Below are 144,179 nucleotides of genomic sequence, written 5' to 3'. Positions count from 1 at the left end.
TGTAACGCATGAGCTTCAATAGCGTTATAACACAAATATATATATAAATATATATTGCACAAAACTATTTTTAGTCGCCCTACGGGCATTGAATTTGTCGGATTCGTCCGTCCATCATGATAACTGCTACTCAATGGCCATCCAACAATAGCATTGGACACGCTGGTGTACCCCTGACTAACAGCCTCATGCATTGCCATCATTCCCGTCCAAAGATCACAGTGAGATCGGCAGTTCGCACAGTATTCTCTGTAGCGGCTGTTAGAGCAGCCCAGAAAACGATCAAGCGGGGTATGATCATTTATCCATTGAAATGCAGAACAAGGGACATTAGCTGCGATGCTATTATCACTATTTCGTGTTCGGGTTGCTGTATCTTTATTATTGTTGAGAACTGTACGCAGCATAGAATCGTATGTAGCCATGCTTTTTCGCAGTTCACCTGGGCACTTGTTTTATGCTTTACAAGCGCCTTCTCTATGTGTGTACACACATATTTTTAAACACATAATATCACATCTAACCTCTGTATCTCATCACAATGAGTGAAGCAGTTCCCGTCACCTGGCAAGTGCTCTGCTGGCTTTGGGGATCGTTTTGACTCAAACATTGGAGGATCGGCACCGTGACAAATCAGCAGCAGAAAATTGACCTCTCGGATCTCAGTTCCGAGAGCGCAGCGTTGGCAGTTGCAACTGGCAGGGCCTAAGGAAGAAAGTGACCGCAGTGAGGAGGCTTATAGACCTATTTTCAAGAGTCTGTGGCAGTCTCAGTTTGTCAGATTATATAAACAAAGGTGGTCCAGGCTCTGTATATACAGTTCGATATCATATTGTACATACACACTTCCCACAAGCACCTATGTAGCAATCGCTTGTTTCTATTGCTCCATTCTTTCGGCAAGCGCACTAACAAACAAGCGGGGTCGCTAACTCATTTACCTGTTTGTCTGTCATCAACGGTAGCGCGGCACTTCGTCGACTGGACACGAACTGATGTCTACCATGAGATTCCCATAAATTGCATTTCTCTCTAGAAACAAAAACGGTCCCAAGCGACCGACAACAGGTGTCGACTACAGGCAGGCAGAGGGTGGCCACAACCTTCAACCCACTTATTATGATTATTATAACAGAGACATATCCACATAGCACAGAAACATTAGAAATACGGAAAAGACAGTGATTGACTCTCAGTGGCTGTCTGCCGACTGAAGGGCCGAGGGCTGAAATATACAAATATACGTAACAATGATTGGAGATCGTCGACATGATTTACCGGTCGGATGCAACTTATTTACTCAACGTCATTTCTATTCTCAGCAACAGTACTTACGCAGCGTTCTTCACTAGCTAGATGTCACTTATGTCTACAGTACACCGTTGTTTTCAGCAGCCACTATTCAGCTATGACCATCTAATAGAAGAACCCCATCCGGCCAAAACGTAGGCACAGACAGCAGTCACAACCACAGTCAGTAGCAGCACCACAATCAACCATCACAGCCACCGACATAATCATCACTGCTGCTTCTATAGCGACCCTCGTTTCGTTTCTGCTGTAGCTCCTGCTGCTACCGATTAGCACACCGCAGCTCCTGATGGTGGCTCCACTCCTCTTAGCACGGCTAGTCCCACATCACTAACGCACGACCACCATCACACTCACTCACTCACTGATTGACTGACTGACTGACTGACTGACTGACTGACTCACTCACTCACTCACTCACTCACTCACTCGCTCGCTCACTGCTCCGGGTATAGCAACCGTTCATCCATCCATCCATTCAACTTCCTTTTTATGTATTTACTTATCTAGCAATACTAGTTGAGGCAGGAGCAGTGGCAAAAATCGTCGTCGTTCACATCGTCATCAGCACCAGCTAGCAGCCGACTGCTAAAGGAAAACAGAGAGAGAGGAGAGACAGAGAGAGAGAGAGAGCGAAAGCAGACCAACTGCCCTATCTAGCCAGCTTAACATCAGACAGCAACCCTACAACAGCAGAAAAGGAATTAATAATAATACACACAAGGTATGAGGCCGACAGATCCTCGACACAGATGCAGAACGATGACTGACGTTGATTATCTAACATAACCACCTGAGATGGACTGAAACAATCCGTAATACAGATAGAAAACAAGAAAGCGCCTGCTATTTCTGCAGAAGCAGCGATGTTGGCGTTAGCAGCACGTTTCTTTCAACTATGGTGGGAACGACACAGCAGCGGCGGCAGTGGTGTCAACGACAATTTGCAATAGAACTAGCGACTCATAGGCCAATACACAACGTGGTTACAAATCGACACTGGACATTGATGCCCAAAAACAGTGATTTATACCTTATACCTGTGGCTAAATATTTCAAATCTTACAGCCGGCACTGCCATTCTGTCAAACGACTGTCTCCCAGTACGAGACAAATTGTATATATGCCATGATTCGAGCCCAGGCTACTACCTGATCCCTAGTTTACCGGGCAGACACGCTACGTTACGAAACTATGACAGAGCCCCCTTAAACCCCATTTCATGCACTTCTTACCATCGTCCCCATCGCCCTTGTCGTGCTTTAACGTGTCACCCTTTTTCCACGTCTACTTATCTTAATCACTTCCGCGAGGGCGGGCGAAGTGGATTGCTCCTCCGCTGAGTTCAGCAGCGAGATTGAATACATACGGGAGGATATGGAATGAACCAAGCACAGGAACCAAATACAGCCACCACCGTGTGTTCTAGATATCGACTGCTAGCTCTATTGTATGAGCAGGAATCGTTCCTGTGCCATATTAGGCTGAGACGGCGTGTTTACAGATCGAATTTTCGGACATTTTCCAAGCATGTTCTATTGTAAATTTGTGTGGCTAAAGTTTTTTAAGAGTGAGCAATCGAACTATAAGAAAAGTTTAGCGGAATCTCGTTGAAACAAAAATAAAACCTAGTCGTGAAACATCGTTTGCCGCCAAAAACCTCGAAACAAATTAATATTTGCTGCGGAAACAGTCGTTGCGTCTGTTGACTACAAACTAAGGGTTGCCGCCGGCTTTGGCGCGTTCGGTTGATTGTGGGGCAGGCGAGAAAATTTTTCTTGTAGAGAGCCACTTACCGGCAAGAATTGTATTCCGTCTGTCACAGTATTCCGCCGAGTCGAGACGAGAATCAAGATGGGAGACAAAGACGCCGGTAAGTACGAAAAGTGTACACGTTGGTGCTTGATTAAGCCCAGGTGGTAACATTGAGAGGTAGACCTAACTGCGTCTGGTGTGAAACACTGATAGGATAACGAGCCGCCTGTTTTGTGTTCACTTGACAGTGGTGGAACATGATTGGGGTGAGGTTACCAGCCATCGTTCGCTGACTATCAATGGCCTCACGGCATTAGAGGACATTTAACACGATCGAACTAGGTGACATCGTCTAGGAGAATACGTTTGTCTCATTGAAAGCTTGTAATTGTGACTTCAAATTCAAAGCGGCTAGGCTTAAAAAGCGCAAAGGTAACTGATGAATTGCGAAAACATTTTGAAGACCGAGAAGCCTGTTGAGAGGTGGTCGCCAATGCTTTATATTTATACCTTGTATAATAGCCGGAGGTGTACACTTTTCGGATAACTCCTCTAGAAATCATGGACACTATTGGTTGGTTCACCATATAGATGATTTCAGTATATTACATCCGCAATGTGTATTATGCGCATGTGCTGTGTGGAGAAGTTCTTCTCGAATGTGGAAGTGACTATTGCTGTTTGTTATGCTAGACGCAAATGGTTGTTGAGATGCGATTTGGCAGAGTTAGAATGAATACATGCGCCTTTTTGTTTGAAAGATTAATCTTATGTCATTAACAGTAACTGGCGCTTAACATCGACCTGGCGCCAAGCAATTCAAAATATGCCGGAGTCAAGCACCAAACATTGCGTTCTTATTGTATTGGATCTTGGCTTCGTAGTAGACTAGGTATCGACTATTCACTCGTAATGTTCATTTGACGTTAGTTGTCCAGGAAAGTTAATGTTTGCATATGTTTCCTGAAGTGAAATGATTAAATGTAGACTTTTTGAGGGACCACAATTTGACGAAAGCCTCCATCAACTGTCTTAACAATTGTTAAAATCATGGGCACTCACTTGTTAAAAAATATAATAAATAAGCTAGGGAATTGTTGTGTCGATCCTTATTACATACAGAGTAAAAGATATATTAATATAGGAAGAATCGAGCTTAACGTGTATGTCATTAACAACTATAACTTGATACTACCGTGATAGCGATGCGTTTGGTTGCTAAACCTGGGGACACGTGGTGGTCTAGGTTCGAAACTGGGTGTCGGTGCACTTCGATATATGCTGCCGTCTGAAACGACCTTGATGGCAGTACTGGGCGTAAACATTCATTTAGTTATGAGTTAATACTGCAGAAAATATAATGGGTTAAAAAACTTTTCTGTTTATAGTTGAGGAGCGTGTGATTAACGAAGAATACAAAATATGGAAGAAAAACACTCCATTTTTGTACGATCTCGTGATGACCCACGCACTGGAGTGGCCTTCTCTTACGGCGCAGTGGCTGCCAGATGTGACTCGGCCGGAAGGGAAGGATTATTCTGTACATCGTCTCATTCTTGGAACGCATACGTCTGATGAACAGAACCATTTGTTAATCGCATCAGTATGTATGGGAGTGTCGGTAATTTTTACTCAGTTACAAAATACCTATCTATAAACTTCAAACCGTTTTTGGGAGCCCTTACCAGTTTATCGGGTATAGTGGATTGTATTATAAATATTATATGTGTAAACCATAGGTTCAGCTGCCAGGCGAAGATGCCCAATTCGACGCTACGCACTATGATTCAGAGAAAGGTGAATTCGGCGGGTTTGGATCAGTATCCGGCAAAATCGATATCGAGATTAAGATCAATCACGAGGGTGAGGTGAACCGTGCTAGGTACATGCCTCAAAATCCGTGTATCATTGCTACGAAGACTCCCTCAAGCGATGTTCTGATTTTCGACTATACCAAACACCCTTCGAAGCCCGACCCCTCGGGCGAGTGCCAGCCCGATCTCAGGTATATTTCTGAAAGATTCAGGCGAACTTTCCAATACATTTATTAGGTAAGCTAGCAGTGTACTTTGTATACCGGTATGAATACTTACGCGATTTATGATGACCAAAGGCCGAATGAGAAAGGCTGTCGAGGTCTTGAAGGGCTTTCGGGGCTCTCGATCTCCACTTTATGCTCAGAACCTGCTGAAGCGATTAATAGCGGATCTGATCTAAGAAAAGGGGCTTGGTTTTTTTCAGCATCAGTATTTAACATGAGTACCTTAACGTTACACGTTTACCGAGCTCTTTTCAAAGCTCCAAAAGAAATGCGGTTAATCAACTGTTTCTTTATAGATTGCGGGGGCACCAGCGCGAGGGCTATGGGCTGTCGTGGAATCCGAATTTAAACGGACATCTACTTTCGGCATCGGACGATCACACAATCTGCCTGTGGGATATCAATGCCCCGCCACGAGACGGCCACATTGTGGACGCCAAGAGCATCTTTACAGGTCACGTTGCTGTGGTAGAGGATGTCGCTTGGCATTTACTGCATGAAAGCCTCTTTGGATCCGTTGCTGACGACCAGAAGCTTATGATTTGGGACACCCGCAATCCTAACACAAACAAGTAAGGTGACCGATATATAGTCTATACAACATTGCATGTTTCCTGAAGTCTCTTACAAGCACTATTAATACTCAAATAATTTGTTAACATTACATATGTGCTTACATTCATTAAGCATTATACATTAAAATGTTGTAGTTTTAAATAGTACGCCTATTTAATTCTGTAACACTGTAACTAGGATGGGAGGTATAGCCAAATGATGAACGAAAAGGCCGTCTGAAATGACCTCGCCTTGATGGCACTCCACTGTTCGTATTTACAGCAATTCGAGGACGCCTCGGCTAGAGGTCCCTTGACTTCAACTCAAAATGAAGCGTTATCTGAATTTCTATACGTATGTCCCTAGACAATCGTTTCACCTTTATCCACTTTATAGTGTCGACGAAGCGGTGGTATATTCTAATGTAAATATCTTTGCAGGCCTAGCCACACCGTGGATGCCCATACTGCGGAGGTAAACTGCCTCTCGTTCAATCCCTACTCAGAGTTCATCTTAGCGACTGGATCAGCTGATAAGACGGTTGCTTTATGGGATCTTCGTAACCTTAAGCTTAAGTTGCATTCATTCGAAAGTCATAAGGATGAGATCTTTCAGGTTCAATGGTCTCCGCATAACGAAACTATCCTGGCTTCGTCTGGCACTGATCGCCGATTACACGTCTGGGATCTCTCGAAGATCGGTGAAGAGCAGAGTGCGGAAGACGCCGAGGACGGTCCACCTGAGCTTCTTTTTATCCACGGAGGTCACACGGCAAAAATCAGCGACTTCTCGTGGAACCCCAATGAGCCATGGGTGATTTGCTCCGTATCTGAAGATAATATCATGCAAGTGTGGCAAATGGCAGAGAACATTTACAATGACGACGAACCCGATACGCCGGCAGCTGAACTGGAAGCCAACGCTTAGAACTAAGCCGCTGTATTCTCATGACACAATCCCGTAAACTAAATTTGTGGCGAACACTTTGAGAACAAAAGCACGCTGTTTGTTTAGCATAGCGGGAGGCTGATTTAAATCGGTGTGAATGTGGGTCAAAGTGCTAGTGATGCCTGTGTTAAGTGAAGGCAATACAGGGAAGGTTCAAACGAATAATCGAATGTACTCTTTGCGGAGCGTTGTGAATATTTGAAAGGCGAATGTGATGCTAGAAACATCATCATTTATTTATGTGACAGTATTCCACAAAGCTTCCATTTGGATATGACAAAGCCTAGAACAATGCTGTTGTGGTGAATTACTTTGAGATTAACAGTGGACCTGGTCCGTCACAATAGTGTCTTTTTTCTGAGATTTTGCCAGCTTATTTACTAAGGATAGCTTATCCGCTAGGCAAATCAGCAATGCCATTTGATTAGATGAGCATCAGTTATGTGAGATGCGTCTTACACTATTATGGTTTGTATAATAATTGCAATGTTGTCAGATCCCCCAAAATTTGCGCAAGACAAAAAAGTGCATTCTAAGCTTGTATTTACGCTGATCGGTGAACACGTTCATATATGCGACCCAACAATCGCTATTTAGTTTCATAAAAATCCATGTTTATCTACACAGATCAATGCTATCGTTTTTCTTTTTAGTATGACGTAGATTTAGATTTGCGCGTCTGATGAATAGGCTCTGTACCGAATACGCTCTGTGCCGCCGTGTAGGTAATTTCTTCGAGTTTATGCTATCTTGAAATAACGCTAAAACTAATGGATTGCGTCTGAAGTACTAATTGGGCTGATTTAGCATATTGTCTATTTTACTATAAAGAGAAAATCTGGATGCGATGAGATAGTAACAAATGCTCTGTGTAGATTGTATTAATATTAGCTAGACACCTATACAGGGCTGGATTAAAGGTGCTTTGAAAATTTATATGAACTCCTTCTGGAGTTGGGTCTGGCAAATGTGTATTAGAGTTGTAATGCCGAAGCCCCTTAAAATACATTGCAAACTGCAAAATGTGTCACGGAGAAACAGGTGGCATCAAAAAGCTTTAAATATATATAGATTGTACCTAGTTATGTACGAACTACCTAACTGAAAACTTGCAAAACATCAGTAAATTTAGCATGTGTTCTAATCCTTGCTTAAGCTAAACCTTACCCTTCATGCATGGAAAAACTTTGTACAAATGTAATATCTGACGTTGCAAGAAGAAAAGCTTTGTATTTTCCTCTGTGCGATGTTCCTCGTTTGTCCAATTTTCTTGACAATAGAAGTTTAAGCATTTACTTGAAGAGAGCTCCCAAATTCGTTTAATTTTACTGATTGAAAGAATGTTTGCAGATCAGTTATATATTTATATGCAAGTACGGTGTTAGAACCAAAATTATACTAAAAAATACACTATTTAAGCGTATATATATATATATATATATATATATATATATATATATATATATATATATATATATGCAGTGACCCTAACTGAAAGGAAAACAAGTAAATACGCTATAGACATGCTACAAATTCAATGTTGTATATATTAGTACAATATTCATAGCTTTTACTTAATATTGCACTATAATATCAGCGGGGATCGCTGTGCACACAGTGACACGTACTCTAATGTATTGTTGTTAACTATTTATTGTCATAAATGAAAGTAAGTACCAATTTTGGTGAATTTACACACTATCAGGTTCCAATCTTTCAACGATGTAGCTAGGCCCCACACTATTGGCATGTATCGGAATTAGCTGAAGGCTGACGACCCGACAGATGAAAGGGCTTGCCGGTTGCTGGGTCAGTGCAGCATGGCCACTGACTACCGCCAATCGATTAACACCGATCGTTTCACGCAAATTTTGTAGATTATCGCAGGCTTCAGGGCATAACAATAAGGAACAATAACTTCGACGTACGTTCTGTGAGTTTTTATACTATATTGTTGTTAAGCAATATAGAAGTGGCTTTAGGAGCTTATAACATACTTATTGGATATTCGTTTACTCAGAATTAATAAGAAGCAAGGTGTTTTTTAACTAAGGAAAATCACCGGTATAAGTGGCTATGTTTTTAGTAGCGTTGGAATCACATTAACATTCTGTGAGACCGGTAATTAAAAAAAGTTTATATAATATTTTGGGTAATCAATTTAAGCGCTCTTTTTTAACTTCGAACAACGATATCGTTGAGTTAAGACAAATAAACAGCGAGGCAAATGTAAACCTTTCTGTAACGGATCTAAAACAACTGCAGATTATGGAGACAGTGCCTGTGGTAATCTATGTTTTAAAAAGTAGTTGAGTTTTAGACGTCTATTCAGCATCTGTCTGCGTTCTGCACAGTTATGGCGATCATTATACAGGATTTCAGTCGTTATAAACAAGTTGTCACATTTGAAGCGTTCTTCACGTAGATTTGATGATCAGTGATAGGATGGACATGGTCGATTATCTTTTGAGCACTCCCAGCAATCTGTAGTGAAAGACAGAAAAGATCTTCCACTTTTTCTTATTCTTATTCTTTATTCTTAATCTTCTACATATGTAAATATCGAACCCTAACAATGGATTAGAATTGTCCTTCTATATTTGTGTACAGAGCTTGGTTGAGACGGTTAAACAACTACTTACGCGGATTATTCGTGCTGTCTAGACCGGGAAATACGATTTTGTATGTATGAAGTCTGAAGCCAAACGTAAATTTCTTATATCGTAAATATTGTACCTGATCTATATTAAAGTCCAAATAAACAGTACGAGCAAACCGAAGTTGACTCGGTCATGATTTGCATTATCGGCATGACAAAACTTCTAGGAGGTCGTGCGGTGTGCTTGTGACCAAAACTTCCATCTGTGCCCTTGAGCGGCTGACCATATTGCACAGATTCAACGTCTCACCAACATGCGCTGTTATAAATGTAATGCATTTCTCAATGTACGGTATAGAATTTGTTGTTTGACCCTTGACAGGAAAATAGTGTTAAAGCATACGAATTCCTGAAAAAAATACATTCAAATATATTCTATAACACGATTTGGCTATCTGCTCAACCGTGACGAGATAGGCAGTCTAATGTGCCTTTTTCCCATTCCTGACAATCCTGTTTTATGCTTTGCAGATAGATTTCTACAAATATTCTACAATCATTATGATTGCTAAGAAAATCAATCTGGCTGCCGACTATTTTTCTTTTGTACCATTCATTAAGGCACGACATGCAACCAAATCAAATTCATCAATCAAGCAAAAAAAGCAAGCAATTTTGGGTTCCCCTCTGTAAGGAAGCAAACTAGACATAGGCAATCGAGTCGGGCAAGGATTAGCCGGCTGAGCGCGTTCCTTGAATTCAGCACGTATCGTACTGCAGCGTGAAACAGTGCTTTCTAGTGCGTTAGTTCTAGGTGATTAATTTTGGCCTGAAATCGTACAGCTGTCAAGTGAAAGCAGTCTGCTTTTTAGTAATCTAAAATCGTCGTGCTTCAGTATCAGTCCCGTTAGCCGATTTGGAAGTAGGAGTAGTTACTCTACGAAACCATGTATCACTATTTTCGAAACAAAGGCATAATACACACTCTAGCTATTATCTTTTTGGTCCAGAGTCAGCGCACGTTGCAGACGCCTAAACAGAATATCTATTAGGGTTTTTGTGCAAGGATATACTGAATTAACTGTGATACGATAGTTGAGGTGCTTATGTCAGCTTCGTCAGCGAGTAGGTACATTGAAGTACAGTTAATCCGACTATTTGCATACGACGCTGCACTTAGCCTTATGTAAAAAAGGTAATGTATTCTTTTTCGTATATGATGATAAAAGAGGCAGTCTTCATTTTTATTCTTTGTTTCCACAAAATTTTATTGCACTCTTCTTGTTGTAGTTCTCATTTATTGACGTCAAAACCTTAGACCTTTCAAAGTTACGTTGTGGTACTGAAAAGCCACATCTGAGGGAAACGTAAATATATGTATTCAAATATATCATTATCAAGCAACTCCGTTGCCTAGTATTGATTGATCGGCCTCGGTTGGATGCTTTTCCACTAACGGGTCGGTGCTTTGTTGACAAAATCGTTTTGAAGGCATGGCATAGGTTAGTTAATGCCATTCGCCCCCCAGCTGCAGTTGCCAATATGTAGACCTCGTACCAAAACTCTTCTTAATATAGTCGCTATTACAACTCTGTAGTATAATTGCAGTCTAATATATAACATGTATGATTCGATAACACTATTCTGTGTATTTTCACGTCCTTGAAGAAACGATAAACAAAGACGGATTATATTTGGATCGACGGATCAAGTAAATAAAGCTGGTTCGAGTGCTTGAGCTGATGTGAACATATTAGTTTATTACACTAGTCTTTAACTGCCTTTATTCATTTGGGGTTGGCCTCGGGCAAATATTTCAGTGAGAATACCTTTTTTTTGTTATCTAGCCCGTATTTTCTCACGTTTCTTTCAGTTTTTGAGGGGTTTCTAGGCTAATCGCGATATACATACGTTGACTTTGTGAGTGATTTCACGAAAATCAAAGGAAACAGATCGTCAAGATAAACAAAATCCAAAAGCAAAACGTCAAAAAACTTTCCATTAAGTAAAGAACAAAGTCCGTGGCGATGGGAGCGGATCTGTACTATTGGCGGTGGAACCGCAGGCCCGGTAACCAGCAAAGTGCCCTTAGAGGAAGGCCAAGGAGCGCAAGTCATATGTCTCGGGAGAGCTGCCGATCTAGGAGGTGTCTGGTGGCACAGATCTGCCGAAACTGAACAAACGACAGTAGTATCTTTCGAGTGCAGTTTCAAGAGTAGCTTCGTCCTCCATGTAGCGTGAAGGACACGAGTAGCTGCCGCCTTCAAAGAGTAGTATTAGACTTGGATAAACGTGCTTTTTTTTAAATATATATTGTATCTGTAATGAACCAGTATCTTTAATAGGGCGTTACATAGATATTAAAGATTGCTGCAACATTTCTGCAATAACAACATCCATTGTTCTTGCGTTCGGCATGTATCCTACATTAGCTAGTGACCTATATAGCCACAGCGACCTATTCATGATGCACAATAGGTTCTGTATTATTTAACAGAACTTCTGAGGTTCAGCTTCCTTCATTTGTTTGTGCGACATAGCGACTAAGTGCAGTTGAACCAGGAATTCCATTATTAATAACATTTTCTGCGTTTTTTCACAATCCAAACACCTTAAGTCGTTTCAACCCGTAGCACAGCACTTTTGTGGCTGGTACCCATGTGTTCCGTTCTATTGATCCTAAAAGAGAGCTCAGGGGTGTAGCAAAAGACATGGTAATGAACCGGAATGATTGGAACTATGTGATCTTAGACTACGAAATATGCTGTGATCTTCGACTACTTCGAACTTATCCACTATTTCCTTTTGATTTTCCTTTTTCTCTTTTCTTTATCTTCCTGCCTACAACATCTCGATCTATCTACTTTCATATTTATAAGGACGACCCAGTATCCTAAAGTCGTTTCCTTAACTGTCTTATTGAGCTGTTGGCAAAAAAGTGCCGATCAGAAATACAGGTATCCATCGACAGGCGATAAAAGAAATGCTATGAGGGACGAAGGAAACTTCGAAACGTACGAACTTCATCAACACGTCGGATTGTAGAGCCGTTGAGATGGACGACCGAGTCAAAGAACTACCGGGAGAGGACAGTGAAAATAATATTGGCGACAGAAATAGCAGATTGAGATTAGGAAACAGATAAAGGAGGCGGATAAAGAGCCTTGAGAAGTATAAAATGAAGGACTTCGTGACGAAATGAGTCAAGTAGAACGAAATAAAACTGAAGGAATATAGCTTCCGTTATGTACAGCCGATATCCGAGATTCATATGTACTTTCTAGTAGTAGTAAGTTCGAGCACGCCGATTACCACCAAAGTCAAGTGCTGAGGTACTTATATTTTACGTTGCACTGTTCGCTTTTTAAGTGATAATGGCTTGTTATTGAACTGTATACACTTTTAGATATAACAAATCATGCTGTGGGCTCACATCTGGGAACACGAACATATAATGTTAGAAAGTTTGTGTCACCTGTAACGAATGCATTTTATTACAATTATGTTTGAGCTGCACTCAGTTATTCTTATGAAGTAATGCAAGACAAATGTTATGTATGCATAGATAGAGATAACCGCTGTAATGCGAATCTTGTAATTACTGTGATCCTTTTGTGTTCCTAAGCACTCATAAATACGTTAGGTTACGCCATTATTAACAATCGACGTCGCTATGCGCTCCTACTACATCTTTGGAATGCGCTTGAGTTAGAAAAACAGTAACACTGTTTTGGTGTGACTTGATCACAGCAGGTTAGTATTTTGCAGACTTCTTATGGTTGCCGGCTTACGTACACTTCATTGCTTGGCTTAAAGACATCCTGAAGGCATCCCTTACATATTGCACACGACGCTCTAGCCACATAACCAGTCATTGGTTCGAGACAAGCGAGACGTCCACCAACGCTGGAGGTAACAGATAGCTCAGACGAAAGACAGTTTCGGTTTGCAAAAGTCGCGCGCACATTGTCCCAACAGGAACTGCTAATTGTCTTTGGAAGCTTAGGGGGAAATATTCACCACGGTCGAGTAAAATCGTGTAGTTCAAATTATTTTTCTTGGTTGTTGTTAGTAAGACAGGCATAACATCTATTTGTTAAAGGTGGTCTAGTATGTAAAAAGCAGTTGATCAAGGCCAGCAGTACCGCATAGTTCTAAAAAAAACATAGCATCCGCTTAAGTTCAGGTTGTCTACGGAATCTAATGACACGTTAAGCTAAGCAACAAACTAAGCTGCTAGGGCTCTTGTTTGTTACATAATACATACGTTGAAACGGTCACAGTTTAACATTAAGATTTTGTTAATTGCTCCTCTATGGGTTCTGTTTTATAACAATGGAGAGTTAGTTATTCTTAAAGTGAGATGCGCAAAGAAAATGAAGTTTTAAAAACGTTTGTCTTCCCTTTCCTACCTAAAGCAGTACAAGATTCAGGCTTTGTCAACGGGACTCACTCAGATCTAGTTTTAGCATACGATCCTGAGATTAATTCTTCTCCTATATATAGTAGACCTTTTCATGATATCCGACCATATCACCGCGATTGCATTATTAATTACATCAAGTCTATTACTGTCCGTTTCCGTTTCCAAACTGTCTATCAACGCACTTAACAAACATTTGAGAGATTATGCAGCTAAATCTACGTAGCAGACGATCTAATAAAAGAAATCATAACCCGCATTTACGTGATAAACTGAGAAAAACTGTCACCAAGTGGTGAGCTATAGATGAGTTACATTTAGCTTTTAAAGACACAACATCATGCTGCTGATACGCCTGAAGTAGCTAGATTAAAAAGATCCAATAAAAGAGTCCAATGAGTAGGTTGTAACCCCCGAGGTAATCGCATACGTCTAATGAGTTTATTGATGTGTCTATTGTCCCATTTGCAAAAAATTGATTATTCGAATTTTTGAAAGATCATATACAACACATTAACCAACTTCTTGCAAGATAAAACATTACTTTCGATTGCATTCTGCCAGTAATTCATAAAAAAGTTATGTCATATATATTTGGCCTTTTTTACTATAATGCTGGCACTTCGAAAATTTTCAGTAATGACAGGCGTGCTTCAAAAGGACTCATGAGGTTAACAACGGTCATTTCGTAGAACAATCGTCAATGTAACGAGTACAATTTCTTCTGATAATATAGTATATTTTAAACTTTTCAGCTGGTTGATCTTCCGCTTGGAGTGCCTCACAGAATTCGAGTTTCGCACCCATTTGGGCGTCCGCCAAGCCTTGTAGCTATGCTAAGGGGAAAATCAAAATAGAATCAAAGTGATTCTAATTTGATATTACTTCATATGTCTCAAGTCGTCTGCGATCGGTATCGATCTTAGTGTAATCTTTAGAGCAACTACCTAAATGTAAAACAAAGATACAAATATACCGCATATTTTTGCATATTACATAAACACCCTTCACAGTGAGCCATCATCTAAATCGTTGAAGAGATTGACAATAATACTTTGAAGACAAGACGATAATACCTTGTAGGTGCTTAGTTATGTGAAACCAGTTATTCCATATATATATATATACACCTTGAATTTAATCAATGAAATCCACCAGGCCACAACCTATAAACCTGCATTATTGCTAATTCAAACCCCGCCAACGACGTGTGTTACAGGACAAATGTGATTAAATAACGCAACAGTAAATATTATAGTTATTTATGCTTGAACATTTTCAGATATTAATATACATTGATTTTTCTTTAAGGTTGTGGAGTTTACCGTTACAAACAGGTTAGAAGTGATGGGCGCGTTCAGCGGTTATCAGCGTCATTATTAGCTTATTTGTCTCATCGAGACATGCTTATTTACCTTCGGGACCATCCTCAGCAGTTTGATCTGATGAACATTATTCGATTTAATGGTGTTGTCGAGAAGGTTAATCGGCCCTTCACGTACTAAACTATCTGTTAAATATGGTGTTCGTTTGATGAAATGCTTATAATACATAGCATATAGCAGTCATCTATCCCTCGGCTCTAGCGGTTTCAGCGATATGCTATTTGTATAGAGGGTTAAGCAACAGACTCGCTTGCTTTGCTTAACACCGGTAAAGGATATATAACTGGTATATCAAGGATATATACTGGTAAAAGGATTCACTACCATTATAGGTAGATTCGAACGTAACGTGATGGTAGCATTTTCAATAGCATTATGGGCATTTGTAACCGCAAGATGGCAGCCGAAAATGAAACAATGAATGCAGCCCGCCATGTCGAGTCCTTCAAAAAAACTCATGAACTATTGGCATGTTTTATTTTATTTATGAAAATTACGAGTTACTTTTCAAGCATATGTTGATCGCTACGCGACATTTAGATATGCTAAATTTAAGTTCTGAAAATTAAAAAGCATATCGAAACATTAAAACTTCATTTTATATTTACAACCTCGTTTCAGCACTTGTTTGCTTTATTTGGAAATAAACATTTATTTACGGGGCTAGCTGTATATGGATTTATAGGATCTAGATATTGGCATATAAAGCAAGTGAGTATCACGAGTGTTGGATATACAGGCACAAAACGTGATTGAGTCACATAGATAGAATTTCGTTCAAACTGATGCCTAGCTTCGTTAAATCAAGCTACAAACGATAAAGTCTATTATCCTGTATGCATATATATATATATATATATATATATATATATATTTGCGAAACCGGGGAACAACATTGTTTTTGTCAAGAGAAAAGCATTTATATTTATTTCCGGTGATCAATGTAAGCGTTGTATCCGACCACCTCTGCTTTAGGTAAACAAGATAGACGATGGCGGGTATCAGTGAAGCATCGATTAAATGGAACGTAAAGCACGGAGTTAGTTGATGCGGTGATTGTCTGCGTCAGGCACCATTCCATCTCGAGAATGAAGCAGTACCGAGATCAGCATCTTTTCAAAGATCAGTTGAAGTAATCGGACAAACGTTTTAGGGCAAGCGGTAAATCAAAAGAGGCATAGGAATTGAGATAAGCGAACCTGACCTTGATCGTGCCCATTTGTTAAAGCAGCTGCCTGAAAAAGGACTTAGTTGCATAATTCATGAGTTTAATTTATTTAATAATGTAACTGAATCTAAAGTTAATAATTAGATTGTTTCCGAATATGTAGATTGAAATTGATTGTTTTGATTGATACGTCACTGGTAGATTGATTAAGAGTTATATTGGATTTTGTATATCTATTGAAGCCCACGAAATGTTTGTAGATTAACCAGTTAAATAAACGACTACCTCTGACAAACGTATGATACTTTGCCAAGTGGCAAACATTTCAGTTGAAGCCATTGAACTTTACGAGTACTGATCTTCATGATGAGAGTAGACATAGATTTGCTCATCATTGCTCGTCAAAACTAATCCGAATAACAACAGTGAGAAGTTTCTCGTATCTCAGATTTTAGAGTATACCTATTGTGTGGAGTGCCAGTATCATGATCAAAAGTATTTTAAATTTATTCTTTTGAATGTAATAATTATCATAAGTATATAAGGTGACCTATTATACATGACTTACTTAATAATTTCACCTGCAGTAACGTTGTGCGGAGAGTATCGACCACAAGTGTATATATATTGAAAATGCCTGCATTAGTAAAAAATGAGTATAAATGGCATAGTGCTGTTTCTGTATGTGTATCCATGACCATCGTCGAGTAACGATAAGCTGTATAAGAACAGTACTGGTTGTCGTGGTGAACGCATGCTTGTTATAGGATTCGGAAAGACCGCTGGATTTGGCCATACCTCTAGCTGGACTTGCTGATAAGATAATTTTTGCGTTTTTTTTCTATCGTTCGATTCGGTTTCGCCTGTTAAATCAAATAATGGCCATGAGCGCCCTTGTTTCAACTGCATAGATGTTTCAAACTACAAAGCTCATTTGTGTAACCCCAGCGATACTCTAATCGGCTCAACAATAGTTACATATTTAGACAGACATTAGAATATATATATATAAATGGATTTACTGGACTCATTACATTATTAAGCCTAGGCTGATCAGGCTGACATTATACGTTAGCCACCTGGGCTATCATGTGCTTCTCCGCATCGTTAGCGATAATATAGCGTTAAGTCAGAGTATAGCGTGATGCACATTACGGCCGAGGTCGAACACGCCGAATTCACTAAGTACAAAGCACACAGATCTGTAGATTTACAGTATAACAATGCATGGCGCTCCGTAGCAAGTGGACTATTGAAATAGAGCTGTATTGTCACCTTTTGAAGCCGAGTAGCCTCAGATAAGTTAGATTTATCGAAATCTGACAGGAAGCTGTAGAGCATCATGTAGGTATAAACATTAGTAAAGTTCACATATTGAATCAAGGAAACCGCTGCGGGGAATAGTTTTGTTTGCTGGAGAACAACGAGGCGTGCGCTTGGATGGAACAGCAGTGTTGATTTTGGGTTTACAGCTAGAATGAAGGTGGAGATCGATATACTAACAGTCATCTAAGCTCACAACCGATACATAGTTATTACATAGTAGTTATTATTATTAAATGCGTTTTTTATTTTATGATGATGGCATTGGCTACTTAGTAAACGCGTGAAATGGCCACTTCTACTAATCTATCAGTAATGCATACATTCGGGCATATATCGGTGTATTGTTATTATTGATTTCTTAGCCCAGAGGTCATTTATGCCGGTAATGGGTATCAGCTGCCATGCAAGAGCAGACATTTCTTTGAAGCAAGATCTCACAACTGAGGAGTTTTACTGCGCCAAGTAGCTTCGGAGTATCTACCTATAAGCCAAATCCTCGTTAAGACGCGTATAACACGTGTAGTTATGCGTAGTACGCTGGTGTCCTCCACATTCTCTTTCCACGATGTCCACGGCCGACTTTTATATGTGCCTACCCTGTTAGAAGACCGTATCAGAAAACAGTGTTCAGGGGAGGGCAGTACAAAAGAAAAAAATTTACGATGTAGGTTCTCTTTAATTCATTCTAGATAATGACTAGGATGAATTCAGGCTGGTACCTGAATTCATCTTAGTCATTTCTGACGTAGCTCTAATTACGCGCCTCAGCAAGAGTATGTCATCAGTTCTTGCAAAACTTTTGTTTTTTTATTAGTTTAAATATTTATGGGAGCACGTACAGGTTACAAATCATATACGGCAAGGACATGTTCAAATTTGGTATTCGAGCTCTGTTATACCGAAAGATGCGTTGAATTTCTTCAAATACCAGACAAATAATTACGAACAACTTCACAAAAGAATACACTAACACCATCAGATTTTTGAAGGACCTTCAGACATAATCAATGCTATCAACCCTGACTTTTTTTGATGTTCAGCTGAGGAAAATATTATAAATATGAATGCTTGCATTTAAGCATCCGATACGGTAGTGTAAGATTCGCACAAACAATAGAGAAATGTGCAATGAGATGTAGGCACGGTAACACGCGGCTCCACTTATTAATAATCGCAGGGTAGTTTTGTGATGCACAGTGTTATTCAGTAACTTCAACAAAGCTTCAATCATGACATTGCAGGTTTTACGCCTGAGCATTCGCCAATCACGCAAATGGGAACGATTAACGATGTTTTGCCAAGGGACTTCTCGCTAACGAAATTCGGCCTAGACGGCCCTCGAGCGCTTTGTCGAGGACGGAGTTCTTTTTCAGGTATGTTTGTTTATTGAGTAAGCCGACCTGTTCGCGAGGTTGAGCATGGATTATACGGTATACCTTTGCCAATAGGATGACTGAAGTGAAAATGAGACAATAATCGTGAGAAAGGTTTATTTTTACTTAATCTCCATCGCCAATCCTTCAACACATGAGGGAGTTTTAAAGAATACAGTTGTGATTATACACCAATAATCAGTAGGGCCAAACCGAATCGAAGGTAGTGCGAAAACAGTTTGCCAATTATACCTAAAAGGACGTAAAATTATTAGGATCAAGCAAGAAATTGTGCTGAAGTGGAGTTTCATGTCTAATCAGAGCACCTGCGTTGAGCGTCGAAGTCGATTAGTACCTGTTGGAATATAAACATACCTAAAATATCAACTTATAATGCAGGATTTAGATGAAAGCGTACCCGTAGACGAGGTTATTGTTGCAACTAGCTGTCTGCTAGACACTCCGTTTATCGAACCGAAGTATTATGGCAAGTGTATGGCCAACGGAGATATCGAAAGGCTTCAGCTCTTCAAAGGTCTATACTCCTGGCATAATGATTCGATCGTTTTCTTGGGAACGATCGATGCGCAGGGGAAACCTTGGCCAACTGTTAGAGATACAAGCCAGACATTTTATGGTTGTCTATAGTGATAGAGTTCGCCTACCTGAAAATGTGTTTCGTTTTTATAGTACTGAACGAAAATATTTTCATGTAGCTTTTCTAACCATATTATGTTGAGGTAATAGTTGTATCAGGTAACCACTGTGCGTTAAATTCGTTTTGCCTATCTAAGATAACCTTGCCAGCTCAACAATATCCTTCGTGTAAGTATGATTCACGCTTCAAATAAAAACTTTTCAAGTACTTACATTTTTCAGTACATTACACGAGACGTTTTTTAGTTTGGCTTAATACTTTCCACAGGACTAAGACTGTTGTGTGCACTGGTAAAATCAGTAAGACCGCAACATGTCTCCATGTAGGTTAAACAGTGCATATTCTGGCTATTCTGTGGTCTGAACGTATTTGAGTGTGTGAACTACTCGAAATAATCCGGTACTTAAGGACGCATTTTTCACAGAGCCAGCACCTCAATGAGATTGCCCAAGATATTTCAAATATAAAGGCAAATTTCCGATCGTCACACTGGGATGGTAGATAAAATGGTCTATATGGACAGCTTATCGGAAGAAATAGGCGTCAAGCCGAACTGGTGGTCGCTCAGGATTTGCGATCCAGTATTGGCCTTTCAGTGCTTCCATACCAGTTTTAATTAGTGGGTACGTACAAATGTCACCGTACGTGCAGTAAATTTAATAATCTTGTTGAGGAGATGTAACTCAAGTGGAAAGGTCTCATTCATCAGATATACAGAAACGAGGATAATCGGATTCAGCAAACTCTGATTTTATCGGTGTTGACTGATGTACCGTATTCTAGCGAAACATTCATATAGATTATCATATATATTGGTTAAACTTGCGTTTATTTTTAACACGTTTGTTTATATTGAATTGGCGTAGGTCCGTATGCGTGGTTCGGAGCCCGAGATGCTATCATGTCAGCTAGCTCACGACAACTGGCAACCCAAGATACCTTTTCCTCGAACCGCTCTATCTACCAGCCTTAATATAAGGACTACTCCATATATCGTAAGGGCATGTGTAATTCTTTTAGCTATAGACGTCTTCAGTGTAATTACAGGGTTGAAAACATCTTGCGATAGTTCTGCTATAGAAAGTTGTTCGGAAGGAACACTTCTGGAAAGAGTGAATACGTTGACTGCAACACAAACAACTTCCGTTAAAAAAATATTAATCCTATGATGACCCGCTATTAAATATTCGGAAGTGAGTACTTTTCTCCGTAATGATGAGGTGCTAACTTTTTTGCGACGTTGAGAAAGCCTGGTACGTTGGCCCCAATTGGATGCATATATATATATATATATATATATATATATATATACAGCCTCTCCCAAGAAAGCAGGAATTAGCTCGGAAACAGAAATGAACTCTAACCATCACCACCAAATGGTGTTTCTACGTCTTGCTCCCCCCTATTCATAGAATGTCTAAATGCTCGTATGACCAGGTTCGGTAGTCAAACCCTATTTATTTCGATTTACTTTTCACTTAGGAATTGCACTTAGTTCATTGTATTTATTAATATTTTTGTAATTTTAAAAGCGTTCTGTTCGTGCATGTACAACAAAAAATAGCAAACGAGCGAAGCTGTGTAGTGCCGACGGTAGGTTATGTGTTTGAGATAGCAAACCCTTGAACAGCTATCTCTGCTTATCGTATCACTGCTTGATAAAATATAAAGGAATTATCTTCTTTATATTTTACCAAGGAAATTCCTACGATAAACCTGCATATATTTCTCTAAGGAACAGCTCTATGTTGTTTATATTTTCGTATAGCACGTATCACTGAGATCTACCTGATCAGAACTGTGACGAAATCTTCAAATGGTGATCAGGCTAGGGAAACGTCGCCCACGCTCTTCAAAGGTTTATACCATTATTTATAGGGCAATGACTTTGAGGCTTATTATCATTGATAAATTGAAAGCCCGTGTTTCTTCACACCGTAGGGTATATCAGGTTTTTCTGCATAGACGACCGGATGCTATAAAATGAATGGATATTGTAAGAACAAAGAGCAGATGGGTGGGGCTAGACGTTTATGAATGGCTATCTATACTTATGGGGACTAACGAATCTTGCTATATATCTCGTACATATTCCTTGGCCTGAATTTTCTAAGTGACAGCGAACACATCGAAGGCACCCTTAGGAGCAAATATCGAAGAAAAAGTACGCGAAGCGCTTTTGTACGCCACGTCGATACAAGAAGCACAAGATTCCTTATTGGAAACAGCGTTGAGCCTTTCAAGATAAAGGCAACACCGCTGAAATTGCACGGCATGCGGTTGTACTGGAAAACACCACTTGCAGCATATCTCCTATCTCTGGACAAAGTTCATGCCACCTCCTTAAACCGGTCCTGGACTCAGGAAAAATCATCACTTTATCAGATTTTACGGACAGAAAAGGTTGACCGATGTTAACTCAGAGTTCTTCCATACATCAATGAATAATCATGAGTGGAAAGACGTTTCTAGAAGAAACCGTTGCGTAGCGACTTGATACGCAGCTTGTCGCTTCTATTATTTGCTTTATATTTGTATACATTTTGTGAATTTGTGGGTTATCTGTACCCTCCGTACAGAAAAAACGAACGTCATATATTTTTAACAAGTTTAACGTCAACTCTCTTAGGACGCGTTACAGGCGATCGTATCATACGAATTCTCTATTTGACTTCTACATTGTACCGGCAATATATGGTAGGTAAAAGCTGCAGGAGTCGACGTCAATTTCTATTTTATTTTCGTCGGCTATTCTCCTGACTCTTCTTGCTGCCTTAAACAATCTGACAGGATGTCTCGAAGGATATGCACCATGATGAAAAAATAGCTAAGACAATAAATAAAGGGAAGTTGAAAAATTTCCGTGCAAATAAGTCTAACTAATTTGAAACGATAGTTCTACCTAGGGTACCACAAAGGTTACATTCGCCGAACTCAGCTAAACCCAGAAGCAATTTTAGTAATCGGAATACGAAGGCAAATGATTATTCTCCTTCAACTATTTCTTTATGGTGGAGTCAGGTCCTTTAGCATGGGAAACCTTTATATGATAGCTTTACATTTAATCCTTAATGGAAATGGTTTACAAACGTCGTCGAATTCACTGATATTTTAGGCCTAAAACAGGCGAAGTTTCGATGTCTTCCAGCGATAACAGAACAACTTTATGAAGGATAAGCAGCAGGAGAAACAGCTATTAAATCACGCAAGAGTTATTCGTCTTTGGACAAAATCCTGTCCTTTTTAGCATTATGCAACCAATTCAATGGCGGAATAATATGGTGATCCTAAGAATGTGTCTACCGCCGAAATACACTTGTCCGATTTACTGCACCAACGTCAAAGCATCAATTATCTACCTATTTAGACAATGTCGTCTCCAGTTAAAATAATAAATAGAGACACTCGGAGGCATTGGTCAAGCAGGACAGAGAATTAGGAGACCATCAAATCGAGGAACTAGGTAATCTCACATGTATACGGCGCAAAATTATCGAGCAATATTATTACAGTTGTTAATAACTATACTTATTAAGTGTCCATAAATGCTGTGAGTTACGCTCGCTTGAGGCTAGCTTTGAAGTTATCAGTAAAGTGGGGCAAATATTGAAAGCCTTATGAAATGTTAGTGCATAATTTTCAGAGTACTAATTGATTTTTAACATGTGCCACATTTTCAATGTATCTAAATCGTGCTCGTTAGTGGCATTCATCATTCTTCGTAGATTATTTCCCATACAAAATTATTCACTTATTTAAATTGATTAATTTACCTTCATTTCATTGCGGTTCATATAAAAGTTCATATAAAAATGCGGTTTACTCTTATTATGTATCATGACACATAACAATACGTAGAAAATCAACCGAGGTGATCGTGATGCGTGCCTTTTCTATGATATGTTTGTTGGTGACAGGCAAATTGCGTGAAACTAGTTTCTGTTCGAGCAATTGTCTGACAAGGTTGGAATGTTGATGACCCTGATCATTCGCGATAGTGTGAAAAATCTTGAAGTAGGAAACCTATTATCTTGAACAATCAAAGATGAACTTTAGAAACGAGGGCTACTTATGAGAACGATTGAAGTATCGACGCGTAATATTGATTAACAGATATTCTGGTTGAAGGGCATGAGTTGTGGAGAAATGGAGTTGTGGACTGTGGAGAAAACGTGCTATCAAATGTATTTCAAGAATAGACTATTTTTGTCTCATTGAAGATGTTATTATCTCAGCTTGTCCTAGTAGAGCACACTAGTGAAGACAGTTCCTTATGTAAAAATGGTGATGCCTTTTTAGGTGTATGTCAGTCCTGCCAAAAGTAGTTTTGCACGTCCTTTAATATTAAAATTCGATGTAAATATAAAAAAAGGAGATACGGAACGATTTAGTCTTAATGCTTGCTATACAATATAAATAACAGCAACAGTCACACTGTTTAAAATTAGTATCGCAGACATGTGTATCCGTTCAGTTGAGGCAAAAACATTTGATTTCGTCAATCAAACTTCACTAGCACTAAGAGTATAGCAGCGGCCATGCTATTGAATCATTTGTTATCACAAGGCTATGCCACAGGAAGAGAGCTGTTCAAGCTTGTTCTAAAAATATCTTATCCTAAGCGTGCCCTCATACAATATGCTGAGGAGAAACCCTGCCAGCTGTTTGTCTAGAGGAGGAAATAACGACCCATATGTTTTTCGATGCATTTTTCTTAATTGAATAAAGTGTTTGAGTTTTTAAAGAAGAGGGAAAGTTATAGTCGTCTTAAATCGGTAGTCAAAAAACCATATAGCGTTCATGTACCGACGAAGTCATTATCCAAAGCTGGTCATTAGCAAACTTCTATTGTATATTAGCTCGTGTGTATATATAGAACAAAAATAACCTATAAAACAAAAGGAAATAAGAATACAGTTGACCATTATGTGTGTCTTTCAAGGTAGAGCTTTTAGCAGACGAACATGACAGTAAATAGCTCTCTCGGTGACAACTGAGTTTCGCATAGAACAAGAATAATTAAGTAATAAAATAGGTAGTAGCTGCTGCTTGTTTTACGTTTTATGAAATAATAAAACGGAATAGAATCGAGGCGGTACTATATTTACCATAACAACAACTAGTAAGTAATATTAATACATGCATAGGTTTGTGATAATAGGTTTACCATATTTGGTTTCTCCCTTCAAAAAATCAACTTGACATGTGTGGTAGCTCGGCAAAAAAAATCTTCAGAAGAGGACTAATTCGATCCGCTATAGAGTTCAACCAGTTCAGGAAACATAACACTCACTATCAATAAGGGATATGAAGGCCCCAACTTCGAGTCATCATTGCCTTAGAAGCTATACTTGATTACTTCATTTCAGCGCGTTGAGTTATAGATTATTAAGGCGCGTCTGACTCTCTTTTTTGCCCATAACACACATTAAAAGGGGCCGTTTTAGTCGTCTGCCTGTGCGGCTTAGTCACACAGTCAGACGAAACGGGACGCCATACTATTATTAGAGCGGATGACTCTGTTCTATATTACTGCTACCATCATATAACACTCGACAATCAATGCCAGTTGTCACTCGACTAACTCGACCAGCACCAGTTTATGGTGAATGGTGCCTTCGGTGCTTTTTCTTGTAGCGTCTTCGAATGCCATGCTCTGCTCATAGGTGTTTCATCCGCCTTAGGTCTGTTATTCTTTTTTTAAGAAGGCTTTATGAAACGCTGAACAGCGCGCACGCTGCATTGCAGCGAATGATGGTGGTGACACAGTAGCCTAATACTCGCTGCGCGTAACGGTAGCTGCCTGGTTACGTCTGCTTCAGGCCGGCCGGCCGGCTGGCCGGTCCTCATTTGCACAGACACCCTTTAGAGGCAGACAAGTGAGCGTGATAATGCTGTTGCTACAGCTGCTGTCGTGTTTCTGTAGTTGTGGTCCATGTTTTCAAGTTAGGCTAGCTCGCACTCTGCCCGTGTGTGCATAGCAGTCACGCTTATCGGCTGCAGCACTACCGGTAGTAGGCAAGAGGACTCAAGATCGGCTTAGCGGTGCGAGTCTGAGGAAGAAGCGTGGCGACACCGACCTCGAGACAGCCGCGGCAACGCCCGGTTTGCTGGACGTGGACTGCAAATCGGAAATTGCTATTAGGTTGCTTCCGGCCTGCTGCTGTAGCTGAGCGCCTATTGCTTAGGCCTACAATAATTGTCTTACTGCACTTTTACCTTCGTAAGATTAGCTTTGTGCGCGTGTTTGGTGAACGGTGGGGGGGCTGTCGTTTAACCACGAGTCGACGTCAGACGCACAAGAATATTGTGGTTGTTTCTGAGAGCAAATCGAGTCTCGTGATTATGACCCGAATGTGAGAAAAACGTCACTAACTTTTGTTGTATTGCAGCTTGTGTCGTAATAAGTATATTGGTTGCGCTCGGTTATGCCGTGAGGAAGGGTTTCCATAGCGTCGAGATATCCAGTGCAGTGGCTATTTGTTAGATATGCCCCAAAGGGGTCTTAAAGCTAATTTTTTTCAATAGAATATCATCTTAATTCTATTTGCTCCGGCCTAAGAGACTAGCTGTGCTAAATTAAAAAATTCGACGCACATTCAAGCTATGCAGCGGTCAGGTACATCGACTCGCAGACCAACGGTTGCGCCTCCCGTGCCTCCCGCTGGTGTGAGCCCTGGGGGTGCGGCCCCTGAATACCAATGTGAATTGTGCAAGTCAACACGAGCAGCTATTCGTTGCGACCGCTGTGAAAACCAAGTGTTCTGTCTTCAATGCGACGATATTTTCCACCGGTAAGAACCATCCAGTGCATCCAATGAAGGGGTGAAGGATTAATCAACGTAGTCAAGGCAGTAGAGTAAAAATTTGATTATGTGCGATTAGGCCGCCTCTGAGACAGATCGTCCGAAATTTGTTATAGACTTGCATGAGCTCCTATTGGGTTGTATTCAAACCGTGCCTTAAGAGACTTGCCAAACCTATGTTGCATGAGTTCTTTTTTTTGGAAAAGGTTCAATATAGAGATGCCAAAATACAACTATTCCCTAAGCAAAAAATCTGCATATTAACATAAATGACATACATAGCAATAAACTGCGCTGACTAAACTCCTTGAAATGAACCGTGAAAGATACTGCGCTAGCAATATAACACAATAGGTAAACAATGGCTGACTCGTTGTTTCTATCCGTTTGCTGTACATTTGCGTAATGGTATCTATCAATATAATGGGATCTTCAGTAAATATTTGGAAAGATTCAGTTAGGTAGATATAAGGGAAATGCAAAATACTTTGTTAACTAGGACGATCGGATTTAGTGGTACGAGAGACGTTTTAACGAGTCGTTAAAACATTTTACGTCTAGCACTGCCGTGGAGCACCACGTCAAACTGCTGGCTTCTAGCTAAAACGAACAATATATAGGGGCCCGATTTGGAAACAACAGCACGCCAGGCGTCTTTAAATTTATTAAGCAAACGTTCCGGATGCTTCCATATAAAACCTTGCTTAAACGTGCGCATGACTTAACGTGCCATCTAATATGTTTTCAGGCGATATTAATTGTCAATAATGTAATAGAAAGTCGAAAATATAAGAACTAGAAATGTCGGAAACAATTTTGGTAGAGATGTGGGAATTTTTCATTATGGCCATATAAGTTCTAAGCGATGCTGTATATACAGCTTTTCTGAGACAATATTTTCCGAGAAAAGCGTATTCAGGCAGCTCAGATCTGTTGTGACAGAGAACAGTGTTTATATGGAGAGCCATTTTAAAGTTTTCAAGCACAAAGTACCCAAAACGATCAACCCGATAAAAAGTTCTCTGGGGCGGAAAAACAGCTGTTCTTTTTTATGCACCATGCGTGCGTCTGCAAAGTAGCACCGCATCTATGATAAAATATGTATTCTATTAAAGGATCTGTTAAAAGTTCAGTATAGTATAGCTAATATCATCCTGGTTCCCAGGTTATCAACCTAGACAGAAGCTGGGAACCCTCAACCGAAAAACCCAAATTATGAACATGCATTGCCTTTTGTAGATTATACAGATAACAAACACTTATTCAGTAACCATATATATATATATAAGGCGAGATATTTTTTGGGTTAATATAACCTCTATAAAAAGTGTAGAGTTATTAACCACACTGTAGCAAACACCACTAACTTTGGCTGGAAAAAGGTTACAGTGCACTACCCAGAAACGACGCTCACTCAGATCCCTTACCACTAGGATGTTAATCTACCAATTACAGCAAGAAGCAGGGTAAGATAATCTTCATTAAGCCGAGAAATTATTTCGGTCTCCGTGTACAGAATATGCCATATGGAAAAAAACAGACCTTTTTGATAAATGTCTATGCATTTTTCTATCTATGCATTTTTTTTGAGAATACAGTGCGGATGATCGGTCACTATAGATGCGGAAATTTGTATCTTAAAAAGCTTTAGACATTCGGAATAGACTTCAATTGCCTTATAGATACCTTTAGCCAACAATAAATTTCATCTAATATCCATATAACCGTATTCTGGAGTGTGCGTACGCGCTGTAAGATGTTCAAAGAAGCCGAAATGCAATCCTTCTCTTTTTTCTCTTTTTTTTCGACTCTTTTTTCTTTATTCTTAATGAGTGGCAACGATCACAGGAATATAGATAGATACGCCATATTTGAAAAACGATACGTGTACGATATCATGTTTGATATTTTTCAATAAAAAAGGTAAGTGCTGTTATGAAGAGGTGATTAAAAACACATTATGAAGGTTGCCGTTCCAATTCATCTTCTTTTAGCGTTACACACTTTAAGCACTAACACCTAAAACTGATATTAGCCACCTAATTTTTATTTGTTTACCCGTGTTTATTTACTCGAATAAAGCTTGAATGATATTTGATTATGATAAGTATTTAGTGGCTTTTCTAAAAATTTCCATGTCTTATAAAGGCTTATCAGAATTTACCGAAACCTTTTTTTCTTTTATCTAGAGGACATAATGTATGTAAGGGTCTAAGGCAGCTGCATGAACTGATCCGTCGTAGAGACAATTCTACCCTGCCTCCAGTTAGTTAAGGAACTGCGAACATACAGATCTTCCAGCGCATTTCTGCCCCTTAGCGCTGTCGATCTTCTCCCAGTGGACAGCTTGATTAATATAGAATAACAGATCAAGAATTCTTCATCTCAATTCAGTTGCGCTAATAGGATACTCGTGATAGGTTTCGTTAATAGGATCATAGTGACGAAATACGAACCAGGGCTAACGAGTGGTATTTATTATTTTTTTCCCAAAAAATCTTTCTTATTACAAACGATGTGCGCTCTTTCATTTTTTTCCAAATTTACTCAAAATATTGTATAGTACATATCGGCCTAGGTCGCTGCAATCAACGAAATGCATAAGTTTGAATGAAGCCCCATTAACAGTTAAATGACTTCATGAAGGCAATCTTGAGGTATGTGTTCGGGAGCAAGTACCTGCACAAGGATCTACTTACGGAATTGAGTGGGTGCATATCGAAAACCTTTGAAATTATCTATTGATTATCCATTGAGCCGTCTAATTTGGAAAATCGTAATCCATCATGAGTTAATTTATGCCTCGTCTGTGTGTACATGCATTCTCGGCTATCATACGTATAAACTTTCCAATAAGCAGTGGTAGAGTGCAACGTGTATGAGATGAAACCAAGCTACAAATATGTACATAGCTGATCTATTTGTTCATTTTTCTAAACCCAGTTATACTCGAACGGTTTCCAAGGCATTTCTGCGACGGCGATTTAGTTTGAGCGCAAGGATCGAAGCTCGTAATCAAAACTGTGTGCAGCTTTCAACATACAAACAAGACAAGTCCAAGTTGTATTGAAGCACCAAGTTCTCTATAAGCAGTAATAGAAAATAATGTCAACTAATATTAATCCTATACTTCTAAATCACTTGCAGACACCCAAAACGGAAATCACATTTACGCAAGTCCGTGGAACAACATGACGCCTCCGTTCGGCCACCTCAATCGTCGTCCGCTACAGTTTCACAGATGTCTGGTCATACTGTTGTAGCCAGTACCCCGTTTTGGAAACAGCAGCCTCTGTCGCAGCCAAATGTTCCGCCAAGAAAAAAGAAACCATTTTCATTGCTGACCAACCTAATGCGGGGAAAGTCGGAAGGTAGACAGCGCACGCGTTCGTTTTATGTGTAGACTCGAATGGAACTATTGTGTTTCCGTGAACAAATCGAATTGTCTTCAATGAGAAATAAAATAACAGAAGAGAACGCGTACGGCGCGAACAATTTCTAATATACGAAGAATTAGTAATACTGTATCCTGAAGACCTATCGAATCGGTGTGTCATGCTAGACGAGCAACAATTCGCATGTCAAGTCCAGTGTAGATTCCAATTTGTAATAGGCATTCCATCGCTAAGACGAAAGCACTATTGAGTTGAACGTTTTTATTTTTTCATCATAACTAAAAGTTGTGCAATCTGCTAACTTATTCTAGTTGCGATACCCGAGGAGATCGAAAAACGCGGGACGATCTCTTCGAAACTGGGCAGCCTCAAGCGTTTCATCCAGAACCGACCGCTTCCATCTCCGCCCGGCGAGGCAACGCCCTCCAGCCCATCTTCCTTCCGTAAGTGACGCCTTTTGCCTAGGCACCAGACACTACTGTTACATGTATATCGGTTACCTAGCTGTTGTCATAGTCACATTTTGTCGGAGGTAATGAATACGGCGCAATGGAACTCAGTTGGCAACATCAATACATAAGAGATTTGTGATGCCCTCCAAATAAATGCCCGGGCTGCTTCAGACAGAGCAGCCAAGCAGTGTCGACCTGGGCTACGAACTTCAGCCCACGTTCGTCTTATGGTTCACGCCGATTCGGTCTCCCTGCGATGGGTATTCTATTTGTTTTAGTAATTCTGTATGGCAAGTTCCCATGGTATTGACGATAGAAAAGGGGAGAAGTGAATATTGTTATTACGACTTTTACCCTGCTATAGCGCGAGTGCAGGCGAAACGCGGCAGGGTTTTGAAAACTGCAGTTGAGTGAAGGAGTATAATCATGCAGCAGTGAGGTGTCGAAATCCTGTGTTTTCCAGCAATAGTTACATTCGACGCGCGTCACAGATTCGTAGGGGGGATAATAGTTCAAAAGACTACCAACACCATCAATTTTATTTGTTTTTGTCGTGCAATTACGCCATTCTATTTAGCTTGTAGAGAGAAGCTTCACGTAAATGAACTTCGACATTATTATCTTTCAGGGGTTGATTGCTTTAGTCAGTCAATCAAACGCACCACTGTTAGAGGTCAAGATATACAAATATACAACGTATAGTTATTACAACTGTGGTTTTTTCTATCAGTTTAAAACGAAAAGGACAGAGGATTTCCAAAAACTATTCTAGCTTTTATACGTAATTAAAAAAAAAATGGCTGAATTAATCGTGACAGATCAAGGCTCATACGCTTTATGACGTCCCTGTCGACGGATCCATGAAAGTACACTTTTCTAATTGTTAATAGGATTTGAAATATATGAGGATCAGATAATGCCTCCAGTAGAAAGGCACTGTGATCGTTTTTATCAGTCGTTTGCAGGGAAGTTGTGAAGAACTCTGACGCTATGTCTACAGTGTTACGACGTTTTGCAAAGCAACGCATTTCGTATCGTTTCATACCTTTTACACTGTCAATAAATTAGTGAGACAAATGACCTCTCGCGCTTCTTGTAGCCTCCTAAGTTTTATTGTATTTTAATTAGCCAATGCATAATGCGTGTAGGATTTGAAGGCTGAAGGCACACCGGGCATCCATTGCCTCTTGAAATAATAACGACAAAAAACCTTCGGGAAGCGGATTATAGTTCTTGCAAATAACTGTAGGGATCTATGGTTCTACCCTTTGTTCATTTGCTAGATCTTCGTAGGCCTTCGGTTTACATTAAGCAATCAAAACATTTATTATCGATAGACGCATTGTACTCGTAGTAACAATATGAAGATCGTGAAAAAACATGATGACTATTGCATCAATGCTACAGAATAGTGTAATTTATTAATTTTTATCTAGATGATGAACTTCATCGTGTAGAGTACTTCAATGGGCATACTCTTTGGCATATAATACGAAGGCACGATGTGTCGTCCACAGCATTATTGTGAGCGTTGAATTATCGAGTACAACTGTTCATTGAAAAGTCGATAAACAATTTCATAGTTTATTAGGTTAATAAGATTGGTATTCGGGTTCTTCTTCAGGCAGCGGCGAAGAGCCAAAGAAAAATGCATTTGAATGTCTTCATAATCGGCAGGCCGGAAGTACTTCATCGCTCGCAAGAATCAATGCTAACAGGGTTAGTATAATGAACAAATAGTACTTGTTTAGGTCTGCTACACATTAAACAAAATAGTTCGTAGCCCGATAGAAAATAAATTGCCCGAAAAAACAGTGAGCTGTGATTATTTTCGAGGAAGGTTCATGAAAATGTACTTTTATTGTATGTACAAGAAGAAGAAAATGCATAAGAACGATGAGGGAAACTAAAAACCGTTTGTGTTAAAATGTTATATTGAGGAAAGGAGTTCTTACAAGTAAAGTGTGTAGAAAAAACGAAGGGTTTTGAGCAACCGCGCAGATCATTAAGCGAAATAATAATTTGGCTTCTATTTTTATTCAGTCCAGTCCTGGTCAAGCTTTGCTTAGAAGCTACTCCTTTGTGCGCTGTGGAAGATTAAGCCGAAGGTCATCATTGTTGTATGACTTCCCGTGTTCCACGTAAGGCTCGAAGTTCAAATATACAAGATGTTTGAGAAGTGACGCCATCCAATAAAGCAGTACTTGGAGCAGACATTTTTGGTGCACTGAACCACCTTCTGCCGGAAAAGCACCACATCTCAACAACTTGCGAACTTCCAGAAATCTTTTATTTGTCTCAAAACATTAATTATTACCTAATGAGAAAATTTCCGTTCTGCTCATAATTATGATTCTGTAAAAAGCGGTGGAACTAAGGGCTATGGATTTCAACCAAAGGGTCAACACGAACCGACCGCCAAGTCTTCTACTTTACAATAGACAGATGAAGTTATTGGACTTAGGTTGAGTGTATGTATATATGTGTACCTTAATGGTTGCTTTATTGACACACAGGATTTGTCTGATTGGGAAGATAATGGTTTGTTGGCAAGCAATCTTCAAGTCAACAGGATGTATAATAACCCACAAACGTGAGTAAATTAATTAAATCTTGAAATCCTAACAATTGCAATCTTGTTCGATCTAATCACCCAAATAGACATCCTACACCTAAGGCAATATGTTAACCAAATTGATTTCAGATTATTACAAACCGCCCTTAGTTCCTACATAAAAAGTCAGGTCATTAACTGAGCCTTCACGATTTGATCATGTCGGTGTTACTACCGTAACGATTTTGAAGGAACTCTACGTCGACTGATCATGTTGCCTTATTATTTTGTTGGCCTACAGAGCATCAATGAACCGTCATCAGTCAATGATGGACTTGTCTCGTATGGCACCGCAGGCTTGCCAGGGCATTCCTTACGTAGGACCTTTCGGTCCGTTCGGAGTGTTCCCATACGGAGCTCCATATTCCTACATGCCGGGTGTGCCTTACGGAAGCATGTCATATCTCAGTGACCCCCGAATGATGCCACATCCTTGGGGGTACGCCGGTAGGTTTGACTGTATTACATTGTAACCCACATACGTTAGGCTAATCTCTGCGTTGAGAATCGGCTCACATATCTGGAGAAATTTAAAGAAACAAATGTTTCATTGGCTTTATCTTTAATTTGTGTAAGAATCGACGGTAGGTACAAGTATAAAGGTTCTCAACCAGGACGAATGGAGCAATAGGGGCTGTTGATACAAAGATCTGAGAGAGAAGCCTTGTGCCGAAATTACCTAAACAGATTTGTTGCATGTGCCAAAGTAATTCAGAGCTATGGGCCTTCCCAGCAGTAACCAGGACAGAAGCTGGCAGTAGGTCTTCGAAAAAAGGCGCTTTTAAAATAGCATGGTAACAATCGATATGACGCAGATCTGCTAAGAGGCAAACGGAATCATTTGTCAAACAGACTGTTTTGACTAAGGAAGTTTATTAGAAAATTGATGCGATCATCTCAGGCCAACCGTTCTTACGAAATGTAGATCAAATGTGGCGGCGCTATTTTCTCGTAACATTCGGGTGTCAAGATTATTACACAAAGGCCTACGAACAAAAAGGATCTATTCGTTCGAACTGCTAGAGAAATCAATTCAATAGGGTTCTTATAGCATTTGTCAAGGTGCGGCAGTATTTTCACTTCTGAAGTAGGAATCATGTACTCAATAGGTGTTTCTGTTACTAATAGAAACTAGTTGTGATAGTTTCCTCTATAGAGATAAAGCAATCAAAAAAGCATTGTATTATTATACACGGATTCAGACCGCAATTAATGGCTAACGATAGGTTCCAGCGGGTCATTTTCAAACGTTAATTCGTCGGCGGAAGGTGAAGGAAAGGACACCGATACGGAATCAAGCACGAAAATTGGTCTGGGCGGTATTATGGGAAACGGCATGGTTGATCCGCGCATGAGCTCTATGCGACGCTGCCAAAGCTTTGCGTCGAATCAATGGGGCGCCATGATGTACCCGCAAGCACCTAGTGAGTCCCGCTAAAGCTGATCCCCAAAGTATAGCTAATACGCGACGATTTCTCTCTATTATAGTATGAGATAGATGGTATCCCCTGATATCGAGTGAAGTACATGTACAATAATAATAATAGTAAATAGCGTTAAATCGTCCTACAAACTCAACTATGAAATGATTGACTGTAGTGGATTTTAAATCAATGACACGAGTCCAACGACTACCGATAGACACGACATATTCCAGAGCGTTTGAAAGTTTTCTGCATAAATGTTTTTCGTTACTGATGTAATTTCTATTACAAATCGGAGAGTTCAAATGCTATCTTTATATTCAGCTATAATTTAATAAATAATAATAACTGTATGATTGGCAGCGTAAAATGAATAGGTTTTGCCGCATGTTTTTTTTTTTTGTACAGTTCGAGTGCATAGATGTAACTAAAAATGTGTGAATAAATAGAAAGTACATTTATTTAGATATTTACTAGGTACTTTGTATCTATCTGTGCAACAAGAATAAAAAGATAGGTAGAATTTGAACTACCTGATTAATGGACTTTCAGACGCTCTGGAATATGTCGTGTCTATCGGTAGTCGTTGGACTCGTGTCAACGATCTGAAATCCATCACAGTTTGTTGTGCCTTTGGTCATCTCGCAGTTGATTCAGACCACGTGTAAGATGATTTAACGCAAATTTATGAACGTTCCCTTCTCGTTTGAATACTAAACGAGTGCTAAGTATGTTTTTGATTTTGAATTTATTCGTCTGCTTATGATAATATCTAGTTCAGTGTGAAGGGGTTCGACACCCTAATATCTCATTTTCTAAACAGAGATTCAACAGACTTGTTTGAGCTCTGCTTTTCTGTTACGTTAGTATTAGGTGGTTATGAATAGTCACGGAACGCGAAATAGATTTATATATGTTTATGTGTAACATATATAATAAAATGTTAATTACATTTCGTCTTGTCTTAGGGGCTGCGCCCTTCGAACATCCGATGGGTATGGTACCGTTCGGGGGCTACCCTGGAGGCAACCAATGGGGGTCTGGGCGAAACTTACAGTCTGTCGACACCATGCCACCAATAAATCCAAACGCCCAGCTCAGCAACATGGATGCCAACAGGGCAATTTGGTTAGTTTACAATTAGCTAGTTCTCGACAATATACATACGAATACATTAGCATGATCCAATGAATGAACCTAGTTTATAAGGTATACTCTACATAGCTATTGGGTTTCTAAATGCAAAGTTGCTTGTCCATCTTGAACGACGTCTCGCTAAATCTTTCCCTATTCGGGGCGACTATAAGAGCGACTGCTTACCCTCGACAGATCTTACTCGGCTTACCGCTTTTTTAGGTATCATACGCACTAATGGCGAAATAAAGAGCGAACTAAATGCACTGCTGCTTGAACTGACCAGCTAGGTTGTTAAGATATCTGTCTCTGGGCTGAAAAAAACCAGAGAACGTTGCTTCAAGTTTTGCTAGAGATACACACTATATAAGGTACGTAACTAGAAAAGTTAAATGGACTAAAGACTAAATTGACTTTTTGACAGGTACTATCATAATCGTAATAGACAGCGTCCAATGGGAGCTGACACAGAAACGTCAGATTCTGACATCGACTTCATCCCGAGGTCATCACGTTTGCGTTCTGATAGCCGCCAGGTGTCGCGTCAACCTTCACAGGGAGACATTCCCAGACAAAGTAAGTTAATCCGGCCAGCTTTTCCTAAACGCTTAATCTCGTCGTGGTATTGTATCTTGTCACATTTTCAGGGCCAGCCAATATATGTCGCCATATATCTGCGGCACGTATGGTTATGTAAGGGGACCATCAACATAAAACTCGAATACATTACAAATTAGCAGTGGTTACTCACTTTCTCAAGCCGGCGGCCATTGTAGCACCTACTTAGCTACTCTCTCGTGTATATGAGCATGTAAGCTTGTGCTTATCGCAATGGAGGAAGACAAATGGTCTATGTGTCTAGCTAAATTTATTTCGACAAAACAATGTTGCTCTTTTGCCGAACTCGAATGGCATTTGAGTTTTGCAAGGAAGGGGAATTATGGGAGAAATAAGTGGAATTAATGTGGCATAACGTGACAGAACAAATTATCTAGTTTAGCGCAGCTATACGTACATTACAATGATTAGGTTATCCTAGATAAATACCTGGTAAACGATTTTACCGGTTGGTCTTCCCAATCGCAGTAAATAGTTAAAAAAGTCTAAATCTGCCGTTTATAACCAAAAATTTAAAATTGAGGTTTAGTTTTATCTAGTTGGAGAGATCGCCTACCAGGTTTTGTCTCTTTTTGATCTTTCAAATTTAACGTGTTGTTATAATATACAGAGCGATGGCTTATCAATTTAGTGTATGGAGCCCACGATTCTAAATTTTTTTAAATATGCGCGTCCAATGGTTTTACCGACGTTAGGCGGAATCGCTTTCAATCTATGTACGCATTTTATTAAATTCGCAAAGCTAGGCTAAGGACAGCTTTTTCTACAAGCTGGGTTATCATTGGTCCCATTGGCCTAGGTCCGGGTATGAATCAGTGTATTGGTTTTCTTCTGATATGTCTGCATTATGATGTCGCTTGAAATATTAAATTAAACCAGACTAAAAAAGATTATAAAAATTAAATCACTAAGAACAATAGTGATTTATAGAAACGTTTTTCTTCGTTACTTGATTTTCGGCTGACGTTTTCGAGCAGAAACATTCATGGTAAATATAAACACACCTGTCATGTTCGTCGAGTCCGAGCAGCTAGGCATGAAAAACTTCAAAAACAGTTTGTTAATCTCGCCGCTTAACTATCCCTGAATCATTCGGCTCACAACTAATATCAGTGACATGCGCAGGTAAATAGTATATTTAAACAGGCGGGTTTTCCAGGAGCGAGCTTTCTATTCTGTGGCGCAGACTGCGCCCCAGTTGCACCGTAGGTCACCGGGATAGTTTTTTTTGTCAGTGAGCTTTCAGGCGTTTTTCGTACAGAGTTTTCTCGTCAAGTTAACCCTACACACCAAAAATTTCATAATTTTTAATATGTAGATAAACTTTCTCGCTATTTTTGACGCTATTATATATATGTGAAGACAAACTTGACCTGGTTAGTGGGAGGGCACTAGTATTACAAACAGCAAATAATATCATTATAATTATTATTTTCTAAGCCGCAGCGTGCTATAAACATTAATTTTTATCTCATTCCCCTTCCCCCCCCCCCTGGAGTTATAATCGGTGTAACCTCGAATAGCTTCATTCTTAAATCCTTGAGTAATTTGAGGGCGTTTTTGGCTCAACGGCCTAAGGAGTGCTTTAGCGTAAAAGGTATATGCAGGCACAGTCCTGAATTAAATGTGCGTACGTGTGCCGTTCGTGAATTTCACTTTTTTGTTACATAATAATAATGTACCTGTTATTGAGACGTCTCCACTTTTATGATGAGAAATCCAACAATCGTTCTGTACCAGGTCCCCACAGCGCTCATTTCAGCTGTAGCAACTCTGCCTTACATTCAGATGGACGACGCGGTCAGCGTACAGGTGACTCCAAGGATTCCAGACAGAGTTCACCACGGCCCTCCTCTACTCGGGCATCGTCCCTGGGTGCGTCAGATTCCAACATTAAAGACTATAGCGATGTAGACTTTGACGAGGAACGTCATAGCAATCAAGGATATCGTGACAACGGCCGCCAAGGTAGTAGGACTCCTCAAAGATCCGGTCGTAACTCACCGTCACCCGAACTCACTATGGAGGAGTACATTGATCCGAGCAGTGTTCGACAGCAGCAACCACCAACTCGAGAATCCAGGTCCAGAGAAAAGGACAGAAAAAGCTCTGTCGGGCCAAGGCGGCCTTCGTACGAACGAGCGACAAAAGATAACTTCGAGCAGGTGCCAGGGAACCGGTTATATAGTTCACAGCCCATGTCGTCGCCAAGACAGCGTCCACTTGAATTGTCACCAAAGCCTGAGCCGGTGGTTAAGATACCTGAGCACACAGCATGGGGTGCGTCTGTCGCGCCTCGGTTACCCGAGAAGAAGCTAAGCGGGAAATTAGCGACTGATGGCCAAAGTCATGAGGGTGGTACTGGTAGCATCAAAGCGTCGTCACGTGACATTGAGGGCACTGAAACTGCGACAAAATCGACTGTGAGCGGAAGCGCGGAGGAAACAGTTTCAGCAGAAAGTCAATCGTCTCGAACAGTGTTTTCGACAGAGAGAAATCTCGACGAAGAAAGTTGTATATCCACGTCGGGTCCGTCTAGTCATTCGGGCTCAGGGTTAGCCACAAACAATGACCCAGAACCGGCCCGAATCCGTTGGAGTCCTTCCAAGCAGTGGATATGTATACATTGCACATTTATTAACGTTCCTGGCGTTAAGATCTGCGCCGTATGTTGCAAGACCTCCTTCAGAGACCCATCACCAGAACAGGCTAAACAACAAGGCAACTCAAACAATGGCCACCAAGAGAACGTTCGAGAACAGGCCAAGGCCGAACAAACGACCAAAGGTAAAGAACCACATGACCATATATAGCTATGGAATACGTAAGCATATAAGCGCAAATCACCTATCTGTGCAACTATAATCTTGTACATTGTAAAAAAGACCTTGTAAGCCAGTTACTCCTAAGGAAATGATACATTATATTATTATGTATTATTTTTGAAACTGAGATAATAATATACAAGGCAATGGGCTACCCTCAATGGTCAGACAAGACACTATTATTGAACCGGGAAGCATAAGACGTAATGTATAGCAAAAACTCATCAATTATTATAAAATATTGCGGCGTACCGCCACTATAAGAAACTTTCGAAAACGGCAAGAGTGAATTACCCAGACAAGGATTCATGTGATGTAAATACTTCAGCCATCGCTGATAAGCCTCCATCGAAACCTGTTGAACCAGCCGAATTAACGGAGCAGGCCGATCCCAGGACGAGTATAAGTAAGGACGTCGATGGTTTCGACTACGAATTTGTTAAGCAGCAGCGCGAAGTGGAACAGGTACTACAAATGGCTACGATTATATTAAGAAATTGGCTCTTACCTATTTCTTTTGAACCAAATGGGTGTAGGCTGAAGTCGTTGACCGATATAAATTTGTTGATATAAATTTAGCTAGAGCTGTGTTCAAAGGGTGAACGGATTTTCGCAACGTCGTCACGTGGTCGTTGCAACGACTGAATCTTGTAATTTCTACATGCTGACTTTGTGACAAGAACATAAAGCACAAATATCCCAGCCGCTGTACTCTCCTTGGGACATATATAGTATATCAGCGTTAGTAAGAAGCTCGATTGTTGTCTCTATTCAGATTAACTAGGCAAAGTAAACTGATTATTTACGTGATAGATTTCCGAATTTTAGAAAGGCTTAAAACCCCGAAATTAGAATGGACTGGAGACAACACCGGCACCTCTGAACAGCATTACTTCGATATAAATCATATACTTTTGTGTGAAACAGTTATCCAGCTCTGACATATGCCTTCATAGAAGCGGTACGGGAGTAAATAATGTCATTCATGAGAACCGCCTCGTCGTGTTTTTCGTCCAGTCTGTCATTTGTAACATACGGCTACCGACAAAAAACGAGATTACAAAGGTCGTCACAGCTCAACGAGGGGCAGCAGCTTTATTACATGTGATAAGTTCTTTATGTTGATAACAGTGTACCGTTCTGTTACTCTCGAAACGTTTGCGTCAGGTCATAACTCTTCCCATCCAATATGTCCTAATCTTATGGACTCATGGCCGAAAGCCTAAACAACCATCCCAATCGGATGGCTGAAGGCAACAATTTATGTCGTCTCTCTCTTAGCCTTAGGTGTGCTTTCGATTTCCAGAGTAAATAAGCTATTGTCAATTCGAACTCAGCTTTTTCTGCTTTATCTAGCTAAACGAAAAGATTAGCTCTGTGGAGATTGTTAAGAGTTTCATGTTTAATTGAGTCTGACGTAGGGGTTCAAAAATAAAAGCACGGTTTTTTCTCTAATGTTTGAAACACGTCTGTTGAAATCTGTACTGTATATTTAGGACTAATTATCATGCACCGGTGATTCTATTCCGTACTTCCAAAATGGTGATACGGTAGTGCTGTGTCCGTACGACCCTCAAGCCTGAGTTGGTTCGAGTTCCGTCGAGTTGGTGTCCATTTGTCGTACGCCATAAAGCACCGAAAGCGACGCCGACACGAGGACGAATAGGATTCGTTCGTCGGGAGTCGGGAACCTCCGACCTGTCGCTGCCCAGGAGAGGGTGGGCGTCGTAGAAGCCAAGATCGAAGCAGCAGCTGACGAAAGACAGAGGAGGCTAAACACGTTGAAGTGCCGTTTAGCAATATTGGTTATGCGCAGATGAGCGCGGAAATGTCCTTTACAAAGCAGGACAAAGTAACTAGTCGAAAGTACGACATATCACTAGTTCGTATTGTCTGAGTAATTAAATAAGGTGTGACTACACAAAGCAAAGGCTACTTGAGTGATATGCATATAATATTAATTTCAGTAACGCATCAGAATACGTTCACAGTAAGAAGATTAGCTTACGCTTGAAGCGACGGCGACAACGACAACCATAAGCTTCTGCCACAGTGAAGATAGGCCACAGGAAACATCATCTCTAATCGAAGAGAAATTCGAGCATTATTTCGAAAAGCTATAGCGGTTGGATGGCAGTTTGTTTGTTCGAGAGTGTCGACGAATTGGTTCGAAATCTACCTTATATTGCGGTCAATTAAGTTCTAAATGACAAAGTGTGCGCTACTGTTACTTACAGGAATTGCGGCGACGACTGGATAACGAGAGACGCATCGCAGCTGAAAACGCCAAACTTGAAAGAGAATCTAATGCGAAAGAAAACTCGAAAGCTTCTAGCGGCTCGACCGGACGAGATGCACCCAGACAAGGTACTTAACTAATTAAACTTGCGCAAAATTACGTTTTTTGTATGTAACTACGTAGTTATGCGTCAGATTCTCGTGCCTCAATGCTCCGCACAAACAGCTTCTTATACATCATGCGAAAACGGAAAAACTAGACGTTTATAAATACCTCGTCTGATAACTGCCAGCGTATACAATTGCCTCTCTTCGATCAAAAGAAACTCAAAATCTAAACGAACGCAACAAACAGGATGGTATTTGATAATCCTACGAGAAAGAGGCTAGAAAAAAAAATCGAAGCTTGATACTTAATTCATTGAACAAACGTAAAATACGCATCTGTTACACCAGCGAAAACAGAAGCAACAGTCTTTATGCTGCAATGGTGAATACTCCTAGACTACGGTTACTTGTGACAAGCACTAGACCGCGAGCAAACGAGAACTCAGTTACTTAATTTGGTTCATTTATCTAGAATCAAAAGAAGGTACAACGCCGTATGACGCGTACGAAGTGGTAGAATTTACCTCTGAAGCAGAATCTGAAACTGAATCTGGAAGGAGCGTGGAAAATGAAAAATATCCCAAACCTCGAAGCCTTGTATCGCGGTTCGAAGACAAAATCAAGATGAATAAGGAAGGCTCATTTACTACTGGTATGCTGCCTAAATAACAGGGAGCAGGTTTGCCGATGTACTTGATATCTCATAGATACATGTCGCTATTTTTACGTTTTTTGAGCATGTTTTTTTCATCTTTCCATATCTGCTTAAAATAGGGAACCGAGAAGGTGTCGGACAATTTGTAATGTATCAGAAAATCGTACTTAATGATAACGGTCAATAGTGCAAGTTATATCCAGTCGATATCGCTTAGCTACCCCAATACGAATTTAGTAAGAGGCTGTCCTGTTCACCCCGCAGGTATGACGAAGCTACAGAATGCATGTGTAGCAGAACAGGTATGGGGATATTAATTTTCATTCTAAAACAATTTTTCTGATCGTCCTTTTTGCTCTTATCCCATTAGTGGGACCGTATCGGCGTATGATGGTTAACCAAAACGGCACACCAAAGACGATTACTTCAATTAATCAGGCAAGGTCTCGCTTTGAAACTTCGTTAGGACAAACATCTGAATGTGGCTCTAATTCTAGGCCACGAAAAAGCTCTCTTAAAGGCTCCGATCTAACACCTTCATCATCCAGGTCGTCACTTTCATCCGAGGTAAGTTCCGTCGTGCAATCAAGGAAATATCCACGTACTGTGAAATGGGCAATGTGACAGGAAACTAAGATAAATAAAGATTGCGGTAAATACGTATATATGGGCAGGTACATGCTATAGTAGGACCCAGGTTTACTCAGCCGGACTTATATGGGACGCGTGTGAATGTCAATGCGTATTACAAACAGTGTACTTCTTGTGGTTTACTAGAAATTAACGGCTGACATATACAGGATGATCGAAGAGTCATGCAAATACTAACAGCAAAGCTATACACAGACATATAAACTACTCGAAGAGAAACGCTGTTTTTTTTTGCCTCCGGCGGCGTTTAGAAGGCAATAAGGCGTTATATATGTAGATGCTATGAGGAAAACTCGAGTAGTAGACGATGTGATTTCGGATGATATTTTCATGTTCTGTCTGTGAGCAGACGAACAATTGATGGATTCTGATGAGAGAGAACGTGTGGATTTTTGGAACACCCTATATGTAACTTTGCAACTACATAGACCGATGTAGATTCCAAACGCGTTCGAGGATTCGTAATATCTTCTACAGCGGTATGCAATGAATATATTGGTCATTGTAATGTGACCTAACTGATGCTAGCAGGATGTAGCGGGAAAGAGGTTTGCAGCTTTTTTTAAAATGGATAATTGATGAAGCAAGGAGATGCCATCCGCTCATTACTAGCGGAGCCCTCCAATCAACTTTTTTTTGTTAGGTCGGAGCCTTCCCGTCTGATCGCCTGATGGTCGCTTGACCGTGTTCTCTAATTCGTTCAAAGCTAGTATTCGCTGCCAGCCTATGACTATACGTAACATCGAACCTCTCGACTATTTTTGACCGACGCTCGCCGTTAGGACTGCCCAAATATACGTCCACTCGTACTTGCGTATATCATTGCGTTCTCTAGTATGCTTGACTATTTTGTAATAAATATCATTTAGTTCACATTGATTCCGTACGAGAAACGGGGATAGGAGAAATATTGATTGGGGAATTCTCAGGTTGAGAAAGTGCTACTTCAAGTTGGTCTAGTGATTTTCCTTTCTCTGTTCTTTATTTATCCTGTTGAAAAATCTAACTATCACACATTGAGTCTGTCAGACGCGGCCGGGTGCGCTCTACACGTTCGCCTGCAAACGCTAAACGAACATTGATATTCGGTGGGGTTGACCTGGACTGGTGGTGTGCGGGTAACATGTTCCTAATCGATTAGCAAACAAACCCCTCCAATCGAACCTCTTCGATTCAACTCACAGAAACAGTCCTACAAAATTTTTTGCTTCATTTTGGAGCCTTAATGGGTAGCTGTGATCGAAGATATTACGTTTTTATATACCTGCGACCTTGTGATTTGAAGACGAGCACGAGCAGGCTGGCCTTGCAAATCTGTCAACTGGTCACATAAAAATATTATGAAACACAAGGACGCGTTAACAAAGTTATAAAAACGAGATAACCAAAACGTTTTGTAATATAAATAGAAAATTCATAGGCGATTACGTTACTGCTTGGCTACAAGTGACAGTAGGGCAAATGTAAAAACTAAAAAAAAAAAATCAAGCCCAAAAAGAAAAGGTCGTTCAGTTTGTAATATTAGTAATTTGCTACGTTAAGTGTTTTGTATTAGATCATTGAAAATTGTTTGTGTTGAGGTATTATTACAGAATGAGCAAACGTCGGTATCAGTGTACTCTGACGGTAGCAATAATTTTAGCACACTATCGTTTAGAGAGTCTTATCTTACGGCAAATCTCATACGAAACAATATATATGCATATCTCTATATATCTCTATATATATATATATATATATATATATATATATACACACATGAATGAAATAAACGCGGACACGTTACTCGAACGAAATAGCGTGAGTCTTATGTGTATATTTACAAAATCATATTTTTTTTGCTAAATTTTTTAATTTTAAGGAAATTATTAAATCGAAAGCTTAGATAGAGAAACGAAATTACTTTTTTAATTTTTTGCGATCGGTTCGTAGTTTTGCCGCTGTACCAACTAGCCAAATAATCGAATCTTAAGTGAAGTAAAAGTTTACCGATAATTTTTAACTGCAAACTGTATGTATATATATATATATATATATATATATATATATATATATATATATATATATATCTCGCGGTAAATCATATTCAAAAAGAACGGTGCCCTAGCCATTCTCTATTTTTATGCCCCTAATTTGCTATGTGAGCACGTTTTGGTAGCGTATAGAACTCGTATCTTCATGAAGTGTGGTGCACGTACCGACTAGGGTGACCCCTCAATCAGGATAACCTAGTCCTCCTGGGAAAAGATCCAGCACATATCGCCATTCTGGAAATGGTAGGTTAGTCCTCTTTTGAATGTTCGAGCTTTATGAACCGTGCGTGACCTAACTACTTTAGTAGATGGGATATAACTGGATGAAAGGCAGCCTCTGAGAGCATTCAAAGACACTGAACGCCTACAGTTATTTAGGCAGAATATTAACCTATTTATTATACGCTCGTCAAATAATTTATATTGCTTGCTCACATAGAAACTCAATCCGCTATACAAGGTATGTATATGCATATAGTCTGACTTGACAAATGCCTGTAAAAGCTTTCAAACAAGCATCACATATATGGATCCATATTAATTATAGTAAGGATAATGAATTATCTATGCGGGGCGGTTATATTGTTTGCTACCAGATCTAATATTTGTCGCTCTCTACGGAAACTTCCAAAAGAAAACATTCATAGCTAATAGTACTAAGTAAGTAGAACTGAACATGTCAAGTCGGCGTATAAGAATCATGAATAAGTAAAAGCAGTGTACGATAAATTGCCCGTAATCAAGTTCTACTACCTAGCATTATAATTAGCTTCCTTTTACCTTGTGTAATAACGTAGGTAGAAGCGTGTCAGTTACGCACTGCCGAAATCCCATGCACGTTTCCACAGTTCTAAAGTATATATATAAGGTATTATATTGCTAATAGGCTACACTGAACCATATCGCTTACATGAACCGATAAGGAATAGAACCGGCAAAGGTCACTGCTATACCGTCCACGTCCCTTGTTGCAAATCGAAGGGGCTTCTTCACACACTCGATGGATCTGCATATCACAACCATACACAGAAACAGTGTCACAGCGTTAAAGTCGCTTGTAAAAATTTCAATCCCGAAGATCCCATCAGATCCAAATGTCAATCCCGGAGACGTGATAATGGAGGGCATCCGATCTGAAGCTCAAAATAGGCCGTACAGTTTTCCTACATGCGATCGGCAGAATCATCTCGAAGCCCTTCGTGACTTATCCGCCTCAAAATGGAGAGTCATAGAAAACGAAAGCTAATCTTGTTCGACCCTTTCCTCACCTTTATCTAAACTGTCAGCTAGCGGTTTTTCTGTTGTTTTCCAGTGAGGTAATTTCAAATAAATATTGGATGAATGTTGAAAATATTAAATAACTCGGAACTATAAGAAATCCTTCCATTAGTAAGGCAGCGTCTCTCGAGTCGACCGAGGCAATTAAAAAGGTTTGTCCGAAATTTCAATTCTCGTATATTCCTTTAAGAGTTACGCTAAAAATGGAACGGATAGAATAGGCCTATTAAGTCAACTTCGAGAGTCCAATGAAAATAAAAAGAGCCATCTCAACGTCGTTCGGCGGTTCGAATTGTCTGTACACTTCTTGTCAGCAGATCAAACTTAGCTATGTCTGTCATGTGTATAGATGACGAGTAACCAAGACACCCCACTCAGGTGATCAATGTTCTGTTGTCCATTACAGGAAGGGCTTCAAAAGCCAGAAGCAAGACCCTGTTCTACGCCGGACGACACTGCAGAGTATCAAGAGGGTCACGGAAACATAGAGGAAGCCGAGGACGGCAAACTCAGCGATAGTACACTCGGAGCTCGAAGGAAGATAATGGCCCGAGTTGAGGCAAAAGAGAGACACGAAGTAAGTGTCGTTAATACAAAAGGCAAAAGAGTGAAATGCTTGAATGTCGTATGCTTACCGAATGCTGCAGACATTGTATCAGCAAGAACTATCTACATACGGTTGAGTAACTCTACAGTTTTTAGGATATATTTTTATTATTCTTTTTCAAAGCTTATTTCACTTCGCCAACAATACGCTAATACATAATTAGAAAAAGAATTATACTCTTACTCCGTTTTTCAATTTTGCAACTATAATGAAATGCAACAAAAAATTCAGAGATCTGCTGAAGAAAGTGACGAAGCTGAAGAAGACGCACAGGAAAAGAAGTTATCGAGTGACTCAGAGGAAGGTTCGGAGAATTCTCAGAAGAGTCAAATCTCGATACCGCGCACAGTCCCTAAAGGGGACAGCCGACAGACAGCAACAGTGTCTGCCATTAGGGATGGCGTCCAGCAAACTGTCACTAAGGGGTCTCGCGCTGTCGCCGATTTCGACAGAAGACAGATCAGGCCAAGTAAGGTCGCACCAACGACAACAGCTGCAGAAAAGCCAGATTATGTCGCTGCCAAAAAAACGATGGTAACCGCTGTAACAGGCAGTAAGGACACAGACTGGATCAAAAGAGCGAAGCATGATGACCACGTCTTGACACCGTCTCCTAACCACAAAAAGCTCTCGCAGATGGCTAAAGATAACGACACGCGACAGTTCGATAATATTGGTGATGAAGAGGATCAAAGTACTTCGATGCCCACAGCGTTCAACCTGAAGATTCGGTCGTTTCGCAGTGTCGCTGATTTAATTGAAGAACAGAGACGTGACCTAGAGAAAGAGAACGCGCTTCAGCTAATGAAAGCTATAAAGGTAAAACTTAGGTATGGATTTTCAGAAGTGGTGGAAAACCAACGTTTAGTATATGTGAAAGTTGTAATTAAGACCCTACAATGCGTTAGGAAGCTCCATCTCATCCGAGATCGTGTGCATTGACAGATGTTGACGTCTATTTTCATTAATTTGATGTTAACGTTCGCATAAATTGATAGAACATTATTAAATTGTATCAACAAATTCTAAGCAATTGGTGCAGATTTGTATTACGTGTAGAGATTTTTTTAGCATTTCAGTGTTTTTAGCACCAACGCTTCAACGATAGAGTGTAATTCTATTTGATACTACGTATAGGGCGCCTTGCCAGAGCCACAGTTTTTTTTTTTCTGCGCGGGCCGGTATTATAAGCAGCGGAGGATTTGTAGAATCACTTAGGAGAATTGTAGGTTTAATGACTTCATCGACTTGGGAGAGATTGTTTGTTGAGGGCACAAATCGTACGAACGAAATTCCGATGAATTAAAGACGATGTTTTGTAATAAGGAACTAGATTTTGTACGTGGCCTTAACGGATAGCGTAGTGGCCCGTCGGTTAAGCGCTCGTCTAAGGGAAGTACCCATGCATCTAGTATCATGGCAGCGTCTTTCAACGGGCCCGTAGTCGAGCATATTTTTTGAGACGCGAGCCAGAAAAAATGGTTGAACTTTCATGCTTCGAACGGCAATGCTACCTACCTTAACACTAGTTAACCTTGCTTATAACCAATATCGTTTCTAAACTGATTTCATCGATTAAAATCATACTATTGAGATACATAAGGTTGCGCTCGACATTTCGTAGACACGTATGAACAGCCGGCATATGTATAGGTTATTCATGAGCACTGACATAGTGACACGCTGAGGTAGCTATCGGAGAACAAACAAAACACCTTCGAGTTTAACTAATATACATCTACCGCTACTCAAGAAGGCTGATATAGGGTTAAATAATTATTATAACATCATATATAATTGCTCCCTTTGACATGCCTGATGCGGTTATTCTTAATTTAGCGATCTAAGGGGCTGATTCTCAATCTGTCTCCTTTCTGTTAGGCCTTCCCGGCCAATCTGTTCATGCGGCATTAAACAATGGCACAGTTATTTAGCTTCAAATGGTTCAACCTGCCTTAATAGTAACATTATGCTAAAGACAAGAGGTTTTTGCATAGAAATTGCCAGAAGATGCCAGAGCAGGCGATGATAGGTCGCAGAACAGTACCTCCTGCTTTGCCTTCTCTTCCTTTCGCCCTAGCCACCTCTAAGCAGCCTTAGCCATCAGCCCCCTACCAATGACCTTTCTGGCCCATTCCGTTCCTGCGAGGATAGAAAGGGGAAGAGACTGCTAAAACTATAGCTTAGGTTTATAAAGCGTCTGAGCTTTAGTAGGGTAAAGCGAAGGCAGAATTCTATAGAATGGAACAGCCTGAAGGAGCGGTAGGGGCAACAAGTTTCCCTCAGAGAATAATAACCTAGAAACGGTGGTAATAGAAACAAAATCAGCAATGGCGCCACCACGTAGTCTTAGAATGCCCAGAAAATTCAGGTTCTCCTCAAACCTCACCGCAGTCACTACGAGACGCCTCGTTGTTCGTCAGTTCTTCTTATAGATGCCTCATACTCTTCTGTAGCCGATCCTGTTTTCCTATCTTTGTACTCAAGTAACGTTTTTTTTTCTCCATTTTTTCTCTTTACTTGTTTTGGTCGCGATCACTGTCGATGCTGATGATGCTGGTGTCCCCCTCGATCTTGCCATGGGGCTGGTGGCGACGGACTGTCATCGTTGAAACCCATTCTTTTCTTCACATTAAATATAGGAAGGCGAGGCGGTTGGATTCTCTGCTGAGGATATACAGATCGCCAAATCACTGTGCGCGGACGCCAATCCGGTAAGATCACGCTTGCGAACGTGTCCGTGGCTATAACCTCTGTACGTAATGAAGTTCTTTGCCATTTGCAAATGTGCAGTAGAAGGCATCAACCTGTCTATAAGATTTTTCCCAACTGCTAAGAAATTTGGAGGTAAATTTAACTATAGTGCTACGTAAGTTGCATGTACTTCTGCAAAAAGCATGTTTCGCCGAAAAACCTTTTCTACAAAGAAAGAAAGTCTTGGAATCACAATTAGTGAGGCTGTCGATTTCTGCAGAAATCATTCATAAATATACCCTTCTAATATATTATGCTTATCAAAGCCACCCATAGGATGTGAAGACTTCTTACGTTCTAACGTTCTAGTCGGTTAATTGATCACCTATAATTACATACCGAAAGTTTCGAAATAAGAAGCGTTTCGAAGGTTACCGAAAAAAAAAACAAATACTGGTAGCATTCTCTCGGCATCTAATCGTTACGCAACGTTCTGCTACAACGTAATTCATAAGACTAATTTTTTAACTTCTATTAACTTACGTTTTGCTTTTAAATAAAATTAATTCGATGTAGCAGGGCATTTCAGAAAAGCTCTAGTTAGCTTAACCTTAGCAAACGGTAGAATGGGTAATATGGACGGCAAGCAAAAATGTTCCTGTCAATGGTACTTCAATAATAAGATATTTGTGAATGTTTTCTTTACGAGAAGTCAATCCATGCCATTTGCAAGGCAGCCTCTCCTGCCCACACAGCAGGTGATTGTATTAAGGCTTATTAGAGGAGAAAGAGCTTGACCCGTCCCCTTTCATACGTTTGAAGAAATAGGGCTACGGACGACTGTTTTGTCCAGCGGGGCTGAAAATGTCTGTAATTCCGTTTCTTTAGAGCCGATACGAGTGCTAGCACAGAGGTTTGATGCTGGTCGCGTAAATAGCAATTTGTTTCGCAACATGGTTTTGCCTAGAATGTAGCTTAGCCATAGGTATTTGAACTACCTACACTCTATACCTATACCTCTATACCTATACCCTATATATATCCTATACTCTTCGAGAGATTTTGTGGGTTTCAAACGACAATAACTCGACACTGCGCCTCTGTCCAAAAGCGTCGAGAATTTTAGTTTTCGAAATATTGTGTCATCTTAGCTGCTAAATGTAATTGGAACTTCGTAAACTGTTAACGATAACCAGGCTAATTTTCGAGTAGATAATAGGTTATAAGAATATGGGCAAAAATAAAATTTCTGTTTTTTGCACTAAGAACAACTGGATGTTGTAAGGCCACAAAAAGTCTTTCACGTAGCACTACTCGAGCTGAAGAAGATGGCCATCTAGCAGGGTAAGCAAAGTAACTGAATGAAGTGAGCTCGAATAGTTATGCTCTTCAAATACGTATCAATATATCGCTCTATATATAACATGAAAGATGGGCTTAGTTAGGTAGTCCAGCACTCCTGCGTTTCAAAACCCCTCGCTTTTGGCATCTAAGGCAAGCCGATAAATACTCCGTTTAAAATGAACATTTGTCAAATATCTAGGAAGCAAAGCGAGAATTGGATGACAGATCATGCAATACTAACGGCTACATCAAAATGTTGAAGTGAATAAGGCAAATGACGGGTGGCCTTGTTGAGGTGCTTGCCTTCATGGCCAAATAGTTAGGCTATAGCTAAACTGTACGTACAACATGTTTTTACGGAAGAGGCGATAATATTGTCACGATCCGGGCGTTACGTGCTTACTCTACCTTGGAGCGCTGCGGTTTGTGCAGCTGAGTGAAGCTCACATGTCTGTACTGCTATGAAATGAAACCGACCACTTGTCAGCCCCTTCAAAATAACCTGAGACTTTTTCAGCTGCGGACTAACCAATAAAATATACTAGAGGAATATTTAGCTCTTGTTGATGTCTGACTCGCACATGTTAGAGATGAGAGGCTAGCAGCAGAGAATGATGCTAAGGGGCCATGAAAAACACTGAGTTTCTTAATTATTCTAATGAGCAAGTTTTTTTTTTTACAGAGAAAACTTTATTCAACTAAACAAAGCTAAGTAATTCACTTCAGGGGATTAGCATAGAACGGTTGTGCAATTGTGCTACTAAATGTGTGCAAATTATGCAACGGCGATATAATGAACAATATTGTTTAGTATATGGGTCTATCACTTAGAGTGTACTTGTTTTTTGGCTTTTCGTAGATTTCACTAGTGCAACCTCATACAGGGTTCATGAACATTATTAAATCCCATTACTTAATAACTGGAAAAATAAATTTACGTATAATTGAAAAATGGCTTGAAATTGATTTTCTAGTGAGCTAACTGGTAAAGGACAGCAATTGCTGTTACGAAGCAGCACTCTACTGCCTTCGAGTATTTTTTCCTATGTTTAATACCACAAGACAGTATAGACCTGAGCGCCTAAAAATTCTAGGGCTTTAGTGTTCAATAGGCAGGGGCAGTTGTTGTCAACAACAAGTATGAAATGGGAAAATAAGTTAAAAGTGGGCAGCACCTCTTTGCCCGTTTGGAGGAACACAAGTGCGCTCCATACGTTACCCATACGCGCCCATACGTTAACTTTCCAGCTGCCGTTCTGCAAGGATATCAATAAGCTGCTAAGGCATTACTTAGATCCGAATGTAAGAAGACAGCTTATTGCGTAGGCTTTACGTTATTTGACCTTTACAAACGGAGTTAGATATTGGATTTAGGCTATCGACAAACAAGAGGAGCTTATTGTTTATTAAAAAGGGACAGGTGCATTGATTGATTTTTAGAAGGCTCCGCTGTACGCAAAACATCATATTTGAACTCTCAAAAGGCTGTTTACTCAATTTAAAACTTTTTCGAAGTTTATTGGACAAACTAAACTTTACAATTCAGTTCTTCGGCACTCTCCGAAGCCGTTTCGAGGAGATCGATTGTCTTCATAGCGTAGAAAAGATTTCTATAAGGGTTGTCAGCACTGAGGGAATGGAACCGACAAGTTATGAGAAAAATGGTAACTAAACAACACGGAAGTTTATTTCGGATGCACGTCTTGTTATGCTACACTAGCAAGACTCTGAAATTTGTTTGTTAAAATTATGACATTCTGCGTCCCTTTCTATACAAACATTTAATTAGGAATCCTTTCATATTTAGCCACAGCGGCGCGTTACAGAAATAAAACACCGAGAACAAATACAGTCAGCTCTAATTTTCTTAGTCACTTGTGGAGCAGACAGACCGTAACACTACAAGGCGCCGTAGGGAGAAATAGTCTGCTGCAGCGCGGAACACGAACTTCAACAAACAAACGCGGACTTTTGAAATACGCCATTTGACATCTTTGTAGAAAGAGTAGCTTGAATTCGGGCTGCGAAATGATTCACCGAACGCCCTAGAGATATACGAATCACGGTTAGGGGGTTCGTCTAATGGAAGATACAACGTTTCTGACTCTCCGCAATCATTTCAGATGAGTACCTACCTCATTTACCTGCGCTAGATTAACGCATAATGTCGCCCCCTGAGGTCAGCCAATATTGAATACGCCGTATTATATAAATGAAAGCTATAGACGGAATAGTCAAATGATGTACTAACTTTTTCCATAAAATTCACTACAGAATATAACAACCTTTAATCTATGAACAAACTACGATGTGAGGCGGAGCAATAATAATACGCTCATGATAAACCTATATTTAGGTACATGTTATGATAACACGAAACTTTAAAGGACGCGCGCCCGAGCGATCGGTGATCACCTTAGAGGGTAGCATTCAGTAAGATAATAACAATGTCGATAGATACTTGAAGATTTCTTGCCCCATTTATCTCTAATTATTGTCTCGAAAAACTCCCAAGGGACACAACTGTCGAGGCAACAACTACACTCTATTAAAATATAAATCTCCCACTTTAAAATATAAATGTTTAAAAGGAAGCTTTGAAACAGCGAGCAATTTCATGTTTCGTTACTTTTGTGTCTGACCACTTATTAAGAAGCCAAACCCCCGTCTCTGTCCTACTAAGTGCCAGAGCTCAATGACCTCGACGGGCTTTGTAGCCATTGCATTAATATAGCTAACTAAATTATTCTCAGATGTTTGAAGTCTTTTAGGAACAGGCGTTTCGACCGCATATTTTTCATATATTCAAATCGCTTACAGTGCCTGAAGAAATCTGACGTTCGATGAAAGGAATTGGTTCTAACCTGAGACGTAGAACTTCTCCGAATAAATGTAAAATACTGTAATCAACAAGCCTATTGCGGGCTGACTGTAATTCGTAGCAAAATGATAGGACGATAAATTATCTCATATCATGCATAGCAACAAACTAATGCACCATTCTCTATGCGAGTGGGTAGCCAATGGTGTTTGTAACGGAAAAAAGATGCCGGCATGTACAAGCAATATGCAATACAAAGCTGTACTGTTTTTGTACTTCGGTTTTGGCTGACCGTCAATGACGGTGCTGACGGACCTCAACTAATATTGCAAACATCATAAATAATCAGGCTTCGGGTAATGAAGACAAACTTGGAGCTTGAGTGCAGTATTGTTTGTCTACTTACGTTAGAAGATTAATCTCGTATCCAGATGCACGAAAATCGAACGTCGTAGACCGCTTTCTATTTCTAGACTTTCTGGTTCCGCTTACACACACCCAGAAGAACGTGAAAAGAAAACGTAATCCTGTGGTTACGCTTTGTTATACTAACTCTTATTATATATAAATTAGTATGATAAAGCCGGTTATTTCGCCGTGTTATTAAGGGGTCGTGTTATTTCGTTTCAAGCATTTGGCAGCATTATTATTACATTAGAGGTGAAATTAAACAATGGAGTACCAGCTGCTTTCTAGCGTCCAAGATGCTGGCCTTTGACGATAATGACAAGGTTTGATTACAAGGCATTAGAAGTTTCTTTAAGAGATTACCTAGCAAGTTGACAGCGCAGAGATTTAAGGGTTTCAGCTTTCTTGCTCCCTATAGTTTTTAGGTCCTTGGTGGGAATTCGGCCTAGAGTGTTGCCTAATTTTCCGCTTTTGGAGTCTCTTGGATTTTCGAGCTACGGAAGCCGTGAAATGCGCGCCCTTCACATCGTCGCCGCGTTTCCTGCCGTTTGTCTAAGTTTAACCTTTCTGTATTATTTGATATCACGATCAAGTATTTAGCTTAGGGTAACTTGAAGTTGACGTCAATTCCGTATTTAATGCACACATCCTGGCAGTTCTAATGGGCTTAACACGTACACATGGTTACGATGAGTCTACTTACAGGTGTTTTGGCTGCAAACAAACTGGGCACACATAATCGAAACGGTAATTCATCTGGCAAATTCGTATGTAGCAGAGAACGCCTTGGAGAACGTGGGTCAGCTCAGTGTGATGGAAGCCCAAGCGGCCTTGAGGCGACAGCGAGGAAATGTTTGGAACGCCGTACTTGACTCCGTGGAGAAACGTCAAGCAGTGGTAATATTTTGCTTACAAGTGTTAGACTTTGTATTTAAATACATCTAGCCAGCTGATACAACATGTTTGGCCGTCGTGCGCTAAACCAGACCTGACATTTGAAGTAATAACCATGGTCAACATAGTGTATGGCCTAGAGCATAAACGTGGGCCAAAGAACGACTGTATAATACGCAAATCTGTTTGATATTATCCCCTTATTAGTTCCAGGAAATTGCGACTAAAGGTCCGTTTAAACCAGAGGATATTCTGCAAGAACTGCTCGCGGCCCAAGGAAATATAGACCAGGCAGTGGCCCAGCTCAGTAATAATGCGATGAACGCATTTCTTGTCAAGATGTATGATGCTAATAACAACGGACCATCCGGCAGCGAACCAGCTTTGAGTCGAGCGAGCAGCGATAATGACGTTACTCCCGATGAAAAGATCGCTTTCTGGTTGCGTAACGCCGAACCATCAGCAAACAGCGGTTCTTCGGTAATTTCATCCAGCTCTGAAAGTCTCAACCTACTGGCTGGACCTGACCTACAACTTCACAAACTAGACCAGCTTATGATGAAGCGGCATATGCAAAAGAAAGAGGAGACTCGCTACAGGAAATACAAAGAGCGAATTGCCTATACCAGACAGCATCACAAAAGGGCGATGGTAGCTGAAACTGGCTATTTTAAGAAGAATCCACGATCCTTATCATCCATGTCAGCTTCCTCAGTCGACCAAGCGTCATCTGTCACTAGCAATTCAACGAATATTGAGAAGGTCATTGAGCAACGCATCCAAAATGGCATTAGCACTATTTTGTCAGCCATTAAAACGGCTTTTAATAAAAACAACGATATGTCGGCCCAATCAAATGAGGATAACGGTGCCGTTAAAAATGAGGGAAGACAAAGTTCGAAATCTAGTTCACCCAAATCTTCGAGAGACAGTGGAGGTGATGTTGAATGTGGAGAGGAAAAGTGCAATGATGATTCTGCGGAAGTCACAAGACCTAAAAAAAACAAAGACGTTTCAAGCGGCAATAACGCACATGACACCGACAAGAAAGACAAGGCAAGAGGTACCAGACGGTGCAAGAGATCTTTGCCAAAACATAAGGTAACGGACATGGAATCGGAACCGGAGAAAAACGACGACAAATTCGTCCATGAGAATCCTACACCGAAGATAGCCGCCAGCCAACGGGTCCAAACTGCTATGAACAGTGATAATGAAGAAGGCCTAGAGGCGACGAAAAGTAGAAACCATGATGCTAACGAGCAAACGACCGGAGTTAGTTTAGAAGGTGCGTCTACCGCTACCGGTGCTGACAACACAACGGAAGATAGCGATGAAGTCGACGACAATGACTATTCTGAACTTGAACTCGCGGTTGCAACCGTTACACGAGCGGTAGTTGTATCACCTTTTGAGGTACGGATGAAGGGTAGCGCAAAGTCACAGGATTCAGATGACAGCGAGGAATTTGAGGAAGCTTCCGATTTTCTTGATCCTTCTATTGTGCATAACCCTGAAATTCATCATGAGGACATCACAAATCCAGATAAGGATCGTGACACTTCAGCAAGTCCAGTGACTTTGAATGATGTCAATCAAGGCGTCGTTGAAGGGAGCTCAGCCGCGAAACTGATTGTGGCGGTTAAAGCTGATAAATCCAAGCACTCAAAGGTTGCTCCTGACCCAGCTTCGCCAATTGATACCCACAAGATACGTACCTCGAAGGTCGAAAGCTGTAAAGCAGGCCCGACGACTGATGCGGCGCATCACCAGGTCGAAGGTACTCCGGGGCAACAACTACAAAAAGAGAAGCGTCAGTATTCCCTTGATGAAAGAGATGATAAAAAGTCCGAAAATGGAGCCGAGCATGAAGCCAATATAGAGGAAGTGCCACTGCTTAAATTACCTCAAACTTTTGAAAGTAACGAGGATGAAAATAGTGCTACGGTTATAGCCGTCACCGAATCCCAAGTAGAAAACGTTTCCGAGATCACCTCATCTTCTAACCCTTTACTGAGTCTTACTCTCCCTGAAGAGGTAGCAGATATTCGAGATATTGAAATTTCGAGTCAGGTGGTTGATTCCGGAGGCTCCAAGGCGGGTGCAAATCCAGCCAAGGATCAACACCAAAATCAGACTCCGTTAATTAATGATTCCGGAAACGCTATATCGGATACGAGGACAACCGAATACGAGGACTTCAAGGAACAAATCGTTGAGCAAGCCGACAGCAAAATTATAGAGGACTTTCTGGGACAACAGGCCGCATACTGGGAGGAACAGGATCGTTTGGAGCGGGAAGTGACCGGTGGCGATGCAAATAAAGAAATACACAACTCGGATTCGGCCGATGAAAATATGCGAGGTGACTATGACCTGTATGAGGATGAACTTGGAGTGAAAGGGTATGTAGCAGACGAGATTTCAAAGCACGGATTTGAAGAGAGCGTTAACGATACGATAAACCTCCCTGATGATCAAAATGCTTCGTTAAGTGTTGGCCGCACGAAGAACAGTAAAATAGCTGAGTCAGAAAATCCGCATTTTGCTAGTTCCGTATTTAATGCTCCTTCTACGGAAGAACTCCAACCTTCTGCTATGTCAGAGTTGCCGAGCCAAAAGCATGACGATAAAGAGGACCTCATTAAGACGCCAGTCCCAACAGTTCAATCCAATAGGAATACAGATAGGAATACTGTAGCCGAGCTTCCATCGTTTAACAAAACTGCGGCCACAGTCAGAGATGAGCAAATCCCAAGTGACTCCATAGAAGCAAAGAACAAGCCTGATAAACGGGAGCTCATAAAACGGAAGGTAGCGTTGACTGATTCACCGGACGTATCCGCTACTGTGTTGAATGGCTCTGCCCCACCCGCCGTGTCAGTTCATGTAATTCCAGAATCTGCGAAGCCAACTGCACAGAAAGACGGACACGACTCTAATGATTATTCGGATGTATCAGGTGATGAGAGTGACGCTGCCATAAAACGAACTCAAAGTGACCTCGCCAATCAGGCTGCCATGATGAAGGTGATTAGAAGATCTCTCGAAGATTTGGCCCATTTTGGAGGCAAACCTCAAAAAATTGCGTCCAAACATGTCGGTACGTACCTTTAAAAGCGGGTCTTCGTTTAGGTCTTCGCCTTAGGCATTCGTCCTGGATAGTCGAGTTGAATTTATGTATTTATATGGTACGTATATTATAAAATAGATGGCACAAAAAAGATGGCAAAAAAAAAAATCTTTTTTATATTCACCCTTAGTTTTAATGTGAACAGTGGCTTCTGAACAGGATGCTTGTAAAGTAATAAACGTTTTGGCCGATACGATATTATCAGCGTCCATAAAACACAGAGTTAGTCTTAATATATCTATAGTTTCCAAATTATATTTTTTCAATTAAGTGTACCATGCCGTATACGCTAATGGATAACATATGAGTGTAGGTAAATAACGACTGTTTGTTGATAGGTCAATGATTTGTTTCTATTTTACCGTTACTTATATTGAACCGCTAACGATCGCAGTGTATCGAAGGCCATCGATTCGTCGTCGCAGTACAATTGTAATCGTTGATCGAGGCGATGGATTCGGCCGATTTCCAGGCGGCGATGCCATCATCATTAAGCCTCAACGCAGATTGGAGACGGCTGTAAGACTGTTTGGACAAGATCTCACGAAAGGTAATTACCTATCATTGTCTTACTCCTATATCCTATCCTAATATGTAGCCCTCTCAAGCGTTTTGCGGCAAATATACATTGCTAAAATGGCATTTGTTGTGGTCCATCCCATTAAAACTGCAGTAGTACACTATTTCGTGTAAATATACGGAATAGAGTCACGGTTGGCCTGCATGAAAAGTACGTTGGAATTCGCTAACCGTAGAACTTCCCAGGGACGGAACCGAAGATTTAGCGACTTGTAAAAGGGCGGTCAACTGTTTATGGTTGCTCGATATGGTATCGGGATCTTCCAAGACCTTACCTCGAGCATGTCCTTAAATACTTCTAGGGAAGGTGTCAATTAAATCAAACGAAAGATCCAATTGCATGCTTGTACCATAGTAGCTGCATGTATGATATTTCAAAGGCCGTTGTGTGGACACGATGGCTGTACGTCTACGTGCATGCATATGAAGCAGGTGGCTCCTGACAAAAGACTTAACGGCCCCCTGGTACAGGTTACATTGAAGTAACATAAATAACAAAATACAGCAGTGCACCAGATCACTTACTCTCTTTTCTACTGGCCGTATAAGAATCAGTGGCTAGATAGAGATTCTTCTGCGTAACCCTGTACACAGCTGTTATATTGGGTTGTACAAAATCTACATTCATGCCCACGTTAAGCTATTGTCATGTTTATGGTGGTGAACCCCGAAGCGCGTTTTTCAAAGAAATGTGGGTTTTTAATGCGGATAAAGAAATACTGGAGTCATATGCCCAAAGCACAAAATTTAAGTTGAAGGATGAGAAAATCCAATCTGATCGGCGACTAGCGCTAACGGTCCAAAGGACATTCTTGCGACTGGTCGAACATGTAAGCGACCAAGCGTCTTCATGATAATTAATGTTCTCTTGCCGTAGATCGCGTGTCCGTAACGTTATATTGGCGCCGATCTAAGTAAGGGCGTTAGACTTGCCAGCGTTTCTAAGGTTTTAGCTAGTAATTGGCGCCGTATTAAGATTTGTGTTAGCTTCCCTTCGAAATTATTGTTTCGGTTGCCACTGTTATCAGTTATACTGGAACGTTCATTACAACAGGGTTCATTAATCTGTTGGTAATTACTTTATTTTATCTAGCTAATAGCTTTTCTAATTTAGTATAAACATTTATACTATCAATGACAGTGTCGGCAGGAGGTAAGGCTCGCCTAGTTTATCTATTCATTTTTTCCAAGATAGTATATATAAATTGCTATACTCGTATGAAAATCCCATGAAAAATTGCCGTTACTGCAATTTTCAAAGGATTTCGTAATGAGGTCTCATCTTGTTCGAGAGGACTTATGGCAGTGGTGAAGAAATCCCGCACACAACCCCCTCCACAACGTCGTGTCAAAGATGCAACAGTACTTCAGGAGAAAAACCGGGCCCCTGTGAGCTCGGTAAAACAAAAAGAGTACAAGGTAGGTGTTCCACAGTCTCTAGACTTCATCGATCAAATATATATATATATTACATATACTGCTTGTGTTTAGTGTTAAAGTCAACAACAAATCACAACGTATAGTAAGGACTCTTAATTATTGAACGTATTATCCCGGTAACGCGCGCCCTCAGCATTGACGCTAGCTAAAACAGTAGCTGCCCTTAGCAGAAAAGGTATTTACGTCTGATGATAAACTGAAGGACCTGATAAACTGAAAACGAGTTCGATTTTTAACATATTCGGTGTTGCATACCCTTTGGCAAATTGGCCACGGCTTTAAAATGTTTAATTTGTCTTAGTAAGTGAACAATTGATCGACGCTGCCACTAGATTAATTTTAATATATAAAATTTACGTATTTTTCAAAATTGATACGTATAAGAAGTTCACGACATTAGCGACAGTAGCGTGCCTAGACCATGTACTTTTTTTTATTTAAATACATGTGTGTGACCTAAGATGCCTACCTTCAATAAATTTCCATTCGTTTATGAAGTTTTACGTTGTGAGTATAATCAACACACAATGTGTAATATTCCCGTGCTCGAATATATTGGTATTTATATATTAAACATAAGAAAAAAAAAAAGCTGCCAGCGTGGAAGTGTTTTAAAACAACCCAATGTTATTATCTCACAACGGGTGCGGCTAGTAGAATGAATGTTGATACTTTCCTATTTTGACTTTTACGTTTTTCCCAGCTGTTAGAAATACTTTGGATAAATTTTCCCATATATTTGAATACCGTGTGCAAAGCTGCAAACGAACAGATACGTGGATACATTTTGAACCTCTTCATCATTGTACCATGTACCTACTTACACGCTGTAACCCCCCGCGCTTCTAACGGTATAATATTTAGTATTAGCTATGTCCTAGCCATCGTTATGAGCGCTGTTTACCATACGCTCGTATGGTATGACTGCTTCGAAGCAGCTCCTCGACAAGTCGGTCTTAGTTCATTCTTTCGAGGGCTGGTTTCATTAAAAAGCATCCGACATTCAAATAAATTTGATGCTTATTCATCCTGGTTTTGTCTGCCCCGGTGGGAGAATGTAGCCGTGAATACTGTTTTTTTGTTTCCTGGCAAATCTCTGAGAAACAATGGCTGAAAATGGGAAACTACTAAACAAGCGTCCGCTGGCTTTTTTTTTGTACAGTTAACTGTTGACTTGAGGCTCTATAGCCTACGATAGGCATGCGAGAGATCCTATTCTTTTAAAGATATCCGCTATGGCTAAACTGAAGTTAAATAATTAAGCGGAGAGAGTTTCTAGGTCAGGTTAGCTTCGCGAAATTCAAGGCTACGCTTGTAAGGCTTTGCCCCCAGAGAAGAGCAAATACAGTTTGTTTGATTCCACTTTGATCTTACATGCACTTAAGTCCAGTAGACACGCGTCTAACCGTAGACGTTGTTTGAAGACGTTGGGCACTTACGGCACACGTGTGTAGACAATACAGACAATCTAGTTTAAATCCATGGTAGTCCAAAGATAGTTAAAATCTTCGTCTGTAGGTTATTTTCAATAAACAGCATCATCAAAACACCCACTTTGGACATAGACGTGTTTTTACTGATATCAAGGTAAAATTCTGAGATTTGAAATACAGACACTCCCAGCGAACGCCGCCTCTTATTCTATACGTTCTAAACGGAAGACCAGCTATTAGCTCAGGTCTATAATATTCAATTATTTCGTGACATCAGTTAGTATTTTCTTATACGCTGCTATGTTTGTATGATTTGCTATGTTTTCACTAGACATAGCTTGCTTGTTTACTGCCCTGTAAGTTGTAAACATTTTCCTTTGGAATACATATCTATATTTCAGTTAAAAACGCATGGACGCATTGAATATGTAATAGCATGGCATTGGTGGCGAGGAAGGGCATAATTTTCTGTCGGTAGACGTCTATTCTGGTAGACATAATGACAATAATCGTGTTGTCGAGCTCGGATCTACAAGGTCGTTTCCGTCGTGTAGAGTTTTTAATTTCAGATTCGCAGCTGTTCCCTACTCTAAGTTATGTATTGTAAAGAACTTTCTAGAACTCCCTTCTCCGTGTATCCCGGTGTTCTGCCTGCCCCCTGTTCAGGCGTGAACGAACCTGTATCCGTCGATTTAGTGAGTCACCCAATGATATATCGGCCAGCAAAAGCTGTTGGGTCGGCTATAATGGTGTCGTCCAAAGAAGAAGAGGTCTCTGGCCAGGATGTTTGTTCCCATTCTTCTCGTTCGTTCAGCTACTTCATCTCGCTTTGTCATTGAGTCTTTCAATCACGCCTACTTCCTTTTTGTTCAATTCATTCGGTTGCAGTTGAGAGGTGGAATGTATACGAGCGAAATTCTGATAAGCTATCGATTCTCGTCAGGGTTAGCTTGTTTTGTCGAGCCACCCACGTCGACGATTCGCACAAATACACTGCAGGCGGCTTTAGATATATATGCCACTCGGGTGCGAGAGAATAGATTGGTTAGGCGGTAGGCCGGACGAACGTCTGTTTGGGTGATAGTTTCACTTGTCCTATGTGTGAACGGCACACATGCCACCCGTATGGACTCTGCATGAACGTGCTGTTCAACAGGAAGCGACTCGACCGTACGGCCAGCTGACTGGCAAGCGTCCATGAGATATATAACGGGCCATGCATACATGGAACCCGAGTACATTAGTGAGTGAATGAAGTCCTAGAAGAGTCCTAGAGAATAGCTAGCAATACCTTCCTGTTTACTTGAAGCAGTTACAGGACACAATATTTAAATATTTTTCCCATTAAAGGGTTAGCTCCGAAAAATGTTTTCGTATTGTTTTAGAGCCGTTTGCTTGACCGGTCGATGTAGCATAGTTGTTTTCTTTAACATAGAAGAAATGTACCTCGTAAACTGGCGATGGACGTTAAGCACAGGACAAAAACAAAACAGTTCTTATTTATGTAATGCATCTTCTAAATTGAGACAACAAATAATTTAAATGAAATAGCACAAAAGAAATTCCGCCTTCAGGAGGGCAGATCCTGTCAGTTCGTAAAAGCGCGTCCTTGACTGGTAATTTAACGTAAAGACGCTTCAAATGCACAGTTTTTCTCTGCTTGTTCATTACTAACACAATTATGTTGTCTCGTATCAGAGCCCCTGTGACTTAATTTGAAACGATAACATGTATCACAAGTTTGCCTAGTCCTCAGCTTTGGCTTCCTCTCGATACGGCGTTTACGTTAACTCTCTGACTGCACATCTTTAGAACGGCGTCATACTTCATTTACAGGCGATTGATTATCCATTAATAGTTTATTTTCCCCGCGTTTCTCAATGCCCCCCAAATAAACAATGACTTTATTTCTGTGTTGAAATCACAGGAGAGGGCTCACGAGCTGCTCAAATCTGGAGTGGTGGAAAATATGGAACAGGCCCAAATAGTTGCAGAACTTGTCGATTTGAAGTTCGACCAAGACGGTAGGTTATCAATATAGAGAACACACTATCGACATTGTGACGCATTGGTTAATATGAAAATTATTGGGTACGCTGTATAATCTTTGGGGGAAACGTAATCCATTTCATATAGTCTAAATGGCGTCTTTTTAACAAACCGCCTAGGTTTCAGCTTAAATATACATGGTTATTAAATGGTCATGGAATCGGCTTTCGAACTTAAAAAATGCTGAAGTTCGCTGAGTCGTAGGCAAATCTCTCTGCTTTGAGCTACACCATATTCTAGCTTTGACTAATTAAACCTTCATACTCTACTATTATTTGTATATACATAATGTACAAAACAAAATTCTAATACGTTTATGCTATATAATACAGAAGCTTGCTTGATGTGTTGAACGAGACCTAGTTTGCCTTACTTGTGGTTTCCGGCCTTCATATGCCTTCCTGAAGTTGATCGACAGCTAGGTTACCACTAGCCTATTGTAAGAATTTCATTGCAAACTCCCTAGGCTGTTGTCTCCTAAAATATATATATATATATATAGCATTGTATATTTGCATATGGTTGGTGCAAATATAAAGCTGCTTTTCTAAGTTATCGCTTCGCTGTTACATGAACTCGCAGTTACACGTTCAAAATTGCCAATATTTATAATTTTAAAATTAAATATGTGTGTGGTGTTTGTTCGTTGCAATAGAATGTTGTGTAACCCTTTAAGTTAAATGATGGTGTTTATTTGGATTGCATATATGTATCTGTCACTAAATAATATATAATTATAATATTAGTTTACTAGAAATATCCATAGCTTCTATATTGCTTGTATGATTTATTGTACCAGTTTAATACTCGTCTTTATATTGCCTTGTCTTCGACCAAGAAAGTTGTTAACGTATTAAGAGCTAAACTTTTATTAAGCCTTCCTCGTCTGCTAGGTCAATTGTTTTACATACGTATATATATAACTCCTTTCGTACTTCTAAGGCTCGGTGGCGAAGGCTCAGAGAGCCTGTAGCCACGGACGAAATAAATGATTAAGTAGTCGTTGGCTGGTACCACTTTAGGGATCTATGAGGATTTTTCGTGGCGTAGAGTTAATTGGCTTAACTTGTAGCAATAGACATTCAATCGAGTGGGATGGATATGAGGTAATATCTGATATTCGAATTCATTCTCTTTCAGATGCCATACTGGCGTCGGAAAATACGGATAGCGTCTATCAGGCAGTTGTATTCCTTCAGCAGGAGTGTAACATTTGTGTGGGCACGTATCCAATGAGTCAGGTTGGTATAATTCTACATGCATGTAGAACTGTTCGGTTGCTACGATGTATAAAATAAATATAATTTGAGATCCGAAGTAGCTGTCTGGATTGGAAGTGAAAGCAATCGTCAGGGTGGCATCATATTGATATCAACAATTGTTTAATACAATGTTATCATAATAGCTACTATGCGTAGGTCGAAAATAAACAAAATTATCATTGCAGAATTATTTCACAAAATGACTCCGTAGGATGATTTGGGTCTAGACGAGTGGAGCAGCTAGATAAACACAAACTAAACTTTCGTAAGTTGGCATTCAGTGATCATCTACTGTTTTATTATGTGGGACATTCGTGTTTGAAGTCTGTTGGTAGTCCCTGAAGTATTATTGTTTGAGACTCTCATGTGAACACAGGTTTACTTCATGCAATCGTAGCTATGTACATTAAAAGCTTTCGTCGACCGTTGGGGTAATGTGCTCAGAAATAGCCCCCGGTTCTATAAACTTGTATGATAACGCTATTTCTTCGTCAACTGTTTTGCAGTTTGGGAAGATGATAGTATCTTTTTTCGATGATACACATAAACGACCCGTGGGTCTCCGGATCAGTGTGTGTTGCCATGCATAAACAGAGGCATACACACTCGCCTACTGACAAACCCCAAATTCGCAGAGACAAGATAAGAATACATAATGACAACTTTTCCGTAGCGCGTTCGGACTTTAATTCTCCACCGAGTGAATGCGTACTGTGAACGAGGATCAAGGTATTTTTTTTTTTTGTAGAACTTTGCAACGTACATGTTTTGTCAAGTTTACCAGTAATACTATAATCCAAGAAGTACACTTCTTGTCCTGTACCTTGCGAAACTTCTACTTCGTCGACAGCTTCCAGATGATCTAAGCATAAATCGTACTAAGTATCTTGCGTACTTTTTCCTGTTGCGCACTTATTCCTTAATTAAATGCTTTAGAACGTTATTTGTACAGATCGTCATTATTCCTAAAGTTTGTCTTGAATCTATTCGAATAATCAAATCCCAAAAACGTATTTTATGTATGACAGTTTTTTGGACGCATTGGACGCGTTTTCGTCTTCAATGAAGGCGGCAGGTTTTTCAGTCTCGTCCAAGGTTCCTTGAATCAAACACGTACACGTATTATATGTGTCAAAGACGCGTTATTGACCGTACAGCGGCGCAGACGCTTGTCTTCCATTCGCATTCGCAGTTGTACATTGCTCAGAATAGAACATTCTTCGAGGGCCCAAGACAGCTAACCTTGAGTGTCTCTGATGTTTTTTCATAGGGATTTTACATTACGGAAGTTTCTACTAGCTTCTTATGATGTGTTATAGACCGGTGTATTTTTCCGAGTAATCTTACGTGCCTTATAACATAAGTTACGAAGACATGACGTCCAACATTACCGTTGGATTTCTGAAGCAGCAAGACAGGCGATACATGTGACCGCAATTAGCTAATTAAGTTTGTGTGGTGAATATCAACTTAATTGGAAACAACACTCGTTGACTAAGCTCTACAGTATTGTGTATAAATTGTCTAACGTGTATAGTCTATGTTGGAAGTAGGAGTGTGTTCAGTCTATAATAGTCTGTAGGTAGGGGGTTGTAAAACGCGAATGAGCTTTCGAAATAGGTTCGAAAATAGACTTAATCATGTTGGTCCTAGCTACGGCCCAGTGGGTTTTTAACATATTGATTTGAAATTGTAGAATACGAGTAAAATGTGAAAGAGAAGCTTGTCCTGCCGACACAACTCCCACATTACATTGGTAGTTACAAAATTATGTTCCATTTGCCAACACGTGACCGGGTTCGATGCTAACTTAAGGCAGGTAACGTAAAGAGATGCACCTACCTAGCTTTATGAACTTAAATGTTAAATGTACATTGTAAGAAAGCAGGTCTCGCAACTCAGAAAGAGAGAGATTCATTTGTCTTGAAATGATGGCCTGCACTGATGTGAATGAAGACCGGCGCAGATAGGCCAAAGGCGTATCAGGCATCTTAGCGGAGCAGTCATGCCAATACAAGGTGCACCAAAGTGCTATTACAACTAGGAAGGAGAAACACGTAAACTACCTGGACACTATAATGGTAAAACACTGCCTCAAAGGCAAAGTTTGTGGTCCGCCTTACACACATCCGTATCTTTTAGATGAACCTAAGCGTGTCTTGTAGCAAACGTTTTTCCAGTTTACGGAGATAGGCGCAGACGGCAACGGTGAAAGTTCAGAGAAATTTTAAACGGTAATCGCTTTTCTTCAGTTTGAAACTTGGACCACGGACTATGAAAAAATATCAACAAGCAATGTGCCAACACTTAACGCTTGGTGTTTTTCAATACTGTCCACTCAAAGTTAAACTTACTAATTACATGAGTCTTCACTATGTACCTGAAATGCGGCTAAACTACTCGAGATGAGAAATGTTACAAGACCATTGACTTTGTTTGTTAGTAAAACCATTTTAGCTAATAGACCGATATCTGTAACTTAGGTAAATATTACTTAGATAAAAGTTCAGGCATTGCAAAGACAGTACCGTTCAGTAACTGCGTGGAAAATAAGAGCAAGAACCCGTGAAGCCTATTCAATTAGTTTTAGTGGAAATGTGATTAATTATAATTATTTTTGGTTTTTTTTAAATTGCTCATTCTCGGATTTCGAGATAAAATTAAATTAGCCACGTTTTCAATATATATATATATATATATATATATATATATATATATATATATATATATATATATGTGTGTGCGTGTGTGTGTAAGACAGAGAAAAAAGTACGTAGAGACACGCGGTCTAGAAGTTTCAATTGTTCAACGCTAAATAGGAAAATTATGAATCCAGTCCCTAACAGACCGTTTTTCTCTAGTCCGCTTAATGGTTACAGGGAAGACAAAAATATGGACTGAGAATTTTCGAAAATATCTATTTGCCGCTCGTTCTCCAGGACACATACGACGTAGCGTGCTGACGTTGCGCCTTCTATGTGACACTCCTTCTACGCTCACTATAGTTATTTTCCATAACTATCGTTAATTAATGTCGTGTCGATACTCGTTGAATAGATGGTTTGGCATCTATAGCAATCACTCTATAAACATCACACACTTATTAAGTATGCTCCTTAAATTTCGTTCAACATAAACACGGACTATTTCTTCAGTGTATCCTACGCTCTATCCGTTTCTACATCAATCGTTCCCCGCATACAACATATACTCGTTCTACGTCGATAGCAGTCAGTATCCTAAGGCTTCTTACACTCATTCCAGCATCAGTAACAGTTACTTTTTTTCAATATGCTACCCTAATATAAAGCCGGTCAGATCTGACCTAGCGCGTAGATGGGCCGTTACGACCCTAGATCACAATATAAATAGATTTCAAGCAAACGAACCGAGTGGCTTGAGTAGGCCTTGAAATAGCGCTCTGCGCTAACGTGCGCAGTGGAATAGGTCAGAATCAAGAAGAGGCCCTTGTGTTGGGGAGAAGCAACACGATGTCGGTCTTACGGAACATCAACCGTGCGTATGTCTCACGCCTGCGTCTGTTCTGACGAACGTGCAGGGCACGTTCGTTCGTTAAGGTGGCTCGCATCTACGAGAGACGCATTAACGCGTCTAACTAATGGATAGAGCACCACAGCGAGAAAGTGGGAACCAACGTATTGCCAGAACAAACCCCACAGCATAACTTTTTTGCTGCAGTCGAAAAGTGTACTAACAAAGATTGAGACTAGAGTGACGTTACAGACTAGGCTAAGGCAGAAAGAACATGTATCTAAATATAGAGATTCTGGTAAACTAGTTCGAGTCAGTATATGCCCAGCGGCTCCAATTGACTTAATAGAAGTTTCACTACAGAAAATATAGTTGACAGCCATTATGTATGACTTTCTAAGGAAATATTCACGGTGCGAAAGAAATATCGCCTTTAATAGTAAAGCGCTGCTTTTCATATATAAATAGTATAGAGATCTAATATTGGACTCGCACTTCAGCCTACTTTTCTTTTTGCCTTTGGCTCCTTCTACCTGTAAATCGAGTAGTTGTACTCAACCCGCTTACGGAAGTGAGCTCGTGAAGCAAGACGCAATTACGCAATGCTAACGGCTCCGCTATGCGAAATTTAGTCCAGAGTTTTTTTTGTATTTTTTTATATAGAGAGAAAAAAATGCCTTGAGCTGTTCTTTTTTCTGGCTGACATGACATAATAACGTGTCAGCTACGAAATAAAAACACGAAAACACAAAATCTGATGAAACTGTCTGTACGTGATATACAAACAACCTTCCGAACAGCTACGATATCTGTAGTGTTGCTTCTTCAACCCAAATAAAACTGTAGGCGCAAAGATACGCATATAGAAGTATGTTTATGCAACTTCTATAAAAAAAAAACACCAAAAAAAAAAGAAATTTATAAAACACTCGTAATGATTTGTTGGCTTTCCCCGATGTCAGAAATACCGTCACGCAGTTATAGTAGATTCGCGGGATATTTTATTTTTTTTTTGCTATCTATCTATTGTAAAACTCACGTCCCAGACAGCGGAATCTTTATATATTAGGAATATTTGTATATGCAGTTTTTTAGTCGTATTACATCATTGCATAAATACGTTTTTATCTTTATGTGAGAGCATTGTATATTGAGCAGTTTCCCGATCCCTCTATTTCCAAAACGCTAATATATCAAAGTGTGACTTAATATATCATCAACTGTAAACACTAAGATCTGGAGTTGGTTAAATCTAAAGTTCGTTCTCGGAATAGTTATTCAGTTTTTTTTTTTGAACGTTTTTAAGGACCTGTCAGTGTTTTCTTCCAGGTTTTCGATGGCCTAGTCTGGTGCCCTTAGTCTATAGTCGTATTCGTACGATATAAATTGATGTTTATATCTAATTATATACTGTACGTATGACATCGTTCTATGTTAACGATTGTGCGAAAAGGTACGTCATACGATATAAGAATTGGGATACCTATTACCATTTATTATATTTTTTGATCGGCAACGGTTACTGGACCTTGAATAATTTTTGACTGCGCATATATAATGCGGCACCGACAATTCATGAGTCTGCTATGCAAACAAAAAACACATCTCGTTATGTGGCTGTACGGGTGTATATGTTTTTGCTGTAAATTTATACATAGATTGGTTCCTTTTTGCTTGGCAATGGAAACGCAGATGGTGGCTCTACTCCAATGCCCCCATGTTGCTTGTCGAGAATGCCTCCAAACGTACTTCACGATACAGATCCGTGAGCACAACATAAGTGAATTGCGTTGCCCCTTCTGCCGCGAGCCCGACCTAGCCGACGAGAAAATCGAACAGAATTATTTCAGCAATATGTCTGTTTTGGTGAGTTTTTTATAGAGGACAAACGATAATCGATACCATTATCATTACTTATTGTATAAGAAATGTATTAAGATGGATCCTCTCTAGCTAACCTATCTGCTTTGCAGCTGAAGGACCTGTTGGATAACGAGACGTTTGAGCTGTTCCAGAAAAGACTTGTTGAACGAGCTCTTATGAAGGACCCAAACTTCTGTTGGTGTCCTCAGGTTTGTCACCATTACTATTTATGTTTTGAACCTACTTCGATTCGGCAAAGTCTCCGTTCTTTTCACGCGTCTATATACAATATATAGCCTTTTGCATCATGAGCGTTAATTATTATAATTTACCCGTATCTTTGTAGTTATCGATAGCAATTCAATAACTATTTCTAGCGAACTTCACAATTAAACGACATAAGAGAAATGTTCGCAAAGTCCATGGTATTTACCTGTTATAAATAGAGAGCATAAATAAATGCACGGTAGAGCTTTAGTATCGTCAGCCCTCAAGGGGGCGTTGTATCGTCGATGTTATCGTTGCATTTATTGGTTTGTCTATTACTCTAATATGACCCAACTGAAACCTGGATTTATTTTGTACCATTTTTGGCTGACAGTGCTCGTCGGGCTTTATCACTGTACCCGAACGGAGGATGGTAACGTGCCCAGACTGCAAAACAACGATGTGCTCTGCTTGCAGGAAAACGGTTAGTATCTTGTGATTGCATAGATGCATGAGAAATTCGTCCTCGTTATAGCGCAGTGTGTAACGTGTTTTCCTGCTAAACATCGGGACATGATGGTCTAGGTTCGGATGCGGGCGTGGCTTGTTTACATGATTTTAGTTATACACCCGGCCACCGTCAACTCGGGAAACCTGCGTGGGAATTTCTGGACAACCTACTCCATGCATTGTCGTTGGAGGTGACCGTCTGACGATGAGATCTATTCATGATTTAATCACAGCTGTTAATCAAAGGCCGATTAGAGCTCGAAGGGTGACGCCAGTTTGTATACAGTATTTATTTAAATAGGGCCAACCCATACATAGTACGCTGGCCAACGAAGCAGGTATCATATCTGATAGATGAGTCCGTGTTATGGGCGAAGAGCAGGAAATGTATTTCATGGTAATTGTTTCTTCTAAAGAATAGACCCACAGTGCTCCTGCAAGACCACGCTTACTTGAGCCTCTCACCAGCCTTCAGGGCGCTAAGTCCCTGTCAGTTGGCCGTGCTCGATCTAATGAGCTAATATTAGGGATTTTTGACTCTCCAAATCGTCTCTGTTTGTATCACCCCGGGGGTCAGCACGATATTATCGCATCAGCAGCTGCAGTCGGAGTCGCTAGTATCGTCGCGATCCGAGCGTTCTGATGGTCCCAGTTAATGATACCCTAGCACACTGAAGGTCGTTGCGGCCAAAACACTGCGCTTTTTCTTCTGCATTTTCGTCTGTTGCGATTTACTGCTTTTTCAATGGGAAAAGAGCGCAACTGCGGTCGTGATAATGAGATCCTGATCACGCTCGCAGAGTTGTACGTCGCGTCGGCACCACTGAATTGAGCTATTGCCCCTATTCAATTTTGGCCGATTTTTCAGCCACATTAAAAGTTGGACAAAGACCTCCTCATCTTTTGATCCTCATCTAATACGACCTATATACAGAAGCGTTGTAATAATGATACGCATTGTAAATACCTGAATACAATTATATTAAACAAAGCGCCTAACGTACAACCGGTTTACCGTCCACCATGTAAGACGGCCGAAAGTTGTTTTTTTTACGTACCTCGTTTTTTAGACAAAATAGAAGATGAGAACTAACCAGCTTGCGGGCCATCATATAAGACAAAATTTGCCTATTGAATCATTCAAGTAAGCTCCAACGGGTGGTCTTCTTGAAACATTTCGCGTCTTTTCATACTCTCTTTTACTTAAGCCAGTTTTCATCCCTTACATTTCTCAAAAAGTTTTCGGCTTGGTATCAGCCCAAAATTCAACTCGATCCGAATTTTTCGTATGTACCGTATTTGGCCGGCACAAGTTTACAGCTAACCAATATCACTTGAATAGTTATGTGCCAATTAAACGAGGAATATTTCGAAATTAGTTAATGAGTAGTCTAGGTTCCAAATTTAGGTCGCGTTTGCGGTATACTGAACCATACTGACCGCCAGGCCGTGTGTCGGTGAGCATAAGAAACAGGAAGCCTCCAGCTAGGCTCTCAGCGCTACTAAGGTTATGATTATGAGGGATTATGAAATACCAGAAATTATCATTACAAACACAAAAATATTACAGTTAAATGTGCTTGCATGCTTACCATGTCGTTTCATAGGACGGTTCAAGAAACGCTAGTTAGGTCCAGCAAGACCTACCCCCGTTTCCACTCCTAGTGGGGCACGTCCTTACTGCTGTGCCCAAAAGAAGGTTTCGAGGATCTGTTTACAGGGATAACGTAGCCGAAAACAACCGAAAAAAAATCGACCGATGCAGTTATGGCGAATTATATTGACTTATCTAATATATTATATATTTGCTGGCAAACCGAGGATTCACGTTGTTCGTATTCTATTTTGGCTATTGAAGAATTGGTAGCAAATCATGATCTCTAAATGTTGTATATTGTATTAAAGTTTCATACCCTTAAATGAAGAGGGTAACAACTGTAAACTCATATATTGTTACTGAATCACATAATTTTTTTTTGGATTATAGAGAGCCGAACGCCTGTAAGAGTGGCCTCGATCATGAATTGTAGTATTAACATGGCGACCGCACATTTCGTTAAGCCTGACTCACTCGAGCTCAGACCATAATTGTGTGTCCTATAACTCATAACACACTCCACCAGTTACAGTTCAGCTGTAGAAAAATTATAGCACATATTTTACATTTATTTATTACTCTAATATCCATGAGATTCTTCTACCCAGGTATCACTGCTCTAGTACCTTGTATATGCGTGCGCCTTATGCGCATCTTTACTGCAACGTTTGTTTAGGACCGATTTCGATTTTTAGGGCACCACGTTGCAAGAATACGGTTTTTGGTTGAACAGCAAGCGGTCGGCGCTAGCCTCTGTCTGTGAGCGACTGAGTACTCAATAAGGACACTAGAGGAATAACGATCTGTCTTAGTATACTTGTCAGTCACGTGTCCCCTTCCAAATGCGTTTCTCGGATTTCTTTTATCGACTGTTGTCAATAGAAATCTACCACGGGTCATTACAATAGCTTGTTCATTCAAAGAGCTTATAGGCGTTGCTTGGTTCAGGACACGTTTTTTCGTAGTCGATGTAGGAGGCCACAGACTAACGCCTGTATGCCTAGAATGCCTTCTTTCCCAGCGTATGCTTCTTTCCACCCTCAGGCTATTGAGTTCGTCTTTTTCCTCTAGCCTATTGCAAGAGCTGTGCCATGCAACCCGCTCTTTTGCTAAGGTCGTCAAAGAAAGACTGCGGGTCTATTTGTGTGATCGAGTGGGTTCAACAGAAACCGCACGCTATCACAGGAATAGCAGACGAACCAGCTATACGATTGCGCCAACAACAAGCCCATAGTCTTATGACAGTTACGTTTCTAAAGTTTCCATAAGTTAGAGTGCCGTCCATACAGCAAGAACGATGAGATTCGGGAGTCCAGACAAACGAAAGAAGAGTTTGCTTTAATGCTAATTTCGAACAGCGTAGGAGGGTCACTCAAGCCGGGCATACGCTGTTGAATGAGCTGTTGATCTGGCGATTCTTTCTTACCTCATGTATTTATATACCAGCATTCGTTGACGGAGGTCTCTATTGGATCTTAGAAATACGGTCGCCTCAGGATCAATCAAGCACTCATAGACAACGTTAAATTATGTAGACACAATTCTTACTTTGGTGCACTATATGGCGAGTTGATCACGGTAGATAGTCTATGTCAGTCGCCATAGGCCGTTGGTTTGCTATGTTAAACTGGAATATTTATGGTTACTCGATGAATGCGCAGTACGAGCGTGCATGCACGAGTCGCATACAAGTATGTGAACGACAACTTACTACTAATCATTAATGGTATTCTTAAATTATCTGAATATTTCAGTGGCGGACAGAACATGAGTCAATGTCATGCGACGAATTCGTCGCGTGGTTATCTCGTGAGGAGCCAGACTCAGCCGAAAAGGCCCTGGAGACATTCTTCGAGGAAAACGGAATTCAGTGTCCAGCATGTAAATTTCGCTATGCTCTTTCTCGTGGCGGCTGTATGCACTTCAAATGTCTTCAGTGCGGATTCGACTTTTGTTCGGGATGCAACCGGCCATACAAACATGGAGATGTGCGTCACTTTAGGCTGTTTGACGTTGGGCATCTGCATTCTAACGTAATGTCTGTCAGCCATCCCCCATAAATACGATAACTCTAGTGGCTAACACTTCTAAGGTACACACTATAAAGCAAGATCATTGAATACTAATAGTTTTCGTGTACCATCAAATAGCATTACTTACAGCTTCTGTATTTTTTCAACACTTCGACATTCTTGATCAGCTGAAATAACCCTTATTGGGTCATCATCGAATGCAGGACGGACGCGAGATCATTGCAACAACAGAAAGAACAGTCACCTTGCTATTGGCTTAGCTATAAGAGTTGTAATTTCTTTTACCGTAGACATTTAAGGTTGGATAAGGGTACTCTAAGAAGAAAAAGAAGGCAGCTGTGCATAACATCCTGTGCTTTTTAGGTTTTGCTCGTATATCAACACCTGCCTCGCATCATATTTACATTTAGAGAATAACCTTTTCCGTGTTATTGTTTGTAGGAGCACGAAGGCCGCACTTCGTATTCTTAGAAGCTTTGGTGATGGGGGCATGAACTTTTTGCTCATTTTTCCATGATGGGAACAAGGCACGAACTTATTTTGCATACAAATGAGAAAAATCCTAAGTATTCGCTGTTAAAATGAACGTTTAACTAAGCCTTTCTGTGATGCTTAATTCGCAATACTCCAGTTAAATATGGCTCACGTTGCTAACGATACCTCCTACATGTATATTCGTGTATTGTTCCATTAGCTTTTTTCTGCTCGAGGTTGTGTTGCAGTGGTCTTGAATAACACACCTTCACCTATAGTTGTGCTATGAAAAGCCATAATCTGTTATTGAGTGTTTCTTTAATTTGTACCGTTTCCGATAATGCCAAATGCGCAAACCCGTTCCTAATTACGCGGCCGATTATCTAACGGTAAAACAATGCGGCAAGCTTAATGCGGCTTCGTCTATAGCTTCCAAATGACAATAGTATATTGACTCCCAGGCAAACATTAAATGAACTTACGTTAGAAGTTAGTAACTGTTAAGAGGACTTGCTTATTTCGTAGTGATAATCCTTCGTGTTGTGTGAATATATTGAGTGGCTAAGGTGATGGCAGATGCTCTGACGTCGTTTACTTCTTGTTTTTCTTTTAGAAATGTGGTTTTTCAGTTACCTGTTCCCGAATGGGTCTCCACGCTCATCATCCACGCAATTGTCTCTTCTATCTGCGTGACAAAGAATACGACAAACTTGAAGCTTTACTGAAGGTACAGTGCCGTCGAACTCATACATTCCTCATACGCTGATAACTATAAGATAACCGTTAAAGACCCCGAAAGCGACCCAATCGTTTGCGTAGATAAAATTAGCAATGCCGCAGACATGAGAAATGCTCGTTAATCAGCAGAACGGCTCGTTTTGCGCGCACAAAGATAAATCCAATGCAGATATCGTAGAAGATGCCATACTAATCGAATGCCTCAACGGAGCTCATGGTACGAACAGCGGTAGAACGTTGGCGTAAGCTCATTCGAGAAGTTACCATTTTTTTTATCAGGTAAATTTTCTATACCTCCACTTTCGTTGATACCAGCTGACCGTATCAACTTTGAAATAACATGACAATAATGGGTAATACTAATCATGCAGTAATAATAGAGTTTATAGTGGAACTAACGTAGCTTTATTGTAACACACCTAATTATGTCAACTGGGCTAATCATTTGTAGTCGGTAAATAAAACGCAAAAGGAAATATAGACGATACTTATATCAAACTTGTAAAGCCATCGTCTGTGCGACGGAGTGTTACCACGAAGAAACATAAACGCATGCGCTGTTATGAGTCTTCGGTTTACGAACTTGATACGAAAATTTCATATTCATGTAATTGACTCATTTGCCCCTCCAGTTCGTGGCTAAATCCAATGGACAGTTTTGCTTGAGATTAGACCAGCAGCTGGTTGCCGGACGTCGGAAAAAGAAGGCATTCCAAATGTCGTTCGCTCGATATCTTCGCCGGTTTGCGTCTTACTCAGTCACACAACTTCAGCTTCAAAAACAAGATTTGTGATTTAGGCTGACATTTTTCACCTAGTATGTTGATGCAGCAAGCAAAGAGATTAGTTATTTAAAAAAGAGAAAGCTTCTAGAAAAGAAATCACCATAAACTGGCACGGTGCCGGGATGTTTGGACCTCTTGCCGATACACGGACATAGATTAATTTAACCCATAAAGAGAGCAAGTCGTTAATATAGTAATCAAGCATTAATATACTGCACCACCAATATAGGACATCAGGCCACATTCGAAGGGCATTACAGTGCCTAAGGACTAATAACCCTAGTGAACAGCGCTAAACTTCAATTAGCGGAACAGTTCGACGTCATGTGATCATGCTTGTTTATCCGCCCCAAAGGGGCGTGGGTTCGACGCTCTTCTCCCATTGAAGGTCATTTTCTTGTCCTGCTTCTAACGTCCCCTTGTTTTGTGTTTAAATGCGAAAAAAGAAGCTAGTGTTAGGTTAGACAATTGAGAAAAGTACATTGCCAGATTCGCTGGAAGTTCTATAATGCTACAGTTCTAGGTCAGGAGTAGGCCTTTCATGCTTGAGTTGATGCACCTGTCGTTATAAGAATTATGAAACAGTCGGAATGCTCTATGACAATCATGAAGTATGCAGCCCAGAATTATATTTTCTGTAGTAACGATGTTATCTATTTAATGCTAACGCAGGACGCAGGCGTACCTCTCAGAAAAGACCTACCGCCAGGCCAAGAGCAGCAGAAACAATGCCCTGTTCTTGAAACAAAGGAGACAGCACTCGGCGGATACAAGGATGGCATCTGTGGCAAGCAGGTTGAACCTAAAATGGCAGGAGTTTGCAGGTTCGTCTCTGGCATTGTCTCTATTCAATCCGTCTCATCGTGTGTGTATATATATATATATATATATATATATATATACGCTAGGTGTATGCACTTGGCCCGATTTAAAAAATTGCAATCATTCTAATTAGATATTCTCTACTAGATTTTTCCTGTAGAGGGTCGGGATGGGTGAGTGGTTGCCAGAATTACGTTAGAATGCGAAGTTTTCTGTGCAGCACGCGTCTTACGCACGTAGATATGCACGTACTGAACTGCTTATGCAAACTTTGTTCAACTGAGAGAACGCGTCTCCAACCTCGCCATTAGTTTAATAATATTTCGTATCTCTTCATTGAAATACAAGAAAAAAGAGTGAAGCGGAGCCATAATCGTTCGTATCGTAGGTTCAACGGTGGAGAGAATTCTTTATATCGTCACTCTTGTACCGTTATCAGTAAAATAATGAAGAAAATAAGTCCTGCAGATAGCGATTTAGTTAGTATGCGTTTACACGATAGGTTTCATAGTATTAACTCAGCCCGTTACCAGCTATTTTGCTTTGTTCGCACCATGTCGGTTCAATATTGCTGTTGTTATTATCCATAGACGAACAGTAATAGCAGCAGCATCGTTTAGCCTCCTATTCGGGAACGTAGCTTGTGGGTATGGGGCGGACCGAAAGTATGGCTTATTACACCTTTTGATGTCATGATGCTCTATACCTCCTGCTGTATATGGGCATGTGCTGTGACAGAAGTAGTGACGATTTGACTTGACTCTGGCTTTTTTGCGGTGCCGACGAACGGCCTAAACTTCCTTCTGCTCTTCTATTTTCGCCGACCATGTGGGCGTTCCTAGGGCTTGCGTCATCAGAACTTTCGTCACTTCATCTTTGCTTACAAAAACGGTGGCAGCCAGTTAAGCAAGTTAACGTTAGCGACAAGCGCATGCTTCGAGACAGCGGATTTGTTGGTTGCGGGAAAAAATTAACCTAAGAAAAGGCAGTTGACAACTTGCTATTCTTAAATGCTCAACCAAGACGGAAACGATGCTGGCGTCGATAAGAGGAGAGGAAGCGTCAAATACTACCTAGTTTTAGTTACTACTTAAGTTTAAAAACGTTGAAAAACGCTTCATCGAGACTTCTATAGATTAAGTATGATGAGGTTTGGAGAACGAACCCCTTCGAAGATTTCGACTACGTGATCGCATTGTTTTTTTCCTATGAAAGGGCGTTTAAATAAAGTACTCTCTGATTTGATCGCAATATGTTTTAGTTGACCTATACTCAAGCTAAAAATGGCGTATCTACGCGTTCGTCCCGTACTGCATACCAAGTTAACGTGAGCTTAAGGGTTTTCCACGTATTTTAGACATCCACTCATTAAATCTTTTCGCCTGCCTAAACAAGTAAAGCAAAAAAGTGGTTTTATCAACCTAAAAGATGATAAACCCTTGTTTGCCGACAATGGGTTATCTTAAGAGAAAGCTCGCGGACATAATGAATGATATAGATGTTTTGTCTGTCAAACTAATATTCAAATCAGTGGGATCGTTATGCTTGAATGATGCTTGTGTTTTCCGTGAGGGCAGATGCACCTGTCATATCAATCTTGTAAATCAATTAAACGAATCCGTCGGTCATCGTTACTGTAGCATTACCTTTTGAGACAGCGTAATAGTTCCTAAAAAATGTAGCTTCCAAGCAACATTTAGGAATGACGCGATAGTGATACTCGTTGGCTCATTCCCGAGTTATTCATCAACCATCAGGGCAGACTCAACCAGTTACACGATAGATCTTTTAGCCTTCAACATCTTCTAAATAACATCCGTCAATATCTTTCCGAGCAATAAAAAAATCGATTTTGCAATTCACACGTAGAAACTTTTATATCAAAAAGGTATAGCTTCGTACAGCTAAATAAGGTTTTTTGCTCTTGGCGACTTCTCCAACGCTCCGGGAACACCTCAACGGAACAAAATGAAGTACGCGCTTGGCCCCATACCTAACAGCCTTCATTTGGCCAGACGTTGTCGGCATATTCGCAGCAGAGAATCCTCCCATAAAAGACATTTGTTCTTTCCTCGGTCCACTTCAACACTCTCGTGTCCCGAGTCATGACTGCCATCATTTTCATGTTCAGTTTCGTATTTTCTCGGTGTCTGGCTTTTTAGCGGCAGGCGCAAGCTACTCTATCGCCTCTTACATCTTCCGCTTTTTGTGAGAAATACGTTCGCGTTGATATCCGGATTCTAACAGGCGACTTACGCAAAGCTGGTTTCGAGCATCGATACCGGCTCAGCCATTACTAGGACCCTTTGTTCAGTTTGCCGGACGCCACCTGATAGCACTCGGCTGAAAAAAGGAGCGAGCTAATCTACTATTACTTTAAAAATTCTGCATCACTGATAGAATACTAACTGGATAATGAAAATATTAGCAGTACTATTTACAATGGAATTACACATGACATAGCATTTAGAACGAAAGGTAGAATTACCTACTGTCATGTATTTTTCCTGTATTTTATAACGGAATTGCCTTTGCGAGAATATGCGAGACAAAACGTTATCACTTAGATAGCTTCCGTAATCTACTATAGAAAAATGATTAATTTTATTTTCCCTTGTATAATGGCCAAAAATCATTGTCCTTCAAGCCAGGAGTTGACTCGTTAGGGCAGTTATAACGATTTCATTCAACACTTATTGTTAACACTATAAGGCTCCTGACGAACCAAATGCGAATCCTATTTGAACGCATCAGAGCGTTATTAACTTCACTCGCGCTTATGTTCAACTACAGGAAGGACTTTCTTCATGAACACGACCATATGTGGGCAACTAAAAATCGAAGCGAAAACGGTGTTTTCTGCGTAGCAGATTGAGAACTTGAAGTTTTGGCTGCGTGGCTGCGATCTTTCCACTACGTGAACTTATACCTCAGATGAGCGTACGAGACTCGCAGCCGTTCTTACCGTGTGAGAAGCGGATGTAGGCGTCTTTACCATAGGTTCCTAGTATAGGAAAGGGTTATTCCACGACCTGAGCAGCAAACTTCTATAATGTACCTATACGCTATATGTAACCAGCCCAGGTTTCTATTTTGTGTTAAGTTTCTACCGTTCACTGCAAGCGTTGTCGGTTAATGCCAGTCAGTATGGCTACAATCTTCAATGACAATATAGGCTTGTCGTTATTTCTAAATAAGGGATCTTAAGAGGATTTCGCAGACTGCGTAGCTGGGTGACGCATCGAGAGACGAGATTTCCGAAGACCTGGAATCACAGGCGCTTGATTCCGATCGAAGCGGGTCAATTAAGTTATTACAAATAGTTTTAATTATATTTGGCATTCTGCAGGTGAGACGAGAAAAAAAAGCTATTTTTGTGATTTTGAAGGAAGTCAGTGTTTGTCACTTTGTTAGAGAACAAGTACGAGCTTGAAGGTAGGGCTGAATTAAAACATGTTTCATTTATCAGCGACGCTACTTAACTATTCCACAACCCTGAATGGGACAGCTAACAATCAACAAAAGGACAATTAGGACAAAGGGAAAACAAATACGGTGAAGAGATTACTAAGCTTGGCATTACGATGACCTGAAAGTCGTTATTTTAGAAAACTTAGGTCAATTGCCGCTTTAAACTAAACGCTGAGATACACTGTTTAGTGTGAGAAACATTACCCTACGGCTAAATCATGAAAATACATTTTGCTGTTCCTAAACAACGTCCAGTTAAAGAAGCGATACAAAAAAAAGTGAAACTTCCGAAGTTATAATCTAAACCAAAGAAGACCGGCCAACGTTAATTAGGAAGCAATACCTTGTTGTGCGCAATACTATATAAACCTATTTTAGATGTGTATAATGTTGCTCAGTGATTTGATCATTTCCGCCACCCAGTAACTATCACTATCTATGACGCTTTTTCTTTCTAGTATTTGAATCCTGTTGTAAAATATTGATTATTTTAATGAAACGAAATGTGTATCTTTCTACCAGAACTAGATAATCCATGTGATATGATGATATAAGCAATTTATAGCAATATCTAGAAAAGCGAGAGGGGGAGAGAGGAATAGCTTGCACGAAGAGCCTTCGTTCACCATTTTCAATAGGCGGAGAAAACCCGAGGGGTTAATACTATAATTTCGTGAGGTACGGCGAATAGCTCCCGCTCATCCTATTTTTGCTTATGATTGGCGAGCGAACGATCGAAGTACGCGTTCAGAGTAATATAGGTCGCGCGTCGAAGTAATAGCGACTAAGAATGCTTGCCGAGAGACGCTGAGCTCTCGGGTACTTGTCGCTTCGCTTACCATAACCTTAATACGTATTATCATCTCGCAAATGACAGAATTCACGTATTTTCATACAAGTGTAGAGCTTCTCTCGACTGCTGTTTTTTCCCTCCTGGTCTTCTTTAAACATACTGAAGAATACGTAAAGAAAATAGTGGGTGCTCTTATAACATAGCACAGATATTCTCTCTTGATAAAGTTCGCTCTCCAGCCTCATCTTACTTCCTACGCGATTTAGCCCTATCGTTTTTCAGACTCAGATATGAACTTTTCATTTAAAAACTGTTAAGCTTTCATAATTTTAGTTCTTCTGCTAGCTTGTTGTTGCAGCTTGTTGTTGCAGCTCGTTGCTGTTCTCAAGCAATCTAAGAGCGAGTTTTATGGGCTGTCCCGTCATCATCATCGATGTTTCCCAGCTTTTGTTGAATTTTTCAAACTCAGATCTCTACCTAAGTTTATGCTTTATAACTTGGACGCCCTTATGGTAGACACAATTTAGTAGAGTAAGTTGCAATTCGCAGAATTTTTCGTCGCTGGCAACTATGATCGCGAGCGAGGACATCTGCACTTTGCAACGACCTCACTATTGATCCCTGTTTCTTAATAGGCCTAGGCCAATTTATCATGCCCTACAAACATACGTTTTGCTATTGGCTCAAAAAAGACATACTATTATTTTGTATGTTAGTCTAAAAGAAGCGAACCCTCATACGCGAAAGAGGAGGTTGTCATGTATGATAGAGGTCATTCAATAGAGGTCTTTACGATGCGCCATGAGTTGTTACACAGAACTTGCCATGTGCTGGATTACGTACTGTACGAACCATTTAATTTTATTATTTAGCCACTCTGGTCAAGTATCATAAACTAGACGCTGGCTGCTTGAGATAATTCTATGCTATCTTGCCAACAAGATGTCGCACTTAAAGCTATCTCCTACTACATTTGGTGACTATTAGTATCACATCGACTGTCCGCTAACTATTTCTGAACAAAGTCTGACTGAACAGAGTGCATCTCCTTCTGCATCAAACGTATTAAATATAGCTATTAATTAATTGGGAGAATACCTGCAGTTAGGGCCTGTGCATTTTCTACGTTGAATTCTCGCGGGCTTATTTTACGCTATACCTAGCTGTATCTGAAATAGGTAGCAGCAGCAGCAGCAGCAGCAGCAGCAGCAGCTGCAGCATCTTTAGTCTCGACAACTCGTCAATCGGTTAGATAGTTAAGACATCAACAGAGGCCATTTGTACATTGGACAAATTATAATTTAATACTAACCCTTTTGGATCACATTTCTGTAGAAAATAGTTTTTAAAAATACACTAGGACCACCTTTCGTTGGGCGTTAAATATAGCGTTCCTATAGACGTAAGGATTGGGCGTAGCTTGCCAAATCAACTATCTATAGTTTTTCTTATAGTCGTCTGTCTGATCAAGCAATTCCTGCACTTAGGTCACATTCAGTTTCATGCTTCATGAATCAATTATTGCTAAGAGGATCGCAAACGATTCTATTAACGCCTTTAATAACAAACTTCGTTTTTTGCTTCCTTCGTTCGGCTAAAGCTTGGCGAAATATCATGGGCTATCTTACTCTCTCTATTTGTATGTATTCACCGTGCATAGGCACCTGACTACGTGTATGCAAGCATTATTTCACGTGTTTACATTTATAACATTTTTACTGTTTAGACCCCTAGGTCTGACAACGGTACCGCTCGTACCGAAGGGTGCAGCTCGGATAGGTGTGGCGACACATCCAGCTCCCGCTTGCCCCTCGGAGGAGTGAAAAACCATAGTGAAGCTGTGAAGATAATACTGTTGATCTCGCAGAGCCATGAAACGAATGTTATTTTTATTGTTGACAACTCCGCGTGGGATTTACACGAGTCTATCAAATAAACATTACTACTAATTTACATTTTTCATTAGAAAAAATAAGTTTACCAGGTCTACAGTAAAGAGAAATGAAGTTTCACTGTGTTGAAGCATTAGGTCACATGCCCTTGAAATATTTTTGTAATTTAACTGATATTTTCAGAATTTATTACCAGATAATCATATTGTTATAGTGCACTAAACTGCTGTGTAGCTAACGTTCTAAGTATTTAGCCTTACGAAAAACGAATATACTTTAGTATATTCGGTAATACATAAGAACGGACGATGCCAATGGCCACCTCGTCAATGTCGCTCACGACCAACGAAACGAACATGATAGTTTATTGGAAAAAAGCTTTTATCTCAAGGTGGAAACTGATCTTCTCGGAATGAATTTCTAGCGATCTGTCCAGCCTGACCGTTTTACGGGTCGTTTTCGGTCCAACAAAAAAACAAGCGAAAGGACACAGACGTAATATAGCAGACGAAATATTTTGTTTGTTGATGTTGAGTGCTGGTAAAAATGATAACATTAATTTTTCGTCTGCTAGGTAAGAACACCTCTATATCTATCTGTGCAGTGACAACAGAGTTCTTCACGGACTGGGGCATCGTAGCTTCTGTTTGGTTATCAAATATAGCAGTTAGGTAATATTATATCTTAGCCTTCACTTCAACTTGGAGCTGTAATTCATACAACTAACACAAAAATTTTCGCTCGCAGAATATGACTGTAAGGTAATCGAGTAATTTTATTTTACAGGAAGCACTATATCGAGCACCTGGGAAATCTGATCTTTAAGCATAAGATTGATCCGTGGCCGATTCTTGAAAGCGAAGAACTTGAACTCTGTATCCGGCGGGCCAACATGAGGCTGCCCTCAAAGTACCAACTTACGGATGCAGTCTACAAGGACCTCTTACGGAAAGTATGAGAATGTATTAAAGAAAATTTAACGTGCCTATCCTACTTGTCCTTCCAAGTCGGATTGTTATAATCGTGCTGAATAGGTGACATAGTATATATCTACAATCAGTCGAAACACTAAGATATAGACTAGTACATTAGCCATTTTCCGCTTTACGCGTAGGCTTCCTTAAGTTTTCTTGAAGAGTGAATTTGCTAAAAAATTACGTAAGCCTCTAACGCCTTTTAGTAAATATAAATTACTATAAATGGTCACGACATAAAAAGTCACATAATATTAATCAAGTAGGACATTGTGAAATAGCCCTAAGATCCTTACTAATGAATCTAAAAGCTATGACACCTTTGGAAGATATGTGTACGACTATCCAAATGCAGGAAACACTGTTCTCTTGTGCGTGCATAACTCAACAGTGATCTCAGATGTACATCTTGCGATTTATAAGGCACTGAACTGCAAACCCGTTTCTGAAGCTAATTGGTGGTGGGTTCTAAGATAGGAGATCACACAGATGACGTAAAGTCTCAAGTGTTGGCTGAAAAGCAAAGCTAAAAAAAAAAAAAGCTGGCCTAGAAGGCCACGAATTGAATTCAGTAGAGCTGTGCATTCAAATAACAAAAGTGGTCTCAGAGGTCTGACCAACCCGTAAAATTAAGAAGAGACGGTAGTGGTTCGTTTAAAATACTCATGCCAGCCCAATAGACCATGAATTGCATGCGTGTCGTAGCTGTACATCCAGATCGCAGGAAGATTCAGATTAAAGATCTCAGAGGATCGTAAACCTAAGAGTAGCGATACTGGCTCTTCAAAGATATGCCCCTCACATTCATAATTATGATATTATTATAGATAAGAGGTTGTACTAAGTCTAAGTTAACTAGCCATATCAAAAATTGATTCATCCAAAACCTCCACTTATATGTCACAGATATATCGAAAATGATTTCTGCAATATTTTCTTTCATTTTCATTGTTTTTTATTAAAAGAAAAATAATAATTTTTACTGCTCAGTAAGTATTTCGTTTGCTTTTGCTAAAAAGAACGCGGACCTATCTTACTTACGCGCTATCGTTGCTTGGAACGTTTAGGCATTGTTTAGATTAATTTTAAGCGCCGTTAATTATTATAGTGGACTCGACTAATGTTAATTTTCTAATGTAATTTACGTAGAAATATTAGCCCTGATTTCGAAAAATCAGTTTTCTGACTCCGCGACTTCTGATGACATAATTTCCGTCAGATCTGGTCACCTCCACATTGATCTTAAGATTGCAATCTCGCCGATCTCCGGTATCGGGAACGTTTGCGTCATTCACATATTGTATTGTCGTTTTTAAGGCTTTTTTTGCCTAATGTCTTCACCAGTTTTCGATCAACCTCCGCAGCCTCGTGGTTTTCACGAAACAAGAGCTTAATTACTGAGCGTCAACAGTAGAAATGTTTTCCTCTTGAATAAATAATTTATAAAGCAAACGTAACCGGTTTTATTCACAAGTCTGCAGAGGGCTGCCAGCCAAATTTCGTCTGCTTGCGACGCGTAGTTCAAAAATCCGCCGTATAACGGCCTAATATTGTCCCCCAACCTCATATATACGGCGATACGAAATCCTAGATCGCAAACGAGATCGTTTTTTCCGGAGTTGTGACAAATATTTGCTCAAATCCATTTGTATGACCGCACCTGCGGACGATGCGTTGCTCGCTACGCGCTTAGGCAGTACAGAAGATGAAACTACCTCAATTTGGCCAACTACGTGTGGAATCCTACGTACAGGAGTAAATAGCGAAAAACTAATACCAGGCAGATTTGGACGAGCCGCGCGGCGGGCACTGTATTGGGGGAGAAAGCCCCAGCTAAATAACTCCAAGACTTACGTTCATATCACGACGTCCGATCTTCCTGGACAAGAAGATATCACTTTTATGAACAGGTCAAATTTGATTGGCATATAATGGCTGCGTTCTAAGGATTTAGTGGTGATTATTCATCACAAGACGAATCGCTGACAAGAATAATTTCGAATAAGTTACCTGTAACTCATCGACTCAAACCAGAATTGCTGAAAATCGTGCATTTATTATATGCGTTTAATGGGTAATGCCTAGCTGGCGTACAAGATCAGTGGCGGTAACGAATCTTCTAAGCGTTTAAGATTAGACTATACATAAATACAAAACTGGTCGGCCATAGCGAACATGGATATATTCTGTATGCAGTTCTCTATATGGATACTTTCTTTAGCGGTAACAAAGGCACCAGACGAGATGCAGACGATGTGTAGCAATACGGAGCGAGCATGTGCAGATGCATGAAAAGATAGGTTTCAAATGCTCGTCTGTTGGTCAGTCTACGGAGTATTGATTGACAGTATAAGGCGAATCGCAGAAAAAAAGCTATATATAATACAGTAAGCAAACACTACATCACCTGGATGTGTCCGCCTTTGAAATGCAGATTGACATTACCAGTGTCCTACCTAATTTACTTTAGGCATTGATGTATTCCTAGTGAAATTGAAGGCTACGCTTGCAGCAGTGCCTCGTAGATAGATCGTCGGAACGGCTCAAATATTCGAACCTATGCCAGACACCGTTGCAGGTATACCAGCTTTTGAATCAAAATGCGTTTACTTCTTCTTAAAAAAGGTTCTTTGTATGTTTTGCGACAACAAGCCCGGTCCATCAGAATAACAAACGACAACGTTATCGACGTACGAATCTCAAGGGCACTTCTATTGTGTATGCATCTTAACCGTTATAGCCTATAGCATCTGGATATCATTCGATAACAGGCTTCATTCATCTAAAATGTACGGAAAAACGCTCGCTAAGCCTGTTACCAAAGGCTTCCATTGAGTGTGCTCGCTGGTTTAACTACGAGGTGGCTACCTCCATTAGCAAACCGCACTATGAAAATGTACCAGTGAGTGGGAATAACAGCAAACTATATCAGCCCTGTTTCGGTCTGAGCTCGCTCACCAGGACCCGGGGTGCTTAGCCTGGAACTCGTATTACGACCGTCACGAACAAGTATCAGTTAAAATGTCAGCTTGTGTATTGATTCTTAAAATATTTTCTTTTTTTAAACATAAATATCGTTACTTATATAAGGAAGTGAATATTCTGTTTAAGACGCTAAAACACACAACTTTGTTTTACTTTGCTACGGTGATCGTGTTGGTCCTCAATCCCTCGCTAGTAGGCTGTTTCTGTTTTTTTTTTTACCTCCGAAAGGGTGTCTTCTCGCCAACTACTGCAGCGGCCGCTTAATCGGATCAAGCTGTACTCAGATCTATTAGCAGACAATCGGCAAATTACTTCAATAATGAATGCGTATGTATATATAGCCGATGTTATATGGCTATACACATATATACACGTGCATATATGGCACGCAGCTAAGCCAAAAGAATCGATCCTTCTTCAGCACGACACAAAGTAATATAAATGCATCCTGATCAGTAGAATCGAACAGAATTTCCACTGGCAACAGTATCCTGAAAAATCATTTGCTTAAGGCCATCACATGAAGATACAGTTGGTTCGCTGACGCATATTGCTAGCCAAATCAATCACTGCTTTACAATTCATTTAACCAATCTCAACATATCAGACATGGTAAGCTTGTCGGGAATATAAAAAACGTTTAGTAATTATCCAAGGGTTTCATCCAGTAACAAAATATAGTACGTTACTTGTAACGAGCTAGGTAGACGCTTAAACACGTTTACAGTCTGCCGTTCATCTATGAATAAAAATTGCTTTGCCATTGGCATTGACGACCGTTTGTCCGTCTCAGCTAAAATCGTTGACCTCACTTTTTTAGCTGGCAATCACGTCGTGTATAATAAGTACAGACCGAGACTGGGCGCAACCTGCCATAGCGGAGACGCACCAGGGAGCGCAGACGTTGAGCCACTGTAGATGACGATGATACCTCGGTCAGGTGGATTCGTTACTTGCCACAGAAGCAGACCTTAATGCAGAAACGGACCTTTCGTCGAATTGTGAACGGTATCACTCTGGCTCGACCGTCTGTCGCTGTACTGTCCACTGACGACAATCAGCCAGCAAATCAGCTAGGCGCACTGCATCATTGTGCGATGCTTTCAGCGCTTTTGGCGGCACATCATCTCCGCTTTTTTCTCTTCTATATTCTTTAGTTCGTCATCAGTTCGTTGCCGCTACCATTTCGTATTCGTGAGCTCTTTCTAGCTTTCTACATCTGCATTTGGCCAGCTTCGTTTGGCTTCTGCCCGACGCTCATCGGCTGACGACGAAGTAGGGACGCAAGTGTACGCCGACCGTCCAACAGAAGGCTTTTCTCGTTCTCTCTCTCTCTCCCTCCTGCGAATTCGCACAGCTTGATGAAGCCAGCCTTTTCGGCGCGGAACTTGATGATAATATTGATGGTGACAATGATGATGGTGATGACCATGATGACTGTTCGTTGAACTTCGTCGCCGTTGTCGTTATTATTGTTGTTTTTGCTTCTGCTGCTGCTGCTGCTGCTGCTGCTGTTGATGCCAATGCATATACTGAACGGCTGCAGAAATACCATCAGCTGAGCCGACTATAAAGGCTGTACCCACTGAGATTTCAGCCGGTGCACGATCTTTACTAATCGAATGGCACAAACGCACTGAAAAAAATTGTGGGCTGAGTCGAGTCCAAAAAAATGCGCACCGCTGGTGCGGATGTATCTTCTCCAGAAAAAAAAAAAAAGTATTTTCTGCATGATGATTCGTTGGTAGCCATGATGTCGACATGTCTTAGAATACGTCTAAAAATTTCAGTAATTCTCATTGCTCAACTTTCATTGTGCACGAGGTAGGTGACCTCACGAGAAATACACTTCGCTGAGCCTCAATTGTATGTTGATGGAATTTGTACAGCCATTAACAACGAATCAATAAATATTTGCGAACTCGTTCAGAGCGTCAGCTGGCTGATAGCTGCAAAGGCTCCTAGAGCCTTTCGTTTAGGCCAATGATCTACTGTAGACATAAATGCACTTTTTGCAACTGATCGCATTTTACACTTCTTTTTTTTTTTTACCTGTAACATAAACAGTGTTAGATAATGTCATTTTCTTTACTTTTTCTCTGAGTACATCAATCACCGCAGCAGACGGATGAACAAGCGTACTACTTTCTAACGGTGATAAGTGCTTATTTAAATTGCTATATGCTCTGTACGCTGCCCAAGAAATTTTCAGTTCTACCAAAAAAGTGTCATGAAAATCCTCGTTCGCTGAAGTATTTTTGTCGAAGTTCAACGTTGCTCATGATTCATAATCAGGAGCGCCATCGGATGCGCGCACCGAATCTGGGTAATCTCGGGATGGAGTACCAGCAAGGTGCTCCACAGGTAAAGCCGAACCTGTTGTTGTTTTCCACTATCGACACGCATCACGTACCTGAATTTAAATTAAAGCAGAAAACTTTAGGTCTTCTGGGCTCATTTTACCTAATTCAGCCTCTGGGTACGAGCTGAACCCCAAGCAGTTTTTTCAATGTTTGACTATTGGTAACATATAACCAAGACGTAACACACAAGACGATAAAACTGAAAGCGCAAACGTTTCAAACTTGTAAGCTCCATCTTAAAAAGCCTAGTAATTTTTTTCACACGATACATACTATGATCCTTAACATTTGTAAATAATTCGCCGTCAACAGAACATTTTCTCGTTTGAAGTAAATTTGTGTATACGTACATAAACATATCTGAAGATTTGTAGACGCACTCGTTCACTAAAACAAACCTCACGAATCGGGGAACTAAAATGTGCTTTTTTGTCGATTTTTGTCGAAGAGCTGCGCGCAAAATATATGCAATATCTACATCACAGTCGGGGATGATCCTGTTTTTACGATAGTTCGTAAATTTGCCGTATTAGTCTTCAGACGGTTTTGTGAGATAAACCGGGAAATATATGAAGTCGTCCTGATACTAGCAACGAGTTCTGACTTAACAATTGACGTTCGGTACACGTTTAATCAAGACTTACATTTTATACAGTAATGTGTGTATATAGAGTCCTGATCATTCTTATATAATTACAGCGTTTTTAAGGGTTTAACTCGTCAGAGGAAGCAAGTTTTGATCCATTTTTCATGTGTTGATCAATCTGTGTTGTCAAACGCATAATTCGAGGAACCTAATTTCTAACGACACGGTCATGCATAACTTTAACACTTTTTTTTGAGTGAAGGCTGTTATTTTTCCTATCTACAGGGATAACGGGTATGTGTAATGCGCGCTCGTTATCTTTGTGGCGACCAAGTAACTTAAACCATTGAGTTGTTTAACTCAATGTAATTTCATCTTTACAGCCATGATGTAATAGGATGGCAAAGTACCCCATATCTATGTCATATAGATTCATAGTGTTCATAGTGGGCAAACTTAACTTTGAGTCTACTTAGCGGTATGGAGGTATCGTATATCGAGTAATAAATATTTAATTTAAAGATGAATTAACGGCAAGATACCATTGGTATCAGCAACATCTGGCATTTCTTTCGTTAAGCGTTCTGTACGAAGTTTAACTATAACTAGTGTTAGGAAATTAAGTCCGTACGTCTATCCTTTTTTCCAAGTTCTGTTAGGGGTCATCGATTTAACTTCACATATCTGTGATGTTACGAAACATGACGTACTCACAACTGGGTACGTTTTAGCTGTGCAAAGTGAAACTTATCTAATGCATTTTCAGTATCGAACCTTGGCTATCCATAGGTGAACCGGTGACTGCAGTCACTCCAATGCTTTAAAGTCGCTATACGTGACGGAGATACGATGTGTCTTAATAGCTGTTGTCCCTAATCGACTAGCTTGACTTCTCCCTACCAAGAGTATCATTTCTAGATTTTACTAGGCCTTAGACAAAACTTATCACGACAGACGGGCATCGAACGCGCTTATTGGACAGCCGGCGTACATGAAATATAACGTGAATATTGCCATTCTACCCACTTCAAGCATATATCAAACACCGTCGCTGAAATCATGAAGTTATTTTCGAGAATTCCTTGAAAGTGCTCACACCTCGTCACATGGCCTGTATTCGGGCTTCATACACATTGATATTATTTATAAGGTGAAAAGAAGGACCCATGTAAAGTTCGCACAACGCTGTTGTGTAACAGCAATCAGATGCTGCTAGCTATAGAAAGACGAGACGTCCTTAGATCCTCAGAGGGATAATTCGCCGCTTCCTGTGTTAAGGATCGATCCTGGTATTGACACTTGCTGATCGATAACCTCATTGAGTATAGATGGTGGTTTGTCTTAATTTAATATTTCATATTAGTGCTTATGAAAGAACTAAGATGAAAAGATGCGTTTTTCATTACATGTCCTAGCCTTCGCCCGATCCGACACTTCAGGGTTTCACAGCTACCGATCCAACAACAATAACTATTAAAACAGAATTCCTATACATTCTGTTTGGTACAATAGGATACAGAACTTTCATATCTATTCCAACAAACACAGCTAAATGTATATCGTGAAGCATAATAATACTTTATTCCTGCTCATTTACGATGTACTTTACGTTCTTACACAAGAATAATTTTCTTAGGTCATTGTACCAGCATCAGCTGAAATGACTCGTATCTGAGTCGGCCTCGCTTTCACTAGAAGACTGCCGTGTGATATTTTTTGTTATGAGTCCTCGTTTGTTATTTGAATCTATGCTAAAATACTGTTTCGCATATATCCGCTGTACTAAATATCCATAGTATTATTTATTATCGTGCAGCAGAGGTGACGATGCGACGTATCACATATCCTCCTCTCTCTTCCCCCTTTCTCTCTCTCTCTCTCTCTCTCTCTCTCTCTCCCTTCCTCTTCCCCCCTCTCTCTCTCTCTCCCCCTGCTAATGACACCTCACAGAATGTATAGGTGTCGCCAAATGAAAGTCAACATGAAAGCCTATTTCTGTTTGTGTGAAAAACAAGATATTAAGAAAGATCAAAAGATACATACATATATACACACACGCACACGCACACGCACAGAGAAGCGCTTGCACGGCCGTTCAGTTAAACTTCTACGTTTTTTTGCATTTTGCCCCGAAAATCGTGATCTCTCGACGCTCGAAATGCTTGAGTTGATAGACGCCGCCAAACTAAAATGGGGTCTCCGAATTTGTCATCATTCTTTTTGCTTTGCTGTTTTTGTTGTTGACGCTGTCATGGTTGCGTTTTTATTGTAATGGTGTCATTGGCAGACACATTCAAGATCGATGGCGCATGCAGTCAATCAAAAATTTGCCTAAAGGTCTGCTAGGGGTGCTGCCTAGCAAAACTAGACTTTTCTAGACTGTTGACAAAACAGTACTACCACTAATACGGTGATTATGATCAAATATATATAAGGTTGCAGCAATCATAAAGAAAAAACAGAGGTTTTTTTTTTCGTTTGATCGGTACACAACCGACTTGAATTTAGACACGGGGAACGGTGTAGAGAAAAACACCAGTCCAAGATCAATTCAAGTATTCACGGGAATCCTAGACCTATTCGAAAAACCTATACGCCAAGCGCCGTTCGACGGCTAAATAAAGACTCCAGTTATTGCTATGTTTCGTCTGTAGCTTGAGCTGTACTCAGGTATTATACTTCCAAGGGACGTGCAGTGAGGCTACATCTGTTGCTTCCATACGAATCAAGACAGAAAATTTATCCGTGCATAGGTTCGCGTAGGCTGAGTAACGTGCGCCCGTCGAAGAGCCTATTCTCTTTGAGTATGCTCGAACTGTAATTTGGTTGTCTTTCAGTCCGCTGGTTCGAAAGCCTATTTGAGTGTTGTAGATAGCAGAGGCCGATCACTGGATTGGCCAACATGATTCTGTTGTACCAGCTCTCGCGTCTTCAGTTAAAACAGATAAACTTTACACTAGCTTTTCTTGAGCTTTTAATAGTCTTGAGTCAAGATAGATACAATTTATTCAAGATGGATCTGGCTCATAGTGCGATGGTTCAAGTGGAGGGGATCACAAAATGACATATATCGAAAATGAGCAGAGGATTTATCCGTAATGGCGCCACGTGGCCTAATCTACGAGCATCCAACTGATCTTCGACGCTAACGCCATTATCAACTAGGATAGCCGTAGTACATAGATTCTTATTGTAAAGCAATGTAACCTCTCCATATTTAACAAGTAATGGCGTGGGGTGCCGTTATATTAAAAAAAAAAAAGCGTTTTGTCTCCAGTCCACTATATGTTTGGAGTGTCTCACTGGCGCATTCATTCTTCCCGCTTCAATGGACGTTGCTACCGAAACCGCAAGGTGCTTACGGGCTTGGTCTTCTATCGGTGAAATCTCCATCTTTGTTTCCTTGGTATTACTAGCATCATTGGTAGTTTCTTTTCCGTCCCATCGTAGCGGTTCCTTTCAGTTTGCTAGGTTTTCTAACGATATTTGGGGAAGCGGCCGTCATATATAGCATGTAAGTGCGTACCATCCGTATGAGTAGAGCCTGCAACGTTAGTTGACTGCCGCATAAACAGGTTAACTGTCGTCCTTCAGTCCCTGCCTTGTCATTTTCAACATTGCCCGCTTTACACGTCAACCGATTTTCGACTTATACAGGCATTCCTCGCTGTGGAAACACGTTCTGCTGGAAAAATGTTCGTAGGTAACTGTTGGCATGGTCGCGGCCTGTCTACATATGGGAAGAGTCCACGTACTGCCTTAAAGAGCGTACCTTGTTGTACTTCGATGTGTCTATTTTGAAATCGGTGTCTTCCAACTCCGGAATCCGGATGCGCTCTGTCCGATCCGCAATGATATTAAAATGTACGGCAACATATACCCTATTTTTTACATCGGCATACGATTGCTCATGGCTAATTTAACGAACATCAGAGCTCGAACTATAACACTTGCTTGCGACATTGGCGATACGATCACAAGAGATATCTTCTTGTCGGAACAAATAGCAACAGGTTTGTTTTGTCAACACCTGGTTTGAAGGATATTGAAAGAGCCGTCGTTTTTTCAAGAAACGTAAATATACAATGCAACTCTGGAAAGGCAAGAAGGAGTAACTTAACCGATCTGAACCAAGAATTCCTTATGTAGATTGTATCTTCGCGCAAAAAAGAATGACTCGCCTCCATATCTCATACAATTATTTAATAAAGGTAGCTTGATAATACACAACGGGTTTCTCGGCAACGAAACAAGTTACGACCTGATTACCGGATCCGATACTAAAAATAAGCACAGTGTTGTTGTCATCAACAATTGCATTATGTCGAGTCGTTACGCGTCTACGTATAGTACTATAACAGAAGATCGCTATGTAGTGTTGCATCAGAGGGTGGATTAAACTGTTGCAAGGTAACCCTCAACCGATTCAGCCGGCCAGCCTCAAGTGATTCCGTTTGCATCTAGTAGCATCAACAGCCTGTAGGATGAAAGTGACAACGACCATAATGTATCAGGCGCTATTGTATCTCCTAAAGCAACAGCAATAAAAACAGCTGGGTACCTATTTTCTGCTTGGAGTCAGTGGAGCGCCCGTGTCACTTCTCGCAGCGCCAGCGCCGCAATAGGCGCTGCAGTCACAAACCTCTTTTTTGCATTAGACACACGAATCAAGCGTACGCATTGGGTCACCATTGGATCATTGGACATCATTGTCGGATTTCAGTAGTCGTACTGAGTCCGAAGTTGAGTCTCTAGTGATACTGACTGACTGGAACGGAACAATATAGCAATAGCAACGTTATTTCTTATAAGAGATATTGTCACCATGATCGTTTACTGTGATCGCGTATACATCCAACCGTAATGATATCTTATCGTTTATTCCTATAAGCTGGATTCATTTAGACCCGTGCTCAGTGCAGACGAATTTAGAAACTCGAACACGAAATATAACGAACTTTATCACTGATTGGCAAGCTATGCACACCGCTACAGATGTCTAGGGCAGACCTATTAGAGCGTTCGCTTAATTTTCGCGACGGCGATTCTGTTCAGCCAACTGGAAGACCACTATGACACACTGAATTCGCAACTTTGGTTTGAAGTAGTGTTTTGTAAAAAGTGTTTTCTTAATGTTAATGTGGCCTTATAGGCTCTGATCCGGTTCCGGAACTAATAGAATAAACAATGTCTACAATGGACAAGTGATTAATAGCATTTTCTCTCAGTTAAAGCTGAGCTCGAATAAGGCGTTGAAATCTCACAACGGACGAGTGTTGAGGACGTCGGTTTCTTTTGTATTTTTGGATCGAACATAACCGTGCTAGGGTCTGTACTTGAGGAGACTGGACAAACTATTTTGAAAGACGTCCAGTTAATGAAATGCTTGGATCTCATCGAACTTTTAAACGTTCCTAGCTTCTGATTCTGCACAAGTTCCACGGGACTCGATAAGGAGAAATCAGACTAAATGACGTCGTACTGAAAGTGGCAAATTTCGGTCGACTTTTCTGCTGACCTGTTCCTAATAAGGCCGCTTAAAATGCCAAAAAAAAGGTCGACCATTTTTTGCGGTTTGTCACAGTTAGCTCCGGAGCTAGCGAAATATCTCATTGCTCTTATCTTGTTACGCCATAGACCGAACACCCTTTGAGTTAATTCAGTAACTTGATAAAGGAAGCTGCCACTTCAGGCGAAGGATTCCTTAGTAGACCTATCTTTTACGAAATTTTGTTGCGGATTAGGAACGCAATGGCAGCACAGATTAAATATCCTATCGAAAGTAGTCGGTAGTTGAACTAACTGATGCTTCTGTCTTAAATTTATTCAATACCAGCGATCGATCAACGATGGTTCCACTGCTATATTCACAATGGCGCTCTTCATGAAGTGGGCACTCATTGATAATTTACGAACATATACTGTGATTTCATTGAATAGAAACGCGTCAGCTTTCGAGTTAGGATTTAGACAAAGAAGAATCGATCTTCGTCTGCAGAGAGCGATCTATCTATCATCGATTGAGAGAAAAGTCATTTTTTTTTTATCATTTTCTTTCAAATAAAACGTATAGAGCTTGTTCAATACCCATACCATTGACCTTTAGCAAGTAATACATACGAAAAATAGCCTAACCCCAAATCAGTATCGCTCTTACTGTATGGGGACTTCTAATTTGAGCATCTAGCGACACCACAAAGCAATCAATTGCGTCACAAGTACATCGTGTTAAAAGGTATACATCTTTTGTAAATTATGTAGAAAGCATGTTTAGGAGAAGTGTCCTAACATTAATGTGACTATGTAGACATCGTAGATATTTTTAACAAAGTTAGTTGAGCCACTCCGCTCACATAATTCCCAATTGCATACCCTCGAGCGCTGTAAACGCAAAGCTTTTAACTGCTAGAAGCGAATTCAAGCATTCGGATTAGACATTTGGCAAAATTTAAAACATTATTAAGTCGAAGAGGTCCATACAACCTGCCCGACGTTGTATAACGTGAGGTGACCACTGCAAATTATGTAATTGTCATGCAGTTCCTTCGGCCTATCCATATAACCATTTTTCTGGAGGTTAAGAGGGCTTACAAATGCTTCAGATGGTCACGATCACTCATCATAGTTACCTTTCGGTCGAGTGTTACCAGATAACAGTTTTGGTTTAGGCCCAAGAAGACTTTTTTCAGATAGGCTACAACAGGTCATCGTGTACCATAATCGCTCAACACCAACTTGCGCGTACTTTATATTTATTACTTTACATAAAGAGACATATCATAAGCAGCAAAGAAGAACTTCATTTCTTACCCAATTTACATTGCAGCTTGGACATGTAGTTCATTTCTGTGAAGTACAGCGTTTAACACTTCTCATATTATAATCGAAGAGAAATAGCACATCTCTGCAGTTTACATATATATAAATCTAAGTGCTTCTAAAGAGTGTTCTTTACGATCCCAATTTTACTTAAAAAAAAAATAGGCCCAAAATAGGCCTCAAAAATGCTTTAGTCAATCAATCTGAGTGGTTCCATCAGCGCAACCAAGCGGCTTTCTGCTACGGGTACTACAGATAACAACACCCCAAAATACCATATGACGTCAACTAGGCGTTTATCAGTACTTAGCATTCATATGCCGGCGGCTAGGCGCCTACGACTGCAATCGCATAGACTACAATCCTACATATATATGTTTTTTTGCTAATCTGATTGCACGGACGGAGGTGGCTAGTTGTTGGCCGTAACGGCTTTACTTGCCGACCCACGGGAGGGAAAACAAGTTTTGGGGGTGCTGAAGGCGTAAAGGGTGACAATAGTAGACGATACTCGCCGTTGCCGTTTCAACTGTATATATATTTGTGCGCATATGGCTATGAGTGAGTGAGCGCGTGTCGGCGTGTGTGGCCTGCGTCACCCTCTTGATTCTCGAACTTTTTTGCACGCACGCTTGCGTTGGGTCGTTTTACGTTGCTGTATGGTGTTCCCCTCTCGACGCGTCGCCCTCCTTTATTAGTCCCACATATATTTTTTTGGCCTGTCCTTTCTTAGTTTCGCAACTACTATTGCTACGAAGATGATGACAACGTCTACTCGTAGAAGTTGTAGTATCTAACCACGACCACGAAATGCACGAATCGCGGTGACGGAGTTGCTCCAAACGTTCAGCCGCAAGCGACAACAGCGCTTCAAGCACTCCGCTGCGCTGGCGCCGAACGGAAGAGTGAGCCGCATCGAAGTAAACGCGTTCTAAAGAGCGATCTGAGGAGCGATTTTTGTGCGTCTTTCGGGCGGACGTGCGCTGCTTGCCAGTTCGTTTGGCGTATTTCGCATTTTTTTCTCTCGTGTTTCGGTTTTTCTTTCCCTTTTGATTTTTTGAATTTCTCGACATCTTCTTACTCTTACTATTTTCTTTGCTGTTACTGCTTTGCAGATCGTCCGCGAAGACATCCCCCTGGATAAGGTCGACCCTAAGCAAAAGTAGATAATTTACTTGACAGATATCTCTCTCTCTATATATATAGCTGTAAAAGAGATTTGACGACACACCGTTTTTAATAATGTCAATACACACAATTTATGATTATTATAAATATTTGGAGAAGGATATTTCATATGACTAGATGTATAAGCAATAATATTTGACGACACACAGTCCAACTGATGTTTGTATTGCTATATCTATATAAATCTAGTTTTTTTTTTCCATGCATTCGTATTTGTACGCAAGTAAATTAAATTAGAACTTTAGTGAACTTGTTTATCTGTTAAATTTCGAGGCCAGAAAGCCTCTGAGGTATCAGCCGACTCACGGATGCACTGAACCGTTCATTATTGTCGGTAGTTTTACCTAGGTAAAAATAGAGTAACGAATACCTTCCCTGTGGGACAAATTTTACAAAGACCAGAAGGTTGTAGCTGTTGACAGGCGCCGTTTCTAAGTAGATACTACATATGGTTGAAGTTGTTCTGTGATACGGCTACACATCGTTGTACTAATCGGAATCATTGAGTATCTCTCAGGTAGATCAGACATCTCCGCCATGTTCGTGTTTAATAGATTGTAGATGAGGCTTCATAAGAGGTTTATTTTATCCGTTCGTTATCAAACAGAACGTAAACTGTAGTTCCCGCCCTAACAGACAACAGAGATCATTGCGAATAAATCAAAAAGCATCTATTTTACGGAACCACATTGAAGTCGGGGGCGCACATTAGACCCAGTATGTCGTTCCGTATGCCTCTTCTCCGTACGTGTTAGGAATTGAAAAATGAATAGCAGAAAATTAATTATACTGTTCAATTGGTTCTCTGTTTCGTAGCAACTGAGCCTACGTCTCATTAGCTCAAACTATATCTGTATACACTAATTTATAAAAAATAGTATTTGTTTGTTAGCTAGATTTTACTTACCGTCCCAGCGATGCATCACTCACTCTCTTAAAATGTATCGTAAAGTTTCCTGTTAAAACACTCGAGCATATGACGTAAGTTGGCGGAGTTCCCCTATGATCTCTGAGTTAAACGGCATCAGCCAGGCAGGTGAAAGGTATATCTAATGCCAAACGAATGTACGCATAAAACCTGTCTCTCACGAGCCCTCACGAATGTACAAGGCACTAATCTATGAAAAAAAATCTACACATTCTCTCATATTCTCGTTATTATGACCTAATGAAAACAAGTAAGTCGCACAAGCCCAAGGGCAAAGGATATGTGTCGTTAGTATTTCTGTATGTTGTCTACAATAATTATCACGAATTTCGAATATGTTTTAGATTTGATTTAACAATATAGAGATTGATAGATCACGGACAAACTTTTTCTACCTTCGTAGTACCAAAGATTAAAGCTACTTGGGAGAACCCAACAACATCTAGTAAACCGAATGTTCCCTCTCGATTTTTCGATGACGTATGAGCTATGAGGATGGGAGATAGATGGTAACAAGCCCTGCAGTAAATGTTCATCAAACAACGGAAATTGATGCATTCCTCAACGAAGTTACACATATATAGCGATTAATTCGACCACCCAGGTGGTTACTAATGAACGTGTTTTGCATCTCAAGCGCAACCCACCCTGAGTTCCTAACTACTACAATTTTTAGGAATTTTACTTTACTCTCTTAATCGGGAGACTATCAAAAGCGCTAGCCGGAAAGCTCAAGGACATTTTGTTGCCTGTATTTTTATCAGGCGTTCTTAAGCAATTTATGACCCAATCTCGACGATGGATTCCTGAACCAATGACTCTTTTCGCCACGGACGTATGTCTCTATTAACTAACAGGTTGGCACCTTAATCATATCAACAGCAATCGCACAGTTTGTTAAACGACGGTATACCAATAGCATTTGCCAGCCTTAGTCCGCAAATGATCACATACACATTGTACCCGTTTCATTGGAAGCAAAACAATGAAAGGACGAACTTGTGCTCCTCTCTAAATTTGTAGTCAAAGCGTCGTCATGGTCTCATCACCAGATCCATCACCGGTATCAATCATGACAATTATCGGACACCCCTTTACCGCGAGTCAAGCCCTACTGCCATCGTCGAGACCACGACGACGACGACGACGACAACGACCATGAGTTATCAACAGTGCTTCCTTGTCGCATGTCTTCATCTTCGTCGTTGATGCTTCGATGAACGCTTTGTCAGTATGTGTCAGTTGATGTATCTCTAGAGAGATCTGTATGCATGTTTTTGAGCTGACTGTCACTGACTATGTTTTTCACCCATTTCTTCGTCATCATCACCATCAGCCATCGGCGCCTGAAACCGCCCAAGGCATCTCGTAAGACACACAAGAACGACGCATCTCCGATCAAGCCAGCCAACCTTAGCAACGAACGGGCAGCCACGCAGTGACAAATCGCCTAAGCAGCCAAGTGCGCACCAGTGCTCGCGGTACACTGCCCGGCCGCTTCCTTCCGCCCCCCGCCACTCAACAACAACCGGGATTAGATCTCTGAAATGAGTGGATGAGATCAAGCATAACGCTACGTATTCAACAGCTAGAATCGACAGCTGGTAGTTGCTATTCGAATAAGCAGAATTGCTATCGAGTTTTTTTTGCCATAGATGTATGTACATAGAGGCGGTATCGACTCGCATTGACTACGACACTCGCCGGTCTGGCGTGTACCTGTGCAATTCCGCACCACATTACATATACAGAGTTATGTATGTATCGAGACGGGTAGGTATACCTCGGGGCGAGACGACCCGTCACGACTTGCGCCCAACAACTCGGCAACCTCATCATCATCATCTCTGGTATCGTATCGAACGTCGGTGTTCTAGAGGGTGGTAACGGACTACACGTCGTCACCGGCGGCGGCGATAGCTGGCGCAGTGAATTTCAACACGAAAAAGGCAGACAAGACCCCGGGCAGAGAAAATGGGGGAGGCAGAGGAGAAGCCCAACACTAGAGCCAAAGAGGAAAACGCCGACGGAACGGAACGTTGTTCATCTTGTATTTACCTCTGCGTTTATCGCATGGCGTTCTTGGCGCCTACGATTCCTTGCTTACTGTTTTGTCTTGCCACCACCTGAGTGTCTTACCTGGTTTCTTGCTTGGAGCAAGCGCGGTTTCTTCCCGACCCTTCACTATACGCTTTTACTGATCCCCCCTCCCCTACCCCCGTCCCCCCTCCTCATGTGTCTATCCGTGTGCGTGTTGCCTTCATTTAGCTACTAGAGAAACCGTACCAATGGTAAGCAAGCACGCGAAGCGAGCAAGACAAACTGCAGGCAGACAAGCAGCACATGGTAATAACGTAAGCGAGGCTGTATCGTTTCGCTTCCCTCGAAGTCAGTCACAGTTTCTTCCATCTACCGCTCGAAGTTAATGGCATGGCTTTCTGGTGTTGCGTTGCATCCAGTGAAGTCCCGTCGTAGCAGCAGCGGCGGCGGCGGCGGCGGCGGCGGCGGCTGCTGCTGCTGCTGCTGCTGTAGCCGAAGAATCAGATGCGAATCCCCCACGGTCGCCAACGTCACCACAGGCATGGCCTCGTCCCTAGCGTACTTCTCCGTCCACGTCCATGTTCGCTTGCCGCCAGCCCATGCCGCGACTACAGCCCCCGTCGACTAGCTCGCCGCCTGCTAGTACCAACGAACCTGCAGCGATGTTGGTGGCGCCGGCGATTGTGCTTGCCAGTGGTACAGTTCGTATTTAAACGAACGAACGAACGAGCACACAGTAAACGACAAACGATGATGACTATAATGATGAATGTGAAAAACTAATAACTCGCGAATGAATTGGCGGTGCTGCGACTGCCCGACGTCGTACCAATGGCTGCTAGTTGTAAGCCAGCGGTGACGATCGCGACCATGGTGCCGGCGCCCCCGTCTCTGCGAGTAGGATAGCGGCGGCATCGGCGGCTATAACAGCATTAGAAGTAGCTTGTAGTCTACTACAGTGGTGAGTTTCTGCCATCACTACAAGCAATGAAGACAACGTCACCAGGCAAACTAGTATATAATAACGAACCAGCGAGCGGACAGGAAAACAGGCGCCGAACACGAGAATGACAAGCCAACAGAGAGACGCCACCGACGCCGCCGTAAAGCAGCCCTCTGCTGCGGTTTTCCCGACAACGGCGAGCCCCCTCCCCCCCCCCCTTCCAACTACCCTGACTCCCCTCCCAAAGTTCGCGTACAGAAACGGTGAGTGCAAATCGACGAAATCAGCGACCTGACTAAGTTCGTATATAGATGCATGTCTGTGAGCGTATGGCAGGGGAGCTGCGGAAGCAGCAATTGGAGCTACAGCGACAGCAACGGCAAGGGAACTGCTGAAGCAAGCAGAGCATATTTGCCGAGTCAGGCACAGCCAGACAAATGGACGAACTGCACCGCTTGCCAAGAAGCAAATAGGCCTCTCCCTCTGTTTCTCTCCTGCCGCCACCGCCGCCGCCGTCGCTGTCCTCGTTATCAAGATCCGCATCAGCAGCGTCGGCCGGCATCCGACGTAAAAACAGAACATAACAGTGAATGAATATAGCAGAGCAGGGTACCGAGCGCGCTGCGTCATGAAGCTATACGAACAGCTCTAGTAGCTGGAGTAGTGGGTGGCGACTGCAGCCGAGTGAGCCCGGCCCTGAAACAGGCCGCGGGGAAAGGTCCGGCGGGGCGACGGACTGTACAGGATAAATCTGATTGATGTTTACCTAGCACAAACCTTCAGAAGAGCGTGCGTTGTTTCTTTTTTGCTATTTTTAGATGTGTATTGACACTTCTGTCAAACATCGAGTCACATGCGTACCTACCATTACCCGAATGATTGATGGATATTATTATTACTATTATTTGAATAATACTATACACAATAACATAGTTTTGGCATTCAATAGGCACGAGACTACATAATAAAACGGTGCTGGCATTTTGTAGGCTACGATTAAAAAGTAAGCTCGTCGTATGATTTTGTTCCTTTTTTTGTCCGAAAGCTTTATGGGACAGGCGTGCGCATACTCAGCTACGTGCACAGCGGATATACATTAAGCCTTGAATTCACCAACAGAGATAACTTTAGCAGGAGTGGCAGTTACTTTCGGCCGAGCTGTAACCAGTCGCTTCTCTCTCATAGAGCTCTAGGCAAACAGATCAAATTTGAACACATCATTTGGTCACTTTATCATGACTTTCTTCAGATCCTAAGCTAATGGTAACAATCCTAGTAGTTAACACAGCCTCAATCGCTCAATGTTTGCGCAACGGGTTGCCTGCACAAGAGCTGACTGACGCGTATTACTTGTCTTCCCAATAGAGAAATTTTGTGGAAGATGAAAAATCATTTTGATTTCCTACGCGACTTCAACTGATTCAGACACAGCGGCTAGATGTAATGTTTTTCCAGAATACAACAGATGCAAAGCTGAGTACCAATTACACAGAATAAACTTTTCACAGGGATAAAGCCCAAGGACAGCCCAACTAGGCTTCTATATAGGGTAATGGAAAATATTAACACACAGTGAACAATGACAGGTACTTCGATTTAGGACGGTTCAAATTTAATTCTGTTTAAAAAATATTCGCGCTTTGCATTCCCTATGTTCAGCCCGAAAAGAAAGATCCGATATGCACGACTCTGCTGTATATTACAAATCTCTATATTCTATTTCTTATAAACAACGGAAGGATACGCAATGGATGATATCTCCTGAACTAGGATATATTATTAATCAGGAAACGCACAGCTGTATGGACGACGGTCTGATGGCAGGCGCAAAGAGTGAGCTATAAGCTACGCCGAGTTGCGTTGATGTCTTAGGTAAAAGGCTGTTATATATATATATATAGTAAAAAAAAAAGCTAGCACACACCGAATGACAAATATTGGCTATACTCTAACCTACGGTAGCTAGGTAGAAACAAGGTTGTTCGAAATGATGCTATTTAGGCACAGCGATAAGCGGCTGGAGTTGATCCTCTCAGCGACGTCTTTCTTACTTTTTCTATTGGCCTCGTGAATCTTGAGTCAGATGTAGAATGAGAATTGACCAACTCTATTCAGCTCATCTGTGTTTTCGATTGGTTTCTGATACGAAGCGTTAATGTTGAGCTGCTGCTGCTGCTGCTACTGCCGTCGCCGTTTGGAGACGGCATATCGTACCATAACTTACACAGATGACGAAATACGTATCAGTCGACAAACGATGAGGGTCTCCTGTCTGGTACGAAACTGAGATAATATTTATGATCAACTAGTTGACATTTAGCTTAGCAGTCTTAATCGCAGGACAGCGTAGGGCAGAGCAATATGTCGACTTATGCTACAAGTCTCCACTGGCGAACTCACGACTTAACTTTTTTTTGTACCTGTTTTTCATTTAAATGCGCGCGCGCACACAGACACGCCACCACGGATGCACTTATGCGCTAGTCTGGCTTCTTTGAATCGAGCACGACTCATGAGAGAGAAATTTAATTCTTAATACTAAATGCTTAAAAAGACGTTCCTAGGCACATTATATATATAATTTACCTAGATGTTACAGTGAAAATCATCATCATATCTTACTCACTCTTCTACATGCATATCAGGCGGTATCAGGGAGTGGTCGGCGCCGCCGCATTGAATCTAGTAGCATGACAGAGGGGCCTGATATGAAGAAATGCCTCATGCATTAAATGCCTGGACCACGCTTTTCGCCTATGCGGCATTCATTTAGCGGGTACCGAACACCGAAATCGGCCTGGCAACACTTTGGATAACTTCGAATAACCGGCAACAATTCTGATCACAGAATAAACGAGGCGGTTAAAAAGGAGATGTTCTTAGAGCAAAGTAGATGGTCAAAAACACCACTGAACTGAGCCATACAAGCGTGGAGCGTTCTTTCAGTGACCGGTTTGACCCAATATCGGGTCTTACCGTAACATGTAAGACTGTATCTGCCGGCGCACTTAGCCCTATATATGTATGTATGATAGCGCGATTGACAAAGTCGTCTGCTTTTGTATATTCCATCAGCTTTAACTGCTACAGGCACCGCGAAGTCGGAATTTTTGAGTCTCTCTTCCAGTCTTCTGCTGCACACTATCGAACGCAAGTCAAGATACGAAGAGCTCATCCTCCCCTCTTAGCCCTCCTCCCCCTCCGCTCCCTGAGTTGCATTGCTCTATCTGCCTAATTCATGGCGGCACCGGCCCTTGGCTGTAGGATATTCCAATGCAGCTGAGCATTAGTCGTGGGTGCCATTGCGCTAACACAACGATCCCAGTAGCAGCAGCAGCTCCCGTAGCACTTATCAGTTCTTAGCTAGTCTTCCTGCTGGCTCACTACCCCTTTACCGCCGCTCCTCCGTTGTATTCAAGGGGAAAACAAGCGGAACTTGACACAAAGATGAAGTAGCTCGAAGGTACACGGCCTGCTACAGCAGGAGCAGCAACAGGGAACGCTGGTCCGGCCTGTGTGCGGTCGCCTGCTGGATCGGTCGGTCGGTCGGACGATGGGTCCTTCTTTTTCCTCTGGAATAGTGTTGTACAGCGACCGTTAACGCAACGTAGCTGCCGCCATTGCTGCTGCTACTAGCGGTTCTAGCTGGCTGATGTGAATGCTACTGAGTGTCGTGGCCGTTCATTCAATAAGAGCAGCGGAGTCAGCGCCACCGGCGCCGGCCATAGCAGCAACAGCAATTCAATGTGCGCCAGTATGTGCTAGTTATTCGTGCTGCTGCGGCTGTCGTCACCGTTGCCGCGACGGCTGACGCTGTTGGTGCAACTTCTCGGCGAGCGACGCGTTGTCGTTGCTTCGTTGAGACCCGTCCAATTGCAGTGCGCCGCCTCCACAACTGCTGCTACCACGACCACTGCCATCGCTAGAGCGGCGTCACAGTTGACGACGACTAAGAAGGTAGAGGCGGACGATGCTGCGGTAGCGGTGGCACAACAGTAAGCGGCCACGTCGGTCGGTCGGCTAACTCGCAACAGCAGCAGCAGCAGCACGGCCACCACCGGGAGCCGCCGACTGTTCCTGTTGCTGCTGATGTTGCCTCCGATACAGTTCACTGCCCCCGCGCGTCACGGCCAAAGACAGCAGAAGCGGCAGCACCAATAGTACAAGTTGCTCACTAAGAGTCGCTCCTCCAACTAATATTGCCAGCATACGTTTATTACTGCTGCTACTACTGCTGACGCTCTTGCTGCTGTTGTTGTTACTTACAACTTTTGCCGGTTAAGCGACCATACCCCAGCTACAACAGCGACAGCCACTATATATATATATATATATATATATATATATATATAGGGCCACAACCGTTACCTGCAGTCATCTGATGACTATCGCCGGCAGAAGCAGGTGGTGAAGTGGCTGGTTGCTTAACAGATAATGAAAAACATTTTTTGTAAAGCAATGACAGAAGGGACGGCGACGGCGGCGTCAGAAGTGGCTGACAAAGCCTAAAAGCTATTCGGTGCAGTGCGCCTGCTTATCCATGTTACATCGATGGGTCGTCAGAGTCTGCCCGTGGTCTACCAGCACCCGTGCCACTTAGTTGTAGTTATTATACTGGGTACTTCACGCAGCTGATTCATTCACGCACTCGGTCGCCTGTGCATGTTATGCTAGGATCCCTATAGGCCATTAAGGCCGTTCGCCTAGTCACGGTCACAACCGGTTCAAGCAGCTGCCGCGGTAGAGGCCACGATTGAACAAAGTTTAGTGCTACTAATAATAGAATAACAGTTAGAACAAACAGTGAGTCGAATAATTTTTTCCTTAATAGGAGTAGCGATGATCGAATTTTTGCCCATGGGTGACTTCTTGAATGCTACTAACATATCAGCCAGCCTCGTATGGCTAAGAACTTTTGTAATCAATAGTGTGTTTTTGAAGCAGAATGGCTGCGGGCTTGTTTTTGTCTGCCCGACTAACTAGAAGAGGTGAGAAGCTTTCAAACGGCCACGAAACAACAGCATGAGAAGGTGTACGTATATTTCCCGGTCTAATGTTGTGAGCTTGTTGAGATACGGGCTAGCCGAAATAGGGCAAGCTAGATAGGAAACGATAATCATTCTTAGCTTGGATTCTAGGAGAAAACAGGGCGGTATACGCCTCCGAAATAACTCGGGCTATCTAGTGTAACTGTTTAAGAAGAGTAATTAAAATAGACGCTTCGCAAGATCGCATCAACTGTATCATGTTCTATCGAAATATATAAGCTTACCCTATGGAAAATCTCGCTCGCGTGATCGTACAAACATAGCACAAATTGTATTCCGTCAAATTTTTTTCAAACAAACCATCGGTTCACTGCGCACTCGATAATGGACACGCAATGACGGCTGTTCTATCGTTAGGAGGAAGAAAACTGTTCAGCTTCTTTTCAAAAGAACTACTGAGTATCCATCAATATCTATTCATCTAAAGGTGATTAAGGTAGAATCGCATGTTCAGATAAACGGTAGATCGCATAATGGTACCACCTGTGCATCGCATCTTTTTATTGAGATACGGAGTTGAAGTCGTAGTGATAGCAAAGGAAAATTATATATCGTTAGGTTCAAGCCGTGGTCTGTGGCGCAGATGCCGAGGCGGAACGGTAGCTGATGGTTTTCGCTCCGTCTTCTAATGATCTTCTATTTCTGAGATCTGAAAGCAGTCTCTGCAAGATATCTACGAATAATACAGAAACTGGCCAAGAAGCAAATGTAAAGAGGCGTTTTCGGCCAGCTGGAGTCTGCCTTGTGCTCAAGGATCGCTCTGTTTGCCCTTCGCGTTAACCATGTCCGTCGAATAACACTTAAACTGTTAAAAACTGCAACGAAATTGTGCAATTCTTTCGTGAGATAAGGTATCCGCGAGAGGCTAAAAGATACTGAATCCTGCAGTAAAACAAAACTCCCGTTGTATTAAATAGCTACGGACTGGTTGAAGAAGTAGGGCCTCAACTGCAGCTAAAGATTTGGTTAGAAATTTTAAGTGTAAATAACGCACCGATCGTATAAAATCGTTCAGAAAATCCTGCTAACATCATAGCACGTCAACTTGAATGGTTCAGCTAGCCGATTAAAAATCCTTCTGTTAGGACAATAGGTTTTGTGTTTCGTCCTAGTGAGCGTCCTTTATTGTCCATAACTTTAGAACCTTTAGACCTGTACGAAACAAATAGTAGTAGGCAAAGCTGTGGCAGATGATTTGTAAATTCGAATTGCCCACTGTGTACTACAGATGTTTTTTACAGGGTCTACCAGTAAAAAATAAATCTTAACTTCAAACATGTAGCAGTAGAGGCAGATCAGCCTCAGCGAGGATTGGCTTCAGTTAAAATCATAGATAAACAACGGTTAACTCATTCCGCGCTCGCCATTTGAGTCAGACCATGGCTTGGCGTGTATTTGCCCAGCCAAATCCATTGGAGAGCCAGTCAAACTGCTGGGAGCATGCGTTCAGCTGAGTACACGAAGCACACGGCCTTCGTTCCTGATCAGCGATCTTGCTATTTACCTCCGGCCATTTGAGCCTTCTGTTTTGCGTGGCGCTCAATAAGCTAACAACATAGGCTCCATTCGGCCACTGATGCCCGTTACCAACAAATGCTTCGATGGTCGACGGGATGCAGCCAATCTAACAACTTGCTTCGCAGCGCATCGCGCGCGTATTATTCGCGACGAGATCAATAGCCAGTAATCTTTAATGCTCAGCGCTGGCTTATTTTATATTACCTACACATGTACCTTCATATATATATATATATATATATATATATATATATTACCCAGTGCACTTGCCTAGCACCCTTGTCTTGGCAGAGTAGTATAAGCTTGCGGCAGTTGCAGCAGCAGCAGCAGTACCGATAGCCGCACGAGGATCATAGAGACGCAAAGCCTGACAAACGAGGCTGCTGCGTTCAAAAGGGGAAATCGATGAGAAAGTAGTCGCTATGACACCGCTATCGCCGCCGCAACAGCAGCACCGATAGAACCGAAAAAAATCAGGTGAACGAGCACTCTAATCAGGTACTAAGTGCAGGGTAAGAAGGCAGGATGGCAGCAGCAGCGGTGGGAGCGTGAGCGACACCGTCAAAAAGCTTGATGGAGCAAGGGGCTGGTAACTACCAAGGGCGGACGCCTCCATTATTCGAAAATCATTTCTTTCAACAGCGTTATTTTCAGCAGAAGCGACGAGGACGGTGACGTTTTGGTCACCACGGTTGCTCGTGATCGGGATCATTGTTCTGGCCGATCAAACATTGTTAGGGGTGATCGGCCAACAGAAAGCCGATGGCGCAGGCTCGGGCACCTAGATTAGCACAAACGGTGGGGGTAGAGACCTGGCGGATTAGGATGCGGCTGAGCCTTTACTACCGTCTGATGGAATAATGCTCACCGGTGATACCGGACGTGAACATGGAGCCCTTTATTATTATTATTATTATTATTATCATCACTAGTGGCGGCTGGAATGCACCACAAAGCTACAAATACATAGAGAAGAAAAGAACGCTTAGAGGAAATGATAGATGGTACCAAAGCAAGTTAGCGGAGTGGTAGTGAGAGGCACGAACAACATTTTGCCCACCTCGATCAACACATATTTCTTTATCCATCCATTTTGCCTTTCATTTTTCCACGACCGCACCAATCCCCCCCCCCCCCCAAAAAAAAAGCCAGCAGTAACGAAGCCGGTACCGCCATCATACGATGATGGGTTAAACTAGTCAGTTGTTGGGTGCGGGGACGAAAACGAATGGAATAACTAAAAAAGAATAATAACTGAAAGAGAGTAATCGACCGAATGAGCAGGTGGACGGCCAAAGACAAGGCACGCTAGTATAGCGGGCAGGGTAAAGTAAAAGGCTTAGTGAGACTCAGCTTATACTGGTGAATTAAATCAGCTGCTGACTGGCTAGATAAATAACTGGGTAATAGGCATATTGGTTTATTGAGCACCAGCGGAACAATGATAGGTATATTCCTTTTCGCGCTGTACAGAACACACTATTTACACATTCTAAGGGCATGGCGTAGATAAAGCTCGGCTGATTTCATCAAACGAATCCTTTGTCAGGCAGCGCAAAATAAGCATACCTAAACAGCCGTAATGATAGCTTTCGGGCTGTACACTGGAAGTTAAGCGTACAACACGAGCTCAACGAGTCATCAAATTCGTTAAAAATCTTTATCAAAAAGTCAGCAATTTGCTTGAAAACTCGCTAATGATTATGTTACCAATAACCTTTGTGTTTAGTCGCGTCGTTCAGGCCCACCTTGTCCACTAAAACCACAACAGAGCTGGCCACAAATTGCGATGGCTTCGAGACGGCTGCAAGGGCAAAGGGCAATGACGACAAGCGAAAACAGGACCACAATTTGATAGGAGGATTTTGTATTGACATTATGTCTAGCCCACAAGTAAACTAACATACGATGCAATCGACAGCGTGCTAAAAAAAATCTATCATATATCTGGCGATTTCTATTCTGTGGATTTGTCGTTTGACAGTTTGCCTGGTCTAATTTTACTTTACGTGAGCTCTGTTTCGAAAACAAGCTACTCAGTAGGCAATTGCGAACAGAACAAACCTTATCTTCTATGTATGTATATGCGATTACGCAGCGAAGCGTCTGAATCGAATGCTCAGGCCCGGCACTGTTTTCAGTTGATTGCTTAACTTGAGAATGTAATTTTTTATAATTTAATAACAAATGCGTCTGCTTTTTAGGTAAATTACTGACTACAAGAATTTAAGCCAGTTATGCGTCGGGATAATTATATTCAAAAGGTGTTCGAGGAAACGATAAAGTTAAAGAGATCTAGAATTGTCTAAGCATCAGTCACGACAGTAAAGATTCGCACCCTAAAGCTATCGTAGTATTTATAAGAAAACATTAAATCTTAGACTAACATATTTATAATCACATGCTTATAACAAACACGATAAAAATTCTACCCGAAAACGATAAAGACAATTGATGATGTAGAGGTCCCGGCCTCAGATGCTGAATCAAATTCGAATTCACATAAAGGTCTTGCGCAAACCCCTGTAGGCCCGTCAATGTTGAGCATTTGCTGCTGCCGAGAGTCCTAGGGCTGGACACCCAGTTCTTTAAGCAAGCACGCACGCTTCTTTCGATTTCATATCATATTATGTAAGCGACCGTATTGCTTTAGGGTGTAGACCTTACCTTTCACAAGCCGTTGCGAGGGATTTCCATTCAGGCAGCGCCGCTGTGACAAATGGAATTTAATTTCATAGTCTGCAATCCTCGTCCCATATTTAAGCAAGTTTAATCGACTCCAGATTGGTTAACAAGATCGTTTGGAACATGTTTTTTTTTTATGCATGGTATCTATAGATCTAGTAAGCAGAAAATGTAATCAGATCTGCATTCCTGATTCCGTTCCAACTTCTTTTGATTTCCGATTGGTGAGGGCGTAACAAACTGGCGATGCTTGCAAGCAAAGTCGATAGATATTATTGCTAGGACCGTTGGCGATCGCGAGCAGTAAGAAGCTTATCACGATTTCGAGCTCATTAGACAAACTAACTCTGGCAAACCTTTATGAATCTAACACGGTTTTAAATCTAAACCAATTCATTCATCTCCGGGCTTTAATAGCGACGTAGACAAAAAAAAAAAAGCGACCCAGTAGCCCAAAACAATCACGCATGCGTCAACGGACTGCGACGCGTCCGTTCAATAACTTCGTACATTCCCGCCGAAGTCATGGACATTCATTTATATAAATTGTCTGGGCTTGATAAAACTTTTTATCAAACAATGGCCATATCTGTGCTCTCTTCTAAAACCTACTATAGTAAATCTAAATAAATTGCGCATGCAAGTCAAGATTTAAGATGGAAAAATCATGACACTAGGAGAAATCAACGTACTTCTCTGCACGCTGCATCTACAAGCGGTCTGGCTTGACCGTAGGCTGTCTAAGGTACTCAGACAGGGCTATCGCTGAGTACGAAAAATGCAGTCATTGCGTAGGTATATATTTTACTTCATATACAATGCACGCATACTTCTTATTACCCGTACTCAGCACCTCTGTAAGATTTATTTTCTTCAGTGACCTATTTTCGTCCTGGCAGTAAAGGTTTTAACATATATTGCATCAAACATTAGAAGAACAAAACTACATCGCCAGTTGAATTGTAGACTAAAGAAGTCACCTGAAGATACGTCTCAAATACGAAATGTTTGGGACACTGAACGGAGTACCGTAGTCTGCTCGTGGAGTACAGTTATGTCTTGCCCTAACGATTGAATACCAATGACCCGATCATGTTATATAGCCATACTCGCAGCAGCTCGCAGGCCTAGCATCAATTTCATAAACGACTATTACTACTCTCTATAAAACGTAAGCGAGAACGTGAGCTAGGAAACGCAGACAAATAAAAACTAGTTCAGAGGATATAGCCACACCGAACGCTTAACCTCTCCACGCCAATTCCCATACTATGTAGTTCTCCGTTACGCCTACGGACCATTTACTATGTAACGAATCTATCTCTTTTACAGCGACTTCCAACTAACTCATTCGAAATCGACTGCGCGTGATAGAGTGACCGGCGCACCGTTCTTTTTCTTTATGGAAGAGATATATCTATTTTCTGTTTGTCGGTCCGTTTGTACAATGTCTGTCAGTCAGTCAGTACGTTTGTACAATGCATTGCATAAATAAGATCGGCGGTACATGACAAGCAGGCAGGTAGTATAACTATGCATAAGGGGCACAGGGCACAGGCTCGATTGAAGAGGAAATTTTCTATTTAAAAGGTCCGTGTTAGGTTACGAAACGAACTAGATAATAACAACAAACGGATCTGCGCAACAGCATCAGGACATATTTTTCCCAGGCAGCAATGCCTTAGTAGAATATGGCTGATGGGGTAGAATCGCATATATGTATATGTATACAGGGCCTTTGTGACGACGCAGTGTTCGTCTATTAAACTTATATGCGATGGTCTAAGTTTCAGCGGGCATAAGATTTCGAACAATCAGCTAGATTGCTATTAAGGAAGGAAATTTTCTAAATTAAAGAATGAGTCCCATCTTCGGTGCATCATCTGTTAGGATTAAATGTGATGTTGCAAAGCTCGAGAACGCTGAATTAGATCTCCCATTAGGCCATACGTCCTTCCAATGTCTTCGATTCATGGGCCTGATAGTAATAAACAAATAGCGAACAACGCGCAGAATAGACCATTGAACAGAAACACCTTAGGGGATAGGACACTAACAGAGTCCCCTTACCTCATCTCTTTTAAAACATGCTTTGTTAATAAGCAAGGGTCGTTTTTATGTCTCATAGACGCAAACTTATCTAAATCCTTGATATGAAGATTTAATGGGACACCTACTTATCTGTGACATACTCAATAGTTTATTGTAGAGCCATTAGAAATATTATATCAGCCATTGTTGCCATGTTTTTATCAGTAATAAGCGCTAATATAAATTTATGAATCCATATCTACATATATGTAGCAGTATGTTCCTGTCCATTTAGATTTAAATCCCCCGTTTTTGTTGTATACGATTTGTTCGGCCTTGGTTTGTTTATCTTTTTTAGGCAGACATTGGTTTCCTTATTATGTTATTGTTGTCACTGTCATAATGCCATTCAATCAGTTCATGTAGGTCGGCGGTTGCAACGTCGGCTACGGCGATCGCTGTAGTGGTTTCAGATGGTGGGTTCGCGGCCAGGGGTTACTTTGTTCATGATATTCTTCCTCTCTACCTCCGATTCGTGCTTGCTGCTTCTATTACTGATATTGTTGTTGTTCAGTATCGACAATTTCTTTGCGTGCCAGCCTATCTATAACCATCATCTGCTACTGACACCGTTAGAAATTCGCAACTTAATAGGAACACTGTGGTCCGCTCCGGCTGCGACGTAAAGAGCAGAATACAAGAGAATGCATTATTATTATTGATATTAACAATAACAACCACAAAAGCAGGAACAGGGGAGCGGTAAAAGAGCGTCACGTCAATGAGTTGAACATTACTAGCAGGAGCAGCTGCAGCAGGCGTGTAGTTAAGCGAATCTACATAGACCCAACTTACCCCGCGCCCCCACCGTTCCAGTAGCGGTAGCAACGGTAGTAGTAACGGCGGCGTATGTATACCAAACAAGCATCATGTGCATCAATCCTTCACTCAAACCGGCTCACTCATTTCCATCGCGTAACAATAACGGGAACAAGACCGTTGCAGGAGCTGCCGTTATCGTGTCGAACATCGACGTTACTATGCGTCTGTGTGTGTGAGAATGCTCATGTCTGTCTATTTGTCAGCCGGAGCGTGTGTGTATATGTGCCGCTCTGTGCGGTCGCCCGTGTATTTCAGGTGATTCCGCGGCGTGCACTGCACTGAATAAGTATCCAAGTGAAGCAGGATTTTAGCACACGACTATAATACAATGACTACTGAGTAGCGGTAGAGGGCGGTACTCCTGGCGTTGGTGATGCTGGTATTGCTCAGAATGTCGTTGCTAAGCAGCACTCATCTCACTTGGCTTCCCTCTCGTCTTCATCGCCGTCAACGTCATTGTCGTTCATTGAGGTATAACCGCGGGCGTGTAACCGAAACAACAACAACTATAATAGCAACACCTACAATAACAACAAAAAGTGCAGTCGCGTCCGTGACTAGGGTCCTTCTTGCACCAGTAGCAGTAGCAGCGACGCCTAGAGTAGCGGTGCCTTGTTCCGCCTCAGCTTCCCTTCGCCGACGTCAAGTATGATCAGCATCATCATTGGGACCGCCACCATCGGCAGCAGCCGTAATGGTAGTTGCTCTATACAGCGCCTTGCATTACACCATAACAAACAGACTACACAACAACATCCACCATCAGCAGCATCAGGTGCTGCTAGTTATAGTGGTTAGGTCGCTGTTCTTCGTGTGTATAACCGGTAACTGCAGTAGTGATTATAGCCAGCTAGCTGCAACTTACGGCGCCTCTTCTGCGACCGCAGCAACTGGAGCGCCCAAAACTCCAGCTCAACGGTTGCGGCGGCTCCTCCTGATGCGTCGGCGGCGGTGATGCGCCATCAGAGGAGAAGAACATCGATGCCGCTTGCGAACGCCATCGCTCCAGCGTCTCTGCGCCACTGCCACCGGAGACACCGACGATGAAGTTGCGGCGGCCGGGGTAGTGGCGGCGGCTTTAGCTGCGCCAGGTGACGATAAGGACGGCGGGGGAAGTAGAGCAGAGAGCCGGCGTTGGCCGACGCGACTATGAGGACGATGGCGGCAGCAACAAATCCTACTCTATGTTACTGCTGCCGCCATCGCAACGGCCGCGGCAGCAGTAGTAGCCACGGCGAAGTGGACGCACCGGTGTCGCGGCGGAATGCACCAATGCACCGGCCGGTGCACCATCTCACGCTGAGTGACTGCGTTAAACTGCGCCGCACACGGGACGGAACGACGGCACGCCATGCCACCACCAGCGTTCGCAAGCGTCTAGCTGTAGGTGCAGGCCTACTGTTGTTGTCGTTGTTGTCGTTGTTGTTGCTCACTTACATCTGACTGTAGGTGTGCGTGTGTGCGCGTTGCTGGCTGAAGGGCACCTGTGGCTGAAGTGGTGGTTCCCGTCCGGTCGCGACTAGACTGCTGCACCCTCACTGATGGCTGGCTGAATTACTGTCGACTGACCGACAGCAGTAGCGGGTTCAGTGGCGAGATAGGCGCGCGCGCGCGCACGCACGCACGGACTGCAGCCGCTCGGCCTGCCAGTCAGTCACACGCACACAACGCAATTCATTTAATCGAGATCACAGTCACGGTCGTCACGATCACCGGCGCCATGTCGAATATAGACGCACAGACGCTCGGACCCAGGTAAACTCTCCCCTCCCTCGCACTCAGCCACCGGTGCACCTGCAACGAACGCGGCGTCCGACGTTGCCATTGCGATTAATGCAGCAGGTCGACAGCGAAGCAACAACCAGCGGCTGTGGCAAGAAAGTCGTGGTTTCGAATGGGTTGACACATGGATTAGATTCATGAAGAGATGCTGGACGGATATATACGACTACTATATCGAACAGGAATGAATACACGGCGTTGGCGTTTTGAGCAAAAGCAGTAGCGATGGAGATAACAGTAAAGGTCGCGCTCGTACCAGCCGTCGTAGCTATGGTTCCGTTGTGTTGTCGCGGGCGGGCGAACAGGCACAGCGAATGGAGCAAACCTCGATTGTACGATGCTACTACATATATGAACTACATCGAGCAGAACCCATAGAACCCGCAGTATATGGTAATATGTTATCTGAATAGCAGGAGCGGCGCCACGTATGCACTTACCGCTGCCGACCTCGTCGCCGACGTGGGTTGTTATTGCTGCTACCGTCGTCGCTGCTACTGCCCGTGTTACCGTCTGCGCGGACATAACGGTCACACAACGCTAGCTGGAGCCGGCAGGTCGCTGCTGGAGGGGGAGGTAAAGGCGGACAGGAATTCAGTGCTGCTGCTACTGCTCAATATCATCACTATGATCGTCGTCGCCATCAACTATACCATCACCATCATCGTGCGGCGGACATTAGTCTCCGCTACTCTATCGCTGTGAATGCCATGCTACATATGGTTCTACTAGAACACGCACTGTCTGCCGTCATTTTCCATTGCTTCCACTGCGATTGCTACTGTTGTTGCTGATGTTGGCGCTGCTGTTGCTTTGACAGTGCAGAGCATGTTTCAGGAGATGTAGTGCTTAATAAATGCGCTTGATACGTGAAAAATGCCACGCTAAGCGTCCGCTCGTCGGCCATTGGTCCAAGCGAACTGACCCGTTGCCACCACCCAATGCAAGAGACATCATCATCGCGCACATCCGCACCTCCAGCGACTGCTACAGTTGCTGCTGACTGGATAAAAGGTCTGAACAGTGGCAGATGGATAGCCTTCACCTAGTTGCTCGCCGTTCCTTTCCACCCCCTCCGCCTATCCATCTGCCGTGCTAGCGATCGCTTGACCGCACCTGATTCCAGAGCCACCCGCACTACCCATGACATCCGGATAACAAGAACCACTCGAATGCTTATGAGGCACAGCCCGTTCACGCAACAAAGCAGCGGGACCCAGCAGCGGGCACGCGTTAACTCGTTCGCTGGTGAGGTCGGCGTACGTCGATATGACACGAACGAAGTACGACTCTCTGCATTGAATCTAATGGTGATTAGATGAGTCTAATGACGACAAAAATGATATGATTGTTGTCGCATCAGCTGAAAAGTCCGGCGCAGCTAAACAAGGCAGCCCGTGCGAGGACTATCTTTTATCACTATAATCGAATTACGACTGCAACCGAATACTGTATTTAGTAGATGTAGCGATATAATTCATTGCTTCGAACAAAACGAAGATGATACCAGGATCGTAAATATATATATATATATATATATATATATATATGGTAAGGAGACAGACAGCATCTCTTCTAACGGCCGCTCGTACGACAGCAACAGAAGAGGGTTTTAACTTACGCACCCGTAGCCCCAATGGAATCCGTACCGTCTAGCGTAGCAACGCACGTCGCCTGTGGGTCCAACTTCGTCTGGAGTGCTACTATCTAATAGTCATTTTGCAGATGTAATCATTTTTTGTTCTTGAAAGTTTTTCTGAGTCGCATACGTCGGAGGTCATGCTGTTGTTAGTGGTCCAATGCTCAAGTCGATGCCATGAGAAGCTCTACCAGGGGTTGTCGGAGTTGGCGTTCTAGCAATTCACTTACCTTTGTCCCACTGTCGAATCCGATATGCGCGTGTTCATAAAAAAAAAAAGTAAAATTAAGTTGGATTCGCTTGTAAATCGAGTTTACGCGACCATCTTGGCAGCTCGACACGGAAAAGACGGATTATTCGGTTTATTCAATTGTCGTTCCTACAAAAACCACATACATATTGCCATGAACATCATATGCCATGTACACCATGTGTTCTAGATACATTTCCATGTAGGATATGTTTGTATATCCTGACGATATCGGATGTACAACGAGTTGAAAACCACCCACATAGTATTCGTATGACACGTTAAAAGGGCGTATATACATATAAAACATACTAGCAAGACTGACATCAACATGGCTAGGAGTTGTAACGCTTCGTGTAGTCGAAGCAGCGATTGTTGAATCCGCATTAAATCGTTGGAGTGAGTTAGAAGAATGGACGGGCGGATGGACAATTGGCCGGGTGGCCAGCGGCCTTTCCTGTCCGAATGGCGGGCCCCGTCAAAGTACACCGTCAGACGAACCGCACTCAGTCCAGTTTAGTCAAGTGGCTCAATCCAGTCAGTCAGTCAGTCAGTCGACAGCGGCGGCTTCGTTGGTGAGCGCTGGAGCGCGAATGCTACCTGCTGTTTCCGCCGCCGTTCTATCGTTGAGGTAGGCGTCGACATAGACGGCGCAGGAGCGGCGGGCGAAGCCGTACTAGCGGCAACAGCAGCAACGTCGGCCACCGTCGATGTATAAAGCCGGCAAAATAACACTGTGTCATGAGCGCGGCCGCACAACGTTTTTCAGATCGCTGCTGCGAATGCATATGCACCGGCCGAGCGACCCAGCAAATAGATCCATCCACACGTGAATATCTCTGCTCACGCGATATCCTGCGACGCAATTGTACCATCATTTTAACTGCGAAAAAATAATATAGGCGTGCGCAAGGGTCGCTGTGTGCGTGCGTAAACGGCCTGCCTGTATAATGTTCATGTAAGTCTGCTGTGTATTTTAGCAGCGGCAGCAACACGAAGAACGAAAGAAAAACAGAACGAATAGTATAGAGAAGTAAACACGTATTGAGCTTGGCTGTCAATAGGGGTGAAGGCAAGTATATATATATAATGCCGACTAGGTAAGAACATGTCTAGAAAACGCTATTGTCCCATACAGATTACTTCTATTATGTATACCGACATAGCATATGCTTTAAAATAGAATCGTGTGAAAATAAATCAATGTAATCCTAATAACCGAGGATAATGTTGCCTGGGAGCCAAGAGGCACTATCGGTGAAAATCCGTTCGTCCCTTGTTGTCGCTGACGTCTAAATAGATGAAGTTATAAATGATAAATAGAAGGAGCTTCCTGAAGCTGTTCTTGAGCTTTTTGAGGGAGAATGCCCAAGTACAATAATATTCGTATGAATAGAAGTCCATAATATCCAGATCATTTGTTGTCCTGATTAATACATGTAGAGGGACTTAATCAGGCTTCTTATTCGACGCCGCGACGGACATATATATATTTCAATTAGATTGAAATTGATTTGGGAGACAACTTTACGGAATGCGATCATATACCGGCGTTCCCCATTTCGGATGTTAGTGAACCTCAAGTACGCTTACTTCTAATCGTATAGCAGAGACAAAACGAAGACGACTGCCCATATATATACACACACACATATATCCATATATATGGATATATATATAAGTCAATTGTATTTGCGTGTTAAATTTGCTGTACAAGCCGAGGCCGCAGACATCTGGTTGGACTAACGTCTTACAAAATTTCCAAGTATCAGTCGACGTACGCACATTGTCTCGATTCTACAGGTAAATGCGGGTTGAGCGGCTGACTATATCACCTGCAAAGGCTACAGAAAAATGAGACTCAATACGACTGACTCGCGGCACGCAAATATCCAACTGATTAAACTGAATCCGACAAAGGCCAGTTAACTACTAAGAAATGCAGACAATCAAACAAACATGTGCGTTCCAGCTGGATGCATTTTGAATAGAAAGCTGCCTATCGTCGTCATAACCAAAATGGCGAACGCCACGTGCTCACTTCTACGGCACTATAGAGAAATAATATGGCATTAGGAACATATAATGTGGAAAAAAACATGTCTAATTCGGAAGCCTGTGTTACCAAAGCGTAAATCGCTGCTAAGTCTGTGCAACAGAGTGTACGCCAATAAGAAATACTGATGTTTCTTAAAGTATACTCAGCGTTTATGAACAATAGGCTCTTCTCCTTTCTCCGCTTGCACGCATTTTCAACGAAGCAATTATCGTGTTATATATATATATATATAACACGATAATAATTTTTCATTCATAGAGGATCCACAGAAGCTAACGTCCGTGCTGCAGCAGACCCGTTTCGAGCAATTACATGTATCAATATATATATGTGTCCATTCTTAGTCTTATTCCCCTAGGGTGCCACACTGCGAACACGTAATGTTATATACTTACCTCAAACTTCTGTGCAAATGCGCTATTTCATCGAGGTTATCAAATTTGTGCTAAAGTCCACATCACGCACGATATAGTAGAACACCTGCCTTCATTTTGAAAGGAATACTTATTACAAACGATCCAATTGTATCTCACTGTAATCATTTGACAAATCAGCATTCTCTGGAGTTAAACATTCCAGTTAGCACGTTATCTGCACGTTAAGCGTCATGTTGCAAACGTACTACTACTACTATTGAAATTATTCAATGCTATTTTCGACCAAGCTACGTTCTTCAGCTGTTTATGGCAACATAGAAAAATGTTTGTTTGAACAGCAGAGATATCCTGTGCGTAAAAGCACTACTAGTGTATATAAAAGCTTTCGTATTTCCGTAGCTGGAGCTACGTACGATCGAATCGTCCGGAAATGCGTCTGCATCAGCTACGGATGCAGTGTGTGATAGAAAGATGCCCACAACGAATTCTAGTTAAAGGATTAACGTAATAAGATGCTAATTATCTTCTACCTAAAGAAACATGTCGTCACAAGTGGGGCTGTGTGGGGTTTGTTGATTTCTCTAGGTACAGTTGAAGTCTGGCCTCTGTCAGCTTGTTCACTTAGCTTAGACAGACATGCATTGAGATAGGACAGGATTGAGTAGCATATTGCGGTGTTAAAATTATAGGTCGACTAACGTTGGGCCTAAGGGCTACACTGTCTGTTATATGATATTAAATCAGGCTATAATCCGAAGTTTTCTTTTAAATGTAATGACGTAGTTACGTACTACCGCTACTAACAATGATGGTGACAATGACCGTCATATTCGTTATCACTATAAGACTGCTACTAAAAAATTTCGCTGCGTTTCGGAAGGCAGAGGAATTAGGCTCGCCAACATTGTGTTGCACAGCATATATGTATATGTGTATGCATATATATATATGCATATACATATATCGGCTAAGGAGCAGAATACAATTGAGGTACTTAGATCGTTCGTGCGCACACGCTGGTAATTGTTTAAAGAAAGCATACGAAACGTTACCAGTCGTCGAAAAAATCAAGTTCCCTCAAAAGCTTCAAAGTCTATTGATTACTAGATTAAGAATTGGTTAACACATGGCCAACCGAATTGATTGTCAAGCGTGAATACAGGATCGTGCCAGGGTGATCGTTAACGGGCAAAAATTCTAACGCCACTGCTGCTAATAAATGGTGCTTGTTGTTTCAATTAGGCTATATGGTATTTTTCCTTAAATTGGTCTGCAATTACCGCTGCTGGTGTACTTCCCATAATGGACGAGCTAATTGCCTCAGATACCTTCTTTATTGACACAGAAAGTCACGCAGATAAGGACTGCGTTAGAACTCTAGAAATTTTTTCCGAAATAGCTTAGCAAAGAACCTTACGCAGTAAGCGGCTTCCAAGGGCCAGCCTGAGCGTCTATATAACTGCGTCTTGATAACATAACTTTCTTTGAAAAAAGTGACAGTGGAACACATATAGGAAAAAATTGATAGGGGGAATCTCATCTTAGAGCAGTGCCTTCTTTACCATATCTTTGCTAACACGGCGGTCACTCGAGTACACGGCTTCATTATGAGATCATTCGATAATCTATTAAAGTCCTAAAGAATATCAAAAAAGCGTTACTAACTAATGGGAATACAATTGCTTGCTGTCTATTGAATTTCTTGAATCGTGCACTCGCGAACATAACCTGTATTTATTTGCTGACCTGGAAACATGTTTAATCTGTAGACACCCACGCTTAGTTAAGCCCAACGATGTGATCAGAAACACTGGACCGTACAAATTCACTGATATCTATGTTTTTTTATTTGCCTGATCTAGTTTTTTTTACGTACAGCATGAGCAACCTTATCGTCAACAAATATTTTAATGGAGTTGAAGGCAAACTGATGTAACGTTAAGTTAATATTACAGTCCTTGGTAAACATTGGAAACGCGAGTTCAGCCCAATTCAGTTAGAAGTATTGGCCTGTCTAAACAAAATATCTGTTAAAAAATCTTCATGCAAGTTCTAATGACCTCAAAAATGTATGTGTTAATTAGCGCAGCAAATTCCTGATTATGTCTATATGACAATTTAATGCCGGATCTAGTGAAGCATGCCATAATCAGAAAATAGTTCACTCCGAAACGATATAGCTTTTGCTTACGTGTCAGCTGAACCGCTAATACAAGAGGGAAAGTTATCCGATTTATTGACATAGTCTTTTTACCTGCTATACTTTTTACTGCTAGTGGACGTATGTATTACGTTGTTCGGAACGTCCTATTTAGCGGGTTGAAAAACCTGACCAAATATGTAACATTCAAGGTGACTCCGCCATTCGCTTGAACGCCATTCTTTCTCCTGATCCTTCTTTGAGTTGTACAAGTTGCCCTGTGTCTCACATATAGCAATGATGTGCTCCAAGCGGATTCTTTTCTAGGAACAGTTTTGCAACTTACTTCTAGAGTATGCCAGATTTATTTCCGTCTGTCCTGGTCTCAGTTTATGGTGAACCTATTTTTGTTCTTCTTATCCATATGCAGAGTTATTGTGATAATTTAATAACATATCTGTCCAGTAATTCTATAACGGTGACTGTAATCTTTTTTTGTTAAAAAAAAAAAACCTCCGTGACCACGGAAACCTGTTTTTCTGTTTAAATTCTTAAGCTGCAGTCACCTTTTCTGTAGTGTTCGATTCGTCACTTTCCCTTCCCGGATAATTGCATGAATAGCATACGTTTTATAGAAGGCCTGTTTTTTCATTAGTAGTCTGTGGAGTCCACCATCGCTCTGTCTTTGAGAGACAGAGACGTATCAGTAAAGCATTAATTTTCAGCACTAAATCATCGCTCTAAGTTGGACTCATCATTCGTTGGACTCAACAAGAGCAGTGTTACCGGAAAATAGCTATTTACCAAATTTCGTCTGCTAGCAGCGCGTAGCTTGAAACTTATTCAGCTATCTTGGCTTGCTAAATAGCTCTGGACAAGGTATAATGTTAGTTCGGGTGCTTCCGTACGGTAAACAGGCCTTTTGAGCACAATGAATTTGGTTAAAAGTCACTGAAAATTATTCGAATTCACATGTGCGTGTTTTATGGTGGTCATAAGAGACCACCCCGGTGGGAAACAATGCAGTTTCTAAAAAAGGCTTGAACGAATAATGGCCAGTAGACAACAAATGCATTGATCTTCTCGTATAAAATCAGACACAAAGCGTTCTACTTTTTCTCAAATCATGCGTATTTGTTTGAGCTGGCAATTTTGGACCTTGCTTTAGATAAATGCACAATCCAGAAAAGAGGACAAACGATGTCGTCCGAAATCTAACAATGCTGTACATCTAAGCGTATAATACATTTGAAAAAAGTAGGCAATATTCATTATATAACATATTAATTATTATTATTATTATTATTATTATTATTATTATGAGCTTAATGAATTTAAACAGACAGGTTTAGAAATTAGAAAAAATTAGCTTTTTCTGCTAGATTAAGATCTGTCATACGTAGAAGTATCACCAAACTGCGCTGTTTGAACGATTGGTAACCTTAAGAGACATTGATGAAAGTTTGATAGCATAACACTGAAGCACCTAGGCCAATTAGTAACAGCTGTATATCTCATGAATGAAAACGTCTGCAAGGAACACTTTCTTACGAACCCAATTAAGAGAAGGACGCAGCAGTTCCGCAAACTCGTTCTGTGGTAAAATAAGAGAGTGCCTTGGCGACCCACAGAATCTGTAGAAATTTCTATAATCTCATTTCAATTTTATAGTCCTTAGGCATCCCGCTGGATGAAAAAAGACGCAGGTAGGATGTAGATTACGTCAAGAGTCAGGTCTACAACTCACATATGTCATCATAGAACTAGATGGAATCTTATCAAGATCAAGCCTTATCCATAATGGAAACGTTATAGAACGGTTAAAGACCTATGATTCCACGAGGCAATATCGAGTGAAGGTAGTGAAAGGTTTTGCGGAAAATTGTGTTGATATGGTATAAAATTAGGATTGTAAATAAGCCTGAGCCCGAATTTCGCCGTTCGTTCACTTCCTACTACTCTCGTAAATTAAGTAAGTCGATCTACTATAACTGAGTATGTTCAATGCAGACCAGTAATAAAATGAAGCTAGACCCTATCTAAAATACGACATTTCAATGTAAAGCGTAGTAAAAAGTTTACACAGATCAGCTATCAAAAATGTTTGTCAGCTGTATACGTAGGAGCGTTGCAATTGTTAGGTTGTTCGGCCACAGGGAAAACTTTATTAGAAGGTAACTAAGCAGGTTCATTGTTAGGGCGGAGGAGCAACGCATTCGTCTGCTTGATGCGTTCGTTCAAGTAGCTACCCATGGTGGTTTGGTACGTGCAGATGTCAAAAGTTATACCGGAAGCCTATTTTCCATCGTAATCACACTCGCTGCATGAAAGAAAACAACAGACGAGTCTAGACAAGTGAGCACGGTGAATCAGTGTAGCCGACTTCTAGAATTGAAATCCATTAAAGCAAGCCGGACAAACAAATAAAATAATCTAGTATAAGTACTATTTCTGTTGTTACGCACTTGGATCATGCGAATGTGTGCAAATGTTGCATTCAGTTCTCCACGCTATTCTGCATTAGACAATTATTCCGGTGTTCTGTAGCCACATACCGCTGCATATACAACTGTGCTCAACGAAAACCTCGTTTATGCGTCGAACTTCACCTCTAGATATTTTTATTGCTACTTGAAAATCTTTGTATATGTTAAATTTTTGAAGCATCGATGACTGTTGTTGTTTGCTCGTCCCCTGTTCTTTTCTGGGTTTCTGTTTTAACCAAAGGTTTAACTTACTCATTGCTCTGAAAACTAGCATGGGTTGCACAAGGACATGGCGTGCAGTTCGGTCTCATGGGGTGTGTAGCCGATAGCAGGCAGGCGGACTTATCCGACTGATGCCATAGACGGATAGCACACTAGGCACATCCGATTTTCCTTTATCTATCGATCATCGCAGGCAATATATGATCCATATGGAGTCGATAATAAGACGCCGTAATACTGCGGACCGAATATAACAATTTGACGTCGATGACGCCCGTCGCTGGACATATCTGGTGTCCGTGATATAATGTGTCAATTTAGACGAGAAACTGTCGCGCATTTTTTTTTTCGAGCTAACTGATACCTAGGCGCGACGGTAATTTTGTGCAGTTGTGCTGGCAGAAGGGCGTGTCTGCGGGCAGATGTACGCTTGGTCAATGATAGGCAACCTGCTTTGCGCGGCCTACATGATGCTATCATATACTCGTGTCCAGCAATAGCCTCAGTGGATACGAAACAGTTATAATAGCAGGATGAATTGTGGCAAATTACTTCCATCAATATTGCGATCGCCCAGGTGGTCCATGGTATCGCCACTTGTCTAACCTATACACGTATTTCTATGCTAAAAACCGCGGATAGGAATATTATGAGCGGAACACGTCGACGAACACGTGCGTCAAAAGGTAATGTCAATACTCACAATGTTCATTTGAATCGGAATCTGAAATGTATTCGATTAGGTCGTCTTCTCTGTTGTGGGCGCGCGACAATTCGATCATCCGCAGAGTGGAATGCCCCCTATGAAACAAAAACAGTACTTTGTTGTGTGCTATAGGACTTTCTGGTATTATCCATAAATAAAGTTCCCTGATAAGTTACTACGATGATGAATGGCAAATCTTGGCAACAAAATTAGTTCGATCACGACTTTACATTTGAAATAATAAGCGAAAAATCTTTTTCGCTTTATTATAACTCACCATTATCTTTTAAAGCTTGTTTGTTTAACAATTTCAACTGAAGTCACCTTTCAATTCTTATAGAATAGTCTATTAAATGAGTGTTCTGCCTTACACATAGATGGAGGGTTATTTTAAATGTTTAGAACCTGTCTAATTCATATTATATATCCACTTGGATTTCGCAAAATAAAAGACGTTTATCTAAATTAGTCGTAAAACAAAGCTTAGTTGAAACAACGTTTTGCATTTGACTTTGTCAAGCTTCATGCGGCCTCTGTGGCGGAATAAATAGGGCGCATTGATCTTTAACCACTAGAAATTAATTGATCTTGGTTAACAAATAGCTAATAAAAAGCTAGAGATTTTTATTAAGAATGAATGAAGGAAAAAAAATCGCCTATATGTTAACTTTCGATAGTTTCGAAATCTGATCTTCAAACACTGCACTCACTAAAGTAGCCCGTAGTAAGCTAGCTTCTCTTCGGTCATCCTCTATAGTTTAAAGTAGTATGAGGTTTCAAAACAACAAAATAAAGACTTTGTCCTCAATTCTGTCTCATATAATAGTACCACATGCAATAGAATGTCGGCAATATGTTTGAACCATGAAGTTAGTTTGCACGTACATATATGTAAGAAAGGATGACAAACATAATTTAGGCAGCTCATTGTTTATTGTCTCGAAATTATGTACACAGATCCGGCGGCTCACCTCGACGTTTTTATATCTTACGTTTGGTATCGCCGTTAGGCCTTCCATCAGACGGCTAGCTCATCTCCCGCGCCTGGCATGCCAGACGATCCAAACTTTTGCTCACTTATAGCATGTAGATTCAAAAATCCTATCGTTAGTTCGTTAGTTAAAACATCTGAAGTTCCAGAACAAAACAAGATGCAGTATCTCATAAATTGCATTAGATGTATTTAGGTACACATGCATGATATCGAAGTAGCTACGTACTGCTCGTTCTAGATGACTGTCCGTATGTTTATCTCATTGTTTGTGTGTGATGACAAACCCAGCGATTGTGTCTTGAGCATAACACTCCCAAAGCATCGACAGCATCAGCTACAGTGCATTGGCTGCTCTTCTCTTTATCGAAAAAAAAAATCACTTATTTATCTATCTAGTGCTCTTTTTGTAACTTCCTATAGTGTGACCAACACTGCGCACGACAGGAAGCCTGAGAGAAGAAACACGTTTGTCCTCTGGCTTCGCAGATGCTCTGACTCTCGAGATGTAATACCTTGCTGCCGACTCGCACGCGCACCGTACAGCAAGGTAAGAAAGGAAACCAAGCAGTAACCAACAACGAATGACGGTATTCGTCTATGCCTCCCACCCTCTCTTTCCCCTCGCAAGGAGATGACAACAACAATGATACAATGGACAGTGAAGTTCTGCATTGACCGCGTCCTTATATCAATCCATCCATCCAGCCTATGTGATACCAACAATGACCATCGCACATTCATCGGCGTACTTCTCTGCCAGATTTGCTTTACCTTCAGTGCTGTCGGCGTCCGGCAATGCTGGCCATCCTGTTCGTCCAATTGCGCGCTACATGCTACATATAAGAACCCGAGGGCTTATGGGGCTACCGGTGATTTTCTCTCTACTGCCGCCACCGTCGCTGCTGGAAACAGAGACACGAGCTACGAGCTAAGAACAAGAAGAGTCCGAGGTAGTCTTGGTCCTCAAGTTCAGTACACCGCAAGACGCTGTACGTGATCTTTTTTCCTTTCTCCTCGCTTTTTCGCTCCGGTTGCTTTGACTTCTGTTGTTGGTGGTGCTGTTGCTATTATTGATGTTGTTGTCGGTGTCTATTTCTGCTGTGTTAAGCGGCCCGTAGCAGTTATGTGCGCACCGCTCACCCGTTTTTCGGTTTTTTTTGGTTCGCTCACGCTCATTCGCGTCGTTCTCGCTGTCATCTATGTAGAGGAAGCAACCAGCGGATGTCACAACTGTATGCAGCAGGAGCAAAAAAAGCGAAAATCTCCAAGCAAAAAGCAATATCACGATGATGGTACTAGTACTTCACTCTGCTTAGCACCAGACTGCACCGCATGAACAGCGCATATATACGCTATGCGAGTGCAGTGTAGCGTGTATCGCCTCCGGCGCGCCCGCTCCAAAAGCCTAACAAGCTGCTTGCCTAACTCTTGTCATTCCTCGTCGTCGTCATCGTAGTTGAGGTCCTCCTCCTTTTCCTACTTATCGTCCCCTTGACGGGTACGCTGAACAACTGATGCGGCTGTTCCTGTCAAAGGGCCCCGGATGGACACAAACGCAAACGACCACTCGTTCGCGCAGGAGGTTGATGGACATCGGGGACACACCAGTGGTGGCGACGGGATAACTTACAGAAAAGAAGTTAGATGTTTGGACGCAACTGCAGCAGAGGCAACAAACGCAACAGTAACCGCAGCTGCCGGTTTTCTTAAGTGACAGCGCACCAGCGAAGTGGAGGGACAGAGAAGTACAGCGAAGAGTGAACATGACTGGCACAGGATTGTCCAGGTCTTGGTTGGTATTTTTTCTCTGCAACAGCGGCAACAGCGAGAAAATGGAGCTCTGCCATCCATCGACTTACAAAAAAAATATTCTGGGACGTTGACGACGATTTCGGGGGATGCGAGGCAGGGGGAGGGCATCTGTGTATAGACCCACGACGGTGGAGTGTTCGTATCGCTGCTCGCCTCTCTTTGTAGGTGAGTGAGTTCGTGTGTTTCGAAAATCGTACAATTTTTAACCGTGCAATAGCCGTGGCTATCGTGTATTCTCTCACGTGCTATCTGAATCAGATAATAAAAGCAATAACAGAAAGAGAAACAGGGAACCCAATGATGAGCGACGGTGTATATTTATATATATATATATATATATCCGTATGGCAAACAGTTATAGCACACACACACTCACGCACATACGCATAAAAACACACAGACACACACACACACACACGACGATGCCACAACGTATGTGCGTCATAGAAGTGAATAAGCTGAAATAACTTCTTTGGAAAATCTCATACTGTAATACAGGGCGCCACCATATCATAATGATCATGCAAGCGTAAAGTTCTCTGAACTTGTAGACAAAACGTAATTTTGTACATGTAAGGCTATAATTAGTATTTATATATTATAGAATATAGAAGCGCGTACTTGCTTGATATAAGCCTCGATGATTCTTCATCGTTGCTTTATCGGTTACACTCAGTTACAAAATACACCCATTGTATTTACAATCCAGACCTAAGGATTCTAAACTGAAATGACGTCCTAGTTTAGTAATAGCGATCCACATTGGCTTCATTGTACTATATTTAAGAAAACTTCATCCACAACGTCCTATCCATGGCTACTCGCTGCAGTCCTGTTCAAAGTGCCTAGGTAGTCCTTTGTGCCGATGTTACGAACATGCGTCAGTACGTATCGAACCGGCCTCTTTTTATATAATATTCACAATACTATATTCAAGAAAAGTCGTCCATCATGTTGCTGAACTTATGTCACGCATGTTAAATGAATTGACTTTGTATTGCTAATGCTAAAAAGACAAAATTGATACCAAATGATAATTACCATTTATATTAAATACGGAAAGATACGTTTCTTTATTTATTTACTCTTTCTTTGTTGTTGTTGTTGTTGTTGTTGTTGTTGTTGTTGTGTTGTTCTTCCGTTCTTTATATTTACTGCCATCATCATCATTATTATTGTCGTTGCTATCAGTTTCTTTCGGTTGCTTCTCCTACGTAATGATAATAATAATGATACTTTATAATGTAAAACCATTTCACCACTTGGTGCACCGGGGTGACATAGCTGATCCCCTCGAGATCCCCACTCACTCGCTGCTTCTTTTTCATTTTCTGTAATATTTTTTTTTCTCTTAGATTGATTTTTGTTTTTTCTGCGATCGAAACTTGAGAAATTTTAGACAATCATCATATAATCAATGACAAAAATTACGTCTGTCTCTTTCATGTCACTTCTGTTCTGTAATTTTCTCTTCATCTATTCAACGCTTGACAAGAAAAAACCCAGCAGGTATTTATAAACGGTAGATCGAACAACTTAAATTCATTTTGCATTTAATTTCATCGTTACCTCGAATTTCACCTAACCAGCAACTTGCAAACGCACGATTATGGCTATACTTATTAGTGTACAACTGAAGCACGTCTATATTTCCACTAATAACATAGTCTTATACATAGCTTATGTGGATTAGCAAACCATTACTACTCGCAAAAATGGGTCAATAGACTCAATCTACTAGTAGGTAAATTTTAATTACAAATTCGGCTAGTATAATACCCGCCAACGATGTTGTCTATACTACAAATACTGATTGCCTAGGTGATCTTTCGGTTTCATTTCTAACTTCAACTATGTTCGCCTATTGACTTTTAGTTGATTTCGTTGCTTGAGCGTAAGTGGATTCTCGTCTACTGGAGGGGACACGACGAGTTATTCGGTATCATCTTTTTTTCGATTTATTTTCTGGTGTAACAACTATAACACTGGGATTGGTATTATTAGTTGACTTTATTCACTTTTACGCTTTCGTTCTTCAAAATATATCCATTGTGTTCATTCGTACGACGTTATTATGATTATTATTATTATTGTTGTTGTTGTTGTTTGTTAACGTTATTTTTGCTGTCTGTGTGTGTGTGTGTACGTGTAAATGTGTCTTTGTGATTACAATTTGCTGCTGCTGTTGTTGTTTGTTGTTGTTGTTGTTGCTAGATTTTTGGTGACGTTCATACAATTGCTGCTCCACAGACACACACCCAGACACGCATTCGTCACGCTCTTACACATACACACACACACACACAAAAAGTCCACGTGTCGTCTGCAAGCAGAATACTACTACACGCCAACAACAAACAGACTCACATCTCTGTTTCGCTGCTTGTACATACAAAATATTTGCGGTTGCTATACCATTGCTTTGCTTTGTTCTGCTGTGCCGTGACTGTGTGAAGTACTTCATCCCTTTGTCGGACTGCCCTTAAATATAATACGACCCTAGTCAATCCTAAAAAGCCTCCTTCCGTATAGACGACAGGGTAACCAGAGCATTGCCACAAGGTTCTTGTCTTCTTCTACGATTTAAAGTAACAATAAAATTTATATATAGATATATATATATATATATATATATATAAAGTACTGGGGTGTGAAAAATGACGACCTACTTTTTCGCTCGCTCTCTCGCTCGCTCTCTCTCTCTCTCTCTCCCTCCCTCCCTCCCTCCCTCTCTCTCTCTCTCTCTCTCTCTCTCGCCTGTCCTCTTGCATTTAAGTACTCGTTCATCAATGTTATTAACTAGTTATTGTTATATATATCTTTATCGCTTTTGATTGATTTCTACTATAGGATTCGCCAAAGTTGCGAGCATTTTTCCGGGGAGGGATCATAGAACTCTACAACATACGTTTATTGTCTTTTAACATTATTATCGTCGCTTACATGCACTCATTCTCCTCTCATGCGCTCCGTCAATTAATTGCTTTTTCCATATAATTACATGATTAGGCTGCTGCCTGCGTGCACTAGACAGACAGGGGTGCAGGGACACGCGAGACCTCCGATGGGCACACTTACTCGCAACAGAAAAACACACATACCAATAAAGTAAAAGGTTCGATGCTATGCGTTATGTTTCCGTAGCAAGTTTTGAAATGAAAATAAAAAAAAATAGTGCACTGCCTTCGTTCTAGTTTCATTCAGCGAATGGCATTGCAAAACCCGAAATGCACACGGTAATAGACGCACATCTTGTTTCACTCATTGACCGATTGATTGATTGATTGATTGATTGATTGATCATAAGTCTTGGGAGATGCTGGCATGACTTAATGAAACATTGAAGAAATCGATAGGTGTTTTTCTTCGTCTTTACATGATATTACGAAGATCTGTAAAATCGTCTCAGCCTGGATAATACTGTACGCAAAATTAGGTCCACTGTATTTGCCGACCCTGTCGGATCGATTGACAGCAAAGTAGTATAAATAACGAAAAAAAAAAAATGCAAACTCTCGGAAACATCTTGGTCTATTTTGGCCTGACAACGTAGCATCAGCTACTCTGCTAGCTTCAATATCATATCATAATATAAGATACCGCCTTAGATTTACTCGCCGGCGATATCAGTTCTCCCCTGCCTTCATTATAGAACTCATCTTAGGTAAACAGTACAATAACAATGATAATACTATTATAAAAGCTTGACATTTCTTCGGTGTAGAGAAAAATTGCGTCTGTGCTAATTAGTGTCAACAGCAACAGCAGAAGCATTTTTTGGACGAAGTTGCTCCTTGATTGCTGATTCTACTGGGATCAGTTGAGGTGTCTGTCCTTTATTGGCTAGCTAGTTACTGATGTTCGCGGGAATAAAAAGTTGTCCCTCTCCAACGCGGGGGGACTGGGGAAAGGGGCAAATAATAAGATTATTACGTATTGCTTATTCGCGCTTGTTCCACCACCACCACCACTGTCAACTTCTTTGTCTAAATAGATCTTGATTGCATAGTTTATTGCACACGATTTTGTTATAAATTAATATTTCATCGATCATGCGGCTTGCTTCGATTTCGACAAAGAGGCAAGAAAATTATACGACGGAAAGTTAATTACGACAAAAATAATCGATTATTATTGCTTTGACAAGATAACTAAATAACCATCATCGTTTTATGTGTCGTCGTCATCGACAGTAGATCTATCGAAGTTAGTTTGCTATTCAGGAATAGGTAAATTAATCAAACAATCATGTTCGGTGAGCGAAAACCCATTTCCCACTTTCTATTTTTACTTGAAAATTCTCGATATATTCATTTACACGCGCTAATGGCAGTTGCAATTCAATGGTTCGTTGAATAAATTAACTGTAATAGATTAGGCGTGAAAGTGAATCATTCTAATTCTGCACAGCCTTCTCATCGGACCTCGTTCGAGTTGAATCGTTTGTCTGTTTGCCTCCCAATTTTGAAGCTGCTTTAGCGAACAAATTGGAAAATCTTCTTCTTTCGTTTTTTCTCCTCGTACAGAATAACCGTTTTCTAGACTGCAGATAATTTTGTCATATTTCATCCACGGCATCAAGCTCATGGAGCTTGTCTTGTTTATGAGACACTCAGCATCGCTGGTGGCTAAATAAAACTTGTAATCGTTGTTATTTTTGCATACGATTAGTTTGGCTTTGTTTTCTGTTGTTATCAAAAAAACCTTTTTCGAAAATCGACTGGCAGCCGTTATGACGACAGCAACAATGACAAAAACAGCTAGTGCCATAATAATCCCCTTAGAAATATTACCACATAAAAAATTGCGTTCTTTAAGGGAATTGGGAAAAATGCAAAAATTGAATAAAAATAAGCGAAAAAAGATCAAATAAGAATTGAAATCGCCAGCGTGCAGCGAAATGCCAAGTAATAAATCATCGCAGGATCAAACATACATACTGATATAGACAAGCAAGAGTAAAGGAAGGATAGAATTTTTTTGTTTTCTAAAAATTTGCAGGACACGGACGCTTCATCGGTCTGGAAAAGCGTCTTCCTTTCCTCCCTTGTACCCTCATGCTTAGGTACACAACGGACACGTATAGTTATTGACTCGCACGCACACTAGCACACACGCACGAGTACTAGTATTACTAGCAATAATGATACAACGAAATAAATCAACGATATTCGTACACATTCGCCAAGATTATCAATTGAAATCATAATAATAATATTTAAATTTATAATATGTATGTATATATATATATATATATTAATAATCCCGCTGGCAATAGTAATAATAATAACAACGGTGGTAGCAACAGCAACAACAACAACAACAACGACTTCATCATAACCATATGAAGATGCATAGCTGTCCTTGGACTGTGACTCGTGAAGTTTTCCATAGACGCGCTTCGAGCACGGCCAAAGTAGCAAATGCCGTTATTCTTCAAAGTTCAAATAAATTCAGTCAAATGTGACGATGAGATGCTAGCTACATTCACATGACTCTGTCGTCTAAATGCCGTCTTTTTGAGTGGTATCTTTATGAAGTACACCGCTCAGTTTCCTTTTGCTTTGACCCTCTGCCTTGCCCACCTAATCGCATCGCAGATAAGCAAAAGCGGCACGTCAAGTATACATATATATACATATACGTGTGCTAGTAAAGTATCAGATAAGTTGTCACCGGGATGTATTTCCATCCTTTCGAAGATTGTTTCCTCGAACAAAAACTAGATTTTCACTTCTAAGCCGTAATGTCTTTAATTGTTGTTGCTGCTGCGGTTATCGTTATCCCTATTACTATTACCTCCATTCTATGTATTTACGTTTGATGCAATGTGACTGAAGGGATACGAAGATCCCGCTGCATAGAAAATAAAACATGGTAAATCAAACAAGTTGAACAATGAGCTAGGCACGCTGCATAGATCCGAAATACTCTCCGTACAATCGTGGTCCATTTTGATCTCGTGCGTAGCTCAAGTTCCGCTCTTGTCAAGATCGTACCATAATAGAGACCTTTGGGACGCACTTGGGACATAACGCATCTCGAAGAGGATAATGAATATGCCCACTGCCATCATAATTAAAGTTATTATATCATGATGATAATACATCATAGCATTGTATATCGTGTATAAAATGTTGCGTCTTGTACTGTGTCAAGATAAATGCATAATAAAACACCGACCGTAGGCCCGCTACGCTCATTCTCCATCGTTAGCCCCTTTCTTCGTGTTTTTTCCCATATCAGAATCGGTTACTCCTCGATAGCGTTTCGGCATAAACAAAAATCGATTATGAAAAGAAAATGGGTTTTAAAGAGAATCGACGGATGATCCAGAATATTTCGAAAGTTAACGGCGGGCCGACATTTTTGAGCGTCCGGGGGCCTCCAACCGGTGGGGCGAAGCCTAATTGCGTTTCTTGCCGTTAGTTTGTCGGAGTTCTTGCTGTTGCTGTGGGTTGTTGTTTTTGTTGTTACTGCTGTTGTTGTTGTTGATGTTGTTGTTGATTGGTGTACCTGTTGCTGTTGTTGCAGTGAGAGTAATGGTGGTAGTAGCACAGTTAGTAACATTTAATCGCTTCGTTTCGTTACCTACATGCGGGGGCGGAACGAACCGTGACCGCGAAAGCCGGCAAGGTCAGAGGATACGGTCGCACTGCTTTTACACTTAGCAGTTATTATCAATTATTATTATTATTATTATAATTAGTTGATTGTGTGCGCGTGTGCCTCTCTCCGACTTCTAAAATTCGACTCGTTAAAGCTACGCGGCTGCCGAAGCTGTCACGGATAGTCCCGATACCCGCCATTTGGTTCTATTGTCCTGCATATGTGAGGCTATGCCATGGATTTCTCTTTCTGCGACTGCTGTTGCTTGTGGTTGATGCGACAGCAACTTAGGATCTCGGTCGTCCTGGCGACAAAAGAAACCTCAACGCCACTGCTATCTCGACGTCCACTCGGCTGTCCGGCCATTTCTTCTTTCGCTTCCCTGTTACCATAGACAACTTTGGTGTGGTTCATGTTCATTTACATTTGGGATTATTTATGTGTTTGGTTACCCCGACTGCAACCGCATAGCCGCCTTATTTTACTTCGAACGGACGCGAGAGCTTCATCTACGTACCTTACTACCGCTTTTGAGCATATGGACCAGTCGGTATGCATGTCATAAGCAGGACGTCGCCAGGACTACAAGTGACCCACGGACGTAAGCAAGCGAGAGTCGATACCGCACACGAAATCATGCTGTCATCGTACATTGTCTTTCGCATATTTGTCGAGCATACTTGCCCACTTTTTCGTTCCAATACCAACATCCATTTTGCTTGTCATACCTCATTTGATCCGAACATTTCGAGGCAGCCATCAACATACACATCTAAGTGTACAAGATCTTTGATCCAAGCCCCCGTAGCCAAGTAGCCTTACCTCTAGCCTAGCCGTGGGGGGTGGTGGTCAGGAATACTTGGTTGAGACCTGGAGCCGTCCTCTCCGACTTTTTAACATACTACAGTGCTCCATTACACATCAAAATAATCAGCATCATCAGCGTCGTAGTTCTGCTTCTTTTGTTCCGTTTTTGTTTCCATCGACCGCTTCACCCGTACGCCGTTCGTGCTTTGCATACATTTAATCTGCTACCTCTTTAGCCTCATCTTCGTCCTCGTAAATCCCAAACTGATGGAAAACGTCGCCGATGATTGATCCTACGGCTGCTAGCTACGTCGCGTGCGTATTTGATCGTGTCTTTGTTGAACTGCATCGGTCGTTTGTTGTCTGTGCGTCGGTCGCTCTGTCTAACTGCCGTGTATATTTATATACACCCTTACATATACCGCGTAACAGTTGTTGTTGATCAATTTGTTAATATAGTCGGTCTTATGCAAAATTCCCGATTAGTCAGGTTCCCTCCAAATGCTTTTGTTTCCATGTTCCTTTTTTCAGTTGTAGTTTGGTGTGGACTCATTTTCTGCTCCGGACGGTCAACAGGCGAACGACTGCAGGCAATTGGCCTATTAATTTTATATCTCCGACTAGTTGTTTTTGTTTCGGACGGTAGAACACGTCGACGACATGCTAACTGGGATCGCACATAATGAGACACGCCTTGATCATCTGTCCAGCTCCTACTTTTTTCCTTTATAAGGACACGGCAACGATGTTCTACAGTGGAAGCATATTCGAGGCCGCAGCTTGATTTGCCGCTAGCATCAGCAGTTGTCCCTCATCGAAGATTGTTTGCACTCCACCCGTGTTCGGTACGCCGTTCTCCGACTTGGGCGCATGCACCGTCCGCATATGCCGCGTCAACGTTGACTGTTGCTTCGTACGATAGCTGCACAACTCGCACGCGAACGGCTTCTCGCCTGTAAATATCGTAACAATAAGAAAAATACGATAAGAAAAAAATGGTACATACGAACCGTCCGCGACGAAAAAACCATCTAGTCATGATGATAAAGACCGTCCGTCGTCCAAATCACCACAGTCGTCATTGCCTATTATCGAGTACCGTCACCAAAGACGATAACAACAACAACACTGGCATCGCCAACAACGCCATGATCATCGTACGGATAACAGAAGTACTTGCGGGCCGTAGCACTTGCGTTTAGACCATCACAATCGGGATCGAAATTGCATAGTCGTTGTCGCATTGAGTCGCCAACGAACGAACAAACCTCGTCGCTACTGCTACTGCTACTGTAGTCGTCATCGAGTCGAGTTTAATTTAGCTGAGCGACCGAGCAGTGAGCGGAAACGCAGCGAGGAGAAGGCATGGCCAATGCTTGCAACAGAATCCAGCATTAAAAACAGTCTGATAGTGCTACCTCGGCTGGGGCGAACGCAATTGTATTGCCCACCAGTTACATAGCCACAGAGAGGTCCGCGTGCGCGACGGCAATACAGAGTCTACATAGTCATGGTATTCACCCATGATGGACCCACCATCGCCATCTTCATCAGCATCATTCTCATCACGCATCGACAGATGCGAATAGAACAATACAGCGCTGACGCCGCTGCGGCTACCGCCGCGGTCATCAACGACACTTGGCCACCGTGTGCCGCACGGAAGTCGCGCACAATCCATCCATCTCAACCACTACTCTCGCTGCGTCCAACAGCTTTAGCCCGATGGTCGGTGGATCGACGCGTCCATCGCTTGTACACTTGCTACGGCGGCAATAGCAGCTTCGTAGTGAACTCAATCTAACGATAAGAACTTTGTTTACAGGCAGCATTGGACGAAGAAGCAGGCGGTGCCCGCGGCCGCGGAAAACGATAGCTAAGCGATACAGAAGGATAATAATTAGAAACAACTTGGTCCATTCCTATCAGCAGCACTCACAAGACTGCTAAAGCCATAGGCCTTGCCACTGCTATTACTTCAGCGGTGGCCAATGGCCTCGTAATCGTCAGTTCATCAGTGACTTTGTCCGTCGCGTTTGGTTTCTGCCGTCATAGCAATAGTAACGCGATACAGCAGGGCAGCACTGAATGAAAACTAAGCGAGGATAGCTAGCCAGCAGCAGCAAAGGCACCTGGCGTGACGTTAGTGCTGGCAGTTATTTGCAGCGAGAGTCAGCGTGCGCTGCCATATTCGCTGACAGCACAGACCTAGGCATACGATATGGTGTGACGATGGAGGCACTCGCAGCGCAGAAGAAACTGGCTAGGTTGGACGCCGGGTAGGTGGGTCTGGGGAATACACTCAGGGCGACGGGGAGAAGGAGTACAGCAACGAAACAACGGCCAGAGCGTAGGCCGAAGGATCAGTTGTAAAAATGGAAGAAGATAAAAAAGCAAAGAGACAACAGCAATAGCTCGCGATCGGAAGTAACTGAAGTGTAGCAGACGCAGCGGCAAATTCAGCAGAACCTACATAGCAACTGTGTTGTTGATCATGGTGTAGGGGAGGGAGCGATGTGGGTATCCAGTGTAGAGATACATTTCTTCTTACCGTACCCTGCCCAACGAGTGCTTTTCTGTGGTGCTTCTGCATTCGGTGCGGCTTGCCCCGTTTTCCTGCTGCTGCTGTTGCCGCCGTCGCCTCCAGTAAAATACTCAACGACATCGAGCGGTGGCAGTTGCTGTTTTGGATCTGGTGATGCTCTAGAAGCCCCGCGACGGCAGCAGCGACGGTGACGATGACAACGATGGCGTGCTGCAACAGCGGTAACGACCTGCGCTCGTTCGTTCGTGTTCAGCGGCCGGTCTTTCGATCGGTCGCTCGCTTTGTCCATCTGTCGTCGTTGTCATCGGTCGGGAGTCGGGAAGTTGTGCCACCGCCGCCGATGCTGTTGCTCGCACTGAGTGCATCTGTGCGCAGCCAACCGCATCGCGTTTCGTACGGCTGGGCACAGCGCAGCGCAGAACACCGTCGACTCAGTTCAGTTCGACGACGACAATGACAACAGTAGCAACAAGAGCGAGTGGATGGAGCTCCACCAGTCAAAGCCAGATAGATGCATCCATGCAAGAAGCTACCCTACGGTGCTGCCACCACCACCACCGTCGTCGTCGTCGCCGCCGCCGCCGCCGCCGCCGCCGCCGCGACAATCATCACCATCAACGGCGGTGCTGTCAGATACAGAGCAGCACAAGCAGCAGCATCAGCACGAAATACATATGGAAGGCAACAGCACCAAGAGGCGGGTAGGCACCCGAGATCCATCAACGGCGACAACAGGGGGTGGGGGAGCCCCATGGAATGTTCAGTGCGAGTTTAGTCGCCGGCGGCGCCGACAGAAAACAGCCGCAGAATAGTGGTCATAGTCTCGTAATATGGTGATGTATATATTCACGCCTGCCAGCCAGCCAACCAGGCGTCCAGGTAGAGTGGTTGTGTAGTAATAGTATGATGCTGCGTGGTTGATTCTAAGCAGTAGTCGCCGTTGTCGTAGGGGTCACTCACACTTGACTCACAGTGTGTCCATCCGTCTCCCTGTCCGTCTATCCCCGCGTCCGTTGTTCCCCCAACGATGCATTTGTCCATCCTCCGTCAGCAATGTCTATCCGTCCGTTCTAGGGATATCGTTGATGTGAGAAGCATAGCCGAGTAACGACTGAGCCGGAGAGTAGCCAAGATGAGCGGCGAGTGAGCGATCGAGTGCATAAGTGAGTAGCAGCAATAGTGGTGGTGGATGAGAATACACGACCGAAAGACCAGCTTCGACCACTGCATGACTGACTCACAATCTAACTAACTGACTCCTATGCGTGAAGTTCGCTGCTCGCATAAAGCCGAAGAGAAACGTACATACGCAGTCGAAAGAGATAGATGTAACAGATAGCTTTTTGTGTGTATGAGTTTGTGTGTGTGAGTGCAGAGCGAAAAGCAATAATGCGCCACTATACTACGCTAGATGAATACAGAAGTATAGCACGACGCGATGATACCCATGCTATCGCCACCGCTGGCCTTTTGATGCCTTTATTAGGTGCTGTAGCGCTTTTGTGGCTTCTGTTATCGCTACTGTCGTTTGTAGTTCTGGACGCAATAGCGCTGTCGGTGCCGACAAATCACCACGTCATCATCTTGATCATCAAGGGCCCTTTTTCCTTCTGACGCACGTAATACGAACGCGACTGTTCCGGCCCCACAGAACTGTATTACGACTTTTTATCTCACAGCAATATGAAGTACATTTCCGTACGATGACACAGAGTAGCTAAACCGGCGTGTTTGGCTACGTGTTCAAAAACTAAAGAAGTCGATTTGTCTACTTATTATGGAATGTAAGATCAGCAGAATAGATACAAGTGGACGAAAGAATAGAAATACGTGAAATCACGCTAAGGCCCATTGTAATAATCCAGCAGGTTTTCTGTTCAATAATGAGTCTGTACGCACACAATGCATTAGGCACACGTGCGTCTAACGAGCGCGATGGTTCCCTGGCCTGGCCCGTACCATAATAGTGCCAATAGACCTAACTTTGACTCCTCTAGCCTAGAACTTTGTCTTTCCAATAATCAGTTCTGTTTGGCGCTTCGTCCACGTATCGACTATCTGGCCTGCACTGTAACTTAAAAGTTGCATTTCCGTTGAGCTGAGTAGAGAATGAATTGGGCTCGTAATCATCATGCTGCCTGCTGCAGTAGAGTATCATGCAGACATTATTTGTTCACAACTCCTGACTCTACCCTCGTTTGCCTCACAACCCCCCCTATCCCTTCGCGGCACACGATTCACAAATGTTGCGTCGCGTTGGCCGGGCCACTGTAGCAACAGTGTTGTTCACAAATACCCGACATGACACCGATAGACGAATAGATAGATAGATTGCAAACGGGCCATCATGGCGATGGAACCGCTCGAAGTGGCAACCGCCTCATCTATCGCCTGACGAAGATGATCATAATTGCCGTTAAGAGCAACAAGCGCAACCGCAAAGGGCAGAATCACTATGGTTGACCTTCTGCGTTCAAGTGGTGAAATTGCGGCTGCCGATGCAACTCAACTCGTGAATCCTGCTACGGTGAAGCAACAGTACTATGATCGGCGGTAGAGACACGCCGGATGAGGACAGATATTGTGGTGGTAAACACGGACGCGGAGAGGTGCTTCCATTGTAGCAGACTAGTTTGTATGTAAACAACAACGACAGCAGTGTTTAGACTCGGAGATTAGCGGCCGCTAACTTTCCGTCACTTCACTGAGTCCCACAGATTCTTCGTACAGACGACAAGATGACAGACAGCAGCAGCAACAACATGGTAACTGGCAAGACGTGCAAATACCTTTATTACCTCTGTTTCGAATTTTTGCGTCCGGTACCGCCGTTAGGCACAGTTCGATCAGACGTCTGGCTGCCTCCCTGCACGGAACGAACCGTGTTCGAACCTAAAGTATAACGTCTCCCAAAGATTAGCAGGCAAACACGTCATCTACATAGCTATCACGGAGACCTCAACTACGAGAAGTACCGCCCTGCCTATCTGCCTGTCTACTAGAGTTGTACTACAATATATACTAACCGTTGCTTGTATATTAATGTATTTTTAGTGTAGATAGAAATACATGTACAACTATATTGATGCGCACGAGTTGGCGCGATTTGATGGTTATCTAAGTGGAGTTTGGGCGAAGGCACGACCTGGACACCCGCAAATGTTTCACAAAGGATCCGAAGCAAAAAGGCAAACAAATGAGCCACTATCAAATGGTAGCAAAGGAAAAAAGACGAAAAGCCGGTCGACAGTGTGTCTTTGACACTACAGCATACTCTACCCTTTCAACTAGTTCACAACTATAGTTTGCGTGCGCTGTTTGAGAAGCGCTACCAAGCAGAAAATATTGGCTTTGCTTCTAATTATAAATATCTCTAGCAAAGATCGATGCACTTCATGAAAACAACTTTTAAACGCCGTAAGCGTATCGAAATATTCCGATAAAAAATTGGTAAGGAATTATTGGCGTTAATAACATGTATGTAATAACATAAAAATGTAGCGTACAGGAAGAAATAAAGCGGAAGCTTAAGTGTTAGTTAAGTCCCACCTGAGAGTTGTGTTGGACTGAGCTATATCGAAAAAGTTCGGGTTCACCTTCAACATTAAATGTATGACTACAATTACCGACATACCGGTGAGACCGTAGATCATACACCTTAGCAACAAAACGTTCGCTTTTCTTTTTGTTTGTACATGTTTCAAGCAGTGTGTTTATTCGCGCTAAATACAAGAAAAAGATTTATGCCATCAGCATAAATAAAAATAATATATGTGCAAGTTTGGGTTAACAACCGACCAAAGAATTATCTCACCTAGCCCAAACGTCCGTAAGTAGATGATATATATATATATTTGGCCATCATGCCATTTTTGTATTACTATCATTGTCAAAGTAGAAGAGCATCCATTCTTTTGTCTGTAAATCGTTATTGATCGTACTATACTATCCACTTGGCTGTTTCTCGGTGTCTATTGAGTCTTCTTCCTATCTTTCCCTGTCTGTTGGATACGAAACCGCAATCAATAGGTCCATTGTTTGCTGAGCATGTTTCCCCGCGCACAAGACACCACAAGGCTATCCTGTAGCAAGCAGGACTTGACGAACTTTAGCCATGTGACTTGAGTAGCTTCTACGATAGGACGGAACAGGTACGGTTAAGTATTTGAGTTCAATTTTGTCGTCATCGGACGAGGTAAGCTGCCGCCTCTCGTTAGCATTTCACATAAACACAAGCGTGCATACGCATTTACATACAGACAAGATACTCGCTCAGTCAAGTATACGCATTAGGGCACAATGCCATTCTGTCTTATTCTTATTTACTTTGCAGGCTTCTCGCCCGTCGCTGTAATACCATGAAGCGCTGCATGAATCAGCGTCACTCTTATAAATCCTATCATCACCATTGTTATCATCAGCACCATCATCATCATCATCATGACCAGAGCCATTTGCTTTAGGCTGCTGCCGCCGCTACCGCCACCACCGCCGCTACCGCCACCGCCGCCGCTACCGCCGCCGCCGCCGCCGCCGCCGTTGTCTGTATCGCTGTATTGACTGGATTTTTGACTGAGTCGCTGAGTTGACTGTATAGTTTCGCTCTTACTCATTATTCACTGCCTAGCTATTAGTTTCTTCCTTTCTTTCTTTTGTTCTTTCCGGTGGCTGTTCATTAGTTTGCCTCTTGTCTAAGCTTCATGTATATCTACCTTCGTACTACGTAGCTGCTCGAGACACAAAAGCGTATTGCCAGCTACTGCTAAAACTCTAACTACTCGTAGTACGACAACTGGCACTATTTTATCTCAGTGAGTGGCTACAAGTCAGTCGTCACTCACTGGGTTCGCCCTCGGCGTCAGCAGCGCCAGCGACATCCACTAGCGCCCACGGCGGCAGGAGCGACAATAGCCCCCGCAGTTCTACAGAGATACTAACGCTTCTCTCGCTCGTTCGCTCGCCAGATAGCTAAGAGCGAGAAAGAGCAAACAATGGCTTATACATTTTGTATCTCGATGGTAATGGTGGTGACCACGAAAGGTTTGTTTGTAATGGGACTCAGGTAGATTCATGGAACTTATCGGTATTACTGCTGCTGCTACAGGCACTACGATTTTTACTAACAGTCGCTGTGCCGCTGGTACGGAATCGTCGCAGGCTGTGGAAACGCTCCCGACCTATAAAGGGGGACGCGAGGTGATTGTACAGCGGTAGGAGCGGCATCGGTCGTCGACGCCGATGACGACGGCAACGCGCGGGATTCGTGCTCGCACGGCGATGGAGCCAGTGTCAGGTCCAATTTGCATTTAACAGTAACCGAAATACAGCGCCAGTAATCAGAAACCATCACAATAATCGCATCATAGCGACAGAAGCGGCAAATCTTCTGCTGAACATTTGACCCTAGCCTCATCATTAGCAGCAGCAGCTGTAGCGTCTGTTATAATGTTTACTACTTCGTCTTCATTTTCTGCTGCGCGACCATTATTTAATGCCAACGTCATTGGCGTAACCGTCACGAGCAGTGACATAACGAGTAAGAGTGGCACATGATAACGATATTCACACGGCCGTAACACGGATATTGATCTACTTACAGCTCTGTATTTCTTTCATTATTATTATTGTTGTTGTCTGCCTACTAGAT

The 144,179-nt window shown here is 41.7% G+C and overlaps 4 protein-coding genes and 1 long non-coding RNA gene across 13 annotated transcripts in view; 3 read left to right on the top strand and 2 right to left on the bottom strand.

Moving 5' to 3' along the window:
• Positions 1-2,539, bottom strand: part of Reps (RALBP1 associated Eps domain containing) — a gene marked incomplete in the record, with an annotated part of 26,168 nt that extends 23,629 nt beyond the window's left edge. The window contains 3 exon segments of the mRNA XM_022800063.2: positions 525-705; positions 942-1,113; positions 1,336-2,539.
• A 479-nt stretch (positions 2,540-3,018) lies between these two features.
• On the top strand, positions 3,019-7,242 carry Caf1-55 (chromatin assembly factor 1 p55 subunit). Of its 3 annotated transcripts, none has more exons than XM_022800071.2 (5): positions 3,019-3,184; positions 4,455-4,669; positions 4,806-5,071; positions 5,404-5,679; positions 6,103-7,242. In XM_022800071.2, exons 1-5 carry the CDS (start codon positions 3,166-3,168, stop codon positions 6,587-6,589), a joined length of 1,263 nt encoding a protein of 420 aa, XP_022655806.1. In that variant the 5' UTR covers positions 3,019-3,165; the 3' UTR covers positions 6,590-7,242. The 3 variants fall into 3 exon arrangements, with proteins under 3 accessions (XP_022655806.1, XP_086840724.1, XP_022655807.1); XM_086984598.1 differs by lacking the exon at positions 3,019-3,184 and adding an exon at positions 3,217-3,332; XM_022800072.2 differs by lacking the exon at positions 3,019-3,184 and adding an exon at positions 3,346-3,498.
• A 10,647-nt stretch (positions 7,243-17,889) lies between these two features.
• On the top strand, positions 17,890-22,002 carry LOC147756987 (uncharacterized). Its single transcript, XM_086984601.1, has 4 exons — positions 17,890-18,175; positions 18,753-18,884; positions 20,409-20,537; positions 21,657-22,002. Exons 1-3 carry the CDS (start codon positions 18,037-18,039, stop codon positions 20,513-20,515), a joined length of 378 nt encoding a protein of 125 aa, XP_086840727.1. The 5' UTR covers positions 17,890-18,036; the 3' UTR covers positions 20,516-20,537; positions 21,657-22,002.
• Positions 22,003-25,111: 3,109 nt separating this feature from the next.
• Positions 25,112-98,233, top strand: LUBEL (Linear Ubiquitin E3 ligase). Of its 7 annotated transcripts, none has more exons than XM_022800054.2 (31): positions 25,128-26,336; positions 29,496-29,719; positions 30,055-30,186; positions 31,820-31,914; positions 32,712-32,788; positions 33,051-33,256; positions 34,036-34,233; positions 35,202-35,361; positions 35,792-35,943; positions 37,774-38,772; positions 39,139-39,275; positions 41,048-41,177; positions 41,629-41,808; positions 42,182-42,378; positions 46,180-46,350; positions 46,612-47,199; positions 49,023-49,094; positions 54,353-54,544; positions 54,749-57,644; positions 58,069-58,224; positions 59,515-59,672; positions 63,054-63,150; positions 64,316-64,416; positions 69,622-69,795; positions 69,903-70,001; positions 70,394-70,483; positions 73,861-74,094; positions 75,227-75,340; positions 76,809-76,960; positions 83,901-84,066; positions 97,957-98,233. In XM_022800054.2, exons 1-31 carry the CDS (start codon positions 26,149-26,151, stop codon positions 98,005-98,007), a joined length of 8,586 nt encoding a protein of 2,861 aa, XP_022655789.1. In that variant the 5' UTR covers positions 25,128-26,148; the 3' UTR covers positions 98,008-98,233. The 7 variants fall into 7 exon arrangements, 6 of the variants coding, with proteins under 6 accessions (XP_086840716.1, XP_022655793.1, XP_022655790.1 ...); XM_022800052.2 differs by having other exon boundaries at positions 37,726-38,772; XR_015324484.1 differs by lacking the exon at positions 76,809-76,960 and having other exon boundaries at positions 25,121-26,336; positions 37,726-38,772.
• Positions 98,234-113,368: 15,135 nt separating this feature from the next.
• Positions 113,369-121,091, bottom strand: LOC147756986 (uncharacterized). Its single transcript, XR_015324487.1, has 2 exons — positions 120,230-121,091; positions 113,369-119,619 (listed from the first exon to the last, which is right to left on the bottom strand). It is a non-coding gene; the product is annotated as an uncharacterized LOC147756986 (long non-coding RNA).
• Positions 121,092-144,179: the final 23,088 nt, after the last annotated feature.

The sequence above is a fragment of the Varroa destructor genome, unplaced genomic scaffold, assembly GCF_002443255.2.
Source record: "Varroa destructor unplaced genomic scaffold, Vdes_3.0 BEIS01000003.1, whole genome shotgun sequence".
In the NCBI taxonomy this organism is placed as follows: Eukaryota; Metazoa; Arthropoda; class Arachnida; order Mesostigmata; family Varroidae; genus Varroa; species Varroa destructor.
The sequence above is the reverse complement of the archived record's forward strand: the minus strand, read 5'-3'. Positions and strand labels throughout refer to the sequence as shown.

Bases quoted from the DNA above. Each gene is read 5' to 3' on its own strand.
- Caf1-55 (XM_022800071.2), top strand. The intron at 5,072-5,403 runs GTATATTTCTGA...GTTTCTTTATAG, and splicing joins GAGTGCCAGCCCGATCTCAG to ATTGCGGGGGCACCAGCGCG. The intron at 5,680-6,102 runs GTAAGGTGACCG...ATATCTTTGCAG, and splicing joins CGCAATCCTAACACAAACAA to GCCTAGCCACACCGTGGATG.
- LOC147756987 (XM_086984601.1), top strand. From the start codon at position 18,037: ATGCGTAGTACGCTGGTGTCCTCCACATTCTCTTTCCACGATGTCCAC. The intron at 18,176-18,752 runs GTAGGTTCTCTT...ATGACATTGCAG, and splicing joins AAAAGAAAAAAATTTACGAT to GTTTTACGCCTGAGCATTCG. The intron at 18,885-20,408 runs GTATGTTTGTTT...GAATTGGCGTAG, and splicing joins AGGACGGAGTTCTTTTTCAG to GTCCGTATGCGTGGTTCGGA.
- LUBEL (XM_022800052.2), top strand. From the start codon at position 26,149: ATGCAGCGGTCAGGTACATCGACTCGCAGACCAACGGTTGCGCCTCCC. The intron at 34,234-35,201 runs GTGAGTCCCGCT...GTCTTGTCTTAG, and splicing joins GATGTACCCGCAAGCACCTA to GGGCTGCGCCCTTCGAACAT. The intron at 84,067-97,956 runs GTATGAGAATGT...ACTGCTTTGCAG, and splicing joins ACAAGGACCTCTTACGGAAA to ATCGTCCGCGAAGACATCCC.